We start from the raw sequence: 125,044 nt of genomic DNA, 5'->3' as shown, positions 1-125,044 counted from the left end.
TTACATTTATGATTTTGCTAATAAGGAGGGACTTACTTCTGTCATTGTACTGTTTTCTATGTGTTATAATTTTTTGTCCCTCATTTCCTGCATCTTTTGTGCATAGTTGATTTTTTATAGTGAAATATTTAAATTCCTTTCTCGTTTCCTTTTATGTATATTTCATAGCTGTTTTATTTGTAGTTACCATGGGGATTATATTTAATTTATACCAATTATATAATCAACAAATGTCAATATAATTATATAATAATATAATCAATTATAATTATATTTGAATTTATATCAAATTAATTTGAAGAACAATAAAACTTCCCCTTTACAGCTCTATTCCCTCCCCTTTCAATTGTGGATGTCACAAAATTATACCTCTGTACATTGCGTGCGCAAAACATAAATTAGGGATGCCTGAGTGGCTCAGTGGTTGAGCATCTGCCTTTGCCTCAGGGCATGACCCTGGAGTCCTGGGATTGAGTCCCACAGCAGGCTTCTTGCATGGAGCCTGCTTCTCCCTCTGCCTGTGTCTCTGCCTCTCTCTGTCTGTCATGAATAAATAAACAAAATCTTTTAAAAAAAATAAATTATTCTTTTAAATGCATAATTCTCTTAAATTATGCAGAAAACAAAACCTGGAATTATAAACCAAAGTTACAATTCTAGCTTTTAAACTAATAGTTTCCTTAAATGAATTAGTCTCTTAAATCATGTAGGAAACAAAAAGTGCAGTTACAAACCAATGTTACATACTTTTATAATTGTTCATGTATTTGCTTTTATTGAGATTTTTGTTTCTCCATATGGCCTCAAGTTACTGCCTAGTGTCCTTTCATTTCACCCTGCATGTCTCTCTTGAGCATTTCTTTCAGGGCAGGTCTAGGTGGTCATGAAAACCCTCAGCTTTTGTTTATCTGGGAATGTTTTGTTGGGTATAGGATTCTTGTTTGACAGGCTTTTTTCTCTTAGCACTTTGAATATGTTGACCCACTGTCTTCCGGCCTCCAAAATTTCTAATGAAAAATCTGCTAGTAATCTTTTTCAAGAGCCATTGTATGTGATGAGTTGCTTCCCTCTTGCTGCTCTTGAGATTCTCTTTGTCATTGTCTTTTGAAAGTTGAATTATGATGTGTCTTGATATGGGTTCGAGTAAATCTTACTTGGAGTTTTTTGAACTTCTTGGATGCATTATATTTATGCATTCCATGAAATGTGGGGAGTTTTCAGCCATTATTTCTTCAAATATTCCCTCTATCCCTTCTCTTTCTCTCCTCCTTCTGAGACGCCCACAATGTGTATGCTGGTCTGTTTGATGGTGTCCCACAGGTCCCCTGAACTCTGTTCACTGTTCTTCAGTATTTTTTTCTTTTTGTTCCACAGACTCAATAATTTCTATTGTCCTATCTTTAAGCTCACAAATTCTTTCTTCTGCTTGCTCAAATCTGTCTTTGAATCCCATAGTGATTTTTATATGTTAGTTATTGCATTTTCCAGCTTTAGAATTTCTTTTTTGTTTAAGAGTTTCTCTTTACCTATATTTCTATTTTGTTCACACATTGTTTTCTTGACTTTCTTCACATCTTCTTTTAGTTCTTTGAGTGTCTTTAAGATAATTGTTTTCAATTATTTTTCTAGAACATCTTCCCTTTGGTCTTTTTTTGTAAAGTTTCTGTTGATATATTCTTTCCTTTGAATGGGCCATACTTTGCAATTTTTTTTAACACCTTGTGATTTTTTTCATTGAACACTGAACCATGAATATTTGGATTTAATAATGTGGTTCCTCTGGAAATCAAATTCTCCCCCTACCCTAGGATTTACTGGTTTTATTATTGTTTTTATTTTACTTTGATTGCTGTGCTGAGGATCAGCCTGAGGTGTAACTTTGGATCTTGTCAGGTCTTTTTTGAGCCCCTCCCTGGACATGCATTGTCACTTTCTAATTTCCCCCCTCATATACAGTTGTTTTTAATACCTGGCTATCAAACAATGAAAAAGAAAAAGTGAAGTGGTGGGAAGGGAGCTGGCATTGAATTCCCCTGGAAGTCTGTTTAGCTTGAATGAGGTATCTTGCAACATTATGGGGAGAGGCAACAATAATGGCTGCCTGCTTATTTGTCTGCATCTCTGTTATTAGAAAGATTAGTCAGCAATCAGAGCACAGATCCCTGATATTTGGGGGACAGGGTCTTTGGCTCACTCTGGCTCCTGCATGGTGCTCCAGAAACAGATGATTGCCTGCTGTGTGTCTGAGGGCGGAAGATGGGGATGAGTGGCTGCAATTGTGCTAAGAGCTGAAATTGATCAAAAATAGCTGCAATTTACCATCCAAGCCCGGAAAGGCCAAGCTTTCAATAGACTCCTAAGTCCAAAATAATTGTTTCATCAGAGGGTTTCTGCCTCTGCAACTGTGTCCAAGTAGGGAGACAGTTTCTCATTTATAGGTGCTTCCTATTCTGCCATCTTCCCATAATTCTCTTTAAACAGTATTCCTTTGAAAGATCCTATAAATAAACCAATCACCCACTAAAATGTGGGATATGTCACCCCTTTCAGTGTGGTAGTTCCGTTTTTTTTTTTTTTTTAAAGCAGTATCTCTGGGGCACCTTGGTGGCTCAGTGGGGTGAGCATCTGACTCTTAATTTCAGCTCAGGTCATGATCTCAGGGTTATGGGATTGGCCCTATGTTGGGCTCCAAGCTCAGCAGTGAGTCTGCTTGGGAGTCTCCCTCTCCTTCTCCCTCTGCCGCTGCCCACCCCCATGCATGCATACTATCTCCCTAAATAAATAAGTAAATACACAAAATCTTTTTTTTAAATAAAAGCAGTATTTTTATAGGAACATATGAATCACACAATAGTTACAAGACTGTCATATATGATGACATACACAATCTGAACAAGACAGACTAATTAAGAATTCACATAGTGTCAACACTCGTAAAACAATCAATGTGATTCATCATATCAGCAAGAGAAAAACCAAGAACCATATGATCCTCTCATTAGATGAAGAGAAAGCATTTGACAAAATACAGCATCCATTCCTGATCAAAACTCTTCAGAGTGTAGGGATAGAGGGAACTTTCCTCAACATCTTAAAAGCCATCTACGAAAAGCCCACAGCAAATATCATTCTCAATGGGGAAGCACTGGGAGCCTTTCCCCTAAGATCAGGAACAAGACAGGGATGTCCACTCTCACCACTGCTATTCAACATAGTATTGGAAGTCCTAGCCTCAGCAATCAGACAACAAAAAGACATTAAAGGCATTCAAATTGGCAAAGAAGAAGTCAAACTCTCCCTCTTCGCCAATGACATGATACTCTACATAGAAAACCCAAAAGCCTCCACCCCAAGATTGCTAGAACTCATACAGCAATTTGGTAGTGTGGCAGGATACAAAATCAATGCCCAGAAATCAATGGCATTTCTATACACTAACAATGAGACTGAAGAAAGAGAAATTAAGGAGTCAATCCTATTTACAATTGCACCCAAAAGCATAAGATACCTAGGAATAAACCTAACCAAAGAGGTAAAGGATCTGTACCCTAAAAACTATAGAACACTTCTGAAAGAAATTGAGGAAGACACAAAGACATGGAAAAATATTCCATGCTCATGGATTGGTAGAATTAATATTGTGAAAATGTCAATGTTACCCAGGACAATTTACACGTTTAATGCAATCCCTATCAAAATGCCATGGACTTTCTTCAGAGAGTCAATTATTTTAAGAGAGAACAAATTATTTTAAGATTTGTGTGGAATCAGAAAAGACCCCGAATAGCCAGGGGAATTTTAAAAAAGAAAACCATATCTGGGGGCATCACAATGCCAGATTTCAGGTTGTACTACAAAGCTGTAGTCATCAAGACAGTGTGGTACTGGCACAAAAACAGACACATAGATCAATGGAACAGAATAGAGAACCCAGAAGTGGACCCTGAACTTTATGGTCAACTAATATTCGATAAAGGAGGAAAGACTATCCATTGGAAGAAAGACAGTCTCTTCAATAAATGGTGCTGGGAAAATTGGACATCCACATGCAGAAGAGTGAAACTAGACCACTCTCTTTCACCATACACAAAGATAAACTCAAAATGGATGAAAGATCTAAATGTGAGACAAGATTCCATCAAAATCCTAGAGGAGAACACAGGCAACACCCTTTTTGAACTCGGCCACAGTAACTTCTTGCAAGATACATCCACGAAGGCAAAAGAAACAAAAGCAAAAATGAACTATTGGGACTTCATCAAGATAAGAAGCTTTTGCACAGCAAAGGATACAGTCAACAAAACTAAAAGACAACCTACAGAATGGGAGAAGATATTTGCAAATGATGTATCAGATAAAGGGCTAGTTTCCAAGATCTATAAAGAATTTATTAAACTCAACACCAAAGAAACAAACAATCCAATCATGAAATGGGCAAAAGACATGAAGAGAAATCTCACAGAGGAAGACATAGACATGGCCAACATGCACATGAGAAAATGCTCTGCATCACTCGCCATCAGGGAAATACAAATCAAAACCACAATGAGATACCGCCTCACACCAGTGAGAATGGGGAAAATTAACAAGGCAGGAAACCACAAATGTTGGAGAGGATGCAGAGAAAAGGGAACCCTCTTACACTGTTGGTGAGAATGTGAACTGGTGCAGCCACTCTGGAAAACTGTGTGGAAGTTCCTCAAAGAGTTAAAAATAGACCTGCCCTATGACCCAGCAATTGCATTGTGGGGGATTTACCCCAAAGATTCAGATGCAATGAAACGCTGAGACACCTGCACCCCGATGTTTCTAGCAGCAATGGCCACAATAGCCAAACTGTGGAAGGAGCCTCGGTGTCCATCAAAAGATGAATGGATAAAGAAGATGTGGTTTATGTATACAATGGAATATTCCTCAGCCATTAGAAACGACAAATACCCACCATTTGCTTCAACGTGGATGGAACTGGAGGGTATTATGCTGAGTGAAGTAAGTCAATCGGAGAAGGACAGTGTATGTTCTCATTCATTTGGGGAATATAAATAATAGTGAAAGGGAATATAAGGGAAAGGAGAAGAAATGTGTGGGAAATATCAGAAAGGGAGGCAGAACGTAAAGACTCCTAACTCTGGGAAACGAACTAGGGGTGGTGGAAGGGGAGGAGGGTGGGGCGTGGGGGTGAGTGGGTGACGGGCACTGAGGGGGACACTTGATGGGATGAGCACTGGGTATTATTCTGTATGTTGGTAAATTGAACACCAATAAAAAATTAATTTATTAAAAAAAGAGATACTCAACACCATTAAACATCAGGAATGCAAATAAAAAAAAGAATTCACATAGTGTAAAAATATACGTATTAAAAGTTAACCATGTAGGGGTTTCTGGGCGGCTCAGTGGGCTACTTGTCTGCCTTCACTCAGGTCATGATCTCAGGGTCCTGGGATTGAGTCTCGCATCAGGCTCCCTCTGCCCCTCACCCTGCTCATGCTTTCTGTTTCTGTCTCTCCAATAAACAAATCTTTTTAAAAAATAAAAGTAAACTTCGTGGACAGATGCATATGCAGCAAGAGGAGTAGATAACAGGAAGCTGGGAGTCGAGAGATCATGTGCAGTAATACTGCTTTTTCCCCCAATACAGAAAATAACTTCCCCTCACACATAGATACTCCAAACACATGAAAATATGCAAGGGTAAATTATGATCTGCTACACATGCAGTCTAAAGTGGTCTCACTGTGATTTTTCTGTGTCACCCCCACAAAAATAGCAGATAGTGAAACCCATGAAGTACTAGGAAGCATAAGTTGTCTATCCTAGGTTGGACTTGGAACATATTTAACTTGACATTAATATTTATAAATAGCCAATGTCTCCTTTTGCTATGTTCTATTCACAATTGACATGCACTTAGAGTGGACAATTTTGATAGCTATGTTAACATTAGTAATAAAACATCCAGTTATTTTACCAGCAAAATGGGTTTATTTGGGAATAACAGATTGTAATCAGAGACAAGTGTGCTACAACAAAACAATAGGCAAGTCCAAGACACAAAGGAGAAGAAATTATTTCTTGTAGAAGAAGGAGGTTGGGAGGGGCTGTTTGAAGGAAGGTCCCCTGGAGACTAGTAGGGGTTCAGGGTGATGAGGGTTCTCACCAGATGAACTGTAGGGGTGCTGGGCTTCTTACAGGAGGGTCTGTAGCTGGTGAGTCTTTCCTGGTGAGGGTTCTTCTGTGAGGCCTGTAACTGATGGTTATCCTATGATTGAGGTGGAGAGGCAGGCATGAGAGTTGTCACCTCTGGCGTCTTGAGTCCAGTTGTAGTTGTTTCCTTTTATTAATGTACACAGTTGTTTGATCTAAAAGTGATTGCTAAAGCACTCTTAAGAATACAAGAACTTTAATGGTGCCTTGGTGGCGCTGGTTAAATATCTAACTCTTGGTTTTGGCCCAGGTCATGGGAGGGAGCTGCATTCGGCTCTATGCTCAGCATGGAGTCTGCTTCTACCTCTGCCCTACCTGCTAGTCCTCTCTCTCAAATAAACAAAAAAACACAACAATTTAATAACATTTTAGTCACATAGTTCACATGAAACATAATCATAGTTTTAAGACAAAAGGTAGACAGAGTGCATCTGAATTTTAATGCTTGACTTTCAGTATTTTGTAGCTCCTACCACTGCAAGAGATGAAATTGATATAAGTACTTGTTTCTTTACTAGAGCGACACCAGTTTGAATTCTTAGATCAGAGAAAATCCAAAACAGAAGAAATATCACTCATTTTTTTCTTTGGGCCTTTTAGGAAAACAGACGAAATATATAAATTATTTAAATTTCCTATTGGGCAGTGGTGTTTTTCTGTGTGTAACTGTCTAGGAAATGAACCAAAGAAGAATTTCCTATTACTACAAGAGCATTCAGTTGGTACATTTCTATTAGAAATTAGGGACCTTGAATAGAAGTTTAAATGTTTTTTTTAATTATTTTTTTAAATTATTTATGATAGTCACACACACAGAGGAAGAGAGAGAGGCAGAGACACAGGCAGAGGGAGAAGCAGGCTCCATGCACCGGGAGCCCGACGTGGGATTCGATCCCGGGTCTCCAGGATCACGCCCTGGGCCAAAGGCAGGCGCCAAACCGCTGCGCCACCCAGGGATCCCTTGAATAGAAGTTTAGAATTTTCTTATACACACCCTTTACTCTGTTTTCTGCCAGCTATTATGGCCAATGCATTTTGGGGAACCATGCTTCACAACTGAGGCTTAAAGATCCTTTTATGGAGAGTTTTCTAGTTGAGTAGAAATCCTTCTATAAAAAGTTGGCTGTGATTTGAAACTATACTACAAAGCTATTGTAGTTAAAACAGTGTAGTACTGACCTAAAAATAGACATATAAACCAAAGGAATAGAATAGAGAAACCAGAAAGAAACCTCACATATACAGTCAACAGGTATTTGATAAAGGAGACAAGAACATCCAGTAAGGAAAGGGTAATCTCTTCAACAAGTGATGCTGAGAATACAGGATAACCACATGCAGAAGAACGAAACTGGACCCCCTTCTCATACCACTCACAAAAATTAACTCAAAATGCCTTGATCTTTAACATAAGACCTGCAAACCTAAAATTCCTAAAAGGAAACTGGGAAAAAAAAACTGCTCAATATTGGTCTTGGCAATGATTTATTTTATGACACCAAAAACACAAACAACAAAAGAAAATAAACCGACAGGCGGGACTATCACCAAACTTAAAAGCTTCTGCACAGCAAAATAAGGCATCAATAAAATGAAAAGGCAATCTACAAAATGGAAGAAAATTTTTGTAAACCACATATTTGAGGTTAATATCCAAAATCTACAAAGAACTCAACAATAACAAAGACTCCCAAACAATCCAGCTTAAAAATGAGCAGAGAAAGTAAATAGACCAAAACTTAATTTTTCCAGAGAAAATATCCAAATAACCAACAGGTTCATGAGCAGGTGCTCAATATCACCAATCACCAAGGAAATACAAATCAAAAGCATGATGAGATATTGTCTCACACCTGTAAGAATGGCTAGTATCAAAAAGACGAGTGTTGGTGAGGATGTGAAAAAAAGGGAGCCCTTATGCACTGTTGGTGGGACTGTAAAGTAGCTCAGCCACCGTTAAGAACAGTATGGAGGCTCTTCAAAAAGTTAAAAATAGAGCAACTATATGATTCAGCAATCCCACTCATGGGTATACATCCAAAGGAAATGAAAACAGGATATCAAAGAGACATATTCACTCCCATGTTTAGGAAAGCATTATTCACAATAGTCAAGATATGAAATAACCTATGTCCATCAATGGATGAATGAATAAAGCACATATGTTGAGTCATGAGAAGAGAGGAAATGAAATTCTGCCATTTGCAACAATGGGTGGACCTTAGGATATTATGCTGAGTGAAATAGACAAAGACAGATACTTCATGATTCATATCTCTCATACGTGGAACTAAGAGCTGAAATCATAGAAGCAGAGCATAAAGTGATGGTTCCTAGGAGTGACAGGGTGAGGGAATGGGAGGGATCCCTTTTAAGGGTACATGCTTGGGACTAGTGAGTCAGTCCCAGAGACCTAATACACATTACAGTCACTACAAACAACAAGAGTGTATTATGATTGAATCTGGATTGCTCCCAACGCTAGAAGAAATGAAAATGACAGTTAGGTGACCCGTGGCGGTATTCCCAACTCAGTGATGGCAGTTATGCTGCAATGTAAAGGTATTAAATCAATACACCGTATGCCTTACCCACAATGTTGTTTGTCCAACATATCTCAATTTTTTAAAGAAAGTTGGCAGATTCTGTTACTCCAGAGAAGACTTAATGTCTCTCAGAATGCTCAAATAGCGTTTCCTGTTGGGAAAGAGCATAAAGATGAGGATTTATTTCATTGACAATTTAGAATGCAATGTATTAACCTTAAAAATAGAACTATTTTTCCTAGCTATTTTCCCAGCAAAACTGGGTTAACCCGTGAATAGCAGAGGACTGCAGGGCAGGGCAAAATTCCAGATGAGTCAGGAGAACTAGGCAGAGGAGGCCTATTTATAGAGGAAAGGGGGCGGGGTGGCTGCTGTAAACAAAGTCCATTGAGTACATTGAGAGTTCAAAGTGTAATGGCTTTTCATTGGCTGGGCTGTGGCAGTCTCTCATTGACTGGGCTGTGACTATCTCTCATTGGCTGACCTGTGGCAGTGTCTCCTTGGCTGGACTATTGCTGGTGGAGGAAGAAACTTTCCTTCCTCCTGCTGGGACAGTAAAGTGGTTACTAAGGTAACATCCAGGTGCAAGTGCATCTCCTCCGTTGCATCTGCAGGTGACGGGGAATGGTAGGGCCTGGAGCTCCCCTGCCTGCCTGCAGACTCCATTCTAAACCACCTTTGGTTACATAGTATTTTATTTTTAAATTCCTGAAATTTGAAAACAAGACAACCTAAGTTAAATAATATAGTTTTCCAAAGCTGTACATGCTAATTTCAAGCTCAGTGTTTCTCCTTGAAATGCAAAAACAACTTCCTAAAACTAGACAAGAGCACCACTACCCTGATGATCTGTGATTAGATCTGTGATCAATCACAATTTGTAGTTTCCCTTTTTATCCTCGCTAAGAGTTTAAAAAATTGTAGAATGGTCTTCTTCTTCTTCTTCTTCTTCTTCTTCTTCTTCTTCTTCTTCTTCTTCTTCTTCTCCTTCTTTCTTCTTCTTCTTCTTCCTTCTTCCGTCTTCTTCCTTCTTCTTTTCTTCTCCTTCTTCTTCTTCTTCTTCTTTTTCTTCTTCTTCTTCTTCTTCTTCTTCTTCTTCTTCTTCTTCTTCTTCTTCTTCTTCTTCTTCTTCTTTTCTTCTCCTTCTTTCTTCTTCTTCTTCTTCTTCTCATTCTCATTCTCATTCTTATTATTACTGTCTTTTTATTTCCAGGTAAGCTCTCTACTGTTTAGTGTTCTCTAAGATATTTTATTTAAATTCATTTATTTAACATATAGTGTATTATTAGTTTCAGAGATGGAGTTCAGTGATTCATCAGTCTTATATAACACCCAGTGCTCGTGACATCATGTGCCCTCTTTCATGTCCATCACCCAGTACCCTGTCCCCCCACTCCCCTCTCCTCCAGTGACCCTCAGTTTGTTTCTTGTGGTTAAGAGTCTCTTATAGTGGACACCTGGGTAGGTCAGTCCATGAAGCATCTGCCTTCGACTCAGATCATGATCCCAGGGTCCTGGGATTGAGCCCCACGTGGGGCTCCCTGCTCAGAGGGTCATCTGCTTCTCCCTCTCCCTGTCACTCCTCCACTTGTGCGCGCACACACACTCAAATAAATAAATAAAATCTTTAAAAAAAGAGTCTCTTGTGGTTGGTCTCCCTCTCTGATTTCTTCATGTTTTATTTTTCCTTCCCTTCCCCTATACTCTGTTTCTCAGATGCCACATGAGTGAGATCATATAATTGTCTTTTCCTGATTGATTTATTTCGCTTTGCATAATATCCTCTTGTTCCACCCATGTCTTGCAAATGGTAAGATTTCATTGCTTTTGATGGCCGAGTAAGAGTCCCTTGTATATATATACCACATCTTCTTTATCCATTCATCTGTTGATGGACATCTGGCTCTTTTCATAGTTTGGCTATTGTGAATATTGTTGCTATAAACTTTGGGGTGCAGGTGCCCCTTCGGATCACTACATTTGTAACTTTGTGGTAAATACCCAGTAGTGCAATTGCTGGGTCATAGGGCAGCTCTACTTTTAACTTCTTGAGAAACCTGTTTTCCAGAGCAGCTGGATCAGCTTGCATTCTCACCAGCAGGGCAAGAGGGTTCCCTTTTCTCTGCATCCTTGCCAACATCTATCCTTTCCTGACTTGTTCATTTTAGCCATTCTGACTGGTGTGAGGTGGTATCTATCTTATTGTGGTTTTGGTTTGCATTTCCCTGATGCCGAGTGATGTTGAGCATTTTTTTTTCATGGTCTGTTGACCACTTGTATGTCTTCTTTGGAGAAATGTCTGTTCAGGTCTTCTGCCCATTTCTTATCTGGATTATTTGTCCTTTGGGTGTTGAGTTTGGTAAATTCTTTATAGATTTTGGATACTAGTCCTTTATCTGATAAGACATTTGCAAATATATTCTCTCATAGAATGGCGCATTTTTCTAATCTTACACCAATTTGTTTTTAAAAAAAATATTTATTGGGATGCCTGGGTGGCTCAGTGATTGAGCATTTGCCTTCAGCCCAGGACGTGATCCTGGGGTCCTGGGATCATGTCCCACATAGGATTCCCTGCATGGAGCCTGCTTCTCCCTCTGCCTGTGTCTCTGCCTCTCTCTCCGTGTCTCTCATGAATAAATAAAATCTTTAAAAAATAAAAATTTAAAAATATTTGAGAGGGAGTGTGTGTTCACTTGCGTACAAGTGGGGGGAGGGGCAGAGGGAGGAAGAGAATCCCAAGAAGATTCCCTGCTGAGTACAGAGCCCCAAGCCCCAAGAAGGGCTCAATCTCACAATCCTGAGATCATGACCTGAGTCAAAATCAAGAGTCCCACACTTAATGGATTGAGCCATGCAGGCACCCCTAGTTTTATACCAATTTCATTCCTGATGTCTCCTGAGATGCATATACCATACACAGGAACCTATCTTCCTCCTTCTCACTTTCACACACTTCAGAAATCTGCATTGACATGTTGCATCTATCCACCAATGGGGAGAAGACTTGAGTAGTATGGAGCCATAAGCACCTTCTGATTATCCTGATGAATTCACTCACGTTGATGCAACTAGGTACCAGGAACTTGATTGATCTGGGACAGGAAGCTGCTTCTCACCCCAGTATGATATGGGGGGCAGTTGGACGGGCCAGAGGGTCATGGTGGCTCCCGCTCCAATAACAGCCTCCTTTGTGTGGTGTTAGGTTTGGTTTTTGTTTTTTTTTTTCCAACACTAAGCTTAAGTTTGAAGAATTGAAGTTTGAAGAAAATTGTTTCAAGAATGAGTGTGAAATACGAGAAATGGTTTAATTTGAAAACCTGATTAATGAAACCTAATTCCATTTCTATTTAAAAGGGGGAATGAAAGTATCAGTCATTTTGAAAGGATAAAATGTGAAATGACTGAAAAGGAACTAGAGTTCCGTGCTGGATGCCAGGGCCATGAGCCACTGGTGCGGAGAGCACATGGCCCTTCTTCTACTTTGGGAGATTCTTGCCTGAAAACCAGTTAGAAAAACTCTGCCTTTCCTCCCCTGATAGGAAGCCTAAGGTTCTATTAGTACTCCAGCAGCTGCTACTCTGCGGTGATGCAGCCCAATGGAAAGTAGTTGGCTGACATTTATGGTGGCCATCTGTAGATGTCTTGGACCACCAAGGGCCACCACCACGAGGGTCACTGCCTCCAGAGGCCACCACCACGTGGGTCACCTCCCCCCCTGGGCCACCGCCATCAAGGCCACTGTCCGGAGAGGCCGCCTCGGGGAACCTGTCCGCCCCCACGGCGGCGTCCCTCGTCAGTCCTTGGCTACTACCCACCCCACCCCCCAGCCCCCAGCCCTGGGGTTGCTCTGAACCGCCCGCGCTCAGACGTAGGGACCCGGGCGAGCCTCCCGGCCGCAGAGCCCGTCCTTCCCCGCAGCGAGTTCAAGGAGGAAACCGCCCAGCCGGGCTTCCCGCTGATTGGCTGAACGAACGGCAGGCCAGAGGTGATTGGTCGGGCCGGACGCCTCTCCGCGCGCACACCGCGGCCCCGCCTTCTTCCGCAGCCACTGCCTGGTGGGCAGACGCGATTGGAGCAGACGCGCCGGCCAGGCCCGGCCCGGCCCGCCTCCGCCCCGCCCCCGCCGGAGGGCGCGACGTCACTACCCGGCGTGCCGCGCGCGGCGCTTCCCCCACCCACTAATGTTTTGGCCGATTCAAGATGGCGGTGCAGGAGTCAGCTGCTCAGCTCTCCATGACCCTGAAGGTGCAGGAGTACCCGACCCTCAAGGTGGGGTCTGCGGGCCGGGGGGGCGGCCGCGCTTGGCCAGTGCCCGCGGACCGCGGGGGGAACAAGGGGAGGGAGGGGGGGCAGGGTGGGGCCTGGGGCACCGGGCGGGGTCTGGGGGGGTCTGCGGGGCGGCCTCCCGGGGTCTAGAGGGTCTTGGGGTGTCTGCGGGGCGGGCTCCCGAGTTCCGCGGGCTCCAGGGTTCGGCAGGCCGCGCTCCCCAGAGTGAGGGGCTGCAGAGCCGGCTTGCCCAGGGTCTGGGGGTCTGCGGGCCGGCATCCCCGGGTCCAGGGGGCTGTGAGGCCGTCCTGCGGGGCTCCCCGGCGGCGGCGGGGCTCAGGGGGCCGGGGGCCTGCGGGCCGGGCGGGTGTGGCGGGGGGGCCGTCCATGGCCTGCCCGGCCTTCGAGGACTTCGTGGCAGGGCGTGGAGCGCGTCTGGCGCCCCGCTTCGCCCTGCGGAGCCCGATTGTGGCCCCTTAAACCTTAAAAAAGAAAAAAAAAAAAAGGCACGAAGTGTCCCGCGTGAGTGACATGTCTGGCGGTAGCCAGACTGGTGACGGGGGCTGGGTGGAGGCCGGGTTTCCAGGGAGCGGGGTCGCGGCGCCTAGCAAGCGTGCCGACGAGATTCGGGGCTGTGTCCAGCTGTCCCCCGGAAGCTCACGTCAGCAGGTGTGGATGAGCTGGCTGCTAGGCCCTAATTAGGGAACCTGTGAGGAGGGACCTAACGACCTCATTGGGAACCCGTCTCGTGGAGCAATACCAAACCTGAAATACAGCCCTTGCCACTGGGTTACCGGCTGCGTGACCTTGGGTGGCCCCTTGGCCAAGCCTTGAGTTAGCATGAGCATGAAGTATGTGTGTCTAGTAGTAGGGGACGCACTTGCTCCCCACCTGGTTAGCAGAGGATTTGATGGTGATGAGAACAAAGCACCTGGAAGCGAGGTCCTTAGGAGATCAAGGTCGTAGCATTCCCAAGAGAACCATGACTTCCTTCTTCTCCTGGAAGACCCCGGCATCCCTATCCAGCTTACTGCTGACAGGTGGTGGTGGGTGAGGTGGGGTGGGGCTGCTGTGAGCACTTGGCTCGTCTGCCAGGGTCTGAAGACCACCCCGCTGTGTTCATGGCTTCTTGGGATACCTCCCGCAGGGTGCTTACCTGCTCTGAGATTGCTGACTCCTGTCCAGTGGGGATTGTAGCACCCGTGCCACCTTGGGTGAGCTGAGGGAGTCCATGCTGCCTGGAGCAGTGCTGGTCCTCTTTACAAGATGCCAATACAGTGGTCACCGGGAAGCAGAAGTGAGGCTGCTGCTTTTCACTGACCAGCGGGTCGAGCAGTGCTGTGTTCTGTGCCTTGTCTGACCAGGGAGGATAGGGCACCCCTGCTGACAGGTACCAGATGCCTCTCCTCTGGGCCCTTTCAGGAGTAGGTGGTTGGCCCTTTTTATTCAACTCATTGAAGACCCTGTGGCTCAGAGAAACCATGACATCATGCCAGCTGAGGCCCCCAATGAAACATCCTTTGGATTGATGTTTATGCCTCCTCCCCCCAACAAAAAATTAAATAAATAAGTAGGAGGCTTTCGTGGAAGAGCCGTTAATTTCTAACCTGTTGTCTTAGCCCACCACCAGACCTGTCGCTGGAACTGACGGAACAGTGGCAGTTTATCATTTCTGGTAGTGGCAACGTCAGACAGAAAGGGATTCCCCCTCCCAAATTCTCTTCTGTGATTTCATAATCCTGAATGTGATTGATTTCCAGAGTTATCAAATAGCCTCTGATTAAAAGTCATCCTGTAGATACTTAGGCAGGTAAAGAAATACTAGTGTCAGGTCAGGTGAGCTTGCCAGGTTAGACAGTTTTACTTCTGCTTTAGAATGATTTAAACAAATGTTTGAAATCAGAGTAGCTACTTCCGCCACTTTCCCTCACAGATTATCTAGATCATCTGTAATCCATTGATACATGTGTCACTGTTGAGAGCTAACATTTTCTTCTAGATGTTTTCAGGAGTGATTCCTCATGGATAATGAGGAAGTTTCACTGAGAAACTAGGGATCCTTGACTCAGGAGTGTAAATTAATACCGAGATCTCCAGAACACTTAGATGAGCCATGCTGGGCATAGTCTAGAGTGAGGTCCAGATACAGATGCCTTGGTAGCAGGGCCACTATACGGATATCAGGGAGAAGGGAGTGGGGGCCAAGGGGCTGGAGTGCTAGGAGGTGTATCAAGCGCACTCGCCTGCAGGGTAATGAGCCCAGTCCTCATTGCCTTCTTGTCACGATGGAGATTCCTTGTTCTTGAGAGGATTGGCACATCGGGCAGGTTCCTCATAGCCCCAGAGCTTCTGGGGGGCTCTGGGTACCTGGTGGGCCCTGGTCTTGGTCTTACCTCCTGACATGGTGGGAAGAGGATGGCACAGCTGTGAGACACTGCTGCCCACAGGGGCTGAGCTGGGCACCTACTCACTGAGCCCTCCATTCTGGGGCCAGGTGGGCCAGCACAGGCCTCTCAATCCCTGTGGTCCTTCAGGCTGGGTGATTCTTTGTAGCGGGGGCTGCGTATTATAGGATATTTAGTAGCACCCCTGGCTTCTGCCCACCAGATACCAGTAGCACACCCCTGGATGTCACCAGACATTGCCAGATGTCCCCTGGGGGACAAAATCACCCTAGTGAGAACCACTGGACTGGATTTTGCTTTGTGGAACTTGTTTTTATGTTCTTACAATAGCGGGGAGAGGAGGGCTCTTGGGACACACCTTTGTGTCCTGGGCCTGGCTATGAGTCTTCACCTGTGACCTTGAACTGTGGTGTCTTTTTTTAATAAAAGTAACTTCTGTCTACTTTCCAAATTATTCTGCTAATTATCCTGTTAATATTTTGGTGTATTGACTTCTGTTTTTTCCCCTTCAGAGAGCTGAAGTAAAATCGTATTTTAGAGACCTTTACTGCTACCCAAATCAGGTGGGGGTCTTCCCAGCCCAGGAGAAAGGAACGGTCTGGCATTGGTCCCTGGGAGACCTGGCTTTGGACTCTGACTCCTCCCCTTAGACTCCCCTGTGCCTATCTCTGTGCTCACCTGGGGCCTCCCTGGGCCTGTTGGTCCTCCCGGCCAGGTGGGCCTTAGCCTGACCAAGCTCAGACCCCATCCCAGCTGCCCTCTTCCTCACACATGATGGGCTGGGGAGCAGGGGCATTGCTCTTAGCTGGGTCTGTGGGCAGACCCCATATTCTGCTGTGTCTCTGAATTCTGTGTAGGATTGTTGAAATGTTCTGCTTTTAATTTGGTGACAGTCTTGTTGACCAAATCCTGGTCTGCAGTTTCAAAGCCTGGGTCTGTGCCTGTTGTAGAAAGTCTGGGTGCCAATTATATGCCTTAAGTTATAACTTTCAGTGCACTTTTCCACTTGGTCATGGCTGGATTTAGGTCATCATGTGTTCTCAAGTTTGAGGAACAGCCGTAAACATAAGCACTTGGTCTTAAGAGACAAATATCCTGAGTCTAAGAGGGTGGCAGGAACCTGGGTAACTTCTTTTTACTTTAGGTTTTATTGTTTACAGAGAGTGAGCCATTCCGTCTCTCAGAGGTAGTTGTATTTCTTCAAGGATGCAGGGGCAGGCACCTAAGCATGATTCTCTTCCTCTTCTCAGGCTCTAGAGCGCTGTCTGCTCTTAACCCAAAAGAGTCTCCGAGCCCTGCCAGAGCGAGAGCGTGGTTGAAATGCCTTCTTACCCTTTGTGTCCTCTTGACCTTCTTGTCTCCCACGTGACTGCTCAGGTCATTTTTTTTTTTTAATTTTTATTTATTTATGATAGTCACACAGAGAGAGAGAGGGAGAGAGAGAGAGAGGCAGAGACACAGGCAGAGGGAGAAGCAGGCTCCATGCACCGGGAGCCTGACGTGGGATTCGATCCTAGGTCTCCAGGATCGCCTCCTGGGCCAAAGGCAGGTGCTAAACCGCTGGGCCACCCAGGGATCCCCTGCTCAAGTCATTGACCACAGACGAGACACTGGGGTGGTGTGGGCCTTCAGGGACAGGTGCGGGTCCATGTCAGGGTGGGCTGCTTGTGTTTGTGTTCTTTTAAACAAGCTTCAGGCCAGGAAAGGGAGAGCTTCCCAATGCCCTGCTCTCTGTAGCAGCAGGGGAAGCTAGAGGCATTTCAGACCCCAGCCGCAGTGGGGAGGGGCAGCTGTGCCTCAGATGTTTAGCATTAGGTCTGAAGGTGGGACTTGTGGGTGCTTCTCCGTCACAGAACCACACCACCAGGCACCCAGAGCTGAGGCACCATGCCCTGAAGGCCTTGCTGCTCCTGAAGAACCTCTGCAGGCTGGCCACTCCTGGCACCCCTAGGCCTGGCAGGAGGGAGGCGCATTAAGTGGACGAAAGTGTTTTCAATCCTTGAATGAGCACAGTCAGGCACGCATGGGACAGTGGGAGGGCTGGGAGCCTGTGGGGGGTGTGATAGTCTTCCGTGGGTGACTAGGGCCCTTGCATTTGGGGGTAAAGGTCTGTGGGCGATGTGTAAGTCTGGGCAGACCCTGCTTCCGTTGGAGCGATAGGGCTCAGGGTGTTCCAGAGCCGCACAGAGGTTGTGACCATGGAACCCTGAGGCTGGGACCCTGCCATGGACCATGGGTGTGTGTCAGCCGAATCAGGGATCGAGCTGGCATGAGGCCTGAGCACCAGAAGAAGGAAGGAGTCTGGCTGGTGTGCACGGCATGTGCCCCCCTCAATGTGGCTGCTCCGTGCTCCTCCTGTGTCTCTGAATTCTCTATGGGATTGTTGAAATGAGGAGGACTGCTTGATGCTGGTATGTCTGCCAGGGCACCTGTCAGGTTTCTCCAGGTGTGTGTTGTTTAGAATTGGGGACCATTAGTTGGAAAGCTTTCTGAAAAAAAGATTCACTGTTTCAATAACAACTGATGGAAACTAAACATTATTAAATAGTTTAACACCCATACTATTCTGCTGAATGTGGTTAATGAGAACAACACCCACCTGTGCTGACAGTCTGCTGACCGTCACCTCCTGACTACGAACCCCAAGTGCTGCACGGCCCCCATGTCCTGCCTGCGCCTCCCAGCCCACACAGCACCACACCTCACCCACGTGTTACTCAGGACAGCTACCGCCCTCGTGTCTGCCCACAGCTTCTGGGGGAGCTGTCTCACCTTGCGTGTGCCTCCAGCACTTGCATGTCTTCCCTCCTGCCTCAGTTTCCCTTCTTGCTGGGTTTTATCAGTGTACACATGGCTCTGATTGCCCTATGCCTCCAGTTGCTGCCACCTTTCCCTGGGCCCTCCTCCCATGTATCTCTCCTGGTCCAAGTTTAAAGTTTTGCCCTAACGTTCCATGAAAATGTGTTTGTCAAGGTCACAGTCACCTTGACACTGCAAAGTGGCCAGTTGCTGGGCAGTCGCCTCTTTCACTTGCCCCCCTGCTGACATTCTCTGTCTTCCTCTTAGGGCTGGTCTTCTTCAGACCCCTTTACTGCCACTTTGCATCCTCTAGCCTGGGGGTCGCTGTGTTTCATGGCGGCAGCCAGCCCTGGAGAGGTGTCTGTGTTCTGGTATCCAACTGCTGCCTCCAGCCAGGCCCTCCATTGTTGGCCAGCTGCTGGGTGTCTTCACACCTCTGGGCAGGGAATGGGAGATACTGCATGTGAAACCCAGCAGCTCCTGACCTTGGCCTTCCTGCCCCAGACCTAGGTGTTCCTGGCACCAGCCAGCCCCATCCCAGGTGAAAATAGTGTCATCTTGCCACTTGTTCAGGGTTGTTAAAAAACCCTGGAGGTGTTCCTGATGCCTGTTTCCTGCGTTCTTCCTGTGATCTGTGATTTCCTTGTTGATCCACGTTGCCTGTGGGGCTCCAGTCCTATTGCGGGCACATGAACGAGGGAGGAGAAGGGGGAAGGTGCCAGCTCCCTCCACGAGGCCTCCCAGAAGTGCTATTCAGCATTTATGCTTCAGCTCAGAGGTCAGAGCTTGTGGTTGGCTATATCTAGCTTCAAAGGGACCTTAAACAGCCTGGTGGTGGGCTTATTGCTACCCTGGCCCTGAGTAAGATTGGGGTTTGTTATTCCTGCTGTGCTCTGTCCCTTCCTCTCTTTTATTTTCTTTACAGCTTTAATCAGAGTCGGAGGAACTGCCTCTGGTCTGTTTGTTTGCTTTTCTGTCAGAGGCCCACCTTAGACTCCGTGCTCCTCAGGACAGGGGGCCGTGTTCTGCTTCTTCTCTCCCTGACAGTGCTTTGGCCAGGTCTCCAGTAATCCTTATGGTGTCTTGCGGTGAGCACCCACTGATGGCCCCTCCTCCCTGACACAGAGTCAGGCCAGGCCAGGTTCCTCCTCAGTGTGACCACTCAGTGTATTGGTGATCTTGTGTGGTCTCGTGCTTTGAGCACCCTCTGTGCATACCAGTGACTCCCAAATGGTGAGCTCCCCAACCGCAGAGCCCAGATCCAGTAACCTTGCTTGCATCTCTGTGAGGTAGCTCTGCATATGTAGATCTGAACTTCTTAACTTACCTGCCCTCTCCTCAAATCTCCTCACCATTTTCCTTGTATCAGGTTAAAGCCTTGACTCCTCTGTCCTCACAGCTTGCATCCATACATGCTTCCCCTCTAGCTCCAGCATGTGCTCAGAATTTGCATCTAACCTTCTTTCTTCCTGCCACCACGCCCAAAGCCCATCTCTTTTTGGGTTAAAGTAGGCTCGTCTAGTCTCAGTTCTGCCCAGCACAGCCGCCATGTCACTGTACCAGACAATGCCATCCTGTCCTTGTAGCTTCCTGTTTTACTTGGGGTATAGAACAAGAGCCCTGTGACTTGACCCCTGCCATCTCTTCCTCTTCTTCCTCCACCTCCACTCCCCTTGGGCACTTAACCTTGGTGGCTTCCTTGCTGCCGGAAGGTGTGCTGGCATGGCAAGCCCTCAGATCCTTTGAACTTGTTTACTTTGCCTACTTTGCCTGCAGCCTGGAATCCTCTTCCTCCAGGTGTTCATCTATCTTAACCCCTCACCTTTGGGATCTTTGCTCAGGTATCACCGTCTCAGCAAGATCACCTTATTTAAACTGGGAACCCTACCATCTCCTGCTCTATTTTTCTCCTTAGCTATTACTGTCATCGTATTTTGCTTCTTTGTTTCTGACTCTGGGAATTGTAAGCTTTGTGGAGGGCAGAGAGGAGATAATTCTTCAGTGAACAAATGAACTATTAATTATTTTGGTGGGGGATCCCTGGGTGGCTCAGCGGTTTAGCACCTGCCTTTGGCCCAAGGTGTGATCCTGGAGTCCCAGGATCGAGTCCTACATTGGGCTCCCTGCATGGAGTCTGCTTCTCCCTCTGCCTATGTCTCCCCCCCCCCCCCGCCGTGTCTCTCATGAAAAAATAAAAATCTTTTAAAAAAATAATAAAAAAATAAAAATAAAAATTATTTTGGCAATTCTGTCCAAAGAAGTAAAAATAGAAACAGAAGTAAATGTAACTTCGAATGGATGAGACAGTTTGTTTTTGTACCCAGAGAACACAAATTGGAAAACTACTACAATTAATGAGAAAGTTCAGCACAGTAACTGGGGACATGAAAAATACACAAAGATCATCACTTTTCTGTCATCAATAACCAGTTAAAGCACCTCGAGGGAACATACCCATTCACGATAACCTAACAGCAACAGAAATAAAATACCAAGGTAAGCTTTACAGGATAGTGTGACAAACACTGAAGGAGACACAACATGGTTTCTTAGTAAAAGGTGTAAAGGGGGACCAGTGTCAGCAGAGAGGGTTGTGTCTATCTGAACATACTGATGATGGGAGATACCATCTGACTTTTTTTGTGCTTGATAACATACTTTTTTTTTTTAAAGATTTTATTTATTTATTCATGAGAGACACAGAGAGGCAGAGACATAGGCAGAGGGAGAAGCAGGCTCTATGCAGGGAGCCCGATGTGGGACTGTGGGATCATGCCCTGAGCCAAAGGCAGATGCTCAACCGCTGAGCCACCCAGGTGTCCCATTGATCACATATTTCTTATTTGTAATCAGGGAAGCAGCAAGAAGGGTGGGGCCCTGCCTGACGCAAGAGACAGAAGTCCTGCCTCCAGCCATACATCATAGCCAAACAGTAAAGAAGCCTGCTTTGCTAGTGTTACGTACACAGGTCGGTACTGGTGCCTGTTTGCGGTTGGTGTGTTGTATTTGGGCAGTGAGCCCGTCCCAAGGCATGAGGGCACTTGACTACATGGAGGCATTGCCCTGGTGCTCCCACCATGCTCATTTATGTTGCTGGTACTACGCTGCGTTGTATGTGTGCCGGCTGACTCAGATTTGCAGCTCGTATTGCTTTACTCATACCTCCTTTTCTAAAACAGACCAGTAGCATGGAAAGATTTTTGCAAGTATCCAGTGGATGGCAGTTGAGACAGTCCTGCACCGAGGGAAGAGAGCAGTGCTCTTCCCGCCTCAAGCTCTGTCAGCCACATTGTCAAGTGAAAGGTCTTTCTCTTCACAGCCCCCTAGAAGCTGACCAGAAATGTTATTTTTTCAAGAAGCCTATTTGAAACTGCATGAGCTTCCCTCAGGGTATGTGCTGTGCTTGAGAGATAAGCCCAGGAAACAGGAAGGCACTGTGATTTGGGAGACTGTCCCATGTCACACACAGGAACATGAGGCAGAACTCTCCAGGACATAGATGTCTACTGCCACTCAGGGCTCAATCTGACATATTAGAAGATGTTACTAGCCTTGTGATAAATAGTTAGAAACCTCTTCTGGAGGTTTCCTCTTTGTGAAAGATAAAAAGCCCCATGGAAAAAAAAAAAAAAGCCCCATGAAGTTGGGGAAATACTTCCTTCCTGTGCTGGTAAAAATGGCTGAAAACATTATGATGACAAACTAAAATGCATTTCTTTGTCAGCAAATACTGTCAGAAAACCCACAGCAAACATTGGAGAAGGTTTGAAGAAACACATACTAAAGCAAATGACACAGTGTAGGAGGATTGCTATAGAGCTGGGTGAAAGTACAGATGTTTTATACAAATCTTAACTTATGGTGTTTGCCAGATTGGGTTTCAATTATGAAAACAGGAAGGATTACTTTTTATGAGTCATTGAAGGGAAAGATGTACTGAAGGAAATAGAATTTAACATCAGCTAACTACCAGAGAAATCTTGTGATCTTAAAAGCTACGATATAACAAATTACCGAGGAAAAATTGAGTAGATTTGATTAATACCAGTTTAAAACTTTGGTGTACCCAGATAAAATAGAACCAGAATTTGAAAGCGAATAACAATTTTAAAAAGCCACCAAATATGAATAAAAATAAAAGAGCTACTTCACATTGATGAGAAAGATCCAAGACCTCTCTTCCTTGCTGAGTGTTGGACAAGGAGCACAAAGGGAAAATTTATTGGATTAAACCATGTAAAATTGTTATTTTGTGGGTTAAAAGACAATGGCTGAATAGGCTTATACATGTAAAGAGATTAGGAAAAAAAAAAAAAAAAGCTTTCCATAAAGAAAAGCCCAGGATCGAGCTGCTTCACTGGTGAATTCTAGTAAATGTTTAAAGAAGAATTAGCACTGATCCTTAACAGACTCTTCCAAAAAATAGAAGAGAGAGGAACATTTCCCAACTCATTCTTTGAGGTATTACCCTTATAACAAAACCAGACAGTTATCCAAGAAAATCCAGACCAGTATTCCATATGAATGAATATAGGTGTTAAAATCCTCAATAATGTGCTAGCAAACTGTACCTGACAACATATGAAAAGGATTATGTACCATGACTAAATGGGATTTACCCCAGGAATGCAAGGTCAGTTCAACATGCAAAAAGCAATGTTTATACGTATACCACATTTTTAAGCAATGTTTATATTTATACCACAATAGTATAAAGGACAAAAGCTACATGATCATCTTAATAGACACAGGAAAAAAAAACAACACTTGACAGAATCCAACACTTTTTCATGATAGAAACATTCAACAACTTGGAAAAGGAGAGAACTTCCTCAACCTGATAAAGAACACCTATGCAAAAACCACAGTTAACATCATGCTTAGTGGTAAAAGACTAACTTTTCCCCTGAAAGAAAGAGGCAAGGATGTCCATTCTGGCCACTTCTAGTTCAGCATTTTCTTGGAGATTGTAATCAGGGCAGTTAGGCAAGAAAAAGAAGTAACAGACATTCAGATTGGAAAGGAAGAAATAAAACTCTATTTTCAGATGTGATCTTATGTATGAAAAGTCCTAAGGAATATACACACACACAAACAGAACTTATTAGAACTAGAACTAATAAATTAGTTCAGCCATGTTGCAGGATACAAGATAAGTATATAAAAATAAATTTTAGGGCAGCCTGGGTGGCTCAGCAGTTTAGTGCTGCCTTCGGCCCAGGGCATGATCCTGGAGACCCGGGATCGAGTCCCACATCAGGCTCCCTGCATGGAGCCTGCTTCTCCCTCTGCCTGTGTCTCTTCCTCTCTCTCTCTGTGTCTCTCATGAATAAATAAATAAAATCTTAAAAATAAATAAAAATAAGTTTTAGAAGACAAATCATGAGAGACTCCTAGCTCTGGGAAACAAACAAAGGGTTGCAGGAGGGGAGGTGGGTGACGGGCATTAAGAAGGGCACATGATGAGATGAGCGCTGGGTGTTATATTGTTGGCAAATTGAACTTAAGTAAAATTTTAAAAAATAATAAATAAAAATAAGTTGTAGTTTTATACCCTAGATATGAACAATCGAGAAGGAATGAAGAAAAAATTTTATTTATAATAGCATGAAAAATAATAAAATATTTAGGAATAATCGACTTTTTGTTAAGATAGCAATAAATTGATCTACAGATTCAACCCAATCTGTATCAAAATACTAGCTGGCTCTTTTGCAGAAATTAAGAAGCAGAGGGATGCCTGGGTGGCTCAGCAGTTGAGCGTCTGCCTTCGACTCAGGGCATGATCCCAGGATCCAGGATCAAGTCCCATGTCGGGCTCTCTGTGAGGAGCCTGCTTCTCCCTCAGCCTGTGTCTCTGCCTCTCTGTGTGTCTCTCATGAATAAATAAATAAAATATTTAAAAAAGAAATAAAGGGCAGCCCTGGTGGTGCAGCGGTTTAGCGCCGCCTGCAGCCCAGGGCGTGATCCTGGAGACCCTGGATCAAGTCCCACGTTGGGCTCTCTGCATGGAGCCTGCTTCTCCCTCTGCCTGTGTCTCTGCCTCTCATTCTCTCTCTGGGTCTCTATGAATAAATAAAATCTTAAAAAAGAAAGAAAGAGAGAGAGAGAGAGAGAGAAAGAACTAAAAGAAAAAAAAAAAGAAAGAAAGAAAGAAAAGAAAGAAAGCCAGTCCTAAAATTCACATGAAATGCAAGGGATCCAGAATAGCCAAAATAACCATCTGAGACCACTCAGGCTGCTATAACAAAATACCATAGACCAGAGTGACTTAGACAACAGACCATTATTTCTTGCGGTTCTGGAGTCCAAGAGGGCCAAGACCAGGGTGCTAACAGATTTGGTTCCTGGAGACCCTCTTTGGTTTGCAGATGGCTGCCTTCTTGCTCGTCTTTTCCTCTTATGAGAACATTGATCCCATTATGGAGTCCCTACACTTGTGATATCATCTAAAGCTAATTAGTGTTTCAAATGCCCCAACTCCAGATACCATCACAATGGGGATTAGGGCTTCAACATGAATTTTTGGGGGACCCAAACATTCAAACAGTAACAATCTTAAAAAAGAACAAAGTTGTAGGAGACCTATTTCCTGGTTTCAAAACTTATTACAAACTATACTTCTTGATTACTGGTTGAAAGGCTAAAGATCAGTGGGCTAGAACTGAGAGTCCAGACATGAATCCATACATAATTCTCAATAAGGGTACCAGGACAGTTACATAAGGAGGGAGAGGCTTTTCAACACATAGTTCCAAGACAACTGGATATCCACATGCAAAAGAATGAAGTTAAGTCCTTCCTTCACACCGTATACAAGCATTAAGTCAAAATGAATCAGTTAAATGTAAGAGCTAAGATTCTTAGGTATAACACCTAAAGCAGGAAACAAAATTGTAGGTTGGATTTCAGAAGTGAAAAGCTTGTGCTTCCAAGGACACAATGGAGAGAAATATTTGCATGTCACATCTGATAAGAATCTAGTAATATCCAGAATTTAATCTGATAAGAATCTAGTAATATCCAGAATCTACTAATCTACTTCAACAATGTGAAGACAGCCCTATTTAAAAATGAGCAAATGATTTGAATAGACTTTTCCAGAGAAGATATATAAATGGCTAATAAGCATATGAGAAAATACTCAACATTATTAGTCATTAATGAAATTCTAATCGAAATCCACAACTGGGATCTAATCCTGCATCAGGCTTCCTGCTCCAGGGAGCCTGCTTCTCCCTCTCCCTCCACCTGCCACTCCTGAGTGTTCATGCTGTCAAACAAATAGAAAATCTTAAAAAAAAAAAAAAAAAAAAAAAGGAATGAAATACACATTACATTGTGGCTGAACCATGAAAACACTATGTTAAGTTTAGAATGCCAGACGAAACACCATAGAATGTGTGACTCCATTTGTATGAAATGTCTACAATGGGCAGATTCGTATAGGTAGGAAGTAGATTATTAGTGATTGGTTGCCTGGCTGTGGGGAGGACTTCATAGGTACAGGATTTCTCTTTGAGTTGATGAAACATTCTGGAAATATTCTCTGGTGGTAGTTGTACAACCTTGTGAGTATATTGAAAACTACTAACTTGTACACTTTAAGAGGATGAATATTATGGTATCTCAGTTATATCTCAATTAAAACCTGGCAAAACGATGATGGCCTAACAGCAGTTTTGTACAATTCAACTTAACAGACAAAGAGCACTCATGCAGGGACGCCTGGGTGGCTCAATTGATTAAGGGTCTGACTCCTGATCTCAGGGTTGTGAGTTTAAGTCCATGCTCATAGGGGAGCCTACATAAGAAGAAAAAAAGTGCTCATGCACAGTGCTGGCCGGCCTTGGGCAGGTATCCATGACCTACAACTCTGCATACATGTGGAGTTAGCTTTTAGGATAAATCCACATAATTCAAATAGCCAGGTCAGAGGTTAGGCACAGTTTTGATGACTGCTGTCAAATTCCCCTCCATCCTTCACACACTCCCTGCCAGCCGTGTATGAGGCCCAAGTTGCCCCCAGAGCCCAGCGTAGGTTTTCTGCAGCTACACTATCCAGTACCAGTAGTACTAAGCCCCATGTGGTTGTTGAGTGTTTGAAATGTTGCTCATCCAGGGGCTCAGCAGCTGAGCCTCTGCCTTTGGCTCAGGTCGTGATCCTGGGGTCCTGGGATCGAGTCTCACATCAGGCCCCCCACAGGGAGCCTGCTTCTCCCCCTGCCTGTGTCTCTTTCTCTGTGTCTCTCATGAATAAATAAAATCTTTAAAAAAAAAAGACTGCTGGTCCAAATATGTGTTCTAAGTTTAAAATAAAGTGCACACTAGTTTTTAAAGATTTAGCACAAAGAGAAAAAATAATGTAAAGTATCTAACAAATGAAATACTTGGGAGTGTATTGGATTTTTTTTATATTTATTTTTATTTATTTATGATAGACACAGAGAGAGAGAGAGAGAGAGGCAGAGACACAGGCAGAGGGAGAAGCAGGCTCCATGCCGGGAGCCCGACGCGGGACTCGATCCCGGGACTCCAGGATCGTGCCCTGGGCCAAAGGCAGGCGCGAAACCGCTGAGCCACCCAGGGATCCCCGAGTGTATTGGATTTAAATAAAATACACTAAAATCAATTTCATCCCATTTTCTTATTGTGGCTACTAGAAAACCTAAAAGTGTGTGTATATGCAACTCACACTTCTGCTGGACAGTGTTGCTCTGTGGCTTTGTCCTCGTGTATATCTCTTGTCTGTCTGCTTACTCTGGTAGATGTTTTAAACAGAAGATGCCTTGCTCTGGTTGTCTTCCCCTAGCTGCCCAGAGTTACAGTGAGTACCAGTACTGTGGTCTCACCCTCCCTGTCTTACCTTATTGTCTCTCTCGTCTCCTCTTTGGTAGACTGATAAGGTTTCCTTTGTCCCACTTAATTTCCTTGGGTGGTTTGGCAAGCTCGCAGCCATACCCCAGTTGTGACAGGTCAGACGTTGTCCCCCAGGCCCCCTGGGGAGTAGTGTCCCTGGTGGAGAACCGCTCCTCCTGTTGGTCTACTGGTGTGAGAGTGTCACCTCCAGGGACTGCAGGGCTGTACATGTCTCACTCCTCCCCAGCCTGTGTCTGAGCTCCAGTATGCCCTTCCTCCCAGCAGTGGCCACCACTTTACCACCCCCATGGATGTATGTTTGAGATGGTTCCAGTCTCGGGTTTAGGAATAAGACGACTGCACATTTGTGTATGAGTCTGTTTGTGGGTATTACATAGTCGTTTCTCTTGGGATTGGAATTGCTGAGTGATGTGGCATGTGTATGTTTTCTGTCATAAGAAACAGCCAGACCCTGTTCCTGAGGATCCCCCACACCCCTGCCAGCAGTAACATCCAAGTGTCCTCAGCCTGGTTGGCGGGTGGTATGAAGTCTTCCTAGCACACAGTAGCATCCCATTTTCAGGCCCTTCTGAGAAGAACAATCCAGTAAGGAAGAGAGAAATGGAGTGGGAGAGGGGTTGAAGCCTGGCCATAAAGAATTGGCTTATGGTATTACAGAGCCTGAGAAGGTCTGCAGTGGGCAAGCTGGATCCCCAGGAGGGCTGCTGTGGTCAGAAAGCCTGCTTGACTCAGCCCACCATTCACAGTGTTGTTCTCCAGACGGGCCCAGAGCAGTGTCTTACCCAGGGTCTGGGCACTTTGTGGCCCAGGCAGGTTGACCACACATAAAATTAACCTTCACATGTCCGCTGTGGCTTTAATTTGCATATTTCTGACTAATGATGTTAAGTGTCTTTATTACTAGTTCTCTGTATATCTTCTTTTTGTGACTTTGTTAAAACTTTTTGTCTATTTTATTTTATTATTGGGGGGGTTAAAAAAAGATTTATTTATGTATTTGAGAGAGAGAGTGAACACAAGCACCATTTTATTTTTTAAAAGATTTTATTATTTATTTGACAGAGTGTGTGCACACACAAGCAGGGGGAGGGGTCGGGGGAGGGAGAAGCAGATTCCCTGCTGAGCAGAGAACCTGATAGACAGGCTCAATCCCAGGACCATCCCCTGTTGCCCATTTTAAAAAAGGGATTGTTGTCATGGTCTCTAGTTGTAAGGGTTCTAAATATGTTCTAGATAAAAATCCTTTGTCAGATTTACACACAGTGAATGTTTTCTCCTAGTCTGTGGTTTGCCTTAAATTGTCTTTATTCTTTTTTTTTTTAATTTTTATTTATTTATGATAGTCACAGAGAGAGAGAGAGGCGCAGAGACACAGGCAGAGGGAGAAGCAGGCTCCATGCACCGGGAGCCCGATGTGGGATTCGATCCCGGGTCCCCAGGATCGCGCCCTGGGCCAAAGGCAGGCGCCAAACCGCTGCGCCACCCAGGGATCCCAAATTGTCTTTATTCTTAAATTATCTTTCAAAGAGTAGAAGTTCTAGTTTTGATTAAGATTTGATTAATTTTTCTTTTATAGTTAGTGCATTCTGTATCCCTTCGAGAAATCTTTGCCTATCTTAAGGTTGTGAAGATTTTCTCCTGTGTTCCCGTCTTGAAGTTCTCAAGCGTTAGCTTTTACATTTTCGGGTCCATAGTCATTTAAGTATGTTTGCAGACCACATGAGGTCGGGTTGAGGTCCCCCCTCCCCCCCCATGGCCATCCAGTTCTGTGCCATTGTTGGAGAGTTGGTCCTCTCTGCCCTGGATTGCTCAGCAATTTGGTTGGATGTAACACCTCGCATGGGGGTCCATTTCTGGTTCTCCGCACTCCACTGATCCTGGTGCAATACTGCACCGGGACCACACTGTCTCGTTCACTACAGCTTCATGGTAAGTGTTGAAGTCAGATACCATTGCTATGTATTATCAGCGTCATAGGAATATTTTTTTTTATTGTAAAACATAACGTGAAACTAGCCCTCTTAATCATTTTTAAGTGTGCAGCAGTGTTAGCTATATGCATATAAGGTCGCTAGGACTTCTCACCTCGCACCACTGAAAGTGTGTACCCATTTGTCTTAATTCAGAGTGCAGTAAACTGAGTGCTTATAAACAAGAGAAAGTTATTCTCCAAGTCCTGGAGGCTGGGAGTCCATGATCACAGTGCCAGTGTGGTCTGCTTCTGGTGGGGCCTTTTCTGGCCTGCTGAAGGCCATCTTCTCCTGTGTCACACATGGTGAAAATAGTGAACAATCTTTTTTTTTTTTTTTTAATTTTTTTTTTTTATTTATTTATGATAGTCACACAGAGAGAAAGAAAGAGAGGCAGAGACACAGGCAGAGGGAGAAGCAGGCTCCATGCACCGGGAGCCCGATGTGGGATTCGATCCCGGGCCTCCAGGATCGTGCCCTGGGCCAAAGGCAGGCGCCAAACCGCTGCGCCACCCAGGGATCCCTGAACAATCTTTTTTAAAGGGTGCTGACCCCAGTCATGAGGGCTGCACCCTGGTAACCCACTCACTTCCCAAGGTCCTATCTCCATATACCATCCTATATATAAATTATGGAGGGGAGGGACACATTCAGTCTTGCACCATTAAACCACTCTCCTCTTCCCCAAACCCTGGCTACTGCTCTTCTGTGTTCTGTTTCTGATAGTTTGGCTTCTCTCAGTATCCCATATGAGAGAATCATACAGGTTAGTCTTTTTGTGATTGGCTATTCACTTGTCATAGCGTCCTACAGGTTCATCCATGTTGCAGCATATGGTAGGATTTCCTTCTCTGTAAGGCTGAATAATGTTCCACTGGGTGTATACACCACATTTTGGTAATCTGTCCATCCGTCTGTCCATCCATCCGTCCATCCACTCATCCATACATCTGTCCATCCTTTCATCCATCTATCCATCCATCTGTCCATCTAAAGTCTGTCCATGAATCTGACCATTCATTCACTTGTCCCTCTGTCCCTCCATCCATCCTCCCATCTGTCCATCCATCTGTCCATGAACACATGGGTGTTTCCACGTCTCAGCTGCTGTGCACAATGCTGTCATGACCATTGGGACCCTGCCGTCAGTTCTGGGAACGTACCCAGGCATGGAATGGCTGGGCCATGTGGTCATCCTATGCTTTGTTTTTGAGGACTGGCCATGCTATTTTCCACGGCAGCTGTACCCACCCCCCACAGTGGTCAGGGGTTCAGTTTTCCTGTATCCTTACCAAGACTCACTGGTGTCTGCTCCTTGGAGAGCAGCTATCCCATGTGGGGGTGAGGTGGGGTCTGCTGGTGGTACTGACCTGCATTTCCCTGATGCTTGGTGCTGCTCAGCACTGCCCTCCTCGCCCCCCCCCCCCCGCCCCCCGTGGGTCAGCCACCATGTATCTTCTTGGGAGAAGTGGCTGCTCAGGTCGTCTGCCCACTGTGAGTTGGGGTCAGTCCATCTGTGTCTTTGCTTTGGAGGTGGAGCCTTCCACCTGCCACTCTGCCATGGTGCTCTCCCCTTCCTGGGCAGCCATCTCTGTTAGTTGCTTCATTTGCTTCGCTCAAGTCTAAGTTTGATGTAATCCCATTGGTCTACTTTTAGTTTTGTTGTCTGTGCATATAAGAGTATAATTCTAATATTTGCCTCTTATTTTGGAATTCTTTCAAAATCTTTTATTTTTTTTAAAGATTTTATTTATTTATTCATGATAGATACACACACAGAGAGAGAGAGAGAGGCAGAGACACAGGCAGAGGGAGAAGCAGGCTCCATGCAGGGAGCCCGACGTGGGACTCGATCCCGGGTCTCCAGGATCACACCCTGAGCTGAAGGCGGTGCTAAACCGCTGAGCCACCCAGGCTGCCCTCAAAATCTTTTAGACGTAGAATCACCTTATCCATGCTTCTCAGGCTGTGGATTGGTTTTTTCCTATAGTTTGATTATATTTTTACTGGTTTCTTTCCTTACCGCTCTTTGTTGCGTCTTGTTATTTCCTCTCATTGGTCTTGTTATGTGTGTCTCACTGAGGACTCCGTGATTTTCCTTCTAGAAAAGGGTTGTGGGTACTAACCATGGTTCAGAGTCTTCAGTATTTCTGAAATTCCTTTCCTTCATTTGGAAGGAAGCTGTGAAGGAGCTGTTGGTGACTGAGCAGCAGGGTCAGTTGGGGAAAGGCAGGGAGGCCGAGACCCCAGGCTGGTGCCCTGTAGTCAGAGGCTGAAGAGCTTTCCCGGGGCAGCTGCCTGGTGCCCCATGATGGTCCGAAGATGGCAGAGGAGGCTGCTCAGTGCTCCCAGGACATAGACTCTGGGGGGTGCTGGCAGGGAGGGGAGGTGCTGTGGACCAGACCAGTGGGGGGCATGGGACAGGTGCAGGTGCAGGCAGTAGGTGAGGTTCTGAGAGCTCAGTCCTGTGGAGCCTGTGACCAGGTGTGGAGCTGGAGCACTGAGGGCAGGTAGTGAGTCCTCTGTGGCAAGAGTGGCCACAGAAAGCGCTTGACAGCCATTTGGAGGTCAGACTCAGCACTGTAGGCTGGGGGACTGACTCAGGTGTGGGGGAAGATGCAGGCCACATGGTGGAAGAGCTTGGTGGGGCTCATGGCCCCTAGCAGTGCATCTCAGAAGAGGAGGAAATCCTGAGTTCACTTCTTTCATCAAAAGATAAAGTAATTGGGAAGCCTGCGTGGCTCAGCGGTTGAGCGTTTGCCTTCAGTCCCACGTTGGGCTTCCTGCATGGAGCCTGCTTCTCCCTCTGCCTAGGTCTCTGCCTCTCTCTGTGTGTCTCATGAATAAATAAATAAAATCTTTTTTTAAAAAAAGAGAGATAAAATAATTGATTTTGTAACCTTAACAATATCTACCATGGATTGGAGGTGAATGCTAGAGCATTTCCTGCTTCCTTTTTGGGTAAAAGTTAAAAATGGAGATCCTAAGCCTGTAGTTCTTGCTTTGGAGTCTCCTTTTACATCCCCTTTGGCTCTATGGGATGGGCCTCAGGCTAGATGTCATCTGCGGAAGGCAGGACGCTGAGACCTGCCACTCTGGTGAGTCTCGTGCTGTTGACCACACCAGAGACCTGCTGGTCCTTAGGAACATGGCTGTGTCCAGCATGTGTCATGGTGCTCATGTGCTTCTCACCTGGCTTTTCAGCTGTGGAGAGCCAGAGATGTACCGTACTGTCTCCTGCTGAATGCTCTATGTGGCATTTAATTATGTTACGGTGTTTATTGAATGTAATTTTAACATCTGAATCTGAGAATAAGACTTTGAAGCTTTTGTTATCATGCATCATGGAATTTGTTTCAGTTCACTTCTTAGTAATTCTTTTTATTGTGTTGTATGAAAGTGTCAGCCAGGTCAGATTGGAAACACACGCCCATCCTTGCAGACAGTTTGCAGGGCCCCTGAATTAGGTGGGAGCTCTGAAAATAACCCAAGATTCTGAAAGGGAGGATGCACACATCAGCATCCCACCAATGCCCGGCCTCTACTGATAGCTTCTCCCCTCTTGTCCAGGAGGAGTCTCCTAAATGCACACACCTAGGTCTGCATGCTGTGCTGTGTTATGAGATATGTTTACCAAAACTGAGGCTCTTTCCCAAAACTGGGCAGGGTGCCTGTTCCTTTGGACAGGGAGGATGGGGTGGGTGTCTTTGTCTGGTCATCTCCTCGAAGTTTCATTCTGATCCTCGCACCAAGAGTGGAAGACTCTTGAGGGCCTGTGAAGCCAGGACAGGCCTGGTTAGGTGATAGACCTCAGATGCAGGTGACATTGTATTGGTGTTGTGGGTGCCACTCCATGTTAAGGGCAGCCCTTTTGCTTCCTCTTGTCTCAGAGACTCTCCTGTCTTGCTTATGCTAGACCATGGCTACCATGAAAGGCTGTTAGACTCAGCTGCTGGGGATGAGCCCTGCCCACGTGGCAGTACATGGCTTGTCTTATGGCATTCTGCCTCATGAGCTGGTAAGACCCAAGGTGTGGACAGGATTGTTTACCCGCTGCCACCTGTACCCCGGGGAGCTTGAAGAGGGAGTGGCAGCTGGTGCAAGTTCAGTACTGGCCTGGCCAGGTCTTGGAGACGAGACCTGCTGCAGTGGCCCCTCCTTGGCCGGGGCCGGGCTCTTCTGGTTTGTGCTGTCCCGTTGGTGTCTCTGCTCCTGGGAATCCCATGCTCCTCCTTGCTGCACGTGGTGCCTGGCACTTGTCGCTGGCAGTGCCCCTTGGGAGTGGGTCCTTCCCCATCACTGGGTACCACTCTAAGGGAAGTGTTGGCCTAGTGTGGTTTGTAGCAAAGCAAGACTTCCACAGTGACCTGCTGGTCACCAGGGTGGCCATGCTGTGTGAGCAGCATTTGAGGAGCAGGGCTGGGAGGAGTGTCAGCAACCATTGTCTCTGGAAGGACAGAAGGGCCACAGCGACATGTCATCCCTTCATGGGTCTTTTATCTGTGACGTGTTCTGTAGGGAAAGGTGGTTTTTGTGACTGGGGGCAAAGGAGCATGGTTTGAGAGGAGTTAAGTACGCCCTTGTAGCTTCCTGCTGGTGCTGATGCTCTGACTCATTTGTGCGTCCTCAGCGCCCCTGGGACTACTCTGATTTTGGTCATTTCCTTAACCGTTATTCTGGATGAACTTTGGGATTATTCTGTCAGTGTGCCCTTTGGAAAGAATGGAGCTGTATCAGCTCTGGATTTGGGGACAGTTTGCACCTTTCTGTTAGCGTCCTCTTCAGGAACACGAAGGACCCTCCATCACACAGGCCTTCTATGGGCCTTAGTCAGGCTTTTGAGTGCTGGGAGCCAAGGACTTCTGCTTGACAGATGCTGTGAAGGGGTCTGGTCATCCCACACACCAGTGACCTTTCTTCTCCAGGTGCCCTACGAGACCCTGAATAAACGCTTTCGGGCTGCTCAGAAGAACATTGACCGCGAGACAAGCCACGTCACCATGGTGGTAGCCGAGCTGGAGAAGACCTTGAGCAGCTGCCCAGCCGTGGACTCCGTAGTCAGCCTCCTGGACGGTGTGGTGGAGAAGCTCAGCGTCCTCAAGAGGAAGGCCAGTATTGCTTCTGGACCGTTCTGCCTGCCTGCCTCCACACGGGCTGTCACATGGCTTCACAGGCCCAGCCTTACTGTGTGCCCAGGCCATCCCGAAGAGAGGGTGTCTTCTGCAGGAGCTGGGGGCAACCCTGAGTGTGTGGGGAAAGGCGACCCCTCCTGGCTGGCTGTGCTCTGCAGCCTCTCTGAGGCTGGCAGGCTGGCTTCCTGTTCCTGCAGGTCTGGCTTCAGGGGGTTCCACATGCAGATGGGAGGCAAATGAGTTGTTATTTTTAGAATTTCACCTCAGAACTTCATGGAGAGTTTTTCATTTCTGGGAGAGGTAGGTAGAGTGCAGTACTGTGCCTCTGAACAACCCAAAGAATGCCACAAGGTATTTTAAAACATCTTACTGAATGTATCAAAGGGCTTGTGAAACACAAAGCTTATCATCAGAACCCAAGGTCAGGGGCCCGGAGGAGAGAAGCCCCCCCTCCTGCCCCTGCCCCCACCTGGCTGCCCGTGGGGCTGCACTGGGCCCCATGACTGGGGCCAGCCAAGGTGGGGAGGCTAGGGTGGGCAGTGGGGCCCGGTAGAACTGCCTGTCAGATAAGGGCAAGCCAAGACCCCTCCTCTTCAACATAGTGTCCGTGGCCCTGGCTGGTGGTGCCTCCAGGCACCAGGCACAAGAAACGTACGTCTCAGGTGGAGGACACCATCAGAGCATCACGTTGGTGACGTAGGGTCACCAGGTTCAAAGGATGCCACAGCTGAGGTGTAGCAGAAACAACACACACCACACAGAGTTCAGATACCACCCTCTACTTCATCTAAAGATTAAATAGCTGAGAATATTTACAGGGAACAGAAAGCATGAAGTAGGATTGAGAGTTTAAAATAAACCAAATAAAACTCAAAGTATAAATAACTGAAAATGAAAAACTCAGATGTTGCCTTATAACAAACTTTTTAGCATTTAATAATCAGAGCTAAAGAGAGAATTTGTGAGCTGGAAGGTAGGTGTGAAGAGATTATCTAGAATACAGCAGAGAGGGATCCCTGGGTGGCGCAGCGGTTTAGCGCCTGCCTTTGGCCCAGGGCGCGATCCTGGAGACCCGGGATCCAGTCCCGCGTCGGGCTCCCGGTGCATGGAGCCTGCTTCTCCCTCTGCCTGTGTCTCTGCCTCTCTCTCTCTCTCTCTCTCTCTCTCTCTGTGACTATCATAAATGAATGAATGAATGAATGAATGAATTGTATTAAAAAAAAAAAAATACAGCAGAGAGTGCTAAAAAGACAGAGATACCTAAGAGAGTGGGAAGCCTCAGAGACCAGAGCTCTGTGACCTCAGTCAAGGGGGATGGCACAGGAGCAAGAGTGCCCAGATTTTCAGAACTGATGGAAGTCACCAGTTCAGAGTCCTAGATAGGATAAATAAATCTACCTAGGATTTCACATCACTAAACTGAAAAGAGAGAAAAATCTTGAAAACGCTGGAGTAAGAAAACCAGTTCCAAAAGAGCAGCAGGTACCCTGGCAGCAAGTGGAAGGTAGAGGGGAGTGGCATTTGCTTGAGGATGCGGGCCGGCCAGAGTGCTGGGTGTGTGCTGTGCATTGGCCCCTCCAGCCAGGCATGACACCCACACCTCAGTGAAGGAAATTACGAATCCGGCTCCTTGTGGTGCTGGCCACACGTCAAGTAGTGGAGAGCCAGCTGCTATCCGGGACAGTGCTGACACAACATTTCTACAGAGCCATGTTCATTTTGAACAAACTTGACTTTGAGGGAGAAAGGAATATAAAAGATGGAAAGTCAAAAAATAATAACATCGTTTAATTAACTAGGAAGCCATGACAAATTTAAAATCATACGTATATGGTAGCATAGCCCCAGACTACATAAAGAAGTACCATCTCTGAAGAGAAGGTGCAAGTGCACAGAGCGGTAGGTGTGAGGTAACAACAGGTGTAGCCAAACCTGGGTGGCGCTGGGGTGGGGGTGGGGTGGGAGGACAGCTCTCCCATTTGCTTCTGTCACCGAGTGCGGGGACATCCCCTCCTTTTCGCCTGATTTTTCCTTGCCTCCTGTTGGTGAGTGTTCCAGGTCGGGGCAGCCTGGTCACTGTCCTATCCTGAGCAGTCTCTGCTATGTGTCTCAGGCGGTGGAGTCCATCCAGGCGGAGGATGAGAGTGCCAAGCTGTGCAAGCGCAGGATTGAGCACCTCAAAGAGCATAGCAGTGACCAGCCCGCAGCAGCCAGCATGTGGAAGAGGAAGCGCATGGACCGCATGATGGTGGAGCACCTGCTGCGCTGTGGCTACTACAACACAGCCGTGAAGCTAGCCCGCCAGAGCGGCATCGAGGTGGGCATGCACTCGGGGCCTCTTGTCACCTCCCCAGGGCTGGGCCATCCTGGAATGTGCCAGTTCGCTGCGAGCTGTGCAAGCTAGCACTTTGGAGAGCAGCTCTTGGGATTGGGTAGAAAGGGCTAAACCCTTCTTGCAAAGGTGATCCAGATCCAGTGGTTGAACTAAGGTGACGACTCAGGGTGCTTCTCATTTGGCAACATGTTATTATGAGGAAGAACGCAGAAGGGAACTTTTCCCATTCTATATTTATATACCAGGTGTGTTCCTGTGATTGTTTTTACTGGTGTGAGATCTTTTTTCCAGGGTGGGGTGCGTTTTCCATCTGTCTGTCTTTAGTGGTACCTATGATACAGGTGTAGGAATGGACAATGCTCTGACCTTCAGTGCACGTGCAAGCCAGGCAGCTTGGAGCTTCAGAAAGAAGGCTGCTTGGCAGTGGCAAAGGCATCCTGGCATGGGGTAGAGGTCACCCAGTGCTCTCATTCCCAGTACCAGGGCTTCACAGACCCATGTGCACCTTTCTCTAGTCTTCAGGCTGGTTTAGCTGGGAGCTGCCTCTCTGCTGTTGGGTAGTGTCTGCCTCCCCAACCCTGGTCTCCACCCTGTACCCAGAGATCCCTCACCCTGTCTTCCTTCCCTATCTAGCATGACCAGCTTGTACCTGATTGACCAGCTCTCTTGACCTTGTGTATGCTTGGCACAGCCTGTTCATCTGCAGTAGTCATTTGGGTGCTCACAGATACCCCATCCCTTTTTTCCCTGCTACTGTGAGGCTGTGGCCAAATGTTCCTAGCTTGGAGGAATGTGTGCTTTGAGGGGGAGAGAGGCATGAGGTCAAACAGGATTGTTTACAGGGGTGCATAGGGTAGAGGGGCAGGAGGGCTAGTGATTTTCAGAAAGTTGGTTGGGGTGGGTTTGCAGAGATGAGAGGAAGCTCCCAGGACAGACCTGGGAGCTGCCCTATACTAAGATGGGGGTCTGAGCACCTGCAGAACTCATAGAGTGGGGCTTCCCCTTGACTGAGATGGGTGCGGGGTAGGGAGGGGAGAGGTTGAGTTCAATAGGCTCACTCTGGTTGCTCTGTGAAGAACAGAGTATGGGGGCCATAGGTAACTCAGGAGGCTGTCCTGTGTGATTCAAGGTAATGGGGGTGGTCACACCTCAGATATCTTGTAAAGGGGGCACTGTGAGATTTCCATGTGGAACCTCCAGCTTCACAAGTATGTATAGAAATTAAGGTTGCTTCTAGAAGCAAGCAGAAGAGGAACCTCACGCCCTTGGGGGTGGGGTGAGGGCTTCTGACAGGATGGGGTGCTGTCACCAATGAAGAGGCTGATATATCAGGTTCATTAACATTTAAAACTTCTGTTTGTCAAAAGATGCCATGAAGAGAGAGTCCATGGGGTCAGCCCAGATGGGGGTTGTGTGCCTCACCACTCGGAGCCTCGGTCTTGGTGGACAAGCATATCCTTGCTGGCATCTCTGGCCCTTCTGAATTAGAAATCACAGTGCTGGAATCTCACGTGGGGCGGACACCTGGTAGTCTGGCATCATTTCCAGCTGTGGTGTGTGTGAGCCATGTTGTCCCACCTCCGGTCATCTGGTTTAACACCCCAAGGTCTATGAATATCTGAGAAACATCAGCAGGAGAAAGATGTCAGAGGCCAGACCCTGAGGCCTTACAGACCAAGGACCCTGAGGCACAGGCAGAAGAGCAAAACTGAAAACTAGAGATGGGAAATAAGGAGAGAAAGATGACCCTCATATAGGAGACCTAGCATTTTCCTGTGGGAAGGTTCTAGAAAAGTGAAAATGCCAGAGAGATGGTTCACAAGAGCAGCTGACCTCTGAAATGATGTAGGGCCAGGGTGCTGGCTGCGGTGCCCAGCACTCCCTGTCAGGTCCCGTGTCAGAAGGGTAAAGTATGGGGGTGGGAAGGGCCAAGGAATGCAGGGTCAGTCCTGCCCCTGTCTGACCTGGCTGCCCCAACAGGCTGGCAGTCAGGATGTGGGGCCAGCAGAGCCTCGTGGGGTCTCTGGCCATGTGAGGTTGGGGATCTGTCTGGGAGCCCTTGTGTGACCCACCCCAGACTGCCCATTGTTGAGCTGTGGTACAGTGTGCCGACCGGACACCTCACAGCCCTTGCCTTCTGTTCAGGGGCTCTCCTGCCCTTAACCAGCTATTACTTATCCATGGCAATACACCGAGCAGTAACTCTGCTGGCCTTTGGTTGCCACATAATGGCACTCTGATTAGTATTTTTTTCTTGTTCACTATGAATGTCTAGTTTTAACTGTGGCATTGTTAGCCATAATGTACTTCTTGCCATGTAAACAAAAGTTTCTGGCTTTCACCATGGTTACTTTTATACTTGAAACTTCGCGTCTTATGCTGTACTCACCAGAAGGACTGTGTTCCTTCTCCAGACACTGCTTCTGGGAGAAGCAGGACACGGCTGTGGCTGCATAGACATGCAAGCCCTGTAGTGAGCCGGCCCCTAACTCAGTTGGCCCCAGGCAGACCTTTGGTGGAGGCATTGTGGCAAGAAAGCTGCCATGTGCTGTGCTTCCCCGTGCTGAGGTGCTCGGCGTGAGGCCTGAGAGTCACTGGAACATACCTGAAGAGAATTCAAGGGAATTTTTTGTGTTGGATGTTACCCCTCCTTTCTCTGAGAAACTGAGCTTTAGTAACCATGTTTGCTGTAGTCATTCCAGATGGGAGAGAAATTTATCCTTTGAAATTTGTTTCCTTCAAATTGCTCCCCCTCCTCTGGCGGCATACAAGCATGGTCCTCTCTTCCCCGCCTCCGTGGCAAGGAGGTTGTGCTCTGACCTTTTGTTGGGGATTTAAGGCCCTGAGCACCCTGTGGATGTTGTGACCCTGGGTCCCTGCTCTGCTTGGATCCTCCAGAGCTCAGCAAATGTGACTCCATAGGCAGCAGAGAAAGGGAGAGAGTAAACAGGGAGGCAGAGACAGCCCTACCCATCCAGCCTTGCTGCTCCTTCTCACAAATCTCATTCACGTACATCTTTGGAGGGAACAAAACAGTGAGGGTATGGGTTGCTGGGGTTCCCAGGTTTATCGTGAAGGGTAAAATGGATTCAGGCCTCTGCTTGGGGCCCCTAAGGGTCTGGGTTGGGGCTTTGGTTTGGGATAGTCTTCCACCTGTGCTGGGGATACTGTATCCTACTTAGTGCAGTGCAGGCCCTGGCCAGTGTGCAGACATCCGCCCGCTGTGGGCCTGCCCCTTGTCCCAGGGCCCCTCAACCTGGAGGAGCAGCTGGAGGAACTGCCCAGGTGGGGTATGCTGGAGGGGGGCATCCAGGGGTGCAGGGAGAGGGGAGCCCGGGAGGGTCCGGGCGTCCAGTGCTCTGAGCGCACACTGCTTCCTTCCCCTAAGGACTTGGTGAACATCGAGATGTTCCTGACGGCCAAAGAAGTGGAGGAGTCCCTGGAGAGGCGCGAGACTGCCACCTGCCTGGCCTGGTGCCACGACAACAAGTCCCGTCTGCGCAAGATGAAGGTGTGCAGGCTCGCAGGGCGGGGCGGGGCAGGGGCGGGGCCGGCACCTGCCCGGAACCCACGCGCCTGTACCTGTGAGTTTGGAGTTCTGTGCTTCGGGGTCAGAGGGTGGGGTTGTTGGGTTTGGTGTGGGTTCAGGATTTTTGTTTTGGTTGCAGTGTTTGGGTTTTAGGTAAAATCCCTGAAAAGTGCACCCCCTTCTGCATTATGGTTTGGCCATGTGTTCTGAGCATGAGGTTCTGAAGGAGCGAGGTGCCGACTGCCTGCGTGTGCTCAGCTTGTTAGCTGCTGCTGGGTCTGTCCTGCCCCTAGTCCCTTGGTCACTGATAGAGGAAGGCCCCCTCCAGAAGCCTTGTCCATCGGGCAGAGTTCTAGGCTGGGATACTCTCCAATACAGCTGTTCTTGAGACCCACAAGCAGCTTCACGGATTGACACTTAATCATAAATTATAGAATCTAAACATGCTTACTGATAGGTGTTGTCACCATGGGGCTTGCAGAAATGTTTAACTTCAATTAACCTTCCCCTGCCTCCGTTAGAAAAACTGTTTGTTTTCTGTTTTCTAAACCGAGCACCTTTAACCTCTCCCCGGTTGAGCTTGTCATGTGCACATAGTCACCAGCCAAGGGTGACGCTCTCTGCCACTCAGGGCCGCCAAAGCGAGCACGACGTGAAGACGGGACGGAAAAGTAGAGTGGCCAGTGGCTCCCCTAAAGAGAGTGAGGATCTTGGTATGGAAACCATAAAAGGAAAGCCAGAATTGGTATGTAACACTCACCCTGCTCTCCTGCTGCAGCCCCCATAGCTGTGCCGCACAGTGGGAACCCCGTCACAAGGAAAGTAGGCTTTCCATCCCGACAGGTAGTTTCTGCAAGCCCTGGTACCTCCAGACAACACTGCTGCTTGGCGAGGGCACAGCCACACAGGCCGGGTCCAGGCGGGGCCTCGCAGCTGCTGTGGGAGTGGGGTGGGCAGGCGGCCGAATCCATGGATAGCAGATTCCTGTTACCTGGCCATTTAACTGGAGAGACAAGCTAATGACACAAAAACGTGCTTGTTACAAAATATCAGCTGAGCAGGGTAGGGCACCAGAGTGGCCATACAGCGTGCATATGTGTGTGTACACATGGGAGCTCACACATGCAGGCCGGGGGGGGGGGGGCGGGGACAGGAGCTTGACGACAATGGATCATTCACAGCAGTCATGAGATTCTAGGCAAGAAAAGAAACTTTGAGACCCATGTGTCCTGTGGTTAGAAAATATTTCTAAGACCACAGGTGTGCTGAGTGAATATCTGTTGCATCAAGTCCCATCTCCAGAGCTTATGGACAGTTGAAGCAACAGTGTATGTGCTGCGTGTCAGGAAAGCTGGATGGGTCACAAATGTGCAAGCGCCAGGCCTTTTGCAGGTAGCACATGAAGAATGTATTCAGCCCTCAGTGCTTGGCATGATCACCTGGAGTCATGGTATTTTATGTTTGAGTCTAAGTACCTAAGTTTAGTACATACGTACTTGCTTGTTAGTGAACTGTTTGGAAGGTGACCTGCTAGAACAGAGCTGTTAAGATATTAGAACATGTTTAAACATGTCAGTTGTGTAAAGCTGTAGCATGTCGTTTACTATGACCTTGTCCATCTAGAATGTCCACCTGGCGGCTCCCTCCTGGTGTCCCCTGAGTGCAGAAGCGGCAATCATCAGCTGCCCTGGGGAGGCAGGGCATCTCCCCACTGGTCTCTGCCTCGTGGCCTCTTGGTCTGGCCTTGAAAGGGAACTCATCACTGGGGCTGGGGCCTCCTTTCTGTCTGCTGGTCTGTGGCATGCCTGCCACTCAGCACATGGCATCTCCTCCATCCACTTGGGTGTCAGGACAGACTGCTGCTTTGGTGCAAAGGGCAGGGGAGGAGGGGCCAGGCCAGGAAAACATGCCTTGCTCTGAGGACCTGTGGTGTGGACGTTTTGGGCACCAGCTGGGGGGCTCTCTGCACCTTCACCTCTGACAGCCTGGTAGGCTCCAAGGTAGGTCACATCAGCCAGTGCGCCACCCTCATGTCCATGGAACAGGGCAGGGGCTTGGTAGAGGGCACGGTCTCGCAGTCTGGCTGCAGTGCTTCATGGGAATGCCAGTGTGCACGCACGGAGGCTCGGGTAGGAAATTCCACTATTGGCACACGAGTGTAAGAGTTAGATGTTTGGGGTCTGACCGATGGACTTGCCGTGTAGAATATCTGTCCACGTCATCTTATGACTCAGATACTGTGGAAGGCAGGATGGCAAATGAGTGGAAAACGCAGAGATTTTTCTCTTGTTCTATTAATTCTACATATTCTGTTTCTGATTGGAAACACTGAGTGTTTTCTGAAACCATGTTGGAGACATTATGGTTTAAATTACCATCTTTGTAAGATCCAATTTTTTGTCTTAAGTTACAAGAGTTCACTTTGCCTGCCTTCCCATCCCCAGCCACAAGAGTTTGAACTCAGATTAGACGTTGCTAGGATAGCAGAGTTAGCATCCATACAAATGACCCCACTGGTAGCACTCAGTTAGCGTCTCCTCAGAACCCCGTGTGAAGTTGTTGGACGGATGCCTATCAGACACGGAGCTACCTGGCATAGCAGCACCTCCCCGCCTGGCACCATCTCCTAGCAGCTGCTATCCCAGACTTGTCATACTCCAGCGCCCTCCTCAGATCCTGGGGCTTCCACTTTCTGCTGTGACCAACTCTCCAGCTCTGTGTGCCTCCTGTCCTACCCACTCTTGCCAGGGTCTTTGAACTGTCAGGCTCTTCCTCTGCCCCGAATATTCCCCCCAGGTGTCCCACTACGGACGGTCCCCACCTCACCCTCACCCCAAGAGTCCTCACCCAGTCCCGGCTCAGGGACCTGGGTTCCCTCACCTGCTCCACTCCTGTTGCTCCTGCTCACACTCTGTGAGGAACCACCTTCCCGCCTCCTCCCACTGGGTGTCAGGCCCCAGGTCAGGGCTAGCCTCCATCTCCCAGAGCAGGTGGAGGTGGGATGCCTCATGGAATTCTGAGGCCAACGGAGGCAAGGTCCTTCTGGCTGAAGTTGCCAAATACAGTTAAAGGAAGGGTCTGAGTGCGTGCCCACGTGCTTTTACGACTTCATGACAGTGAAACAATCCAGAGAGCTGCTTTGTCCTCATGAAGGGAAGGAGACTTGTCTTCATGGGGTCACTTGCTTCACCTGGGAAGTCGTGTCCCACGCCCCCCTGAACTGCTGACAGCCTGCAGCATCCTCATGGTGATGCGTGGCTGCTGCTTACCCTCGGGTGAAGCCTGGCTGCCCACCCATGCCCGTGCCTGCCTGTCCCGCCATTCCCAAGCCTAGCCCATGGGTTTCACTCAGGGCCATCGGCCCCCGGGTGCAGCACTGCTTCTGCTGTGCTTGGAAGGCTGAGCCCGCGTGCATCACAGCCAGGAAAGTTGACTGTGGGCTGAGATGACAGTTTTATTATCAGACCCATCTCCCTGGTGGCTCTAAGCTTCCTTGGCGGGGTGTGCAGTGTCCAGCTGGTCTGGTGGGGTCAGCCTGTGGGCATGGCTCTGGTGACTCTCCCCAAGCCTTGTCTTGTCTTTACCCCCAGAGCTGCCTGGAGTTCAGCCTAAGGATTCAGGAGTTCATTGAACTCATCCGGCAGAACAAGAGACTAGACGCCGTGAGGTACGTAGAGAGGGGCTCACGGTTCTTACCAGGGAGCAGACTGCCTTCTTGACTTTGATGGGACAGGCCTCATAGGCTCTGGGGGATGAAGCATGGAGTGTCCAGCAGGTCTGCCCTAAATTGGCTGGGCCCTGCCTGTGAGGAGCAGGGTGCTGACGCCTGGCACCCAGGCTCCATTCTATCCAGTACACTCAGGGGGTTGGCTCTGTCTCTGGAAATTGGATGGGGAGTCATTGCAGAACTGGGAGAGCTGGACTGTCTCTGGGTTCTCTGGGGCTGTGCGGGGAAGGGGGGGCGTTTTGATAATTCGTGCCATGGGGTGTGGGTTGATGTACACCAGGGTCACTTGTAAAGGCTTGGACAGGTGCCCTTTTCAGTTGGGTCAATGCCTCTGGATGTTTTCTGAATGGGATTCTGTGCTGGGTGCCTTGAGCCAAGTCCCCGTCTCTGTTCCTTTGAGGAAGGGGGTCCTGCTGAGCTGAGGTCCTGACAGACCCTGGCCCAGGTCACAGAGGTGGGGCTCATTTGGCACTGAGGCTTTGGCATATGCTGAGCACAAATTCTTAAAGGTAAAAAAGCAAACTCAAACGACCCAAAATGTTTTCTAGACATGCAAGAAAGCACTTCAGTCAGGCTGAGGGGAGCCAGCTGGACGAGGTCCGCCAGGTCATGGGCATGCTGGCCTTCCCACCAGACACGCACATCTCCCCGTACAAGGTAACCTGTGCCTGTGGGCCCTCGGGGCTGGGGAGGACCTGGTCTGTGGTTGTGCTCCTGCTTGGGGTGTGACACACACTGTACTGGGCTTTGGCCCTGGCATTTCCGCTTTGCCAGTAAGAAGTTTGGATCAGAACAATGCACAAGAGGCTGCAGCCTTGAGTGCCTCACCTGTTGCCCTCACCTTTCTCTCCCACTGCCAGTGTCCTTCCTGACCTCTGCCATCTCTTCCAGGGTTTGTTCTCCCCTGCTCCCCTTGGCCTTGTGGGTCCGTGCAAGGATCTGGGCGGGGCGTCATCATGCAGCATCACTGGCCAGCCCACTCGGCTTTGCCGGGCAGGGCCTCTGGCTTCTTGAAACCAGGTGACAGCTGGAAACCTTTGGAAACCTAGGGCAGCCCTCACAATCTCTCATCTGCCTTTGGGGTCCTTCCCTTGTCTTGAAAGATGTCCTGTGTTCTGAGCTGAAGAGCTCCGGTTCCTGGAGAACCTAGGAATTGGGATAGCCTTCCCTCATTCCTTCTGGCTCCTCCCGCTTGGGGGTCCTTGGCCATCAGCCCTTGGTCATGTCCACACTGTTGTCCTTAGAAAGCCTCACTCGGCCACACCCATGGTGTTCTTTCTGGGGCGGCTTTCTCGTGGTTTGCAACACAGACGGGAAGTTTCCAAATCGTCAAGTCCTGCTTTGTTTAGATGAGCAGCTCCATCCCTACGTCATTTTTCTGTTCCCATGTTTTACTGTAAATGTGTCCAGAGAAGCCAGGCACGCCTTTATTACTTGGCCTAGGGACAGTGTCAGTCCTGTTTCTGGTGTGCTTGTGCATTAATGCTGCCTTCCCCATGACTCCTGCACGATGCCACCCTGCTCTGCAGGCTGGGGCTCCTCCCGCTGCATGGGCTCTGTTTAGCCACACCCCCACGCTCTCCCGGCTGTGGCCACACCTACAGGTCCACCCTTGGTTTTCTGTTTTCGTGTGTCTGGGGTGCTATGACAATCCCAGACTCAGAGGCTGCTTTCCACTGTTTGGAGTCAGGAAGCCCGAGATCAGGGCCTTGGCAGGGTTAGAAGAAGCCCTCTTCCTCCTCTGTTTTTACAAGGAAACTAGTTCCCGAAGACCCCACCCTTGCGACCCCATGTGCCTGTAGGTCCACACCTGACCCCATCCATAGTGGGAGATGCTCACCCATGATGTGGCTGTCCTGGAGGAGGAGTGAAGGAAACCGCCTTCTCTGTGGGCTGAACTGGGCTTGTTCCCTGAGCCTTGATGGTGGGCTCTGCCCAAGGCCCACCTGCCCCTGTGGTTTTGTGGGCATCAGCACCTGCCAGGAGGCCCAGCTGAGCTCCCGATGGCTGGAACACTTGGCCACAGGCCTTCTGCGAGGCATCTGGAAGCTTCTCCACCCCAATGGGACTCACATAGTTCTTTGGTATCAGGGATGTCCTGTAATAAATCCTCGGGTCATGGAGATTCTGCAGGAATGAACGTGAACTTGGTTTAACTGACAGCGTCTACAGTTTCTCCTCTGTGCTCTGGAGGTTTGTGAGAAGTGCAGAAAAGGGCCTCCCTAGAGAGTGAGATGCCCACTCAGGGTGCATCTGTAGAGCATGGGCCAGTCCTCACCAGATATGCCTCATGATGGCATGCTGCTCTCCACTGCCTAAGGACTGGACAGCTGACCCCCTGGGAGGCACTGTGGCAGCGTGGAAGAGAAGCCATGGCAGCCATCAAGGCTGTTGGCGTAGGCACCGCCTACAGCCACACAGCCTCTTCACTATGGACATGGACAGCCAGGGTGCACACACAGGGGAGGGCCCAGGAAGGGAGCCCGGGACGCTGCAGGAATGTGCCGATGCAGTGCCATGCCATGCTGAGGGGACAGAGCCCTTGCCCTCAGCCCCTTGTGGCAGGAAGTCACAGGTATGTCTGCCTGGGTCACATGACAAGCAGGACGAAGTGCTCTGGTCAGGGAGAGGTGGCCGCACCGGAGTCCCAAGGCCAAGGGTCGCAGGGGGTGGGGTGTGTGGAGCCCTGGAATGTGCGCTGAGTCCTTTGTGGCTTTGCTTTGACAAAAATAACACTAAAGACCTGTTTTTGTAATGTTGGAGTTAAGCGTGATGTCTGCCCTAAGCCCTGTGGTGCTCCCCTGACCCCGCACCTCCTCCCCTCCAGCCTGTGTTGACTTTGCATCTGGGAAGCTTTGGGACACACAATGACCAGGCTCAAGTCCTGTCCCGAGGTTCTCCAGCCTCCAGGCAGGGGCGGTTCTGGCCCAGCAAGTTACTTTCTGGAGTGAGACTGTTCCCCCAAAGCCTCGGTGCTTTGACCCGTGCTGAGCCATCCTTCTGCCCACTGAGTCCCCCTCTTGCCAGGAGGCCACCGGACCCCCGCCCTTTAGCGTCTGTGTCTGTGCAGGATACATCAGCGGTCCGTTAAGCAGACTTGGGAGTCCAGGCTGTGGGCACCTCGCATTGTTCTCCAGTGGGCGCCCGTCAGTTCGGGGGGCTGTGGTTTCTGTTGCCTTTCACCTGCATGGAAACAGTTTGTTGTTTGCTTTTGGTGGGGACGGCAGTGTGCTTCCATGAACCGTCCCCCTCAGTGTCCCCAACATGCTTCTGCCCTGTCTCTTCCAGGACCTGCTGGACCCGGCCCGGTGGCGGATGCTCATCCAACAGTTCCGATATGACAACTACCGGCTGCACCAGCTGGGGAACAACTCTGTGTTCACCCTCACACTGCAGGCTGGCCTCTCGGCGATAAAGACACCGTATCCTTCTGGCGGCCAGGGGCTCCCATGTGCCCTTTCCGACCTGAGGCCCCATCTGGGGTAGCCGGGGTGGTTCACAGGGCTGTAGAGACCTTTGCACCCTGCACACTGAGGCTTCACTCCCCACACACTGCTGGGCACATTGCATGATGACCACAAGGCCAATGTTGGCTTCCTTTCTGGCAGCTGGGACTGGGCGCCATTGGGAACAGTTTCCCAGGGTGATTCCTGAGAATTTGCTCCAACTTCTGTTGGTCTGTGCCCCAGCTGCCTCCGGCCGAGTGTCTCCTCTTATTTCCAGATGCATGTGGTGGCACCACAGCAGCTCCCCTGCCATCAGAGCTGTGGGGTTCTGACCACAGCTCCCAAGGGTCCCCCCTGAGTGTGACACCTGGGCCCCTGCGGACCCTGGGCTGTCTGCTTTAGTGGCCATCTGCATGATGGGACCCGCCCTGAGGGGCACAGGGCAGCAGGGGTGCCTTCCACCACCGCACAACCCTTCCTTGACCTGAATGCAGACAGTGCTACAAGGAGGACGGCAGCTCCAAGAGCCCCGACTGCCCCGTCTGCAGCCGCTCCCTGAACAAGCTGGCACAGCCCCTGCCCATGGCCCACTGTGCCAACTCCCGCCTGGTCTGCAAGATCTCGGGTGACGTGATGAATGAGAACAACCCGCCCATGATGCTGCCCAACGGCTACGTCTACGGCTACAATGTGAGGAGCCACAGGGGCCACATGGGGGAAGGCCAGGGTGGGACAAGGGCAAGAGGTGTGGTCTGGGAATGTGGGGGGAGGCATGAGGGGATGCCTGGCAGTCCTAAGTGTGCACCAGGTATCTGCGGGGTGTGGGGTGTGGGGCACGGTTGCTGGGCATGGGGTGTGGGCTCCAGGTTTGGGCCTGAGGGGCAGGTCTTGGCCCCGGGTACGGAGGACTCAGACCTGTGCTGCCCCTGGAGAGTGGAGGTGGTGGGGACCAGGAGGTGGTGTGCACGAGGGAAGCCGAGCCCCCCACCCCCCACAGCGGTGGGTGGGTGGCTGCGTGCCCTCATGCCCCCTCCCCCCACATTGTGTTCAGTCTCTGCTGTCCATCCGCCAAGATGACAAAGTCGTTTGCCCGAGGACCAAAGAAGTGTTCCACTTCTCCCAAGCCGAGAAGGTGTACATCATGTAGGCTGGGCCGCCCCGCGTGCCCCTGCCTGCCTGCGTTTCTGTTTCTTGCGACCAAAGATCAGTGAGCGACGATGGGTACTCCAAGGAAGGGAGGGTCGGGTCCGTATGCCCGTGCTAGGGGACAGCCATGCCGCTGCTAGGACTCCGAAGCGCGTGAGCTACTGGACGCCTTCCCCTTTCAGAGAGACCTTCCCGCCGCCGAGGGAGCTTCGGCCGCTTGGGAAACAGGAGTTGGTGATTTCCCGCGCCCCCGACCCCGCCTCCGCCCGCCCTGGTGGCCGTCCTCAGCTGGGCCCATGGGGCTGCACCTGTGCCGCCGCCAGGCGGGCTTAGGGTGTGCTAGGTTCAATGTCACGTCATTCGTGCCGCCTTATTTCCTGCTTGAGAATGTATTCACGTGGAAATCCACTGGACCGAGTTCTGCAGAGGCCTTGCCGACGGCTCCGTAACTGTAGAGCGAATGCTGTTCGTTACAGAAACTAGTAGTTCAGTCCAAGTAACCACCGATGACTTTTCAAATCCAATGAACCATTGTAGTTTACACAAAACCATACCGTAGAGGTTTGTATTTAGCGCTTATTTTTGCATGTTGATGTTGATTAGCTAATAAACTGTAAATGTAAAACCTGTTAATAAAAGGGTTTTCTATTTCTTATGTCTGTGTGAGGTGGAAGCTGCTGTGCATTCTAACACCCTCTCTGTGTCTGCTCACCCCAGACCCCTTTAGTCCTGCCCCAGGAGCCCCTGGCAGGGTGGGTCCTAGGGCTCCCCGGAGCAGCCCCTGCAGCTCTGCTGTGATAACAGTTGCACCCATGTGTGCCTCATCCCAGAGCCCTGCTCCAGCAGTACTCTGCTTCAGGGGATGCGAGGGTGGCTGGGCCTGCTGAGTGGGCTCTCCCCTGACTCGCCAGTGCATATTGGCCTCATGATGCTACTGAGTGCCTGGTACATGTGCAAGTGGCTGAGGGTAGCAGCCTCTTCCACACAGAGCCCCTGCTCAGAGCACAGGTTAGGTGCAGGGAGGCAGGGGCTTCTTCCCACCATGCCCTCCACTGTGCGCCCCTGCCCCCCTGGCCTCACTCTGACCACCACCTGTGCCACTTCCCCTTTTCCTGCTTCACAAAGCCATGAGGATACCCTGCCTGTGTGCACATGCGTGTAGCCCACAACACTCCTGCCCTCAGGTCCCTCCTGGTCCACTGTGGTGGCCACGTCATGGTAAAAGCCGCTCACCTCTGGGGCAGCCACAGGGTGACCGGAACTTAGTGATTGGTTACAGCCACACTGGGGATGGATGTCTGGGCTGTTCGCAGATGAAGCCGCCACGCACAGGCTCACATGTTCTGAGCGGAGCTGCTGGGTATTTTAAGTAGACGGTTGTGTGGCCAGGCACCTGTATGCACATGCCTACTCGCCTCAGCCGTATCTCCACCTGCTGTGCCTCCTCGGCACTTGGCCCTGGGTGCCTTAGATTCGAGACATCTTGTTGGCTGTTTTAGCTCCCTGTGTGTTTTCACTGACGTAGCAATTGCACCTATTGTAACACCGGCTCTCACGAAACGGTGTGATGAGCTTCGGTAAACGTGTACCAGGTGTAGGCACCACGCCCAGGTATATAGCACCCCCAGGCCCCAGGAGGCTGTACCTATGATCATCACTGGGACTTTGATCTGCACAGATTAGTTTTGGCTTCCTGTGTATTGAAACAGACCATGTGCTTCCCAGTGCCTAACTTGGTTCAGCAGATGCCTGAGGGGCATCCACATGGCCACGTGTGTCAGTGGTCCTCCTGTGTCTCTGAGGAGTAATCCACTTGACATGCACCACAGTGTGTCCATTCTCTCTGTGGACGTTTGGTTTGTGTCCAGTTTCTAGTTACTACAAATCAAGCTGCTATGAATGTTGCTGGAATAGTTGTTTGTGGACATTATTTTCCATTCTCTGCAGTAAATGTGTGGAAGTAACGGAGTCTGGAGTAACTGAGTCACACGGCTGCTGCACATTTATTTAACTTTCAATTGCCAAGGTTTCTCCCACAATGCTGGGGACGGTGTACATGCCCGTCAGCAGTGTGTGACTGCTCCAGTCGGTTCACATCTTGCCAGCATTTGGTGGAATCATTCTTCATGCTGGCTGCTCAGGTGGGTATGCCCTGGCACCTCCCCATGGGCTTACCTGGCATTTCCTTGATGGCTAAGGACGCTGAGCCCCTTCCCATGTGCTGATTGGTTAGTCGTGTGTCTCTTCAAGTCTTCTGCCCATTTTTTGTTTGGATGACTTTTATTTGTAGGAATGCAGTACATATTTGGGACATAGATCCTTTGATACGTGTATTTGCACTTTATTGCCTGTTACTTGACCAGCAAAGGTTTTAATTTTAGTAAAATTCACTCTTAACGGTTCATGACTTTTTGTGTTCTGAGAAATATTTACCCATTCCAAGGTCCCAGTGATACTCTGTCTTCTAGAAGATTTGGTTTTAGCTTTTGTTTAGGTTTGTAACCCACTGCACTGAATTTCTGTGTGCGGTGTGAGGAAGAGGCTGAGGACCACTTCCTCCCACGTGTTCATCCTGTTGTTCCAAATCATTTGTTGAAGGTTTTTTTGTCTCTGTCAAATAATGCTACTCCCCTGGCTGTATTCCTCTGGGTCCATTCTGGAAGCTCTCCTCTGCATAACAGCCCTAGGATTGTCCTCAGCCAGCACCCTAGTATCTTGGTCACTGCAGCTGTAAAGTACAGTACAAATGAATCCCTTTTGTTCTACATATTTTCTACTTTTTCAAAATTGTTTTGACTGCTTGCATTTCCACATAAGTTTTGGAATCAGCTTGTAAAAGTACCCCCAAAAAAGTCTGCTGAGATTTTAATTGGAATTGCATTGAATCTAGATCAACCTGGGGATCGTCTTTTCAGGTTGCCATAACAACCCCACACACTGGGTGCTTGAACAAAAGAAAAGCCTTTTCTCCCAGTTCTGGAAGCCCAACGTCGGATCCGGTTGCCCGCCTCTTTCTGGCTCGTGGACAGCCTTCTCGCCTTCTTGCCTTCTTGCTGTGCACTCCCATGGCCTTGACCCTGCCTACTATGAGGATGCCAGTCGTGTTGGATGAGGACCCATCTCATGACTTCATGTGACCTTGGTCACCTCCAAATAGAGTCCACATGGGGGGTCAGGGCTTCCACGTGAGTTTGGGTGAGGGCGACAATTAAGTCCGCCACAGGGACTTAAAAATTGCAGCTACATTGAGGCCACCAGCCAGTGAATACGGTGTCCTCTATATCCAGACCTCACCTGCATCAGGGTTCTGGGTGCATTTTGTTTATCCTAAGTCATCTCATCGTTTCCCTGCTTTGTTCAGTGTGGTGACATAGACATGTGATTGATCCTCTATATTGATCTTGTATTATGTGACCTTTCTGAGCTCATTTGTTCTGGTAGCTTTTTGCTGTGTTATAAAGCATTTTCTGTGTACACGGTTGTAACATCTGCAAATAAAGACCATTTGCCTGTCCCTCTCTAATCTCCATGCCTCTCGTTCCATTTTCTCCCCTTATTGTGGGGGTAAAGCCTCCAGCACAGTATGAATGGAGCCCTGGTCTGGTTCCAACCTTGGGGAGGAAGTATCCTCTCTCACCATGAAGGACCCTGTCGGCTATAGGTTATCTTAGGTGCAGTTATCAGGTTGAGGGAGTTCACTCCTCGTTCCTGAGTTACCATCATGAGGGCACGTTGAATTTTGTCAAATGCTAATTTTTTCATCTAATGAAATTACCATAAGGCTCCTCTTTGTTCTGATAAGGGTGACACTGACAATTGCATGATTATTCTTGAGCGGTTGAACAGGCCTCCTGAGCGCATGGTGTTGGTCTTGTGTATAGCATGCTGGATTGGACTTGCTGGCACTTTGTTGGGCAGGTTGTCCACAATGTACTCTATTAGTTTTTTAATGTCTGTAGGATCTGTAGTGATGTTCCCTCTCATTCCTGATATTGGTGGTTTGTTGTTTCTTTTCCCTTGATACCTACCTAGAGGCTTATCAATTTCATGGATCATTTCAAAGAACCAACTTTTGGTCCTTGATTGATTTTTCCCTATTGTTTGCCTGTCTTCTGTGTAATTGATTTCTGTACTTTATTGTTTTCTTCCTCCTGCTCATTTTTGGGTTTAATTGTTCTTTTTCTAGCTTCTTAAAGGGAAGATTAGATTATTGCTTTGGGGCTTTTCCTTTCTAATATAAACATTCCATACATTTTAATGTTGTTTTCATTTTCATGCTGTTCGAAATATTTTATAATTTCCATTGTGGTTTTTTTTTCCTTTGACCCACAGATTACAGAAGCCTATTAGCTATACTTGGAGACTTTCCAGATATTTTTCTGTTATTAAATTCTAATTTAATTCTGTTGGAAAATCTACTCCATTTGGTTTCAATCGTTTTAAGTTACAGACTTGTTTTAGGTCTGCCTTGGTGAGTGTTCCATGTGCACTTCAAAAGCACATCTGCCTGCTGTCAGGGCACGGCCTGCAGGTGCAAGCCAGGTCCAGTTCATGATGGGCAGCTAGTCTCTTCTACCGACTGATCTCCTCCTTTTTAGTTCTTGAAGTTTACAGGTGACTTTGTCTATGTCCCCTTTACGCCTATGAGCTTTTGCTTCATGCACTTGAAAATCTCTGTTCTGAGGCACAAGCACACTCCTTGGTAACATCTCTGACGTGGGCCCAGCCACTCTGACCCTCATCTGCTTAGTGTTCATATGTTACCTCTTTCTTGATCCTTTTGCTTCCAACCCAAGTCTTAAACCTGAAGTATGTTTCTATTGTAGACAGCATACACTTGGGTCTTTTTAATCCAATTGGACAATGACTGCCTTTCAATTGAGGTGTCTAAACCATTGACATTTTTTTCAAGATTTTATTTATTTGAGAGAGCACTGCAAGCAGGCGCAGTACTCAATCCCCTCTGAGATCATGCTGAGCCCAAGGCAGATGCTTCACCAACTGAGCCACCCAGTGCCCCTAAACCACTGACCTGTACTGTAATGATTATTACTGGATTTAAATCTGTGGTCTTTCTATTTGTTTTCTGTTCATCCAGTCTGTTCTGTTATCTTTTGTCTTTATCTGCTGCCTATAGACTAAGAATTGTTGTTTTATCTCTGTTGATTTTTTAGCTCTACCTCTGTAGTTGCCCTAGTTCAATGTACCTCTTTGACTTGCCACAAGTGCCCTTAAATATTATACCACTTCATGTAAACATAGGAATCTGGGACATTCACTGCCTCTCTGACCCTGCACCCTGCCGTTGCCATGTATTTTCCTCTACAGACGTTCCATATTCAATACGTTGTTATGCTTTCAGTGAGTAGTCAATGATTTATAAAAGAAATCTGGAACAAAATAGATCTTATACTCACCCACATTTGCCCATTACAGCACTCTTCACTGCTTTTATAGATCTAAGTTTGCACCTGCTAGCGTCTGCCTCCTCTGAAGAACTTACTATAACAATGCTTCCATTGCAGACATGTGTCAGCAATGAATGCACTCAGCTTTCCTTTGTCTGAAAGTGTTCTATTTCAACCTAACTCAGGTTGGGAACGATATTTCACTGCATATATAATCCAGGTTGACAGGTTTTTCTCCCTTTTATTATGTTAAAGATTTCATGCCATTGGCTTTGAGCTTGTGATGTTGTGACCAAGAAAACTGCTTCTCCCTTATCTCTTTAACTGTTTACATGAAGCCCTTCTGCTTCCACTGCTTTTTGTCACTGCCTTTCCACACATGGGTCATGACGTGCCTTGGATGGGCACGTGAAGTGCTTCGTCCTGCTGGGTTTCCTCGTCTCTGAAAGTCCCACCTGGTTCGTCTACAATATCCTCTAGGTCCGAACACGTTCATCTGGGCTAACTATTTATTCACCATTCAATATTGAATGGTGCCTGACATCACGAAACAAAATAAAGATCCTTGTTCTCATGGAGCATATGTTCTGGGGCAAAGAGAAAAATAATAACGCTTACGGACCTTGTGTGACAGGAAGCCTGAGCACTTTGAGCATTGCAGGTGCAGTGGAGGAGCCTAAGGAGAGAGAGGGAGGGGCCTGTAGCAAGGGTGGGCTGGGAGCCGCCTTCCCTGCAGAAGCCCGGCTGCAGGAGCCAAGCCATGGTGCTGGAGAGGCGGGCTTGTGGGCAGCATGGTTCCATCCTGGCTGCTGTGAGGTGAATGGACTTTAGGGGTGTGAGGGCAGAAGCTGGGAGACAGGCAGCTGAGAGGGCCCCCAGGTCATTGGCATAAGTGGAAGGACAGACGTCCCATCCACTGAGACGAGGGCGGTAGATGGGAGACAGACTGGGACCCCTGGGTGGACGCAGGTGTCACAGGAAGAGGAGGTGCAGGGCAAATGCACAGCTCACTCTAGGAGTCCTGCTGCAAAAGAGCACCAGTAGCACAGCAGCTGCGGGAGAAGAAGGTGTGGAGAAGGGTCTTGTTGGGACAAAAGCTGCAGTGTTGTAGCAGCCTAGTGGACTAGGTAATCCCTGCATGGGAGATGGAGGGGGCTGCCAGTGGTCACTGGGTGCACACCACAGGCCTGGGATCAGGTGCACAGGAAGGGCTGCTTTACTGAAGGGCAGTTCATGTACCATACAAGCCACTTACTATGCACCACCACCACCAGCACTTTAGTGTGCCAACAGGCTCCTCCGCAGCCACTCCTCACTGGTGGCCACAGATCACGCATCTGCCTTCTCTGAACGTTCTGTGTCAGTGGAATCACACTATTTGGGCCTTTTGTCTGGTTGCTTTTGGGGTTCATCCACCATCTCCTGATGGACACTTGGGCTGTGACAACCTTTTGCCATTAAGAACAAGACTGAGAGCACTCATGTCCATGGGGTCCTTCCAGTGCACCTAGGTCTGTGGTGCTTTCATCCCATCCTGCGCCAGAGGCCTCAGTCCCTGGGGGTGAGGGCCATGCTGGGTGAAGGGCGCTCCTTGCCCAGGCTCCAAGCAGGGGTTGGGTGAGGCCAGGGGACCCTCGGGTGCGCCAGGCGTGAGAGGTGAGGGGCTCACCCCCAGGGCTCTCCTCTGCGCCGCTGGTCCCCGGCCCCAGAGGACAGGCTTGGCCCTGACCCCACGGGTGGAGGTGTCCGGGGGCCCAAGGATGTGCACCTGCCGCTGCACGGCACGGGGCTGAGCACCGGGCTGGGCACCGGCTGCAGGAAGAGCGAGCGACCAGGTGGACATGAGTCCAGGCGGAGGAACCCCGGCGGGTCGGGAAGGGGCGAGGGGCGTCCCAGGGAAGATGAAGCCTGGCGACAGCCCCCGGAGCTGACGCCCCCCCCACCGCCCCAGCACCAGGAGAAGCCCCGGCGGCACGCCGGCCCTGGAGGGCCCCCTCCCGCTCCTCGGGCCTCACCCGGGCCATCTCGGCCTGCCGGTCGCGGTGGCAGGGCCCGGGGATCGCACCTTCCCGGGCGATCGCGGCGTGGAGAGCGAGCAGGTAATCCTCGGGCCCACCGCGCCTGGACCCGCACCCCACCCGGGCACGCGGCCCCTTTAAGGACTTGCTGCGCCCGCCCGCCTCCTTTTTTCTCGCCCGCCTCGGCCCTCCCGACCCGCCGGGAGCGCGCCTGCGTCACCACGCCCCAGGGACAGGGAGAGCCATTGGTTGCCGAGCTCGGGGCCACGTGACAGGGGGCGGGCGGGGCCTCCGCCGGAAAGGGCGGGCTAAGGTGACAGCTGTGACGTCGTGCGTAGGTGCGGGCACCGCCGGGCTGACCTTCGTCCCCGCACCGCCCGCGGCAGGGCGAGCCAATGACGGCGACGAGCTGGGGCACGTGACAGGGGCGGGGTCTCCTCCGGAAGGGGCGGGGCGAGGCGAGCGGCTTGATGCGCGGTAGGTGTCGCGGAGTTCGCGATGCCAGGCGGGGTCTGCGGCTCGCCCCGGGCCTTGGAGGCAGGCCTCGTACCCGGACGTCTCCCTCCTCTCCCCAGGACGCGGCCCTCCGCCCGGGGTCTCTCCTCGTCCCCCGCTTCCTCCCGGGACACTGTCTCTCCTTTCTCTTTCCTCCTCCCTCCTCTTCTCCCTCCGCCCCGGGACACTGAGCCTCTTTCCTCCTCCTTCCTCTTCCTCATCTCCCTCCTCCCCGGGACACTGTCCCTCCTCCGTCGTCGTCGTCGCCCTCCTCCTCCGCATTCTTCCTTCTCGGGACACAGTCTCTCTTCCTTCGTCTTTCTCCTTCCTCCTCCACCTCTTGCCTTCCTTCCTCCTCCTCCTTCCCCCTCCGCCTTCCTTCTCCTCCTCCTCCTTCTTTCTCCTTCCTTCCTTCCTTCCTTCCTTCCTTCCTTCCTTCCTTCTCCTCCTCCTCAGGACACTGTCTCTCCTCCTTCCTCCTCCTCTTCCCCTTCTTCACCCCACACCATCCCCTCTTCCCGGGGATGCAGCGCCCTCTTCTGTCTGGCATAGCCCTGGTGCCCTGGCCGGAGGAACTTGGGCAGAGTCCAACCAGAGGGATCCATGGTCCATGGTAGGGGGTGCTGGGAGGGGCTCAGGGGAGCAGCTACCTGCCTCTGCCGAGTGTGCATGAATTGGTGTTGGCTGGAGAGGCTGTGTACGCCTTGCTGGGCCTGGCACCTCCTTATACCGAATAAAACAGCTCTGCAGCTAGCCCGGCACCCCTGCTGCCCCAGGCTCCGTCCGGGCCGAGTGCCCGAGCTCCCTGGGCCTTGTCCTCCTGCCCCACATTCTCTCCTTGCCGTCACCCTACCAGTTCCTTCCTGCAGCTCTCTGGGTGCTTAGCACTGGAGTTTGGACGTGATCTGGGTTTTTCTGTGCAGTTACAGAAGTCTAGCCCTGAGGCTCTGTGGTGTGCAGAGGCTGCTGTGTGAGTGTGAATGAACGGCGTTGTGAAGGGAAGATACCGCAGTCACATTTGGGCAAAACTCATTTAAGTTTTATTTAGATGGTTGTTGTCCTTTTCTACCACACACTTCTCCCGTTCCTGGGATCGTAGTGCTCCAGAATGAATACTTTGTGGTTGCGCTTCTTCTAATTTACCACCAAAAAGGTCTTGTTGGCTGTGCCCAGAATACCACCTTGAATTGTATTTCACTGTCCAGGTCACCCCCTGAAGAGCCCAGGGTGCAGCGGAGTTCAATGTCACAAATTGTGAAGCACTAGGTGGTCACCTCGCGTCTCTGCCACGCGCATTTCTAGTATGGATCAGAAACTGTCCAAGCTGGTAGAAGAGCTCACGACTTCGGGAGAACCCCAGCTGAATCCTGAGAAGATGAAGGAACTGAAGAAAATTTGCAAGTATGTCTTCAGGTCCAGCAATTCATGCCGATCCCTGGCTCAGCAAGTCTGAGACGCCCCCAGGAGATTGTGGGGCTTCCCCTGGGGTCCGGCCTCCCGCCTGGTCCGTCCCAGCCCTGCCTTGCCTGCCTCCGCCATGGCCCCTGTGTGTGGGGAGGGAAAGCACAGGATGTTTCCCCAGGGCCCTGGGGACCCTGCCCTGGCAGGCCATCCCGCTGTGGGCCCCCCGTTCTGGGGTTGGGGGCAGGCTGGTGCGGCAAGAACACTTCTAAGGATGGCTCTGTTGAGAGCACAGGTGCACAATCGCTGATTGTCCTTATCCTGCATTTACAAAACAGGAAAATTGAAGTCAGTTTAATGACGTCGTTAGCTTTTGAAAAAAAAAAAATTCAGCACAGATCAGCTGTCATGGTACACCCAGAACACCCCCAAACAGCAGTGGCTTCTCTTGCAGGGAAGAGAGCTGAGAGGACTACAGGAGGAGGCAGGGTGTGTGGTGGCTCCTAGGGCAGGTCCCAGAAGCTCCACTGACCTTTCCTTTGCTGCACCTGCAGGGGAGGCTGGGGGCCGGGGTCTCTGCTTGGCATGAAGTCTGTCCTGCCTTTGTCTGATGGGCCAGCTGGTGACCACTCTAGGCTTTAGGGGCCATAAGCCTCTGCTGTGTCCACTCAGCTGTGGACAGTACTGATGAACAAAGTGAAGGAGCAGCCATGATTGTGTCCCAACTGGGTGCTGACACTGGATCTCCTGATTTTACATGTCATGAAGTATTCTTTTGGTTTGTTTCAGCCATTAAACCTGTAAAAGCCATTCTTGGCTTGTGGTCATACAGAAACAGGCAGGGGCCGAGGGCTGCAGTTTGTCCAGCCTGTTCTGGACAAAGGTTAGAAGAGTGGGGGCGTCCCTGCTGCTTTGCATGCTGTCCGCACACAAAGCGTGTAACGCAAGGCTGACGGGTGTCCCCAGGTCTTCCGAGGAGCATCTCAGCCACACCTACCACCTGCTCACAACCCAGCTGAGCCAGGAGCATGCCCAGATCCGCCTCTCTGCATTCCAGGCCATAGACGAGCTCTTTGCCCGGTCTCACCAGTTCAGGATGCTGGTTGTTTCAAACTTCCAGGAGTTTCTGGATCTCACACTGGGCACTGACCATGAGCAGCCCCTGCCGCCCCCCAAGGAGGTGGCCCAGAAGCTGAGGCAGGCTGCCACCCGGGCTGTCCACGAGTGGAATGAGAAGTACGGGGCGGCCTACAAGAAGCTCGCCTTGGGCTACCACTTCTTAAGACACAGCAAACAGGTGGGCAGGCTGCACTCTGTGCTGCATTGGTGGACACACTTGCCTGGCCACTTGGCTACCAGCTAGGGGTGTGGAGGGCTTCCGGGAGTGGGGCAGCAGCTCTTCAAGGAAGACATGTGGAGGGAGCTGGGTCTCTGGTCCTGACTTCCACAGAAAGCCCAAATGGGGGGAAGTGTCCTGTGGCCAGGAGTTGAATCCCGTCAGGGTTTGCTGTGGGCTCTGGTGGTCCTGGCTGCTGCTGCCTCTGTCCCCCTATCCTGGCAGCTCAGGCCTTGCCCGGGGCATTGGGCCAGTCGGTGCAGCCTGACATGCCGCCTGGCTCTGCACCTCTGCAGTCCCCTCCCGGGGTGTTTCCAGGCCCCCCGGGGTGGGGCAAGCAGCATACCGCTCTCTGAAGTGCTGCTGACTGTGCTCCTGTGGGGGATCGATCATTGCTGTCCACGTGTCTCCTTGTGTTTGGAAGCCTTGGAGCCAGGGACACACAGGGCCTGGCTCATGGGCATGTCTTCTCTCAGGCCTGGTTTGCCTTATTCTCTCTGTGTTCTGTGTGGTCAGGTCTCATGTCTACTTCAATTTCCCAGGTGGATTTTCAGGATGTGAGCGCAAGGACTCTGGCAGAAAGGAAGCGGGAGGAGGAGAAGCAGAAACGCTTGGATAGAATCTACAAGGAAAGGTCTGAGCGGGCCGTCAGGGAGATGGAGGGTGAGTGCGTGTGAGGGACCACCCTGCCATGGGGGTGGCAGGTGGGCAGCCCCAGCCCTGTCCCCCGGAACCCCTGGACAGCCACTATTCTCCCACGCCCCCTGGCGGCGCTGCATGGGAGCGTCCGCAAAGGTCTATAGGCTGGCAGCAGGGACATGTGCCTGTTCATCTCACAGCCCCTGTTTGCTCTTGCCAGCGCCCCCACTTCAAAACCTGACCCTTCCGTGAGGGACAGGCAGCAGGCCTCTGCCCCCTGAGGATGGTGCTGGTGGGCCCCAGGGAGGTCTCTGCTGAGAAGCGGCCAACCAGAGTGCCATGGTAGAGATGAGCTCTCAGTGGAGTGCTGGGAAATGCTGTGTCCTCATAGCTCTCCCCTGGCCTCTCTCTGTCCACGGTGGCGCATCCACTTGGTATCCTTGGGGGCACCAGTAAGCTTCATGGCAGAAGTCCAGACCTGTGTGTGTGACCAAGGACATCCCACGGGGCGGCCTTGTGCAGCTGTGTTTGTGGCTTCTTCATCCGAGGGAGTGGCCTCTGTCGGGGGAGGAAAGCGGAGGCACAACGGCCAGGCAGCACACAAGGACCCAGCCCACCTGCCGCTGGCATGTGCCTTCCCTTTGATCAGGGCCCTGCGCTGGGGGCAGGTGGTATTGTTTTGCTGGTGACCCAAGAGGCAGTACCTGTGTCTGCAGAAATGTCCGAGGAGATCCGGAGCTGCCTCACGGAGGTGGAGACCTGCTTCAGGCTGCTGGTGCCATTTGACTTTGCCACAGGCCTGGGGACAGCGTCACCTCTGGTGGACTTCCCTGTGTCTGAGGAGAGTGCCCGCTGCCAGGCCGGTGCTGTGAATCATGAGGACGAGGAGCAGCCCTGCTGCAGCAAGACCCTGATCGCCTGTGCCCACCTTCCGGGAGCCGTCAGTGGGGAGGGGCCACCCCAGACTGCCACGGGGGCCAAGGAGGAGGAGGGGGACAGTGATGGTGACAGTGACAGCGACAGTGACGGAGAAGGGTTTGTGCGGCGCCATGGCCTGGGGTCCCACAAGTACACACTGGATGTGGAGCTCTCCTCAGGTAACCCAAGCTCCTGCGTGCTGGCCTGGGCTTTCTACCGTCAGCCATGGGCCCTAGGGACGCTGGCAGAAGCCGGAGTTCTTGGGACCGTGAGCAGAGCAGAGACTCCGGGGTTGGGGTGAGGGGTGACATGAGGCTCGGATCCTGTGGTCCCACCCTGAGGTCCTCCCTGTGACAGGCAAGGCTGACACTTTGAGGAGCTGAGGAGCCCTTGGGGAGGCTGTGCTGCCCATTCCCAGGCCTGTCGGGCTCAGAGGGTGACTGTCGGGCTCAGGCCAGCCTCTGTGGCTTGCAGGAGAATGTGGTTGGAGAGCGGTTTCTCACCATGTTCGTGATGACATAGGAGAGATACAAAGGGCCCCACGTGGCTTGCACCCTGTGTGGGCTCTGGGTGGTTTGGGAGCCTGCTAGGGATGTCGACAGAGGAAGAGCAGTCAGGCTACCTAGTTGTGTGAAGACCTTTCAGGCGTCTTGGGTCCAGCAGCCCCAGGGGAACTGTCTGGCTGGGTCTAGGGGAACAGACAGTGTGCAGAGGTGGGGGTGCCCAGCCAAAGATGGGCTGGGGTGGCGGGATGTGAAAAGAGCCCCTTGGGACTGAGCCTCCGTCCTGAGAGTGGTAAGGGGCAGCCCCAGGGGGTGGGGGTCCAGGGCTTCCACAGGTTCTGTGGGATGAGCAGGGTCTTCAGGCCTGTGTGCAGGGAGATGTGCAGTCTGGCTAAAATGGTCTCCACCAAAATCAAAATTTTAAAGTAGTGAGTCTGTGTCTCTGGGGTGAGGTGTGGGGTCCTGGGCAGAGTGTGGCTGGGGCAGGATGGGTGAGGCGGACAACTTGCCCCGCGTCCTCTGCTGACCCTGTGTTCCAGACGGCCTGAGGGTGCATGAGGACGAGGACAACCACGCTGTCATCCACTCGGCCCGCGATGCACTCAAGCTTATCCAAAACAAGTTTCTGCCAGCCGTGTGCTCCTGGGTCCAGGTAATGCATGTTCCCACCAGACACACATGCTGGGGGTGCTGGGGCCACGTCAAAGGGCACGCAAGGTGTGAGGGAGGGCGCCCTAACCTGCTCAAGTGACGCGCCCCCTCGTTGGCAGCTCTTCACCCGTGCAGGGGTCCATGGTGGACACTTAGAAGCTGCCATTGACCTGAAGGCGGAGCTGGAAACCGCCCTGAGGAGATCGGGAGAGCTGGACATTAAGCCTGAGGAGGGGCACAGGAGGGAGGTGAGTGCTGCCAGCGGACTGGGGGAGGGAAAGTGAGGAGACCTACTTTTTGAGCTCAGTTTTCAAAGTGAGCAAGAAATCACTGGCACTCAGAAATATTCTGGTTCTACCTCGCTGGGAGCTCCTTTCCTGAAATGGATGGTCTGACCGGGAGGGTGAGAGAGCACTGCATAGGCAGGCCTCCCTGTGGATGAAGGGCTAGGACAGGGTCCAGGGCAGGAGGGCATGGCAGAGCTGGGGAAGGAGGCAGAAGGTTCTAGTTAGGAGGGAGATCACAGGGCCCAAGAACTAGGCCAGCCCTGCTGTGCTTCTGCTGCCTAAACCTTCCCAAGTGCCCCCAGCAGAGCCTCCCGTGAGCTGGGAAAGGCTTTCTGGGCTTCAGGGTCTCATCCTGTCCACCTGCGCTGTGGCCAAGGACACACCATATTAGGGTGCGTGCAGGAGACAGAGAATCCAGACTTGTTCTCAGGCTTGTGCAGAGGGCCGTGTCCCTGGCCAGGGCAGGTGGATACCATGGTCCCAAGCGGGGCTCCACAGAGGAGCTCCGGGGCAGTGAAGCAGGGCGAACATTTGACATGGTGCCCCATTTGGGGAGGATAGTCAAGGATATGTGTCTGCTGGTTGTGTGGCACCTCCAGGCACCATGTGGTTTGAGAGGGGGATGCTGGTCCTCTCAAGGGTTGTGTCCCCGGGCAACCTGGTGACGCAGGGACATCGTACCTGTCAATGGGGTGCCAGGAAGTCCATCAGCTTCTGGGATACCAGACACTGGGCAGCAACCCTGAGCCTCGAAAATGGTGCCCCCTCCCATGAGCCTATGCCAGGATCTGGACCTTAATGTCCAAAAGGGATGTGAGAGCCGTGTCCTCTGCAGGTGTCCTCGGGGCCTGCCAGCAGGGAGGGGCAGCCACAGCTGGAACAGCAGCCGCTGTGTCAGAACCAGGAAGACAGCCTCCAGAGTGCACCTCTCTGCTGGGAGCCAGGCCCCTGGACCACAACTCCTGGCCTGGCTCTGGGCAGATGTAGCTGTTAACAACAGGAATTCTGGGGTGGAGGAACAGTATTCCCTGGTGAGGAAGAGAAGAGCTTCGGAGCTGCTCAGACCTAGGATGGATGGGGGCCGACACCTGGCTCTCAGCACCTAGTGAACTGGACCCCTATGGGGCCCCTGGACACCTGTCACAGCACCCCTGCCCTTGGTGTGCCTCTGAGCAGCGGCCCCGGCGGCTGTCCTCCCGGTGCAGGGTATGCAGGCCACGGGGACCGGCAGAGGGCACTCTTGCCTTTCTCCCATGAAGCTGTGCTGTCTCAGGAAAGTTCTGGGCAGGAGCAGGGCCTGCTCACAGCCTCGCCTCTGCTGGCTGATGTCCTAGTGGGTTTCTGTGGGTGCGAGATTCCTCGAAGAGCATTTCAGGTGTGTGACTTCACTAAGAAGTTAGTTTTGTGCATTTTGATCAAGATCTTTTTTTTTTTTTTTTTTATGATGAAGGGAGGTTGTTGTCTGGTGTCAGGAGGAAAGTGATCTGGTCCACTCTGCCCAGCACGTCAGGAAGGACTTCTTTCCGAATGTTAGAAGAGCCAGGATCACAGCATCAGAGCGGAGGCTGGCCTGAGATCAGGCAAGGGTGGGGAGGCCGGGTGGCTCCCCTGGGTCCCTCCTTCATGGCGCCCTGAGGACCAGCCCATGTTGCATGAAGACCACCTCTCCACGGCCAGGTCTGCAGGAGCTGAGGGAGGTGCCCTTGGGGGCTGAAAGAGCCCCGGGTTGTAAGGGCTGCTTGGGCAGGATGGTCTTGTCCTGCCAGGCCTGGGGATTGGTAGCACTGCTGGGGCTGGCAGGACACTGAGCCCAGAGGTGGCAGCAGAACCTTCATGGTGGCCTGATGCCGGCCAGCCCACCCTGGCCTCATGGTTTGAGCCCCCAGGGCAAGGGCGGGTGTCCTGTTGGACCCAGGGAGGACGGCTGCTGTGTCCCGAGTGCTGGTACCCCCAGCGACCAGTGGGCAGTGGCCAGGGTGGGTCAGGTCCCCTCTCTAGCAGATGCCCTGGGGATCTTGTGGGTCCAGTTTGGGGCTGCCCAGCTGTACTGTGGCTTCTGCTGCCCCCAGCGGACCCAGGGGCTCCAGTCAGCACCTTGATCTGCTGGACTGTTGGGGAGCCCCCAGCATCGAGGGCATCAGAGGATGCGTCTGGTGGGGGCAGGCTCTGTGGCCCTGCCCCTCCTACACAGGGTCAGCGGGGCGCACAGAGACCCCTGGGTCACTGGGACCTTGTAGCCTGGAGTTGCATGTGCGGAGACAGTGTAGCTTCCGTCAGCCCAGTGGACACTTCCTAGATGCTTCTCCACAAACTGATTTTAAAAAGACAGTGCTCTGAAATCCTTGGAGATTGTGCTCATCCGTGCTGGCGGGCAGCGGCGCCTGGAGATGAAGCGATTGGGGCCCGAGTGGCTGAGTGACAGTGCCCCGCTCAGGTGAGCGCCGCTTCCCAGAATAGCCGCCCGTATCTGCACATCTGCTCCCGCGCCGGGCGGCCGCAGAAGCCGCTGTGGTAATTAGAAATTATGAACGACGTGTGCTCCACTCATTTTCAAATCAAACGTCTGGGGCTTTCAGTCGTTTGCCTTCGCGTCTCCCCACCTCACAGAGGCCTAGCGGGTGGCGCTGGAACCGTGAGCTCCGCAGGCTGAGCTGGGGACACTAATCCGTAACGTGGGACCTAAGTATTTTTGAACTTCTGCCAGAAATGTCAGAGAGGATGAGCACAGGGCTCCTGGCCGGGACTGGGAGCTGTCCTCCCCGCAGCCCGACAGGAACCAGCCACAGGGCGGTTAGTTAGAAGGTATCCTGGTTCTGGGTTTTGTGTAGTTGTTGGCTCCTATGTATTGTTTTCCTCTTGACACGGAGGTTCCGTCTTTAAGATATATTTCAGCCAGTTTAAATATGTTTAACTGTTTGTTTTATAGAGTGTGTCTCAGTTCTGTTTGGAAGCAGCTGGGGATAAATCTGAAATAGATCAATGTGGAGCATCATTCGGTAGATTTAGTTTCCAGTCCTGCTGCTGCGGGAGAGGTGTAATAATCTGTGGCTGCTACATTCGTTAAACTGATAAAAATCCTTTATAAACTTTTAAATTGCCTGCGGTTTAATTATGTGGCCAAGAACAGCGATTATTTTGTATTGTGTAATTAACAAAATATTAATTTCCTACCAACCAATATGTCTGAAAACATTAACCTGGAGCACCAGTTTATATAAACTATCAGCAGTATGGTTTTTTTTTGAACGACTGGGTTGTGTGTTTAAGTGGGTAAAATGCTTGTGTGGGTGCTTTGGTCTGATCAGCAGTCTGACGTGGCGGCCGAGGGCTCTGCCAGGGGACACATCCTCACTGTTCCAAATGCAGCCGGACCACGTGGCTCAGGGCAGGCGTCCCTGGCAGATCGTGTGACGAGGATGTGCCTTGGGCAGGGGTCCTGGGTGCTCCAGCTGCCATTGTGTGGGACAAGTTTTCCATGCCGCTGGAGCCACATGAGGGCTGGCTTCCTGTAGGTGAAAAGGACAGAGCAGGAAGCCCAGGGAATGAAATGTTGAACGAGGGAGGCAGGCCGGGGAGGCAGGGAAACTAAATCAGCCAGCAGTAGGGACCTTGTGCTCGGCAGGGCCGGTAAACAACCTTCCTGGTGACATGGCTCCCTCCATCACACTGAAGGCCACGCGGCTGCAGCCAGGGGCTGGGAGCCAGGGGAGGGGTCACATGCCTTCCGCCCTTCTCACCAGGCCAGAGAGCACTCAGGTAGGCACCCAACTGCCCAGGCCAGCCCCTCCCCTGTGCCCTGGGGCTCTAGGGCCCTTCTCCCCCCCACCACACCCGGGCCCTCCCTGTGCTGTGCGCACCCCTTGCTCTTAACACCTTCACATGTCATCCCTTTGATCCTATGAGCATCCCTACGAGGTGACTCTGTCACTACCCCATTACACAGATGGGAAGACTGAGTCTGGGGGAGGCCCTGAGCCTCAGTCTCAGAGGGTGATGTCTGCCTGCACTTTTGCCCGAGAAGGTTAGGCTGAGGGAGGACAGCATGTACAGTGGCTTCTGTTGTGTGGATGGCCACCTCCTTGGGAGGTGAGACCCGCCTGAGGGGAAAAGCCTCAGTCTACTGGGAAGGATGTACTGTCCCACCACCTACCCACTCTCATAGGCCATGCCCTGCTGGTGGCCTCCCTGCTTGGGTGACCGCAGCACAGGCTCCAGGTACTGCCTGAGGCTTCTGTGTTGTGTGACGGATGCTCTGGAAATGGACCCCCAGGTGTCCCGTTGCCCCGTGGTGTTATGGCTTGCACTGCTGGCAGGCCGGGTGCGGTGTGGGAGCAGTTTCCAAGGCAAGGCCTGTCAAGAACCCCAACCTGCCGCTGATTTGGATCAGACAAGAAACGGGGCCACGGTCACTCTGGAATGCAGTGATGCATCTGCACCAGCTCTATTCTAAGTGGGGGACCTTGTCTCTGCAGCCTTGTCTGCATCCGAGCAGGCTCTGTGTGGCCCTGAGTGCTGTTGTCAGGGGCCCTGTTCCCTCCTGCTTGCTGGTCAGCATGCGCCCCACCGTCCTCTGCCCTCTGAAGGCGCGTCCCCAGCCGCTGGAGATGCACATGAGATATTGGCCTGGCTGGGCAATTTGCACGGCCTTCCAGGGAGGGCATTAGCATATAAATAGCAGATGCAATGACGACCATCACAGCTGAGCACGTTTAATTTTTAGTTTATAAGATAGAATGGGGTTTTAAATGCATGGCCATCAAGCCGCTGAAAGACAAATGCAGTTCGGAGCTCACTTGTCTGACGAGGCCTTACATCATTTTTTTTTTTTAAAAAGGGAAACAGACACACATAAAACTGAACAAAAGTGATTTCTTGGGTGAAAAGTAATTGAGATTGCGCACCGAGTTAATTAGATCGTACAAAATTTATTTAACGGTCCCAGCTGCATCTCAGGCGTGCGTTTGGCGGGCAGACCTGCTCCCAGAGCCAGGTCGCTCTTCCTCTTCCCCTCAAACAATCAGTAACCCCGATACCCCCACTGCTGTAAGCTGATTGTGTTGTATATTTTAGCCATTTTATTGCTTGTTTAATTATGATCCCAGTGGCTCATTTTTCTAAATCCTTTTAACTGTGGGTGCGAATCCATTTGTATGAGATCAAGGAAGGCTGGAGCCCCCGGCCTGCACCTCCCTGCAGCTGTGGGCTGGCTGACCTCTCCCGAGGGGCTGCCCAGTGAGGGAGGTGTCCGATGGGCCGTGGGGCTCTGACCACCGGCCAGGGCCTCCACCTGTTGGAGAAGATGGGTGCACACCTCAGATGCAGTGGGGGGGGGGGGTTCTCAAGACTGTTCTGTGTGGTTTGTTGCTCCCAGCAGCATGAGAACAGTTCACAAGTAGACCCCAATTTGAGGACATGATTCTCTTCCTTCCCAAGGTTCTCACAGCATCCATATGCCCCTGCCCACTCCCTGCCCAGGACCTTGCTTGCCTGGTTCAGGCCTGTTTCTGACCTGTGACCTTTGACCTTGAGGGGAGGTGGCCACCTCACTGCCCCACATAGGACTGGCTCCCATGAGCTCTTCCTGCAGGCCTCAGTCTCCCCAGACTGTACTGCTTTACACAGGTCTCAGGCAGGGCTTTCTGGTTTGGCTGGTGGTGGTGTCCATGTTCTTAGTAGGTCACACAGGTGTCGTAGCAGTGGTGACTGCCTGACCAGAGCAGTCCTGGGGAAGCAGAGGAAGCAGAGCTTCCTCTGCCTCTGGACACTGGCTGTCACTGCGCTGCCCTGATTGGGCTCAGGGTTTGACGTCCAGTTCACTTTGTGCTGCGGAGCTTTCGGAGAGCTGAGGAGCCCTGGGAACGAGATGTTGAACTTGGGAGCTTTTGAGGGTGGATTTGATACTGGCAACAAAGTCCACCTGGCGCTGTACCACCCGCTGTGGGTGGGGAGGGCCGCCCCGTAGCCAGAGAGCTCACCACTCACGCGCACCAGTGCGTTGCCACAGAGGCCAGAGGCCCAGCTGCGGGGACCCTGGGGGGGGGGGGGGCGGCTCTTACCCCGGGGGAGTCCCCAGGCTCTTGCAGAGGACAGCGTCCTCCTGGAGGTGTGTGCTGCCTGGTATGGCCTCGTCAGTGCTAATTTAAGAACAAAGAGGAGCCCGGGGCTCCATATTTCATCTGGGGAATAAACAGTTGTAGTTAGGGAGAAAGAGGGTATAATTCCTAATAGTTAGCTAAGCAGCTGAATATTTTTTAGGAAATGAAAATTTAGTAAAAGTCCCTGGCAAAATTGAAGGGTGTGAGCGGTGAGCGTCATATTTTATGAAAATGACCTCCATATTTAAAATCCAGCACTCCGTGTTATGCATTGTAGCACCCAGTCCACATCTACCTTTTAGAAAATTAAAACACATAAATTCTGTTTAGTGTTTGATACGCACTGCACTAGCCGAGAACCGTAATGCCCTAAAACCTTGGGCTGCTTTCCACCTTTCATAAATTCCTGGGTAGATTCTATACAAAAATAATTTTCAGGTCCGTGGCTCATTGTTATTCAAACGTGATTGATCGCCGTCATTTGCCCAGCTCGGGAGTTAAGTGCCCCTGTCATTTCCAAAGAGTATAATTGGGACGTTTCACAGGTCAGTGGTGGAGACAGGCTTCCCTTTTGATCAGTGTTAGACTGATAACAAAAAATTACAGTTTCCGATGATGAATGTCTCCCGTGCTTCCCAGATGCACCACCGTGGGTTGTACCCAAACAAAGTGCATTTGCATCTGATTATGCCTCTCAAGGCGGGCGTCCTGCACCGCAGGTACGGCCCATGTGGCTGCTGATGCCCAGTCGCCGTGGCCGCCACCAGGCCTGGCTCTGCGGGGACTGGCTGCTGTGAGGGTGCAGCTGGCATCTGTGACCCACTGGGCACAGTGTGGTCTCCTCTGTGCCCCCGAGGTGTGCTGCTAGGAGAGCCGTTGGAAGTGAAGGCATGTGCCGCATGGTTCTCCATCCAGAGTTTGTCTCTTCCTGCCTTTGAGGGTTCATGTCATGGGCACCCACCCGACAGGGTTCTCCTTTCTGGAGGGACTGAATTTGTTGGTGGCAGTGGTGCAGTCCGCACCCTGGTCTGGCTCAGCTGGCCCCCAAGTGTTCCAGGCGGGTTGGCAGTGGGGTGGGTGCTTCCCTCTCAGGAAGGACTGGTCCTGATGGTCTGTTCCCCTCCCAAGTCCTATCCTAGGGCTGTGGGGGTCACTGAGAATGTGGGGCCACCTACAGAAGCCCCACTCCTGCTCTGCGGACGACCTGTATGGGCAGGGTCCCTACCACACTTTCCGGGCCAGGTGCTGCCCAGCCAGCAGGGCAAGGGCAGAGATCCGGGTCTTGTAGAAAGGAAGCCAACCCCATGCGGTTCTTCAGGCCCTCTGGGTAGGGGGGGCATGGAGGGGGCCCCCAGCTCTTTTCTGGTGGCTCAGGGCTCCTCACCACACTAGCCTGGATGGGGAAGGGGGCCTCAACCAGAGGAAATGGTTTCTTCGGTGGCTTTTTAAACAAGTCATTCTTAAAGACAGAATATTCCACAAGTGCTGTCATGGGAGCTGGGAGCTGGCCTCTTGCTGGGTGATATCAGTCTCCTGGGGCTCTGGAAACACATCTACTGTATGAGACTCTACAGCCATGCATCTTCATGCATTTCCAAGGGCACTGGGCAGTGGGGCAAGTTTATATGTGGTTTGGATGTGGACCCTAGATGGCCGGCTGATGGGATAGCCATGGACCTGGCATGAGCTCAAGTGGGACCAGGCCTGGAGACAATCTTTTGTCTAAGGTGATGCAGCGTACCTGACGCTGGACCCCAGCCCGGAGAAAGGTCTCCACAGAGGCAGGACTGGGAACTCCTGGGCCTTTGTGCTGTGCTTATACACAGGTCTGGGGGTGTTTCCACAGGTGGCAACCCCAGGGGACAGGGACGAGGACAATGACGATGACGACGATGACGGGGACTTTGTAGAGGTTCCAGAGAAGGAGGGGTATGAGGCCTGCATCCCCGACCACCTGCGGCCTGAGTACGGTGAGTACAACTCGGGTAGCCAGGATCCTGCTAAGGATGCTGACCATTAGAGTGTGACCTCACATCTGGGTCTGGGTTCTGGGGTCCACTGAGCAGGGGAGCCAGCTGTGGTGGATGCCCCACCTGCCGACACCACAGATCTCATGTCCCAGGCAAACCTCTGGCCAGGGCTCCTCCCCTAGGCCTGCCCTGCAGTGGGCTCCTGCTGCCCCTGTGTTGGGCCGGCTCCACCACCCATCCAGGGGGTACAGCCAAGCTGGCTACATGCAAGAGGCAGCCCTGTGGGGGACACAGAGGTCTCAGCACTTAGGAGGGAGTCCAGGAGTGGGGCAGGCACCAAATGCCCAGGGGAGAGTGCTATGGGGGTGTGGTGTGATTCCCAAGGTGGCAAGGCCACATGGGGCAGGAAAGAGACGGTGGCTAGCAGTGGCTGCACCCTGTTCTCAGGCTCCCGAGGCCCCAGGCCCTGTTAGCTGGGGCACCCCTGCTTGCTGTCTGTGAAGTCACAGCCTCTGTGTCTGGCCCAGGACACCTGTGTACCTCGTGACAGAGGAGGGCTGCTCCAGAAATGCAGACCCACCTGCAACTGGTCTCTCCTGTCTGGGCTTTCCTTCTTTTCCATACCTGCACCCCAGGATGGTGGCCTTCTGGGGAGCAGGGACGTGTGCGCCCACAGGATCTACCTGCACACACACACAGGAAGCAAATAAAAACAAGACCCATGGTTTCTGTGGCAAAACAAACCATTTGATTTCTGGATCTGAAGGTGAAATGTGAATTTGTTCAGATGATTGGCAGCTTAGGTGTGGCCCAGGGTAGCACATCTAGACCTGACACCTAACAGCGCAGCCCTGGTTCCTCTCCTGTTTGCCATCCACCAGCCAGGTGACCTCTCCCCAGGCACCCACCTGGACGCGGAAGCAGCAGCGACTCACACCTGCTCCCTGGCCGCCAGGGGCCTGTGTGCATGCCTCACCCTCTGCTCCAGCCACGTGGGCCTTCCCTTAGTTTTTGGGTCTTCCTCTGACTGTTAGGCAACCTTCCTGTCTCTTGTTCCGTGCTCTGCGTCTGAAATGGCCCTGCCATCCCTGGTTTATACTGCCACCCCCCCCCACCCAGAGCAGGGGCTCTCTGTGGCCAAAGGCCTCACCTGCACCCATGAGGTGCCTGGGGACTGCTTAAGGCACATGTTAGGAGCAGTGGCCGCCCTCCCGTGCCCAGGCCAGGACAGTGAACAGTTGGGGGCAGGACTTGCCAGGGAACAGCCCGCTCAGTGTGGTCACTTCTCTAAGTTTCTGCAGCAGAGGAGCCTGGTGGCAGGTAGCCCCTGCCTAAGAGCCTCCTGTGGCCGGCAGGTTGTCCAACAGCGGTGAAGCTGCAAGGCTCTAGGCCCTGCCTGGGAGCCCCACCCTGACCCTCAGCTCATCCTCTGACTGTGACTTTGCAGTTGCAGACTCTTGCGCTTGTCCTATGCACATCCCGCTTTGAGGACATCGAGCCCTTTCAGAAGGGAGTGCTGCCCTCTGGCCTGGGGTCACACTTGGACCACAGCTGCAGTCTCTGGAGTGCTTCGTCTGTGCCACATCCACTTTGGCACGAGGGAAGTAGCACCCAGTGAAGCACTTGCTAGGCACCCACAGGGACACTCCTGCTGGCAGGGTCATAAGCGGCCATGGATCCTTTGGCCTCCCCACTAAGAGTAGCTGAGGGGACTGGATGACATAGGCTGTGTGGACCCTGCTGTGCTTACAGGACACGTGCCTGAACTCGGTGGGTGAACCTCCCTCCGGGCCTTGTCCACCCAGCCAGGACAGAGCAAAGGGAAATTGTCCCCACAGAGCAGCCTGCAAGCCTGATTGTGTGGTTCCTCCACCGAGCTCTCGGTGTTTCTCCAGCAGCAGGTGGGCGGCATGGGTGGGACGCCTCTTCTGTGCTCCTGGGGCACCTGACTGTGGCCTGCCCCCGATGTCCACTTCCTCGAAAGGCCTGGTGCATGTGGAGGGAACCAGAAGCCCTGTTGGTCTTGGTGCCAGCTCACCCGTTTTCTCTGTAAGGCTCATGACATTCTGTAACCTGGAAGATTGTGCTAGTGGCTAACATGGATCGGGGCTGAGTGCTGTCCATCTGCGTTCCCAGACAGGTGGGCCGGGGCAGCGATGGACACAGCCTGGGTCCCTGGGGGTCATGACCCAGGGGAGACTGCATCCCCAAGACAGCCATGCCACCCTGGCCACCACCCTGAATGTGGCCGTGAGCCCCAGTGGGCCCCGGGGATCTGGAGGTTTCCAAACACAGAAATGTGCTGGGGCAAGTCAGTCAGTTCATAACACTAGTTTATATTCCGCCACTGTTTTTTCAATTAAATGCAGGTGAACCTGCAGTAGATTCGTCTAAATCCACACGGCTGCGGAAGCTGGCGCTTTTTCTTTCTCATTTCTTTCTCTGAATTTTCACCGAGGGGCTTTTATCTTCCCCTTAATCCTACCATTTCTGTCAGGACATAATCTCTTTCTCAAATTTACATTTTAATTACAAGGCCAGCTGAACTAGGTAAAATCAATAATGTCAAGCTCGGCGGCCTAACTCCGCACGGAAGCCGCAGCCTCTCCATTTCCCGCTATCGATTCATCGCTCCCACCCTGTCTGCCTTAGTGCTCCAGGCAAATGGGTGCCACTTGGTCAATTTAAACAAAAAAGGGGATTTGAGCAAGTGTAGGATTCTTTCTAAAGGCAACTGTGGAGTAAATTTGAGGCAGGGTCCCATCCGTGAGGCCCATGCCCTCAGATGGCAGGCTCAGCAAGGGAGGCAGTGCCAGCTCAGTGTGGCCTCTGGCTCTTCCAGGAGGATGCACGCTCCCGGGCTTGAGGAGTGCCGCCTGCTTTTTGGGGTCTTACTTTGAAAGTATGTCAGCGAGATTGATTTTCTACAACAATGTGAAAATGGTAGTGTTTTTTTAGTACTCTGAGTATTTACTCTGCTTTAACACGCTTACCCATCTTTTTAATGGTTTAAAACAACAAATCAATGAAAAATATATTTCATTCTTGTAACTCCTAGGAATTCTCATATTGATCTTCAGGCTGTGATTGTATCCATCTAAATGCCACAGTGCCCACTTATCAGCCGCCCCCCCCATCCCCCGCACCAGGCGTGTGCGTGTGGCGCGTGCACGCTCATGGGGCTGACCGTGACAGGCTCTGCGGCAGTTAGTGATACACCTTGTCAACATCCCGAGTAGAGGTGTTGGGGGTTTGGGGAGCTGGAGCTAGGGCATCCTGGTGCTGATGGAGCCTGGTGCAGGGTCCCCACCATGGGGGACCTGTTACACCCTAGTGGCTCTATCCTCCATGCTCAGCGGCCGGAACCTGAGAAAGGGCAGCAGGAGGCTTTCCAGGCATGTGGAGCAAGGGCAGGCAGATGATTCCTACAAAGGGCCTATGGGCCTCGGGAAGCTCCCAGGAGACCAGCTGCGTGTGTGGCCATGCGCCGGGAACACCATGCATGGAAAGTGGCCGGTCCGCTGAGCCCTGTGGTGCAGCATAGGACTGGGTGGCCACCTCCAGGTTAAGTCAGACTGCCCCTGCTGCCTGAAGCAGATGCAGTCCCTCCTGGCAGTGCCAGCCCAGCCAAGACCTTCCTCAGGTCCTGAGTGCTGCCATGTCCCCTCTGGTTTTCTCTCTAAATGCAGTATTTGTGATCCGTGTTGAGGGGGGGTGCTGGGTGGAGCCGTGTGTTCAGCGGGACCATCTACACCATGAGTCTGTGTGCTCAGGAAGGGTGAGTCAGAGGGTGTGTGTCAGTTTCTGGGCTCCTTCTGACCACCCCGTGGCCTGGAGATGTGGTCTGGGGACACTGAGGTCCCCTCGGGTCCTACTGCCTGGTGGTCCTGGCAGGTGTGCGTGTGCACTCAAAGGGCTTCTTGGTGGCAGCGTCCCACACGCCTGTTGATTTGGCCTTGATCTGTGAGGTCCGCAAAGCCCACCATGGTGAGCCCCTGAGCTGCTTACCAGATGCGCCGTGTCCCTCCTCGTGTGTCCATTCTTACTGAAATGTCATCCTGGCAACGCTGCCACCCCACTTTCTCTGGGTCCCCACTTGGAGCATAAGTCTACTCGCATGTCTCTAGCGTCGTTTGTTGTAAGTGGGTCTCATGTGGCCCGCAAATCACTAAAAGTTTTGGAACTAATAAACCTGCCCTTGAACTACTTTAATCCACATGAAGAATGATCACTACGTTGTTAGATGTCTTAGGCACTTTGTCGCCACTTCTGTTTCTTTCTTCTTCTGACCTTTCATTTGCTAGGTTATTAAATCCATTTATTAAATATTAATAAAATTGTAAGAAAATTGATCTTTCTGAGGGTTGTCCCTCATTTTCGAAAGATTCATCCTCATGTTTCCTGCACACAGTTGCTGTCATGGTGTAAGGACGACTGCACTGCCCTCCCTCCTGGCCTCCGCAGCCCAGCCCTGTGCTCATGCCTACATGCCTTGCCTACATGCCTTGCCCCACACCCAAACTCACTTCCCTCCCTAACGGATTGATTACTTGATCTGAGAGTGTTTTCAAAGCAGACCTCCCGGTGGTGCCAGAAGGGGTCTCATGCCCATGCAGCCCCTCATGGGCATGGCCAGATGCTAGCAAGCTGGATGGAAAGCTGTAAGCATGAATGTCTTGTCCTTCAGTCTTCTCAGGACGAGCTCCAGAGATGGCACGTTCACCATCACTGCTGATGCCGGTGTTGTCCGTGGTATCCACCTTTTCTTTGGAAGCTTTTTGGATCTTTCTTTTCATCCTTAATGTCCTTAAATTTCCTTATAACTTGACCATCCATTTTTTCTGTCCATTTCCTGACACTCAGTGGGCTTTTTGCCCCATACCTGAGCTGTGAGAGAGCTCCCAGGGGTGCCCACCACTCAAGTGTGCCTCCCCTGTTTGGTACATCGTCACCGCAGGAGTGTGCAGCATGCCTGTGTGACGTCTCGTCCTCTGTCTGAGACACATTGCTCAGTCTGTTTCCTTCTGGGTGGGTCAGTCCTTAAGCTGTGAGCCGTGCTCGGCCCCCAAGCCCTCAGCTAGTTTGGAGGGGCAGGGATGGCGTGCCACTGGTCTCCTGATCTGTGTGCTGTGCAGCCCTGGAACCCTAGCTTATATGGTGACAGCACAGAGAGGGGCCAGCAGGGGTCAGGGAGGGTCTGGCTAGCAGAATTGAGGAATCTGCTTTCACCCTGTTCTGAGGACATGGGGACGACCATGTGCCATGCAGGTGTCATCGGGAGACGCAGGCATCGTGGCCCAACAGGTGCCACATGGAGCATGGCTGTGGCTGTTGGAAGATTTGTTGCAAACACATGCAGTCAGTCCCATTGTGACAGCAGTGCCCCTGGGGGTCTGCCTGGAGTCTTGGGAACAGTGGCCGGAAACGACACATCTGTGTTCCAGGGCTGGAGAAAGAGCCAGCTGTGCGGAGCTTGCCAGCGAGGAAGAGGACAAGGAGGGACGAGGAGGCATGTGACCCCACCTCTGCTGCTGCCCAGCTGCATCAGCTGCGTGGACGCTTGCCCCCACCTCCAAGCCCCAGGTGACGTCCAGATGCCCTGCCTCTGCCTGGAGCACTGACCTGCCTCCTGGCTGCAAGGCCCCTTTGGCTTCTGTGGAGGCAGCCCTGGGCATGTGCACCGGCCAGGCGAGCACCTGCCAACATCTGTGCCCATGGCAGGGGCTGCCAGCAGCATCAGGGGGTCCTCGGAGCACTGGCATGTCAGCCAGGGCACAAGAGAGGCTTGAGGCTGTGGGGTGTGAGGGACAAATGTCATAGCACCCCCAGGCCTGGCGTGAAGGCTAAAGATCCAAGACCAGCTCCTTGCACGGCTCCCTGGGGACAGGTAGGGCTGCCCTGGAGCCCAGGTCTAGGGAGAGCAGAGGACAAGGGGGAGAGGCAGGTGGCTGTGGCTGGCTTCTGGCATGCATGGTCAGTGTGTCCTGTTCTTGTGGCCTCTCCAGGGCACCTGTGGGACCAGAGGAGGCTGGGAAGCTGGCGGCAGAGCGGGCCCGGGCACCTTTTGTGCCCTTTGGAGTGGACCTGTGCTATTGGGGCCAGGAGCAGCCAGTGGCTGGGAAGATCCTCAAGTGAGTGTGGTCACATCTGGTTCCCATGGGTGCCCAGCCTGCTCCTTGCCTGTCCCCTGCCTGTGAACACACAACCAGGCACAAGAGGAGCATGAGGGCAGTTACCACGCACAGGCTCCCTAGAACTGTGCCCCAAAGTGGGATTTGGGACTTTCTCTGAACCTCTCTTTTGCTCCCTGGAGAGATGTCCTGCTTCACCTCCTGGTATCTTGAGAGCTCTTAACTGACCCATCCTGCTCTGCCCCAGACTCTGGTGCCTCTGATGTCCACATGGGCCAGGCCTGGGGCTCTGTATGGACCTTCTGGGGACCCATCCCCTCACTGTGCTGGCCTACATGCTCTCTGTGGGGCTGCAGATGGGAAGTGGGCACAGTTGCGTCCCCTCAATCTGTCGGGAGTGTGGCCCCTAGGTCGGCCCCCGTGGCCTAGCACTGCCTGTCCTCCTAGACTGGGGGCAGCACTGGAGGCTGTGGGCAAGAGCAGACTCTAGAGACTTGGCTTGTAGCACCTCTGACAGGGTCCAGAAGTCTCTGCACTCTGCTCCTCCCCGGGGTGCCTGGCGCCCTGTCCAGCAGCATCCCTGTGGGAGCTCTGAGAGTCTGATGTTGCAGGTGTGACTCTGAGCACCGCTTCTGGAAACCTAGCGAGGTAGACACAGAAGTGGACAGCGCTGATGTCTCAGAGATGCTGCAGAGCCGCTACATCACCTTTGCGGGGACATTTGAGCCTGTGCGGCACCGGTGCCGTGCCCTGAGGCCTGACGGCCGGCTCTGCGAGCGGCAGGACCGGCTAAAGGTGAGGTGGCCAGGGCCAGTGGGGACCACAGGCATGTGGGGATGGTCACCTTGGGGCCCCACCTGAGCCAGGACAGGGTGGCCAGGTAAAGTGCTGGGCTCTAGCCAGCCACTACCTTGGCCAGGCTCCTATCCCAGGGAGGGCTTGTCTGTGGCTGGCAGATGTCGCTTAGCCACCACCTTATGGCCAGGGTTGAGAGTCTGACATCCGGGACCTGGGCTGCTCTGCCCTGGTCACTGTGTCCCTGCTGTCCACTGTGCCTCCTGGGCCTGCTCTGCACTGAGCCTGGGTGAGCAGTGTGGAGGGAGGTGGTTTTGGCCAGACCAGTGTAGGCCTACCCTCTATCACAGATGTACCCTGAGGGCTGTGGTCGGCAGGACAGTGGTGGGCAGCCCCATCCGGCCGCCAGAACTGCTCTTTCTTTGTTACAGTGCCCTTTCCATGGGAAGATCATCCCAAGAGATGATGCGGGACGGCCCCTCCATGAGGAAGATAGGACCCGTGAGCAGAGGCAGCAGCAGCAGAGGCAGGCAGGCCGTGCAGGTAAGTGTGGGGCCTGAGGCAGGCAGGTGGGTCGCTGGGTGGGGTTGGCCTGGGACCCTGTGTGTGGCCGCCCGCCACCTCTAGCATGGCTGTAAGTCACAGCAGCACCGCAGGGGACACAGGCTTCTTGGTGGGCCATGTTTTCCTATAGCTGCCCCCAGGAGACACAGACACATGGCCAGAAACCACCATGTTATCTGTTGGAGGTTTGGGTTCTGGTTTCTGAATCACATTTTTAAGGAAATAAGGGGAACAGAGGTAAGAAAAATTACTGGCTGAAGCCTGCTCTCCAGACGGAAGAGCAGCTCGCTTCCTGCCAGATAGATACCTTCTGTGGTGCCTTGCCACGCCAGAGCTCATGCTGCCAGTTGCCACCCTATAAGGCCCACCCTGGGCAGCATAGTGGGCTTTGGGGGGTGTGTGTCTGGGCAGAAGCAAAGAGATCCCAGGCACATGTGCTGGGCACATGCCACATGCTGGCCACCTGATGTCAAAAGACAGAAGGCCAGGTGGTGTCACCTGGAAGTGACTGTCCCTTTCTGGGTGCATGTGGGCATGCTCAGAAGAGGGTGGATGCCCACCAGACCCTGGTCTGTCTCAGTGTCTCTGCCTGCATTAGGGTCTGGAAGCCTTGGCCACCTGGGGCTCTGTCTGCCCCAAGAAGCCAGGTTGCAGACCCAGAGCCCTGAGGAAGGGAAGGTGGCCTGCATGTGAGGGTCCCAGGCAGGCCGTGTTTGTGGTCATTAGTGGGTTTTTTCCCTTTGACAGATGTCAGATTTCAGGCTGACAGGGCGTCCGAGCCCCCGGGCCATGGATGGCGGCAGGGAGGGGCCAGTGACCTGCTAATCCGCGGGGCGAGGCCTTCCCTGGTGGCTCACACTCAGGAGCAAATTAAGTGCGTATTTTTTGTGTCAGCCCTGAAGAGTATCTGGTTCTGCAGCCCTCAGTGACTTGTTAACAACAGGTATCGGCCGCGGCCGCGGGCCGGCGCTGGCCAGTCAGATGTGAAATAGCGTCTCTTTACTAACTACAGTATTGATCCCCGCCTCCCTCGCACGCGGGGCAATTTTCTTTTCCCTGGGCTAACCTCGGTGACAATGCGCGCCGAGCTGCAGGCCCGCCAGCGCACAGGAAGGCCACGCGGCCCCGCCATCTATTGATTTTCTTCAAAGGCTTTTAAATTGCTCCTTCATTTTACTGAGATGCTCATTCCATCTCTACCGGGCGCCGGTATTTTTCCGTGGTGTTTAAACAATTGCTGCATTCACTGAGCTCCTAAACTGTGGCGCCTTCTTATTATGGGAGATAAACTGTTTAGACAGTTTTCCTTAATCTGGGATTAATCATTCCTGGGACTGAATCGTGCAGCCCTGCACTCCCTCACTTCAAAAAATCAACCTGGGGAGGCCTCACCGTCTATCTGTGTGGGGCACGCATCCTGGCCCCTTGGACCCTGGCCACAGGCTTCCCGTGGGCCGGTGGCCGCCACTGGTGTGTGGGGTGCCAAGCAGCCTTCCGCAAGCTGGGGTCACTGTCCGTGGGTCTGGGCGCATGAGGGTGGCTGTGCTGTCACTCCTGAGCGGGATGGCACTCTGTCTCCTGGACCTCGACTCCACCTGTTAGAGGGAGTCCGGCCCCCACCAGGGTTGGGCAGAGGAGGCCAAGCCAGGGCCACAGCAGGGCCCATCGAACCCAGGGCTGGGAGCCCCAGAACATTAGGCCATGAACCCTCTCCTCAGTCCCCACAGAGGTACAGCCCCAGGCTGGCCAGGCCACGCCCTGTGGGACCTGGAGCGCTGTCTCCTGCCACCTTGCCAGAGCTCACCATGGCCGACCGTGTGCAGCAGGAAAAGCAGAGCTTTTCCGGGTGAAGTGACCCCCTCTTGCTGAAGCCTGTTGTCAAGTTCTCTTTGGGCCAATAAAAAAAACTTGGCCCGTCCTGACCCCTTGGTTGTGGCTGCCCCTGCTGTGCGCAAACAGCAGGCAGCCGTAATTGGGGGCCACTGGGGCCCAGTACAGGTGCTGCCGGGAGGTAGCCTGCATGTGGCACTGCCCCCCAGCTACCAGCCTCCACTGCCTTCCTGCCGGAAGGGTCAGTGGGTGTACCCAGCACCTTCCTGGCCTCTGTGGGCACAGGGGCCCATGGGGCACAGGATGGTGGGGGACTCAGCCTTGGATGCCTGCCCCCTTTGTCACTGGCCAGCAGTGGGCACTCTGAGATGCCCTCAAGGCAAGGAGGGATCAGGAGTTTCTTTAAATCTTGGGGTCTCTTGGCAGACTGGCAGGACCCCGAGTTTATGAGAGATGTGGAGGCCGCCACGGGAGTGGACCTTGGCTCGTCTCAGTCCAGCAGGAGAGGCAAGGGCAAGCGGAGGAAGCATCCCGGCCTTGCCGACCTGAAGCAGCAGACCAACACTGCCCGTGCACGCATCGCCAAGAAGGTGTTTGCTAAGTAAGGGCTGCATGCAGCATTCCTGCCACCCCACGCCAGGATTTGGGGGTGCTGCAGTGGGCTGGCCGAGCTCTCTAACACCGTGAAGGTCCAGGGCCCGAGACCTTAACTCCTCTCTGCTACGCCTTTCTCCCTGTGACCACTGGGTCCCCAGGCAAGATGGGTGCTCCTGGTCAGCAGGGGGCAGGGGGCCAGTCAGGAGCAGAGCCCGGAGCTGGTCACCCTGAAGCTGATAGATGAGTGTCTTCTCTAGTAGGCAGAGGCGGGGGTGGGGGGTCACTGACCAGCACACCATCGTTTCCTGGGGATGAGGTGAGGCTTCCATGGTGACTGCTGGCACTGAGTCAGCTCCATGTCTCTACCTTGCCCAGCTGACCTGGAAGGACTCTTGTGGTCTGTGGGCAGGGGAGTCACCTCCAAGGCTGGTGTGATGGGAGGCACCATGCAGGTCTCCACTCCATCAGAGAGAGCTTGGCCAGTGCTGTGAGGGAGGTGGGTCAGGGATGGGGCATCTCTGCAGCACAGCTGGACCTGCCTGGTGGCTGTGGCTGGGACTTGGCAGGGCCAGAGTAGGAGGGCCACCCATCAGCACTGTCACTGCCTTCCCGCCACTGTGGCTGGCCAGATGAGTCTTGCGTGCACAGGTGTTGCCAGAGGCTTTGGGGCACTTGTTTAGGAAGTACCTGTGGGTCTCTTGGGTACCATCAGGCCACCCAGGGGGGCAGCCTTCTCCAGCAGACCCCTAGAAGGTGTTCAGCTCAGTGTAGTGGGTGAAGGAGGCTCTTCTCCTCTCCTGGCCAGCATTGCCAGGTATTTGGCCTGAGTCGGGTTGGACAGGAGGGTGGCTTTCTCTGTGCCCACACGGAGTCCCCAGGGGCTGTGGGGAGTGGCTCCTCATTGCACCTTCTCGTGAGTCGGCATCCTGAGGACAGTGTGGCTCCCCAGGCTCCAAGCACAAGGCTGGCTTCCTGCAGATCCGCCAGGGGTAGAAGGCACCCTGGGTGTTGATGCCCAGAGTGCTGGCCACAGGGCCTCTGTGCCCAGCCTCCTCTCTCCATCCTCAGAAGGGCCTTCGTGCTGGCTTCGTGGCAGCAGCTTTATTGCCTGAACTTGTCCTGTGGGAGGGCCACAGGTGACCATGCCCTTCGTAAGGTAGCAGAACCCCTAGGATGCACCCAGCAGTCACACAAGCACTGGGGGCAGCAGGGCATCACTGCTTGGTGGCCTCAGTGGCTTCCTCCTGAGCACAGAGCCCAGGCACTCAGGCAGTGAGACTCACTTGACCTGCCTATCTGTGCTTTTTGCTGCATATCCTGCACTGTTGCCCCATGGCTGTGCCCTGAGGCGCTGTGCATGTGGCTGGGCAAGAACAAGCTGGGAAGGATCCAGATCTGGTGCTTCCTAATTGCATCTGCCCTCACACTGCTCCACGACAGGTTGCAGGGCAGGCTCTGCCTTTATCCTGGGGTGTGGCCTGGTGCTGGTGAGATTTGGGGTCTAGGGAGCCCACAGGATTAGTGCCAGGACTGCTCTTAGGCTCTCTAAGCTGTGGCACCTTTAGTTGGAACCCAGAGCCCTGGCCAGACTTCCCTGATCATGTCTCACTTGCTTTCCCCACAGGGCAGCTGTGCAGAGGGTGATCACAGCCATGAATCAGATGGACCGGAGGAAGCATGAGAAGTTTGCAAACCAGTTTAACTATGCGCTGAATTAGAGGGTCAGACGATGTATGTGGTCTCCTCTGGCCATCAGCTCCTCTTCTCCCTTGGCTGGTGCACTAGGATGGGAAAACAGACACAGGACTGGGCTGTAGCCACAGCCACCATTGTTTTGTGTATTCAATATGAGAAAATAGTACAGATTCAAATTACAATGCCCCGCAGGTATGGACTGTCCCCTGCTGTAGCAGGCCATGGCCATCTAGTTATGGGTCCTGCCTGCCTGAGATCCTGGAGGTGACATAGGCAGCTGTGTCTCGGTGGGGTGCCTTGCAAAGCCTATCCACTTGTGACATGCTTCAGAGTCAATGGCCCATGTGTGACCCCCCACTCCCAGCCCTTTCCCCGGGCAGTGGTCACTCACAGGGGCTCTAGGAAACCTTACACTTCATGTAAACACTGTTTTTAAGACAAACACAAAGGGAAGTGAGCCGTTCAGTGTTACACCTTGCATTTCCAGTGCACAAAGCGTTTTGGTGATGGATCTGCATTATTAGAATGCCAACAACTACCTCACTGCTTTTGTTTTTTAAAAAATAGTTTTATTGAAATAGAACTCACACACCCTAGGATTCACACTTTTAAAGTGTACCACTTAGTGGATTAAGTACATTGTACAGCCTTGGACCACCTGGTTCTAGAACTTTCATCACCCCAGAAGAAAGCCTGTCCCACTCCTCCCTCCATCCCCCCCCCCCCTTGTTTGTGGCTTTGCCCTTTCCAGGTGAACGGAATCCCAGCAATATGTGGTCTTTCATGTCTCCTGGGTTTTCCATGTCGTGGAATATGTCAGAGCCCCATACCCTTTAATGGTGCAGTGATGACACCCAGTGTGTGGGCACAGCACACTGCTGATCTGTTTCTCACGGACAGTTGGGTTCTCTCCACACCGTTTGGCTATTATGAATAATGCTTTTGTGAACATTTGTGTACAGACATACATGTCCATTTCTTTTTGGTTTACACCTAGAAGTGGAATTTCTGGTTCATTTGACAACTGTTTTGACTTTTTGATGAACTGCCAAACTGTTCCAAAGGAGCTGCACCATTTTCCTTACATTCTCACCGCAGTGCGTGAGAGTTCCAATTTCTCCATATTTTTGTCAACACATGTTATTATCTGATTTAATTGTAGCCATCTTGGTGTGAAGTGGTATCCTGATTTGCATTAACTTGTTATTAACTTGACTAATGATATTAATTATATTTTCATGTGCTTATTGGCCATTTGTGTATTTTTTTTGAGAAATAGCTATTCAGATCCTTTCCCATATTCAATTGGATTGTTTTGAATTGTAAGAATTTTTCATATATCCTACACCCTTATATTGTTCGCAAATATTTTCTCCCATTCTGTCTTTTCCACTTTCTTGATAGTACCATTCGAAGCACTAAGTTGTTAATTGCGTTGACATCCAGTATCTCTCTTTTCATTTGTTTCTTGTGCTTCTGGTGTCCTGTCTAAGCACCTGGCCTGGTCCTACATTTTCTTCTAAGAGTTTTATAGTTTTAGCTCTTAAATTTGGGTCTTTGATCCATTTTGAGTTAATTTTTGTATATGGCGTGAGGTAGGGGACCAACTTCTCATTCTTTTGTGTGTGGATTCCACTTGTCCCAACGCCATCTGTTGACAAGTTCTTCTCCCCCCACCCCCACCCCACTGATTATCTTGACATCTTTGCTGATCATCCATTGGTCGTATATGCAAGAGTTTATTTCTGGATTCTCAGTTCTGTCCCACAGACCTGTATATCCTTACACCAGTGCTGCAGTGTCTTGGTTAATAGAGCCTTGTGGTGTATTTTGAACCCTGGAAGTAAGTCCTCTAGCTTTGTTCTTTTTCAAGGTTGTTTTGGACATTCTGGGTCCTTTGCATTTCCAAATGAATTTTAGGATTGGCTTGTTAATTTCTACCAGAAGAGGGCAGCTGAGATTTTGATAGAAATTTTCTTGAGGGCAGCCTGGGTGGCTGGGCAGCCCAGGTGGCTCAGCGGTTTAGCGCCGCCTTCAGCCCAGGGCATGATCCTGGAGTCCTGGGATCGAGTCCCACATCAGGCTCCCTTGTATGGAGCCTGCTTCTCTCCCTCTGCCTGTGTCTCTGCCTCTCTCTCTCTGTATGTCTTTCATGAATTAAAAAAAAAATAAAATCTTTAAAAAAAATGAAATGATGGTGTGATTTTTGTCCTTTATGCTGTTGATATGGTGTATTATGTGAATCGTCCATATTTTGAAACCACCCTTGCATTCATGGGATAAATCCCACTTGGTCATGAAATATAATTATTTTTATTGCATTTGGGCTGCTAATATTTTTCAATTCCATTGACCTAATTGGCTAGTATTCTATTAAGGATTTTGTGTCTATATTCATAAGAGATAGTGTATACTTTTCTTATGTCTTTGTCTGGCTTTGGTATCAGAGTAGTACTGGCCTCATAGTTGAGTTGGGAAGTATTCCTTCCTCTTCTGTATTTTAGAAGAGTTTATGAAAGATTTGTGTTAATTCTTTAAACATTTGCTGGTATTCACCAGTGAAGTCATTTGGTCCTGGACTTTTCCTTGTGAGTTTTTTTTTTTTTTTAACTAATTTGTTATCTTTACTTATTGTAGATCTATTTAGATTTCCTGTTCTTCCTTGAGTCTGTTTCAGTAGTTTCTATATTTTTAGGAATTTGTCCATTGCATATAGGTTTTTGGTTGTGATTTGTTGACATAGAGTTTAGAGTATTCCTTGGTAATTCTTTTTATGTCTGTAAGGTTGCTGGCAATGTCTCTTCTTTCATTCCTGATCTTAGAAATCTGAATGTTCTCTCACTTTCTAAATTTTCTTGGCCAGTCTAGCTAAAAGCTTATCAGTTTTACTGATCTATTCAAAACCAAACTTTTGTTGATTTTTCTCTGTTTTTCATTTTATTAGTTTCCACTCTAATCTTTATTACTTACTTTGGATTGCCTTGGGTTTAGTTTTCTTTCTTTATAGTTTCTTAAGATAGAAGATTATCTTATTGATTTGAGGTCTAGCTTCTTTTTCATATAGGTATTTACAACTGTAAGTTTTCATCTAAGCACTGCTTTAGCTTCATTGCGTAAGTTTTGGATATGTTGTGTTTCATCTTTACCTACAAGTATTTTCTAACTTCTTTTGAACTTCTTTTGCTCACTGATTTTTCAGGAGTTAGTTTAATTTCCACATACTTGTTAATTTCCCAAATTTTGTTCTGTTATTTGATTTTTAATTTCATTCCATGTGGCTAAAGAATGCATTGTGTATTATTTCAGTCCTTTGAAATTTAAGACTTATTTTATATATGTGCTATCCTGGAGAATGTTCCATGTGCACTTGAAGAACTGTGTTCTGTTGTTGGGTGTTCTGTAGGTATGTGTTAGGGCAAGGTGATTCTAGTGTTGTTTACATCATCTTTTTCCTTTTGACCTTCAACCCAGTTGTTCTGTCCATTGTTGAAAGTGGGGTATTGCTGTCTCCAACCATTGTTCTTGAATTTTCTGTTTCTCCTTTCCATCTGTCAGTTTTATTTCATGTGATTTGGGGCTCTGTTGTTAAGTGCATATGTGTTTATACTGTTATTTTTTCCTGATAGATTGACCCTTCTATAACATGGCCTTCTCTGTCTCTAGTAACAGATTTTATCTTTTTTTTTTTAAAGATTTTTTGTTTATTAATGAGAGACACAGAGAGAGAGAGATTGAGGCAGAGACACAGGTAGAGGGAGAAGCAGGCTCCATGAAGGGAGCCCGATGTGGGACTCGATCCTGGGTCTCCAGGATCAGGCCCTGGGCTGAAGGCGGCGCTAAACCACTAAGCCACCCGGGCTGCCCCAGATTTTGTCTTAAAGACTTTCTTGTATGGTATCAACCTTGTGGTTGTTGTTTGCATGGTATATCTTCTTCCATCCTTGTACTTTCGTTATGTCTGATTCTAACATGTTCCTTGGAGACAGCATGTGGCTGATCATGGCTTTTAATCTGTTCTGCTGATCTCTACCTCAGAGTGCATTATATAGTCCATTTACCTTTAATGTAATTACCAATAAGGGAAGATTTATGTCTGACATTTTTCAGTTTTTCTACACGCCTTTTTTCCTCTTTTCTCCATTGTGTGTGTGTGCGTGTGTGTGTGTGTGTGTTAGATGGATGTATTTACTGAATTCCCTTGTCTTTAACTGAGTTTTTGTATTTGGGGAAATTCTTTAGTGTTTGCTCTGAAGATTCCAAAATGAACAAGTGAATACAGTCTAGTTTGGCTTCATACCAGAGTCTACAAAAGCCCTGTTCTAACGTAGGTCTGTTCCCTCCCGGACTCTTTGTGTCATTTTGTCATCCAAATTACATCTTTATAGATTATATTTTAGATATTTTAGATAATATAATGTGGCAACTCTGGAAATCAGATCCTCCTCCCCACAATTTGTTGCTGCTATATCTTTTCGGGACTAATTCTGTAAAGATCTATATTCTTTGTCATGTTTGGTGACTAAAATCTGTTTGATTAGTGATCAGCTAATGATTGGACAGAGACTTCTTTAAATGCTTTGATCCAAGAAGGCTTGTTGCACGTTGGGCACACCTTGAACACTCAGCCAAGCAGTTGCCAACTCTGCCTTAGCTCACACTTCCTGCTCGTTCAAGGCCTCAAGTTCAGCCAGAGGGGAGAGCTAAGTACTCTTCATGAGATTTTTCACTAGCCTCTTCTTTGGCCAAGTAGATGTTTCCATTGTAGGCAGCTGCATTGTTAAACAGTATCCCTGATCATTCTCAATAGACCCACACTGAGCCAGTTGAGTCAAGCCAGAAGAAAAGACAAGCCTGGCAAATGGTTTTTTTCCAGACACCAGCCAGATAATTCCAATTGTGACAAGTCTCCAAGGGTGGGTCTTTGGGGTGCTCCACACCCAGTCTTTATTCCATCACTACTGTGGCTGTGAGGCTGTGTTATAAAGGCCACTGCAGATCTGGAGAGAGGGAGTGGGAAGAGCCAACTTGAAATGCCACAAGGTTTGCCCTTCCCACCAAGATTCAGACATTTTTCTAGCGTAAGCCCTCCTTGGATTGCTTTGGGTCTTTGGTTAATTTCCAGAGTTTGAAAACGTTAATTTTGTCAGTATTTCCCGGGTTCTGTGGCATTTGGAGCAGTCTGAATTGCTGGTGGGACAGCCCTTCCTAGCCCTTTCCTATTGGACGGTCCTCCAGCAGATGTGCTTGTACACACAGTTTTCTTTCATGGCCACAGGTGTTTGTGGGCCAAGTCCCCAGGACGAAGTGTGGAGTCCAGCAATGGTGCAGGTGCCACCTTGGTAGGTGCTGTGGAGCCTCTTTGCTTGCTTTCCTAGGAGCCATATGTGAGGATGCTGACTTCCAGAACCCTCCCTCCCTGCCTCCTTTGGTGTGATGGCCCCAAAAAGCTGGCATCTCCACTCAACCTATCTCTTAGAAGTGAGCTGTCAAAAGGAGTGTTTTTTTTTTTTTTTCATATGGTGAAGCGCTCATTGTTGCTCCTTTTCTGTGAGTCATGTGTCTGTATTCTTTGCTTATTTTCCTGTTGGCTTATTGGCTCATTTAAGTTGTAGGAGCTCTTTGTTCATTAAGAGAACTAGCTCTGTGTGACAAGTTGCAAATATTTCCTGGCTGCTGACTTTGCTAGTGTTTTGCCGTGTGGATTTTTCATGTGTCTGAGTCTTAGCAGCCCCCCAGGCCTTCTGCATTCTGTGTCCCATCCCCATTTAAAGAGTATATTTTTAAAATTCTTATGTTTCTTTTGGTACTTTTTTGGGTTTCATTTCCACATTTAAATCACTGATGTCTTTATCACTGATTTTGATATAAAATATGACCCAGGAAACCCAGTTCCTCTTTCAAATAGCTGCCAAGCTGTGTCATCCATTTCTTGACAAATTAGTATTTCTTTTGAGATGGGGAGCACCGCCCTTCCCTTACATCCACACCCATGGACAGCGGTTCTCTTCCACCCCGTCAGCTTGCTGTACCATTGTGATTACTATAGTTTTGGGCTATGTTTTTACACCAGAGACCTCTTTCTGTTCACTTTGAGGCAGTTAGACAACAAGAGGTGCAAGGGGTGGGGCAGGGAGGGCATTCTGTGAAATTTACTCAGGCCCAATTTGCGTCACATCTTTTCATGCCTCTGTACAAGTGTTTCCTAAGAGACAGTGCAAGTTTGTGTGCTTCTGGCCAGTGGGGGAGAGAGCCTGCCAGCACAGGTGCAGCCCCACACCCCCCACTGCCAGCTCTGAGGCAGCCTGTGGGAGCAGACCCCACCAAGAGACCCCTGGCCCAAGGGGTGGGACAGGACAAGGCTCCTGGTGGAAGCTGCACACCACAGGCCCAGGATCAAGCCAGGAAGGACAGATCAGAAGGACTTTGTGCTACAGGAAGGGAGCCCATCATCTCCGTGTTATCCTGCGCTTGTAGAGCGGGTCCTGTGTGGCTCAGGGTGCACCAGGGAGCAGAGCATGGGCCTGACAGGAGGGTATGGAGGTGGGAAGAGCAGGCGGGCAGTTGTCCTCAGGCTGAGGGGCCTCCCAAGGCCACTCTGAGTGATGGTGGTTGCGGAGCAGCAAGCAGAGAGTTCCTGTCAGGGTGGGTGATGTGGGGAGCAGCGGGGGGCAGGGCTGGCAGGATCAGATCCCCCATGTGGGGCTGAGAGCCATGGGGGTGCAGGGGGAGCATGGCACAGAGGGGAGCCGCTGTCCCTGTCCAGAGCAGACTGGCTGGGGCTGGCTGGGAATGGTAGAGGAACGACAGGTGGGAGGATTGGCAAGGCCCAGTTGGATGGACCATTACAGAAACGGGGTATCACAGTTAGAATTAGCTAACTCCAGGTGGCAGTGGCTGGTAAACAAGGACTTATGTATGCTTCTGTCATGAAAAGCCCTAAGGTGGGTGCCCCAAGCTGGTGCAAAGCCACCATGGTGCCACTGGGGCCTCCTCTCTTCCTGGCATCAGTCCATAGGGCCTCCATCCCCAAGGCTACCTCTTGGTCCAAGCTGGCTGCTGGGGCTCCAGCCATCACAGGGTATGGAGAAGGAAGGGGAGGGTATGTGCCTTCATTTCTTGTGAGGAGCCTTTTCAGGAGCCCCTCATGGGAAAGAAAGACACACACACTGCTCATGTTGCCTTGGTTACACAGCAGTGTCCAGCTGCCCAGAAAGCAGAAAATGCTGTCTTTTGTCCAGCTCCCAGCAGCTCTTATGTCCAGGCAAGAGGGTGAACAGAACCACCCTCAGCTGGCTGCTCTGAAGAGGTCTTCATAGGGCTGCCTGGGATGGAGTGGGACATGCATCCTGGAGTTACCACCTGCTGTGGGGGAGGGGGTCCCCCATGGACCTGTGTGCCACTGTGTCTACAGGTGACCATCCCTACATCCTGAGAATGACCTACTTGAGTCCTGCCCTCCCTCCCCCAGCTGTTACCACCTGCTGCCCCTGGGTGCCTCAGGCTATATGTCCAGCCTCACCCTCCCCATGTAAAGGCCACGCCCTTCAGGAAGCCTGACCTGATCCCCCCAGTAGCCTAGGAAGGTCCCTCTGAGCTGAGTCACAGTTCCCAGAGCCATGTGAACCTCAAGTGGCCCAGGGCAGCAACCTGGGGACTCCACATTAGGCCCTGGGTGCCACTTTGGGATGAGGGACTGACCCCTCAGGCTGACTTATGAGGTCACAAGGGATTAACTGCAGGTGAGGGAGGAGGAACAGGAGGCGCACAGACAGTGGCTGGTCATGGTTGGCACCGCTAGACCCCGGGAGGACTGTGTGGCTAAGGAGGCCACAGAGGAGCCGTCTACTGCCATGGGGGTGGAGGCCGCGTGGATGGGGGTGTGGTGGCGGTGGCTGGGGGGAGCCAGGACAGCAGTGAGGCCTGGGGATGGGCAGTGAGGTGGGCTGGTGTGCAGGTGCGGGGGAGGGGGCCAGGGGAGCAAAGGAACAGCATCAGAACAGCGAGCAGTGGGGCAGGGCATGGCTCAGGTGGACGAGCTGGTGAAGAGACCCATGGAGACAGCGAGTGGGGACCGTGTTTGGGGGACCTGGCTTGGAAGGGGGCAGCCCGAGGCCACACAGGGTGGAGCAGGAGGATGTGGACACCGCCTGCGGGAAGAGAGTGTGAGGAGGGCAGGCGCCCTGCGGGTTGGGCGTTGGTGGCAAGTGGCTGGAGCAGGGGGCCATGGAGACAGGGAAGTGGATACAGTGGGCGTGGCAGCAGGCTGCCGGCCAGGTGAGTGTCCCTGGAGGGCGAGGCCCAGGTGGTGCAGGTAGGCAGGAAAGCCAGCAAAGCTGCCAGGGTGGCAGGTATGCCAACAGCCCCATGTCCATTCTCCCCTCCTTAGGAGTTAAGTCGCCACCAGCTCTAAAAACTACATTTCCCAGCCTCCCTTGGCTAGGAGCGGTCATGTGACTAACCTGTGATCAGTGAGTTGTGAGCAACTGTGTTAGGTGGGCTCCTGGGAAGGTGCCTTAAAAGGCAAAGGGGTGTACCCCTCTTCTCCTATCCACCTGTTTGCTTCCTGGAATGGGGATGTGATGGCCGGAGAGTCGCCCTGCATCTGGGTCTGTGAGGATGGAGACCCAGCCCAGGGATGCTGTAGCAGACAGTGGGATGGATGAGGGTTTCCAAGGACTCTGTAGGTGTCACAGCTGCCTGGGGCTGCGAGCCGCCGGATTTCCCTCACGCAAGAGAACATGAATACTCCTCCAATGTGTCTTCATTTGGATTTTCTCTTTCATGCAGCCAAAGCCAATCCTAATAACAAGGCACCACAGAGTGCCAGCCGGGGCTGGGCACGGAGGGAGGAGGGCAGGGCTGAGTGGTGTGGGGACTGGCATCATGGGCAGAGAGCTCTGCCTCTGTCTGGGCTCAGCTGTTCCCGGACAAGAGCTGGGGTCAGTGGGTGAGGGGAGAGCCCCCCGCAAGGCCTCCAGGGAGTCCTGTATTTGTCTGGGCTCATACCAACAGGGCCTATGCCTTGCTGGGCAGGAGACAGACATGACAGGCTGTGTTCTGGGATGATGGGAGGATGCGGCCTGCAGCCAGGACTGGCCCAAGGAGCCTGAGGAGGGACCGTCCCAGAGTGCACTTGGATCCCGCCCGAACTCCACAGTGGGACCCCATGGTGGGCGGGGGGCCATGCAGAGAGGCTGGGAGAACCAGCACTCACCTCTGCCTCTAGCTCAGGCCGGGAGTGCCCAGGCCTGGAGGTCTGAGCACCACAGAGGCACTGAGCCGACTCCCAGGGAGGCTGTACCGGGTCCACCTAGTGCTCTCCTCCTTGCCCTCCGAGGGCTGTGAGGCAGCAGGGCCCTGAGCCCAGCAAGATGGGCTTGGGCTGATGGGCTGGCCTTCTCTGGCCTGTCCTCCCCAGTGCCCAGGAAGGGGACGCCTGTCCTCCCCAGCGCCCAGGAAGTGGGCGCCTGTCCTCCCCAGCTCCCAGGAAGGGGACGCCTGTCCTCCCCAGCTCCCAGGAAGTGGGTGCCTGTTCTCTCCAGCTCCCAGGAAGGGGACACCTGTCCTCCCCAGCTCCCAGGAAGGGGACACCTGTCCTCCCCAGCTCCCAGGAAGTGTAGGCTGTGGCTTTCTGCCTGGCAGCCCCTCCAGCCAGCAGGGCTAAGTGCACACTAATGCTCATGATTCAGCGTTAGGCCCAGAGCCCTCTGGAACTTTATGGAGCTCTGGGTCTACTCTGTCAGCTGTCCATCCCCTGGGTGCCTGGCCTCCGTGGTGAGACCTAGAGTGTCCGCACCATCTCCACATCTCCGTTGGATTCAGCAGATTTGAGCCCTCCCCTCCCTGCCGCACTGGCCATGCTGAGCTCTGCCAGCGGGAAGCCCTGCTCTGGGGGCTGACCACCCGGCACGGCTACTTGGCACAAAGCGTCCTGGTGCCAGGGCTGTGTAGGTGCACAGCAGAGTGGGGGCGGCAGGTGGGGTGGCCCCGGAGGGGAAGGAGGCCAGCTGCAGCAGTGGGCAGGGTGGTCCTGGCTACGCCCCACCCCACCCGGCTGCCCGATGGGCGCCGTGGGGGCTGCCCCTCAGCGGCCCTGCACCTGCTAGTGACAGTGAAGCCAGTGAGGGCTCTGTGCACTCCTGCCTCGCTCCCCAGCTCGGCCTCAGCCCTCCCTGGACTGGACAGTGGCCCGCTACCCGGCAGGGACAAGCTCCGAGGGCTCCATGGCTCCTGGCACACGGAGGGGGGCCGCTCGCCTAGGGAAGGCGCCCGGGCGCAGCCAGCTTCCTCCGCGGCGCAGGGCCCCGGAGCGCCGGGCATCCTGCTCCACCCAAGCGCCCAGAGGCTGCCGCGGGGCCCTCTCAGCCCAGGCTCCCGCGCCGCCGCCTCTCCCCTCCCGGTTGCCAGGGCGCCGGGAGCCCGGTGGGGAGCACGGCCGCGAGTCGTCGGAGAGGTGTGGGCTCAGGGCCAGAGCGCTGGGCGCCCCGGGGGCCTGGCTTGGGGGCAGCTCCGGCGCTCTGGGGCAAGCCGCTCAGCCCGGGGAGCCGCCCGGGGTCATCCCTGCCGGGCCTGGGGGCTCCCGAGTCCGACGCGAGCCGCCCGCCCCGGCCCGGTGCCCTGGGTGCGGGGGGCCCTGGTGGGCGCCCGGGGGGCAGTGCTGCTCCCAGCCCCGTCCCCCGCCGGCTCGGTCCCCCCGGGCTTCCCTAAGGCTGCGCGGAGGGGGAAAGGGCGTCCCTGAAGGCCCGGGTCCGGGTCGGGACGGGGAAGGGGAGACGCGGGACCGGGACGCTAGGACAGCAGCCGCAGCGGCCCAGCCCCGGGCGCCGCGGTGGGGGTGGGGGTGGGGGTGGGGCAGGCGCCCCCGGAGGGCGCAGTCCGGCCACGCGACCCCCAGCCGATGGGCACATGGGGTCCGACAGCCCGGGGCGCCTCGGGCGCGGCAGCGCGGGAGCCTGAGGGGACGCAGTGCAGCCTCCTGCGGTTTATTGATTGAGTAAAGTTCAGCAAAGTGCTTCCGAGCGGCCGAGCCGGCCCCGACGCGTACAGTCGTTTATAAATGTAAAACTCCCCTGCGGCAACCGGCTGTCTACGGAGCGCCCAGGGGAGGCCTCCCGGAGCCCGGTCCCGGGTCCCGCCGCGCTCAGAGGTGCGGCGCATAGAAGGCGGGCGCGCCGTAGGTCTGTGAGCCCAGCACGAAGGGCGACAGCACCGCCGGGCTGGACAGGAAGGGCAGCTGCGCGGCGCACACCAGGCCGCCGGGCCCGTGCGCCGGGTACCCCGCGGGGCCGTGCATGGCGAGCGGCGCGCCCATGGGCGGTGACGGGCTGAGCGGGCTGAGGCCTCCGGGCAGCCCGGCCCCCGGGCCCGCGCCGGGTCCCGGAGCCCCGCCGCCGCCGGTCGGGGCGCTCGTGTCGGCGCCCGGGTTCTGCTTCTTCCACTTGGTGCGCCGGTTCTGGAACCAGATCTTCACCTGCGTCTCGGTGAGGCTTAGCGACAGCGCCAGGTTGAGGCGCTCGCACACCGACAGGTAGCGGGTCGCCTTGAACTTGTTCTCCAGAGCCACCAGCTGCTCGTAGGTGAAGGCGGTGCGCGCGCGCCGCGGCTTCCCGGACTTGGAGTCGGAGCCCGTGCGCTTCCGCTTGGGCTTGGTGGCCGCCGCCGCGCCCTGAGGGGGGGTCCCCGCGCCCCCTGCCGCCGCCGCCGCCGCCGCCGCCGAGGCTCCGGGCGGGCCCGGGGCTCCGGGCGAGCTCCCGCGGGGGCCGGGGGCTGCCGCCTCCTCCACCGCGCTGGGGGGCGCCTCCGCCTCGGCCGCGCCCGGGCAGCCCGACCCGCGGGCCGCGAGGCCGCCGCCGCCTCCCCGCGCCTCCTCCGCGCCGCGCGCCGTCCCCGCGTCGGGAGCCCCGTCCTCGTCGTCGTCGTCGTCGGGCGCCTCGTCCCCGCTGTCCGCGCTCGGGCTGCGGCCGCCGCCGCCGCTGCTGTAGCCGCCGGCCTCGGCCTCGTCCGCCTTGTAGGGGTCGCCGGCGTCTGCGGGCGAGCGGGCCGGGAGGACACACAGTTAGGACGCGGCGCCCTGCCCGCGCTCGGCCCCGCGCTCCCCGCGCCCCGGGAAGGGGGCCCCCCTGCTGCTCCGCTGCTCCTCTCGGGGATCGGCTCCCTCCCCGCTTCCTCCGGGGCGGGGTCGTCCCGCGTCCCTCGTCCCCCGTCCCCCGTCCCCCGTCCCTCCGCGCCTCCCTCCCCGGCCCGCCTCTTCCCGCCGCTCCGAGCCTCCCGCAGCAGGTCTCCCGGGCCGGGCCGGCAGGGCCGCGGGTTTACCGCGGGCTGAGAGCTCCGATCGATCCGCGGGGCAGATACAAACTTAATTAAACTCATTTTGTGTAATGTACAAACTAGTTAACGGCCATTTAATTTATTTCGGCGTATATTACCCTCCAATTACGGAAAGGCGTGGACCGGCCAATTACCGGGCATTTGAGAGCCTGCTGCCAGCGGCCAGTGGTGGGGCTGGACCGGCTGCACGGAGGGGACTTCGGGAGACCCAACTGGCTGCCCTGGCCCCCGTTTCCAGCTCCAGCCTCCGGTCCCGGCTTCGCAGCCCTCCCCACTCGGTGGAAAGCCCCGCCAACCTGGGTCCTACCGGAGGCTCTGGCCTGGAGGTTCCGGCCTGGGCAGTGCTAGGTCGGGGGGCTGTCCCGGCTAGGCCCAATCTGAGCAGCAGCCCTAACCGTCCAAGCAGAGGCCCCTGAGGTGGCTGCATTTCTAGCGTGGAAAATTTGGAAGGCAGGCTATCCTACGCAGGGCCTGGGAGCGCGTCTATAACGACTGTACCCCCACAGGTGGTGGCACCACTAGGAGAAAAGCCAGGGCATGTGCCCAGCATGGTGCTACCCAGTCCGGCTCCAAGGCCCCGACTCTTGAGTCAGGTTGGCATCAAGAACCTCGTGAATAAATGTCAAACTGGGTGCTAGCGCACTTATCCAGGACACCTGCAGAGGTTGCAGGGAAGTCGGCAGGGCAGATGGGCTGGCCCCCCGCCCGCACCCCTTAGCAGGAGCAGGGGCTATCCCCTAGGATGGCCCTGAGAACACCTGGCCAGCCAGCTTTGCCAAGTCGGGAGTAGTCTGAGGAGGAAAAGGGCCTGACCTGGCTCCCTCCCTGAACCTGTGAAAGACAGGGCCTTCCGCTGGGATGGGCCCCCAAGCTGGTGGAGGCTCTGGGTGGAGACTCCGGGAACCCTGGCTAGGCCAAAAGCGGGAAGGGTTCCCCTTCAGCCAGCCTGGGTTTGCTCTTCCTTCACGTCAACCCCACCTGGAGCTGGCGAGCCCAGGCACCCCAGGCCCCTCTGCCCCAGCACAGCAGCCCCAGCCCTGTCCACCCTGCACTCCCATCCCTGCTCCTGCTCCGCGGAGGGGCTGGGAAGTTGCAGGGAGGAAGGGCCGGAGGAGGGGGCACCAAAAGCAATCAGGAGCCGGTCGAATGCAATTCTCGATCAATAGCGGCCCCTAATAAGTGTAATAGGTTTTAATCGAGTAATTATCCGAATTTTGACCCTATAATTTAGATGTTCGGGGGGAGTTTGCAAGGTGCTTGAAAGAGATATGCATGCTGCCGTAATGGGATATCGACCGGGCCGGGGGCGCGGGCCGCCCCATTACCGGCCGCTTTCCGCCGCTAAGCACATTTCCCCTTAACTGTAATCGAAGGGATTTAATTGTTTTTCCAGAGATAACCAGCGTTTTGTCACAATTAGTCTGATTTGTCCAAAAAAAAAAAAAAAAAGGAGAAGGAGGAAAGAGGGAGGGAGGCCTCGGGCGGCCGCGGTGGGGGCGGGGAGGTCACGGGCCCGCCGCCTCGCAGGTCCCCTCCTCCTCTGGCACCAACTGCCTTCCAAGGCCGGCCCTGCAGCCCCGAAGCCCCGGGACCGGCCCGGGCGGAGCCATCCCGGGAGGCGCGGCACGGGCCCCGGAGTCCGGGTCGGACGGAGCCCCGCGCGCTGCGAACTTTGCACCGAGCCTCGGCACACCGCCGGCCCGGCTCGCCGAGGGGCCCGGGAGCGTGAACGCATAGATGCGGCCCGGCTCCCGGCTCCCGCGACCGGAGCGGGCCGCGTCCTACTCACGCGGCGGCTCAGCTCCGGCGGCGGCTCCAGCTCCTCCTCCCGCGGCGGCGAGGGCGCGGCGCTCCAGCTCCTCTGCGCGCGGCGGGCGTCCCGGGGCAGCGGGGGCCGGGGCGCACGGGGCCGGAGCGCACGGGGCGCACGCGGCGGGCGCCACGGGGCCCAGAAGCACACAGCGGCGTCTTCTGCTGTTGAACTTGTTGGGGTCCAGAATGTCCAGCACCGAGAAGGAGGTGGGGCGCGGCGGCGGGCCAGGCCGGGCCGCCCCGGCCCCTTCGGGCGCCGCGGGCACCGTGTCGCTGGCGGCGAGCGGCGGGGGCCCGGCCCGCGGGAAGGCGGGCAGCTCGGCGCGCCCGTCCATGGTGTCCCGGGCGGCGGCGGCGGCGGCGGCGGCGGCGGGCGCGGGCGGTGCGGGCCCCGGGCCGGGCCCGGGCGGCGGCGGCTGCAGCGCGGGGCCGTCCCCGGGAGCCGCCGGGCCGCTGGCGCTCATGCCGGCCTCCCGCCGCTCCGGCCGCTCGGGCCCCGGCGGCTACTGGGCTCCCATCCCCGGCGGCCCTGGCGCCGCCGCACGATCTGGCGCAGGCGGCCGCGGCCCTGCCGGCTCTCGGCGCCGTGCCCCGCGCTCCGCCGCTGCTGCCCGGCGCTGCCTCCGCCGCCGCCTCAGGCGCCCGCCGCGCCCGGCCCGCGCATTTATGGCGGCCCCGCCGGCGGCGCCCACGCGCCCACACGCCGCACACACGTGCGCCCGCAGGCGGCCGCGGGGCTCCGCCGCCCTCGTTAGCGCGCGCGCCTAATTGGTTGCGAACGGCCCCGGGCGAAGGAGGCGGGCCCCGCGCGGGACACACGGACGGAGCCCCGGGCCCGACCGACAGACGCTCAGCCGGGAGCCCGAGTGCGGGCCGCCAGCGGCTGTCGCGGTCGGCGGCGCGTCGCTGCGCCTCCGCTCGTCCAGAAACGGTGCGCCTGCCTCCTGGGCGGAGGGGGAGGAGACAGCCCTGGCTTTTAAATAATTGCGGGATCAATCGGCGGAGGGGCCGCCGAGGCCCCGGGGCGCACGGGCGGGCGAGCGCTAAGACTCGGCCGGGACATCCCGGCGCGGGACGCGGCGCCCAGGCGGCCCCTCCTCGGCCTGCAGGCGCGCGGTCCCGGCCCTCGGGCGGCCCCTCGGCGGCTGGGGCGGGGGTGGGGGAGGTCGTGGGGCAGACTCTGGGTGTCTTCCGCGCGGTCTGTGCACCTCGGTCGCGCCTCTCCCGGTCGCTCCTCTCGGGGCCTCCTCTCGCAGCTCTGTCCCTGCGGCCCCTCCCGCTCCCGCCCCCTTCGCGTCGTCAAACTGGGGCCCGGCCTTGTGTCCCCGCGAGGGGCGGGGCCGGAGGCCCCTGGGTCGCTCATTAGTAGTGGTATCGAAAATGAGAGAGGCTGGACGGTCCTCCCGCCCCCGCCCCCGCCCCCAATCGGGGACCGAGGAAGCGTACGGACAGCAGGCGGCCTACGTACAGATCGATACCCTTCAGGTAGGGGGACACATGGCGGCAAACTCCTGCACCCCCGCGCGCGGAGACTTGAGAAGCCCCTCGGTCCCGGTCTCTGTTTGTGCATATTTATCTACAGCTGCGACTGTTTGCACCGCCCGGCCCCCCGGCCCTCGCCCTCGGAGGGACCGGCCAGCGTCCGGGTCCGAGGGTAAGCCCCTGGCTGCTCTCGCAGCGCCCTTCCTGGTCCCCGCCGCTGGTGGGACCCAGGTGGGAGCCGGCGGTGGGGGCGCGCGTGCGGGGGTCTTCAGGGCGTGAGACTGTCTCTGACGGCCGTGAGTGTGCACGCAGGCGTGTGCACGAGCAGTGTGCGCGCCACCCGACACTGCGGTCCCCGGAGCCTGCTCCACACACAAGGACGGGTCCTTTGCAATTACCGCGGGCAATGATCCTTTGGAAGCAGAAATTAAAAGTTGGGAGAAATAATGGGGGACCAATCGGCTGTAATTTGGGCTAACCTCGGACATGCTGAGCCTCAGGGAGGCTGGGACTGAGGGGGGGAGGTAAGGCCTCCCCTCTCCCAGCCCGTCCCCTCCCCCCCGCACACTGGTCCATCCCGAGATTCTAATCAGACCCACAACACTGTGTCCTTCCTTGCCAGGACTTGATTATTCTTTATCTTTAAATTATAAATCACCTCTGGGGGAAGGAGGGTGGATAATCTCTCATCACAGGGAGGTAATTATCTCCTTCCCGCCCCCACCTTCCTGGCGGGACTCTTGGGCTCTCTCTGCCCCTCCCCCAGCTAAGTTTGAATATAGATGTGCACACACACACACATATACATACACACTCATTCAGCAGCACGCGCCACATACAATCTCAGATTCATTCATGAGCACCTGGGCACACCGTGTCAGGCGCATGATTCACAAACGCATTCACCACCCTGCAGCGGGCCTCAGCAGCGCCCACCAGCTCTGTTCTGGTCTTGGTTCCCTCTTTATTCTTTCCACGAGGACGGCACTCAAGGCCCTTACCTGCCCCTTTCCCACGCCAGGCATAGCATGAAGTGCCCTCGGGCAGGTCCCAACTGCAGACCTCTGATCTGTCTCTGGGTGGCTGAGTTCCAATGTGACCTAGAGCATCACAGCCCCTCATGTGTGCTCACGCTCCATGCCACACAGGACCTGTCCCTATCTACCACCAGTCACCACGGGAGGTACAAATATGGCAGTCACTGGGTGGGCAGGTGCTGGGTGTGTGATCTCACCCCCATTATACACCCCCATTATATACACCTGCAGGTGAGAAAGAGAAGCGTGAGGCCTCTTGGTACATCTTTCCTTCAACACAAACACACAAAATGAAGTTTTATATAATGTAGATGTAGCACAATGTATGGTATCACTAAAACATAGTAAGTAGAATACAGTATATTAAGTATGATACGTAATAAACATAATGAAATAACATATTGTAATACACAACCAAACATATTCACACAGCACAGTAGGATGTGCTCCCTGCTGAAAGGTGGGGGGTCAGCTGACTTGGACAAAAGTGCCATGACTGTCCTGGAATTTGGAGGTGCCAAGGTTTTCTTCCTTGGTTCTCCTCTCCCCTCTCTTCCCTGCCCTGAATAGTCTAATGGGAATTGCAGCAATCAGAGTAATGAACTGCAGGGTCTGACCCAGGGGAGCAGAGGCAGGGCAACGGGTGTGATGGGAAGCCCCCAGCGCTACAGAGGGGACCTTGCGTCATGTTCCCACGTGAAGAGGAGGTGCTACGTGAGGACAAGAGTCAGAGAGATCATGGCATCTGCTTCTGCCCTCCCCTTCCCCTACCTCTAAGAAACAACCCAAGTCCTGGGGACACACAGCACCCGTTCTACTCTCTCTGATACCTGGGAACAACCCTCCCCTCCCCCCAACCTCAACTCAGAGCATCCAGGGCTATAAAGACGTCCTTTCGCTCCTAATCACAATTGATTGTCAATTAGACCCTCATTTGTGCAATCTTTGCCCATCTGCCATATCGGGTTATCTCCAAGCCACCAGCCTCACTTGCTGGGCCCCAGGTGGGCACTGACAGGTGAAATCAGTGCCTGAGATAGGGATGCCTCTGCCTACCCAGTGGACAGGAGACACCCCTTCATTGCTAAGCCTCCACTCACTGTACATCAGCAAGACCAGATGGGGTCTTCGGCAGGCTGGGGGAGGGGCTGCACAAAAGCAGGAAACAAATGGAACAAGTGTAGAAATCTGAAGGAGGGTTTGGTTGTAAAAAGTCTGAGAAGTGATGGGGGGGGCGGAGGGGAGTAGTGGGTGAGGGCTGTGATTATGCAGAAGAGGAAGGGGAGGTGTTTGGGAGAGGGATTGTGGAATGCTGAGCATCCAGCCCTTTCAATCCATGGCCATATGCTCTCCTCAGCATCAATTTTTTGGAATTTTGGAGTGCAAAAGAGCAGGAAGGGTGTCCTGCCACTGCCACTAACTTATGTGTTTAGGGGGCCTCCTTTCTTTTGCACCTGGAGAGCTTTACTGGACGGGGTGGAGGGGCAGCATGTTCTGGAGTCTTCGGGGCATGTGGATGGATAACCCTCACTTTGTATAATGTTTGCTTCATACAAAGCACACCCCACCGCAGACTGCCCAGGGGCCTCCCAACATCGCTGTCAAAGATGCAGGGAAGGGACTGTCACCCCCATCTACAATTAGTTCTGACTCCTTGCGTCCATATTGGGTCCTGCTGATGGTATAGTGCTGGCTCTGAACGGGCCAACCTCCTGTGCACCTGTGGGAAGGATACAGGAGGTAGAGGCGGAGAAGGAGAACAGAAGGCTTCTCCTTTTGCTCCCTTTGACTCTCCACCCGCTGGACTCCATGGTGAACTCTTTTGCTCACCCAGAGTTTGGAAAACAAGAGGGGGACTTTCTCTGCTTATTGACTTCTTTATTTATCTTCTTAAAATATAACTCTCCTGAGGTCTTTTGATTTCTCAAACAAAGGTATCCCACACTCAGAACAACAGAGAAGAAAGGAAATACCGGCGGCTGGCTGCGCCTGCGGACCGCACAGCCGCGGCACCAGGGCCATCCTCGGATCCATGGAGAGCGCCAAAGCACGTCAGCACCACGGACAGCGCACCCAGGCTGCGCCTGCGCCCGCGGTCAGCACCGCGGACAGCGCAACAGCGTCCTGGCGTCTCCGCTCTCCCTGGTTATCACCCCGCTGTGACATCTGCGCCCGTCCTTGGCTGTCTTCCTCATACTCTGGGACACCCCAAAGGAGGAAGACGGCGGCAGATTGTGTGTGGTGTGGCGTCATGGCACAGTGTATGCTATGCCCCAGTTCATTCACCATGGCCAACCAAAAGGCCAGATTTTTACGAGGTTTTCACTGCCTGGATTTGAATGCTTCTATTTGTAAGCTTCGATGAGAGTTCAAAGATGATAAGCACTGTAGCGCTGGGCCTGGTTCCTGGCAAGGGGTCAGTCAAATGCAAAGGTGAGGTTTAAATCCTTTCAACTTAAAAACAAAATCCCAAATCATCAAAACGGAGAGTCGGGCTGTGGAATCAGGGGTGCTATGTGCAAAGAGTAGGGCACCCAGCTCCCATGTCAGCACTGGGAAGGAGGCGGCCAGCTTCCTCTCTTGGCCTCGGAGGACATCCTAGCTCCAAAGGGTTTTCTGACCAGAGGGTAGGACAGAGGTGAGGATTACCACCTCACAGATGGTGAATGGGGGATGAAGAGGATTGATCTCATGCTCAATGTCATCCAGCCAGGATGTGGTGGAACTCTGATGTGAATGCTGTGTCCTACTGATGCCAGCATTCTTAATGTGCAAAGCGACAGATAATCAACCACCAGGTGCCAAAGGGAAGGCAGTCCAGGTGGGGTGCCTGGAAGGGTCCTGGCCGCTGCAGGCTCTCCCTCTTCAGAATGCCCCCTGTTGCCTTTGGTCTTTCAGCTGCTTTGCTCGTCCTTCTTACAGGGGCAACAAGGATGTCCAGGTTCAATCATACCCAGGATGGCCACCTTCCATCCCTGTGATCCCACAGTCCTGTCAGTACCCAAGGTTTCAAGTGCAGGCATTCTTGCCCTCAGTAATCACCATAGTCATCTGGGCTTTCTATGGATTTTTTACCCAGGGGAATGCTCTAAGCCCTGCTTGGAGGTGAATGGTCAGAAGACTCCTGGTGTCGGGGCATCTGGGGATGCCCTGAGCACAGAGTGTCAGAGTTTCCTGCTGTTGACTGCCTCCACTTCGCACTGCGTCTGCCACAGCCTAGCCCTCCAGTGTACTCTTCATCATTCTAAAGCACAAATCAGATCACACTCCACATCCAGAAACATCAGAAGGTTCCCATGGTCCAGGGCCAGCATCTGGGCTCTGCAGACCAGCATCAAGGACTTCCTGACTGGATCCTGTAGGCTGTCCTGCACAGTCCCTACACCTGCACCCTGTAGTTCCTGAGCCTGATGGTCAACCTGCTGTGTGCCTACACCTGCAGTTGCTTCTTTCAGCCATGCCCTTGGCCATTTGTTCACACAAATCATTCCTACTTACCTTAGTGGCAACAGCACCCAGGAGGCATCTGATTTTCCCACAGAAAGGTAGGTGCCATCCTGAGTGTCCATCCAAACCTTGAGCTTCATCCTGTCATGTTTTAACACACCATGCTACATTTATCTGTTCACTTATGGTTCTGGCTCCAGACTGTGGACTCCTGGACATTGTGTGTGTCTCACTTTAGCTCTGTGTCCCCCATCAAAGTAAAAGCAGAATATAAAATGCAAAAACATGTTTACACTGACAAGGAAAATTGGAAGGCAAAGTGCTGAGGGGGTGGAGAAGAATTTCAGCCCACCCACTCTACTTTCACCCCAGTAGCAGACTGGTCTGACTTTCTGCTCTAGCTCTCTGACTCATCCTATTCTCTGAATAGGGAAATGTCCCTGGCTGGGGAGTCAGGGCCCTGGTCACCTTGGCTCTGTCTTCCACCAACAGGGAGTCTAGCACTGATCAATTTTTCTCCTTGGTGTAGTGGATGCAGATGGTGTCCTGCCCGGAACCCTGCCCAGCACCCTACTCAGATCCCTGCCCAGATCCTTTACCAGACAGCCATCCAGATCCTTGTCCAGATTCCTACCCCTACTGCTAAGAGCGGAGGGGCTCAAGTTCACACCCATAAGCTACTCAGGGGAACTGTCCCTGGCTGATGGGAGACTCATTCCCAGAGACACCTGGGGAGGGGGCGCCCCTCCTTGAGGGGTAGATAGCTGTCAGGATTTATGCTCCAGGGCTCCCTGCAGATCAGGCCAAGGCAGGACTTCACCAGAAGGCATCCTTGCTCCGCCCTGTCCCTACTTTTCCTGCCTGGCCGCTTGGATTTCTCCTACCACAGTGAACTCAGGTCCCTGAAGGTGTGCCTGTGACTCTGCCTGGGTCCCACCAGGGGGTGACAGGTTGGGATGGGGTGGAGGTTGACCTAGGAAGTCCCTTGTCCAAGAGAGGGATTATCCCCCTGCAGTGCAGAGTGTCTCAGTGCACAGCTTAATTCAGGAGTCTGGATGTGTCTGTGGACATATGGATATTTACAGTGATGCTTCTTGTCCCTCACTCCCCTGCTCCTCCAGCCCCATCCAACTGGAAAAACTCTAATTAAATCAGAAATGTCATAGATTGGATAATTTAACCACAGTTTTTCTTTCCCTTCATCCTCTTACTCAGCCATGGCCTTCTAATGGGGAAAGTAGACTTCCCAGCCATTGAAAGTATGCTTTGGCCACATGACCTGCAGTGGGCAGAAGTGACCAGGAGCCAGTTCAGAGCTCAGACCTTAAAAGCATCTGCATTTCTGGCCCTTACAGCTTTCCTTCTTCTCTGTGAAGAGAACATATTCCAGACACTCTGGTTCCCTCAGCTGGGACTAGGAATAAAGTTCTGGAGCCCACCTGATGAGCTCAGTGGGGGTCAGCCAATGGCAGCTGATCATGGGTCACAAACAGGAAATGGGTGATAATGGCCATGGACCCCTGAGAGCTTTGGGGCTGTTTGTTACACATCAGTGTTGTAGCAGAAACCTGGCTGATATAAGTGGGGCACCTTACCGCCCATTGCATCCTAGAGTTAAGAAGATGCAGCCTTAGCAGTACCCACCCATTTCCCTGTTCACATCCCTCTTTCCTGGCTCTCCTGCCTCAGTTTCTGTGACCAGCCTCTGTGTGTCCACCAGTTGACCCCTTCACTGCTTACCCATTACACAGTCACAAGACTCTTTCCCAGACATCTCTACAAGCACCTAGTCTCAGGTACCGGTGTTTTCCCCCACTGCACATCCCACAGAGGGCTCATTCCTTCATCCACCAGGCATTCAGCTACTCTCCATGGCACACCTCTGACAGGGTGGACCCTGTGGTGGGCACGGGGGCATAAATGAGAAAGGCAGGCAGGTCTGCCATTAGGGAGGGTGGGCAGTTACACAGTTACCAGGGAGAGTAGGCTGTCCCCAGTGGTCCTTCAGTTTCCACCGAAGGTACCCTGAGGGAGGGAGAGCGGTCATGAGGACAGATGGTTAGGTTAGGCATGGAGGGGATGGCCCTTCCCTAGTCAGGAAGAATGGACATGTGGACCGTGTCCTGGGAAGCTGCTCCACCCAGGGAGGAAAAGGGGACGGGGCACGCGGAGCAGGCGCAGGGTGCGAGGAGGGGCTCCCGCCAGGTACACAGAAGGTGTTCAATAAATGCATTCAGTGAAACTGTTCCTGCACAGCACGCACATTCTACAGCAGAACTCACTCAGGGTCTGGAGGGCGTGTGCGGGGGCGGGCATCAGGCCGGGTAATGGACTTAATTGAGGTTAATGCCTCTTGCACAGTTCCCTGATTATTAAATTATTATCACACGCGCGCATCATAATTAGAAGTTTGAGTAACACTCCAAGGGAAACCTTGGAGGAGCGATTCTGGAACATTGCTGTCCTGGGCCCTCTGAGGGGCTGCAGAGGAGTGGGGGCGGGGACTGTGGGGCTGGGGACTGAGGTGGGGGTGAGCGCGCGCGTGAGGGGCCAGGGGGAATGGAGGAGGGGCGTGTGGGGTGTGCGCGCCCGCGGAGGGGTCGTGTGCCGGGTGTGGGTGCGGCTGGGGTGGGAGATGAACGCGCGGGACCCCCACCCGAGGAACCTGCCCCCCCACTACCGGGGCCCCTCCCTTGGGGGATCGTTTGTGTGTGCTGAGGGTCCCCTGCGGCCTGCCTGCTGGCAGCTGCTCTCCGACCCCAAGCGAGCCAGGGTCTGGGGATGGGGCCGCGGTGAGCGCCCCGGCGGGAGGGGCTCCAGGTCGTCCTCTCCTTCTCGGGCTCAGGCTCCCTGCTGACGCCTTTTGGCACGGCCACATCCCGGGGCGCCCTCCCCAAGATCGCTCCTCTGGAACCCCTCGGGGACCTGTCTCTGACCCAGGACACGCAGGTCGAGGATGTGCATATCTGTTGTCCATGCACACGTGTGGCTCTCCTACGTCTGCTCCGTGCGGGGGTGTCCACGTGCCTGCGCGTGTGTGCCCGGGTGTCCACGTGGCCCTGTGCGGGGCGTGTGCCCAGCGTGGCCTGGGGGTCGTCGGGGTGCACGGGCTGGAGCCAGGACTCTCTCTGCGGGTCAGGTCCCTGGAGCCGGCGGCGCAGCGCACTGTGTCGGTCTGGGAGCCTGGCTGCGGGTCGCTGGCCCGTCCTTCCGGGTCCTTCCCCAGCCTCCCCCTGCACGGCTCTGCCCCCCTCCCCCTGCGCGGCTCCGGCTCCGCGGAGGACCTCGGGAAGACGCGGGGCGCGGGGCGGCGGGGCGGAGAGTGCAGGGTCCCTGGGGACAGGCACCAATCTGCCGCCCCTCCCTCCCCTCGAGAGCGGACTCCCTCCCCCTCGTTCTCTCTCGCTTTCCCCTTCCTCTTCTCTATTTATTTTCCTCTCTGTTGCTGAAACATATTGAAGGGGAGAAAAAGCCAACATTAAGATCCAGTGTGAGCCGCGCGGCGGTTTAACGATTTCAAATGAGCCCCGGCGTGGGTGAGGACCTGACAATCCCCGTCAGGATGGCAGATGACGGCTAAAATTACCCCGGAATCAATATTCTCACCGGGTGTCCCGGGCTGATAAGCGCGGCCAAGACAATGTTGACTATTAAAGTCGACAGCTTGAGATATTACACTATTAGTTATGCTATTTTTAATAATCTATAATATTTGGGCTATAATTAATTAATTATACGGGTCAGATAATATCTAGGGCTGGAATGAGGTCTGAAGGACCTATTACGGTGGTAATGAGAAAGGAGAAATCTAATCTGGGGACAGGTGCTGGGAGGGCCGGCGGCGGGATCCTGGCGCTGCTGCCCTCCGTGCTGGCCTCATCCCTGCTGCTGGGCTCCCTCCCAGCCAGGGGTCTTTGGGGTCACGGGCAGTGGGGCTGCTGTAGGGTGGGCCTCTGACCCCAGCTCTGAGTAGCAGAGGGGCGCTTTGCATGTCCCCCTGGGAGGCAGGTACCCCCGTCCCTGGACCCCCACCCGCTTTCCCATCTGTCTCTGCAGTGGGGGCGTGGAGCAGAGGGTTCCCCACTTCTCGGTGCCTAGGCCATGGGTGCCAGGGCTCACCTGTGCCCCTCCCCAATGTCTTCTAGCTGATACCCAGACAACAAAATCTGAGCCTGTGGCCTTGGTCAGAGAGGCCTCCACCTGCACCCCCCTTATCCCTGGGCTCACCACACCCCTGTCAGGATGCCTGCCTGCTGCTGTGCCCTCAGCCAAGCTCACTGCGGCCCCAGGGCCTCTGCACTGGCCATTCCTTGTCCTGAGGCCAACTTCTCACTGACACTCCTTTCTCCACTCCAGCAGCACCCCCTAAAGGCCCTGGCTCAACTCTACTCCCCAAAGGCTTGCTTTATTTATTTGTTGGTGGAATGGAGGGCTGACAGAGGTGGGTTCTGCGGCTCCTGAGAGTGACCTTCAGTGAACACAGCTGTCCTGTGTGTAAAACCAGGACAGAAACAGTCGTCTGCAGTGAGCTCTGGTCCCTCCTTCTGGCACTGCAGGAAGCCTTGCTCTGGACACTCAGACCGGGGAATGCAGCCCCCTCCCTCCCTGGGGCACTCCACCAAAACCGTGGAATGTGGACTGTGGTTCTCAGGGGTCAGTCTTTGGGGCAGTGGCCCCAGGAGGTGAGTAGGGCTTGGTGCCCAGAAGGGTCCTGGAAGCAGAGTCAGGCTGTGGCTTAGAGATAAGTCTCTCTGCCTCTGCCCAGCAGACAAAGTCCGGGGACCTTGACCCTCTGTGAACTTCCTGACCTCTGCTGGGTTGTCCCCCTCCGTGAGTCTCCATTCCCAATCATTTGGCACCTAGACTATGCCCAGGTGGCCCTGTTGCCATCCCCAACTGCTCATTGTCTAGATTGCCCACTGTGCTGGGCACAGGGTCTGAGGGCTCATGGACCCCAGGAATTTTAGAGATCCTGCCTCCCCTGAGGCAGACAACCCAGGGCATGGTTAGCAGAGAAGCCCAGGCAGCACCAGGCAGAGGCCAACTGGGGGTGAAATGGGCAGGAGCCCCGGGGTGTAGGCTGCAGGGGTGGGGGTGCCACGTAAGCTCCCTATTTACCTGACCAAGCCCTGCTGTAGGGCCATGGGAAGGATCCTGCTATCTCAGTGTTCTTAGACAATCTGTATCTTTTCTGATGATAAAAATGATTTTTTATGCACTTTTCCATGCTCATGGAGAAGTGCAAGGAAGCCAAAACCTCTGTAATCCCGCTGCACAGCCAGACCTCCGTGTGCACCTTGCCTGTTCCCTTGTCCCATGTTTTCTGCTTTCTAAAGACGTGCACGTTGGTGCTGTGTGTGCACTTGGGTTTCTGCTCCTCCCCTCGCGTTGTTGCATCACCGGTACCTCCTGAGGTTGCGCTCCTCCAGAGCTAATTACCACTCAGCTTCAGGTTACTCTAAACACATTGCTGTGTAGACTCCTATTGAGATTTTCATCCTCTCTTTAGGAGTCCCTGGGCTAGTGGTGAGGCCCTGAGTAAATGACCCCAGCAGCACATCACCTGCTGCCAGCACTTCCACGCACAAGGTGGGCAACTCCTCTCTCGCTGGAGTTTACTGGTGAGGATGCACGTTCACCTCAGTGAATACCAATGGTGTGTGCTTTTAATTTTTTGTGACCCACTTTTGTCTCTTTTCCATTTGTTCAACTGTTTTTACTTTTTTTTTTTTAAAGATAGATAGATAGATTGATTGATTGATTGATTCATGAGAGACACAGAGAGAGAGGCAGAGACATAGGCAGAGGGAGAAGCAGGGAGCCCGATGTGGGACTCGATCCCAGGTCTCCAGGACCTGGCCCTGGGCTGAAGGCAGCACTAAACCACTGAGCCACCTGGATTGCCCAACTGTTGGTGTTGTAACAGATTTTTTTTTTTTGTAACAGATTTTTAAAAACCCTTTATTGGGGATCCCTGGGTGGCTCAGTGGTTTAGCGCCTGCCTTTGGCGGAGGGCATAATCCTGGAGTCCCGGGATCAAGTCCCTCGTTGGGCTCCCAGCATGGAGCCTGCTTCTCCCTCCTCCTGTGTCTCTGCCTCTCTCTCTCTCTCTCTCTCTCTCTCTCTGTCTATGTCTATAATAAATAAATCTTAAAATAAAAACCCTTTATTATAAAATATGTCAAACATACACAAGAATGCAGAGAAGAGCCCTGCCACTGGGGCTTAGTAGGCATCCGCACATGCTGTGACCCCATCTCTCCTCACAGCCACACTTCTCTGTCTGGGGTGTTCTTAGGCCATCTCCACACACCACCTCCCTTCACCTACAAATATTTCAGTGGAGAAAAGGAGATGAAAGGCAAACCCCAAACTGTGCAAACAACACGTGTACCCACCTGGAAACCCCGACTGACCAGCACGCATTCCCAGGACCAGTTGGAGAGGTCAGAGGGTACAACCTATAAAAGGCCAAATTCCTACATACTAGCAATCAATAACTTGAAACTAATTTTTTTTTTTTACAATATCTCCAGGTTCAGGAAGTTCTTTCCTAATCCTAGTTTTCTGAGTTTTTATCATGAACACATGAGTTTATCAAATGTTTTCTCTGCAGGTACAGAGTGTCCCATGGCTCTGTTCTTATAGTGGTCATGGTGATCAGTGATCTATGCTGAGACACTCTTGCATTCTGGGGATGAATCCCATGTGGTCGTGATGTTTTCATTCTTTCTACATGTCTCTGGATTCGACTTGCTAATATATATTTTTTTGACTTGCTAATATTTGTCTGAAGATTTTGCAAAGATGTCCATGGTTCTGTAGCTTCTTGTCCTGTCCTTGTCTCCTGTTGGAATTGGGGGATGCTGCACTCATAAGATGGGAAAGTATTATTTCCTCTATTTTCTTGAAGAGATTATGAAGAGGTTTTGGGGGGGGGTTGTGTTTTTTTAATTTGAAACTATTTTGTAGAATTTTTTAAAAGATTTTATTCATTTATTCATGACACACACACACACACACACACACACACACACACACAGAAAGAGAGAGGCAGAGACACAGGCAGAGGGAGAAGCAGGCTCCATGCAGGGAGCCTGATGTGGGACTTGATCACGGGACTCCAGGATCAAGCCCTGGCCTGAAGGCAGGCGCTAAACCACTGAGCCACCCAGGGACCCCCTATTTTGTAGAATTTACCAGTAAAACCATCTGGGTTTAGTTTTCTTCTTTGAAAGGTTATGAACTATGAAATCAACTGCTTTAGTAGATAGAGGGTATTCAGGCTGTTGGTGTTTCGTGGGTGAGTTTTAATAGTTTGTGAATTTCAGGCACTTGGTCCATCCATTGAGATGCTGAATCTGAATCTGTGTGCGTGGAGCAGACCCAACTCTTCCTTTTCGTGTCTGTGGGTTCCATGGTAATAACCTCTAGTCCTGCTCTTGGTAATTTGTGTCTTCTCTTATGTCTCTGTCAGTCTGGCTGGAGTTTATTAATGTAATAGTCTTTTCCAAAGAATTAGCTCTTACTTCATTGATTTTATCAAAAAATTTTCTGTTTTTAATTTACTGATTTAGCCTTCATCTTTATTTTTTCCTTTCTTCTTTGTTCTGGCTTTCTTCTGCTCTTCTTTTTCTAGTTTACTAAGGAGAAGCTTGGATTCTTCTTTTCCCATATAGACATTTCCTACTATAAATTTCCCTCTAAGCTCTGCCTTAACTGCACCCCACAAATAATTTTGATACTGAAAACTTTCTTTTCATTTAGTTCAAATGTTTTCCAGTTTCCCCTGAGGTGTTTTCTTGACTTGTGGATTATTTACAAATGCGTTAATTTCTGAGCTTCTAGGGTTCTCTATATTGATTACTACCTTAATTCCATTGTGGTCAAGCACATACTTTGTGTACGTTGAATCCTTTTAAATCTGTTGGGTTGGCTTTATAACCCAGGATCTGATCTTTCTGGAGAATGTTCCTTGGGCACCTGAGAAGGATGTGTATTCTGCTCCTGTTGGATTGAATGTTCGATAATGCCTTTTAAGACCAACTGATGGTGGTGCTACTTCTACCCTCGTGCTGGTTAGGGCTTGTTCTGCTGACACAGAGGGAGAATGACTGAGGTCATAGCCATCATTATGATTTTTTTAAAAAGATTTTATTTATTTATTCATGAGAGACACAGAGAGAAAGAGAGGCAGAGACACAGGCAGAGAGAGAAGCAGTCTCCATGCAGGGAGCCCGACATCGGACTTGATCCTGGGTCTCCAGGATCATGCCCTGGGCCAAAGGCGGCGCCAAACCTCTAAGGCACCAGGGCTGCCCTATGAATTTGTTATTTCAACTTACAGTCCTATCAGTTTTTGTGAAGGTCTATTGTTTGGTGAATGCACACTTTATGGTTATGTGATGTCTCCATTTACTCCCAGTAATTTTCCTTCATCTGATATTAGCGTATATATGCTCATATAGTATATGAGTACAGTGCTTTTTTTTAAAAAAAAGATTTTATTTATTTATTCATGAGAAATGAGAGAGAGAGACAGAGACATAGGCAGAGGGTGAAGCAGGCTCCCCACAAGGAGCCCGATGTGGGACTCGATCCCAGGACTCCAGGATCATGACTTGGACTGAAGGCAGATGCCCAACCACTGAGCCATGCAGGCATCCCACTCTTTTGAATAGTATTTCCACAGTTTATCCTTCTGCATCCTTTAACTTTTAATTTACCTATATAGTTGCATTTAAAGTGAATTTGTGTAGACAGTATGTTGGATTTTTCTCAATCCTGTGTAACAATCTCTGCCTTTTAATTGGTGGTTTAGACCATTGACACTTAATATAATTACTTATGTGTTTGGATTCAAGTCTAACACTGTACTGTTTTTACCTGTTCATCTCATACCTCTCCTTCTCCTTTCTCTTTCATGCCTTCTCTTCATTCATTCTTCCTTCCTTCCTTCCTTCCTTCCTTCCTTCCTTCCTTCCTTCCTTCCTTTCTTCCTTCTTTCCTTTTTAGTATCCCACTTCACTGGGTGGGTTGTTTTTTTTCCTCTATGTCTTCTTGTATAATTATGTTTTTAGCAATTGCTCTGGGGATTACAATATAGACGCTGAGCTTGTCATAGCCTGTTTCAACTGACTATTTTGCCACTTGCAGTGGAATGCAGAAAACTTAGTCCTCAAACCACATTTGTCCTCCCTTTTGTAGTTGAAGTTGTCTTGTTATTACACTTGCATACATTCAAAATCCCCAGACAATGCTATAACTTTTGTTTTCAGCCTCCATATGTATGTTAAAGAAGTATGAAGAAAAACCAGTTTCACATAGAGATTTATTACTTCTTTTACTTTGTCCCTAAAGTTTCAAGTTCTCTTCTGGTGCCATTTTCATTCTACCTGGAGAACCTCTTTTAACATTTCTTTTAGGGAAGGTCTGCAAGTGACAAATTCTCTTAGTTTCCCTTCATCAGAGAGTGTCTTTATTTTGCCTTAAATTCTGAAGTATTTTTGCTGGATATAGAATTTTGGGTTGACAGTTTGTTTCTGTCAGTACTTTAAAAAAAATATTATTCCTGGGGCACCTGGGTGGCTCACTGTCAGACTCTTGATCTCACCTCAGGCCTTTTATCAGATTTTGGAAGTTTGAGGCCACTATTTCTTCAGATATTTTTTTCTGCCCTTTCTTCTTTCCTTCTGGGACTCCATGTGGTGCACATCTCAGGACTTCATTCCTTTTTATTGCCCAATAATATTCCATTGTGTGAATAGTGAATACACAACACTTTGTCTGTTGGCAGACATTTAGGTTGTTTCTACCTTTTGCTATTATAACTAATGCTATGATAAACATCTGTGTACAGTTTTGTGTGGACAGATGTTTTCATTTCTCTTGGGTATATATTTAGAAGTGAATAAGTGCTGGATCATGCAGTAACTATGTTTAATCATTTAAGAAACTGCCAAATTGTTTATGAAAATGGCTCCATCATTTTACATTCCCACCAGTACTGTATAAGGATTTCAAATACTTCATATCCTTGTAAACATTTGTTATCTGGCTTTTTGATCTAACCATCCTAGTGGGTGTGCAATATCTCATCGTGGGTTTTAATTTTATTTCCCTGATGATTAATGATGTTGAGCTTCTTTTCATGTGTTTTCTGGCCATTTGTATATGCTCCTTAGAGAGTCTATTCGGATCATTTGCCCATTTTTAAATAAAGTTATTTGGTTTTTTATTATTGAATTTTAAGGATTCTTTGTATATTTAAGATACAAAGTCCTTATTAGTATAGGATTTGAAAATATTTTCGTTCATTCTCTGGGTTGTCTTTCCACTTATTTAGTAGTATCCTTTGAAGCACAAATGTTGAGATACCTGGGTGGCTCAGTGGTTAAGTGCCTTCCTTTGGCTCAAGGCATGATCCTGGAGTCCCGGGATCAAATCCCATGTCGGGCTCCCTGCATGGAACCTGCTTCTCCCTCTGCCTGTGTCTCTGCCTCTCTCTCTCTCTCTCTCTGTCTCTCATGAATAAATAAAGAAAATCTTTTAAAAAATGAAGCACAAATGTTATTAACTTTGATGAAGTCCAATTTGCTTGTTTTTTCTTTTGTTGCTGGTGTTTTCAGTATCATACTAGAAGTCACTGCCAAATCTGAGACCATGAAAATTTACCCTTATGTTTTTTCCTAAGAGTTTTATAGTTTTGGGTCTTAGATCAAAGATCAAATGGTCTTTGATCCATTTTGAGTTAATTTTTGTATGTGGTATGGAGGAAGGGTCAAGCTACATTCTTTTGCATCTGGATATTCAGTTTTCTCAGCATCATTTGTTCAAAAGATTTTACCCATTGAATGGTGTTCATACCCTTGTTAAAAATCAGTTGACCATAAATGTGTGTTCTCTCTCTTTTTTTTTTAAGATTTTATTTATTTATTCATGAGAGGCAGAGACATAGGCAGAGGGAGAAGCAGGCTCCCTGCAAGGAGCCAGATGTGGGACTTGATCCCGGATTCCGGGATCACACCCTGAGCCGGAGGCAGAAGCTCAACCGCTGAACCACCCAGGCCTCCCACAAACATGTGTTCTTTTTCTGGGTTCTGTCCTAGTCCATCGACCTCTGTCTATCCTTGTGCCATGACAGCATTGTCTTCTTCACCATTGCTTTGTAGTAGGTTTTGAAATTTTATTCTTTTTTTCAGGATTGTTTTGGCTATTCTGGGTCTCTTGTAATTCCAAAAGAATTTTAGAATCAGCTTGTCAATTTGTAAAAAGAGGCCAGCTTGGATTCTGAGAGGGATTGCATTGAATCTGAAGACCAATTTGGGGAGTATTATCATCTTAAAACAATATTTGGTCTTTGACTCCATGAACAAAGGATATCTTAGTATTTATTTATGTCTTCTTTAATTTCAGCAAATGTTTTGTGGTGTTCAGTATAGCAGTGTTAACCTCTTTGGTTAAGTTTATTCCTAAGTATTTTATTCTTTTTGATGCTATTGTAAATGGAATTGTTTTCTTAATTTTATTTTCAGATGGTTTACTCAGACTACAGTTGTAAACTTCATTTCTTTGATTTGCAATTTCATTTCTTTTTTTCTCTCCTGCTAAAAATCTTGTTTCCTAATGACCTTAACATAATTACCTACATGCTTCATCCTATGATATATCTATAATAATTTCAAAATAGTAATGCCAATGTTTCTATTGGCAAGAGGATCTCCAAGTGCAGTTTAAGATTTCTTTTTTTTAAATTTATTATTTATGATAGTCACAGAGAGAGAGAGACAGAGAGAGAGAGGCAGAGACACAGGCAGAGGGAGAAGCAGGCTCCATGCACCGGGAGCCTGACGTGGGATTCGATCCCAGGTCTCCAGGATCGCGCCCTGGGCCAAAGGCAGGCGCCAAACCGCTGCGCCACCCAGGGATCCCAGTTTAAGATTTCTTTATGCAGTTGGGTTTTTTGTTTGTTTGGTCCTTAGAGTAAGTTTCACTGGGCACACGCATAAAAATACTGTGCATTACAGGCACTTAAAATAATTCTTTTTCTGTGTGATAAGTTCATTAGTTCCAGTTTGCTTTAAATTTTTGCGGGTTGATTTTCTCCTTTTTTTAGATAAACTTTTTTATATTGTGTAAAGCTTTTGCATAGCTCCAATGCTGCAGTTACATGATCAAGTACTTTCACAGATGTCTGCCTCCTATCTCATCCCCTCTCCTGTTCTGCATCGACCTGTGTCATGCGTGGTTGTTCACCCTCATGCCCTCTGCCTCCCCACAGCCTCCCTTCCTGCTCCTGGCACCTGCTTAGCAGGGTCTCCCAGGGCCAGTGGGAGAGTGCCCTCATGGGTTCATCAAACGACCCCCCCACCATTCCTCCTGTAACAGGCCTGCATTTGAAGGCTACTATCTTGGTCCTTCAGTAGGTAAGCCACTAGAAAGTAATGAGGATGATGATGACACCGCTGTAGTAAGCATCAGCACTGCCTGGCTGTGGGCTGCCACTCTGCACGAGCAGTGCCTATTCCTTCTATGCACATCACTGTGTAGCTCTCGGAAAGTTTCCTGTGTCAGAGGTTCATCCTCAAGGCACTGCTTTCATGCCACTCATTCATCCACTTAAAAAACGGTTCTGGACTCCGCTGGGCCTGGGTACACAGATGATTAGCTATCCTGGGATTGGTCTCAGCCAGTCAGGCTTCAGCTAGAAAGCTGAGGGACTCAAAGGGAGGCAGCGGAGGGGGACACCATGAGGGAGACATGAGATGGTGGTCCAGCAGCCCCCTGCCATCACACTCCCTCCTCCAGGTCTTGTCTCTCAGCCCTAGAGCCTTGAAGCTGTGCGGGATTTCTGGGTAGAGGCCTGGAAAGGAAGGAGTGCCCATCTCTGGATATTTTGCTCAGACCAAGCCATTTGGCTGTAGGATGGTTGGCCACCTACAGGGTGGTGACAGTTCTGTATCCATTTGGATGTTTCTGCCTGGTCTTTGAGGTGTTTCTTCTTGTGGAGTTGGCCATTGAGTGGAACCTGTGATCATCAATTTGCCCATCTGGAAATTGGGACGATGTAATCTCTCTGCTGAGCTGTTGCAGAATTAAAAGCTCAGCTCTGACAGGTTTTCTGGAAGTGTTCATGACCTTCATTTCAAATGGGCCTGTGGCCTCTTCTCAGCTCTGTCAGGCTAACCATAGTGCTTTAGAAGGCAAGGAGCACATTTTGGTGAGGTCAAGACCAGGATGCCCACAGGCATTGGGCTGGAGCCCCAGCAGACAGTCACAGGAGGAGAGTGTGAATCTGGCTACAGAGTAGGTGTTAATGGCTGTGATTGGGGGGCTTGTTGCCCTGCTGGGGAGCCAGGGCCCTGGCAAGTCCTGGTCTGTCCATCTGTGGGACCACCCTGGTCACGTATGTACACATGCGGTGGGATCTCTGGCCAAGGGCCATCCACAGTGTCCATCTACTGGCCTTGGAGCCAGCAGCCTGAGCCTGGGGGCATGTCTGGGGAGGCAGACAGTCTGGACGGCCATGTGTGGTAGGGGCTGGTGCATCTTGTGGCCTGGGAGCAGGCGGGCCTGCCAGGGAGGAGCATGGGAGTAAGGGTGTATCTGGCCTCTCCCCTTGTCTCCCTTTCATTAGGAAGTAAAGCTCTCTACAGGGCTTGGCCCAGGGGATGGTCCCTGTCTGAGCTTAGGGAAGAGCTTATGCTGGCCCAGGCCTTTTCTTGGGGTCAAGACGAGGAGGAGGGGACGAGGGTTTTATCACATGTTGACAGTTCAATTTTGTCACAGGTACTTCTTTCCACAGCTGAGCAGGCAGCTGGACTTAGGGGTCCAGGTCAGGAAGGGTACAGGCTAAGATAGCAATGGGGCATCAGAGTGCTATGGCCATGCGAGTGATGAACCCTGCATGGCAGGTGGAGGGGCCAAGGAAGTGTGGGTCCTGCCAGCTTCTGGGCAAGGTCCTGACTACCCCGGTGACATACATGCTCACCATATACTTGCTACATGCTCCCTCTCTGTCTTCATGCTCCAGCCCAGATTAATGTGGCAGCTGCTGAGCTTGGAGGACTACCAGGAGGTGGAGGTTCTGAAATCCAGGGAAGAAGGTGTCTCAGGCTAGGTGTCTGTCTGGGCCGCAGTTTGCTGAGAGGTGACATAAGTGACACCTGCAGGTTGACCCCTGGGTCTGGGGAGGAGAGGCACTGATGACCTTGGAAAGTCCTGGTGGATGGTGGGGGACACCAAAGCCTACTTTGCTGACCAGAAAGGAAGGAGAAAGTACGCTGATGGCTTGGGGGCTCTGCTGGGAAGGGCACCCAGTGGCCTTGAGCATTCTCCTGGTCCCTGCCCCGGGCCCTCCCGCAGCTACCACTGGTGGCTGTTGTTTGCAGCCTGCGTCTGGGCCCCAGGGAACCCCCTATTGGGCCTGTTCTCTCCCGGGATGGCCATCTGGGCTATCCTACCCAGCACAGAGCAGGTGGGCCAGACCCTGGCCTGCGCAGCCTCTGTCTATGACACAGTTGGACTTCATGAGGCACAATCCCCTGGAATGCGATCACACACCTGCCTAGGTTTTGCTGGGCAGGTCTTTGGCGAGTGAAGGTCACATCTACCATCAGTGAGCTTGAAGTAAAGGAGGTGGCCCCCAGCAAAGTGGGGCTTCATCTAAGCAGTAAAAGGTCTACAGAGTAGAACTGAGGCCCCCAGGGGGAAGGGGCTCCAGGCGGAGACAGCAGCCCACAGCCTGCCCTGTGGGTCCCCAGCTGGTCCAGATGACCCCGCAGCATGCAAGCCAGTTCTGTGAAATGAAACACGGATCCTTCCCGCTGGTCTCTCTGGAGAGCCTGGCTGACGCGTGGTCCAGGGCATGTGGTGGTAAAACCCATGGGTGCTGGAGGATCCACCCAGACAGTCCAGGGACCTCGGCTCAAGAGGCCCAGGGACCACAGGATCCTCCTGGGCAACCCCCATCCCTGGCAGGAGCCCACCATCTTGAGTCTGTCACGGGCGTTTGAAGAGCACATGGCCCTTGTCTCGGGAACTGGTGAGAGGCGTGGGACAGGGAAGGGGTGCTTGCAGGAGCTCGTGTCCGCATTGATGCTGAACAGCACCGTTTGATGTTGCAGTTACACAAAAGGACGAAAAATGGGACAGCAGAGTCGGGGCCAAGCCTCCAATTGATGGATAAGCTACCATGAGTCGATTCCGATTCCTCAATTCTCTGCAGTGAGTTAGCATTTCCTTCCTTCATACCAGAATGGGGGTTCTGTACCAAAGCCAAGGTGTCTGGGCCCTAACATGTTGCCCTGCTGCAGGCCAGCCCTGAGGATGCCCACTCAGATGGGCCTGTACACTTGATGGGCTCACACTTGGGCTCACACTCAGACTCATACTTGACATGCTCACACTCGGCCTCACACTCAATGGGCTAGCACAGTGGGCTTCTAGGGTTTGGGGTGTCTATGCTGGCATGGCTCCAGATCCAGGACTGGGTTCTAGAAGGGCCAGTGTCTGGGGGACAAGGCCCCTTCCTCACTGACACCACACTCTTTGGACTCTCCTCCTGCTTCTGGACCCTGACTGCTGGCTGTGTGGCTTTTGTCCTCTTGCCCCAGAGCCCCAGGCCCCACATCCCTCTCTTGTCTCTACCTACATCCCGTCCAGGGCATATTTCTTTCCTGGGCTCCAGTCCTGCCAACCCACTGCCCACTGGACAGGCCCTTAAGGTGTCCTTCCTCAGCTCAGAACCCCTTTTCCAGCAGCACGTCCAGAGGATCTCCTGGGTGTCCTGTGGCCCCTATGCACCCCTGGATGGGCTTTAGCCACCCCTCCTCACCTCCATGTCTGACCAGAGGAGATGGCACCTCCCCTTGCAAGGACACTCAGGACCAGGCACTGGTGGGGGAGGGCGGTATCTGTCCCAGGAGCCAGCGCCCCAGCACCCAGGTCAGTAACTGTGCAGAGCAGATGAGCTGACAAACAGCAGAACTTGGCCATTCTGTGTCCTGGTCGGGTGGGGAGAGCCCACTGTACCCCTGTTCTACCCACCTGGAAATATGACCCCAGGGGGGCCAGCGAGATGGCCTCACCCAGCATGGCCCAGTGAACCCCCACACTCTCGGTCACGGCTGAGACAGGACAGAGGTCATTTCTGCATGGTGGGTGTGATTGAGGTGGCCAGGGCTGCCCTGGCCAGGGAGGTGGCTGCTGGGATCTTGTGCCACTGTCCTTTGGTTGTATCGGGTCCTGAGAACCTGCTCTGCCTATGCCTGGAAGCCCCACACCGTGGTTGGGGTGGAGCCAGGGCCCGTGTGGGCATCCCCCCCTCTGGAGCTTAATAAGGGGGTTGGTTAGATTCCTTGTAAACGATATCTTTGTGCAGTTGGGGAGCAAGAAACAGAGGCCCCATAAAAAGCACTTTTATTTCTGTTGCCATGAATAAAATAAGACCTGGGAGATGGGGCCGCTGTTTTATAGGGGCCGTGAGTCCCCTTCTCTACTTTAAGTGTCTGTCACATTAAGGGAAAAATACAGCTTGCTGCCACCTCTTGCAGGCTGAGGTGAGCAGGCCTCAGCTCCACAGATCTCTAGGCCTGTCTCAGGCTTCCCTCTCTGCTGGGGCGGGGGGGGGGGGGACTCAGGTGGGTCTGGCCCTAAGGCTATGCTCCAGCTTCCCACCTGGGTAGTGGGATGGTCAGGAGGCAGGGGTCCCACTGGCTCTCCGCCTGCCGTGGGCTCCTTCTTCCCACCGGCCCCCGGGCTGGGTGCATTTGATGTGTTTGACAGATTTGGAACCTGCCACCCAAGGCCACAGACTTGCCTGCAGATGTATAGCCCACCTGACCAGGAGCAGGATGTGGGCATAGGACCCAAGCTCACCTCTGGAAGCAGCCTCTATGCACCCAGGAAGGGGGGACCCATGACCACTCACTTTCTGGGCCGTGGTGATCTGAGCTGAAATCACACCCTCCCCCAAACCTGCCTTTGAAGTTGGGGCCACAGAAGGGTTTGGAGGCCACAGCATCTCAATGTGGGGTTCTCATCCCAGGACTGCAGGGATTTTGGGTGTGACGGGGTAGGCCACCCGGGGGAAGAAAATGCAGCAGCAAGGAGAGCCTGTGAGGCAGGACCGGCCCTGACCCTGCTGTCGTCTCCATGGCTGGGCACAGCCCTGTGCAACCCCTGGGTGCCCAGATCATTGGTAAGCAAACAGACAGGAGGGCAAAGCTAGAGAGGGCTCCAGAGTTTGGGTGGAGCCTCACCACCAACGGGAGAGGTCCTCTTACGGTGCAGATTCTCTGTGATTGACCAACAGTGGTTGCTGGCTGGGTTGGCAACAGATGAAGAAACAGCCAGAGTAGAGAGAGGCAGGGATGGGGTGGGGAGAGACAGAGATAGAAAAGGAGGGATGGGGTGGGGAGAGACAGAGACAGAGAGAGGCAGGGATGGGGGGGAAGGGAGAGCTAGAGAGAGGCAGGAAGGTGGGGAGAGACAGAGACAGAGATGGGATGAGGGATGAGGTGCAGGGATAAGGTGGGGAGGGGAGAGTCAGAAAGAGGCAGGGATGGGGTAGGGTGAGGTGAGACTGAGAGGCAGGGAGGTGGGGGTGGGTGGGGAGCAGAGACACCAGAGAGCAGGGTACCTGGTCTTCCTAAGCCCAGCCTCACCCCAACATTCCTGTTGGTCTCACCAGTCTGAGTTTCTGCCCCAGGGCTCTGGAGACATTCTGGATGTCCCCAGATGCCCTTTGTAAAGACAGCTCTGTATGCCTCTGTGTAGACCTGGGCTCCGCTAATCTCCTGGGCTGTTTCTCTACCAAGCTGTCCCGTGCCCATATTGCAGGTGAGCCTGGGTGTGGACCAGGCCTCCACTGGCTGAGGTGGGGACAGACAGAAGTTTCCAGGCATCACTGACTACTTGGCTTAGGTTCCTGGGATAGTTCAAGCTTTGTGGGCTCCCTGCAGCTGATGGGCACGAGGGCAAGTTTAGGAGCCTGAATGGCATGTGTCCATCCCCTCCTGCCCCTCACTCTGAAACCTGCGCTCATTCAGTCAACCCCATATACCTCCTCATTGGAAAAGGGGGTGCCGGCCAACAGGGGACATGACACAGTATTATTGTTGCCTGTGATTCCTCCTCAGAGCTCAGGGCAGGGAGAAAGAGGCTCCTAAGAGACAGCAATTTCCATCGAGGACCAGATGAAGCAGCAGGTGTGAACACAGTTGAGTGTGAACACAGGTGGGGGTGAATACAGGGCCAGTGTGAACAGAGGGCAGGGGTGAATACAGGCTGGGGGTGAACAGAGGGCAGGGGTGCATACACAGCAGGCATGAACACAGAGTGGGTGTGAACACAGGTGCTAGTGAATACAGAGCAGGCGTGAACACAGTCGAGTGTGAACACAAGCAGGTGTGAACACTGGGCAGGTGTGTAAGTACAGTGGTGCTCAGGAAACCAGAGCTGCTTTGTTTCCTCCATGAGTTTTGGGCACATCTTGCTTCCACAGCTTAGGCAGTGACAGGGATGTGCCAGCACAGTAGTTGCTCAAGAAATATTCGCTGTATACGTGAGTGTCAAACTACTGTTTCAGTATAAATGGTGCTAAGTCAATGTCGTGGTTTGGGCTCTGGGCATCTGCAGTTCATTGCCTCACATTTTCTTTTACACCACTGCCCACATTTGACTTTGGTTTGTCTGGCACTGGGTGCCAGGTTGACCCATAGCTTGGAATTGTGTGTCCCATGGTACACCCTTGCTGGTGCTTCACCCACCATCCCTGTGGCTTTGCACTTACCACCACCAGCACCACCATCATCTTCACCATCTCCACACCACCATCACCTCCATCAAGACCAACATCATCACCATCACCACCATTACCACCACCTCATCGCCATCATCATCACCATCATTACCACCATCACCTCCATCACCATCATCACCACCACCACCACCACCATCACCTCCATTATCACTACCACCATCACCACCACCACTACCATCACCACCAGCACCATTATTGTCACCATTTTCTGTATCTCTGTTATGATGTTTCTCAAATGTCTACTGCATGTTAGATGCTTTGTATATTTTATTCCTCACCATAAAACAATCCAGCCAAAGAGGTGTTATCAGTCTCACTTGAAACTATCCCCATTGTCTTTAGGTGGATAAAGAAATTGCTCAAGGTCACAGAGCTTTTTTTTTTAAAACAGACTGCATGCTAGTGTGGATCCAATGCAGGGCTTGAACTCACGACTCTGAGATCGAGACTTGAGCCGAAATCAAGAGTCAGTCGCTTAACTGACTGAGCCACCCAGGCACCCCAAGGTTGCAGAGCTTTTAAGTGGAGGGATTAAGACTTGCATTCATATCTATCTGATTTCAGAGCCTTTTCCCATGACCAAAGGGCACAGCTTCTTTGGCTCTCTGGCTCAGTCTGAGGCAGGTGCCCCCACCGTCCCCTTCCCATCCTTCCATCCTGCAGTCATCGCCGTGTGCCATGGCCTGTCAACCCTCAACAGACTATGGAGTACTCCAGCAGGGGAGAGTCACTCCCTGGGGACAGACAGAAAGGGGAGGAGCACCTTGGATCTCTGACCCTTCCCTGTGGGAGAAATAGAGGCCAGACAGCAATGTAAGGTGTCTCTGGGCCTTGTTTACCAGAAGGTGCAGTTGCTGTGATTGGGAAGCCATGACTATGGGTGAGTGCTTTCTCTTCTCCTTCCCTGCCTGTGTGGCTGTGGGGGGGTGGGGATGTCAGGCCTGCACTCACTGGAGCCTGTTGCCCCCATTCCTGGCCATAGGCGATGGCTGGCCGGCCACCTACCTACTCACGCTTATCCTCTCTTCTGCTCCCTTGCTCGATGCTGCTGTGATTTATACCATCTGCTCTCTTGCGTAACCATCACATTGTGCTGGTTTTACTATTTTCTTCTTCCACTGAAATGACACCAGTGCTTTCCATCAGTCCTTACCCCATGGTCTCTCCATTTCCCTCTTGGTTCCGGTTTGGTTTTTAGTGGTCCCTTCACGAAGGACTCCTGGGGCCCTTGCTCCAAGAGCTCCTGACCGCATGTGTGAAAGCGTTTGATCTGCAGAAGGGGTCACTTCTGGTTATACTTTTTTCCCTGAAGAGTTTTTAGTTCCTCCATTGTTTGCATCACTGGATAGTTCCTCAGATTCAGCCTCCTCTTTTCTCCCATAGAAGCGATTTGATCACTTTATGTTTCTTCTTGGCTTGGATGTCTGCAGGACCTGAGTTTTCACATTTCAGCATTGATTGGTCTGTGTCGATTTTCTCCCCTGGGAAAACAGTCTGTCCTTTCAAATTTTTCTCTATTCAGTAACATTTTCTCTCATTTAAAAAATATATCAGAGGGCTCTTGAGTGGCTCAGCAGGTGAAGCATCTGCCTTCAGCTCAAGTCATGATCTCAGGGTCCTGGGATCCAGTCCCTTGTTGGGCTCCCTGCTCAGCAGGGGGCCTGCTCCTCCTTCTGCTCTTGCTCTCTCTCTCACACTTTTCTCTCTCAAATGAATAAACAAAATCATATATATATAAATCGTGTGGTGTCTTGTGCCCGCCCTCAGCGGGGCCGGTTGGACACATGTTGGGGGTGCTTGGCCTGCCTTCCCTAGCTGCCAGTCCCCACTCCCCAGCCCCCAAGAATCTCTTTGCTTTCTTCCATTGCATTGCGAGTGGTTTTCTCGGTGCCTGTGTGGATCCCTGACTGTTCTTGGCAGTGCCTGTCGCTTCCTGCTCCTTCCCCTGTGCCCTGGTCTGAATCTACAGGTCAGGGGCGGAGGGCACCTGTGACAGTTGTATTTTCATCTTTCTCTTCTTTCCTGAGATTTGTCTGTTCATTTGTCATTTCTTTCCATTATCTTCTTTCCTGGGCTGCTGTATTTCTGTTTTGAACTCTTGATTCATCTCACAAAGGTCATATCATCTGTAAGTCCATTCCTTTTCATAGAAAAGTGTGTGGTCAAATTTTTCCTCTTCTACGGCAAAACATCCCTGGTAAGTATGCTTTTACTTTTCTTTCTTCTCTCCTCTCTCTGTCTCTGCCTCATGCTGGCTCGCAGCAGTCCAGGCTACAGCCTTACACACCTAAGTTATTGCCACTCAGCTCTGAGTGACCACTTCCCCCAGTATCTGGAGGTAGTGGGCTGGGGGCTGAGGCTCGAGGCACCTGCCGGAGAGGTCCAATCTGTCCTCCATGGAGCCCCCAGGAACCTCTTCCCGTGGTGTGGCTCCAGTTCTGGAGGCAGGAGACCTCCCTGACCCTGAGTGAAGCTCCGATGCCGCAGGGATGTGTGTGTGTGTGTGTGCGCACACGCGCATGTGTGGGTGTGCATGCTGCAGGGTGTGTATGGGGTTAGGGATGTGAAGCAAGGCATGTGAGGAAACACGCGTATGTGCATCTGCAGTAAGTGTGTTCATTTACGGAGCAAGGAGATGCTGCTTACCTGGGATTTGGCCCTCACCAAGGCCATAGCCACGACGGGCCCCAGCCCCATGCAGGAGGAGGCCAATGACCCTTGGCCGCTGCCCCGCGGGCTGGCCCATCTGGTGCAGATACTGCTACTGACAGTGGACAGAGTTCCTGGCGCTCTAGGAAGCTATGTTCAAGGCCCGCTGTCCCCAGCCTGTGGCCTGAGCCATGTCGGTCCATATGGACATAGGCATTCCCAGGCTCAGCATAGATTGATGCAGTGGCGGTCACGGGACATAGGTGATAACGCTGGCCTTGGGTCTTGGAAGGAATCTGACACTTGGGCTGAGGCTCCAGACCCAGGAGGCTCCTAGGACTTGCCAGGCCCCCTCCCTGGCTGCAGCGGCTCTGGCTCCCGCAGAGACTCCCTTCCCCACAGAGGCCCTGCCCCAGGGTGGGGGAGGGGAGGAGGAGGGGGAGGGGAGGGGAGGGGGAGGGCCAGGAGAAGGAGCTCCAGGTTGGAGGAGGCCCGGAGCTCCTCCAGGCTCTGGGAGATGCAGGGAGAGGAGGGAGAGGAGGGAGAGGAGGGAGAGGCAGGGAGAGGAGGGAGAGGCAGGGAGAGGAGGGAGAGGAGAGAGGCAGGGAGAAGAGGGAGAGGCAGGGAGAGGAGAGAGAGGAGGGAGAGGAGAGAGGGGGGGAGAGGCAGGGAGAGGAGAGAGAGGCAGGGAGAGGCAGGGAGAGGCAGGGAGAGGAGGGAGAGGAGGGAGAGGCAGGGAGAGGCAGGGAGAGGAGAGAGAGGAGGGAGAGGAGAGAGAGGCAGGGAGAGGAGGGAGAGGCAGGGAGAGGAGGGAGAGGCAGGGAGAGGAGGGAGAGGAGAGAGAGGCAGGGAGAGGAGGGAGAGGCAGGGAGAGGAGGGAGAGGCAGGGAGAGGAGGGAGAGGCAGGGAGAGGAGGGAGAGGAGAGAGGCAGGGAGAAGAGGGAGAGGCAGGGAGAGGAGAGAGAGGAGGGAGAGGAGAGAGGGGGGGAGAGGCAGGGAGAGGAGAGAGAGGCAGGGAGAGGCAGGGAGAGGCAGGGAGAGGAGGGAGAGGAGGGAGAGGCAGGGAGAGGCAGGGAGTGGAGAGAGAGGAGGGAGAGGAGAGAGAGGCAGGGAGAGGAGGGAGAGGCAGGGAGAGGAGGGAGAGGCAGGGAGAGGCAGGGAGAGGAGAGAGAGGAGAGAGAGGCAGGGAGAGGAGGGAGAGGCAGGGAGAGGAGGGAGAGCAGGGAGAGGCAGGGAGAGGAGGGAGAGGCGGGGAGAGGAAGACTCACGGAGGGTGGGGTTCTGCGCACGGAGGAGGCGGGGTCTTGCTCTGGGGAGCCTGTGGCCACAGCCTAGAGTCCCGGGGAGATGACAGGTCCAAACGGACTTCGCGGAGGGAGGCGGCAACGCGCCAGCGATGACCCCAACCCACTGGCCACCGCGGCGTCGGGAGGAGACCGGGCTCGGACCCCTTCGGAGTTGCCGAGCGGAGACCCCGGGTGGGAGGCGCCGGGGCCGCCGGGGGGGGGGGGGTGCGCCCAGCGATCGCGGGGAGGGGTCCGCGGGAGGTGCGCCCCTCCCTGAGCCGCCGCTGGCCGGCCGCCTGCGCGCTGAGCCCGCGCGGTCCCTGACACTCGCCGGGGCAGAAGTTCAAGCCCGCAGTTTCCCCAGAATGAAAACGTCACTGCAGACACCCAGGGGGCAACTCTGGGGCGGGGTGGGGGGCTGGGGAGCAGCCCTGGTGAGGGCAGCTCCAACCGCTGC

The 125,044-nt window shown here is 52.4% G+C and overlaps 3 protein-coding genes and 2 long non-coding RNA genes across 11 annotated transcripts; 3 read left to right on the top strand and 2 right to left on the bottom strand.

Annotated features, from left to right (window-relative positions):
• Positions 1-5,666: 5,666 nt before the first annotated feature.
• Positions 5,667-14,639, bottom strand: LOC140620423 (uncharacterized). 2 transcript variants are annotated; one of them, XR_012020208.1, is made up of 3 exons: positions 14,179-14,639; positions 8,799-8,904; positions 5,667-6,262 (listed from the first exon to the last, which is right to left on the bottom strand). It is a non-coding gene; the product is annotated as an uncharacterized lncRNA (long non-coding RNA). The 2 variants fall into 2 exon arrangements; XR_012020214.1 differs by lacking the exon at positions 14,179-14,639 and adding an exon at positions 9,238-9,734.
• Positions 12,869-49,046, top strand: MAEA (macrophage erythroblast attacher, E3 ubiquitin ligase). 2 transcript variants are annotated; one of them, XM_072804650.1, is made up of 10 exons: positions 12,869-13,025; positions 34,002-34,184; positions 36,322-36,525; positions 39,932-40,054; positions 40,704-40,817; positions 43,663-43,739; positions 44,348-44,456; positions 47,088-47,221; positions 47,740-47,935; positions 48,297-49,046. In XM_072804650.1, the coding sequence occupies exons 1-10, from the start codon at positions 12,957-12,959 to the stop codon at positions 48,390-48,392; spliced, it is 1,305 nt and encodes a 434-aa protein (XP_072660751.1). In that variant the 5' UTR covers positions 12,869-12,956; the 3' UTR covers positions 48,393-49,046. The 2 variants fall into 2 exon arrangements, with proteins under 2 accessions (XP_072660751.1, XP_072660762.1); XM_072804661.1 differs by lacking the exon at positions 40,704-40,817.
• Positions 20,413-22,366, top strand: LOC140620429 (uncharacterized). Its single transcript, XR_012020225.1, has 2 exons — positions 20,413-20,722; positions 21,080-22,366. It is a non-coding gene; the product is annotated as an uncharacterized lncRNA (long non-coding RNA).
• Positions 49,047-56,157: 7,111 nt separating the features above from the next.
• On the top strand, positions 56,158-82,976 carry UVSSA (UV stimulated scaffold protein A). Of its 5 annotated transcripts, none has more exons than XM_072804620.1 (15): positions 56,158-56,294; positions 57,518-57,713; positions 58,680-59,010; positions 59,592-59,712; positions 60,405-60,785; positions 61,649-61,761; positions 61,880-62,008; positions 69,989-70,112; positions 75,557-75,695; positions 76,118-76,243; positions 76,855-77,038; positions 77,470-77,581; positions 78,350-78,476; positions 79,859-80,033; positions 81,654-82,976. In XM_072804620.1, exons 2-14 carry the CDS (start codon positions 57,616-57,618, stop codon positions 80,031-80,033), a joined length of 2,160 nt encoding a protein of 719 aa, XP_072660721.1. In that variant the 5' UTR covers positions 56,158-56,294; positions 57,518-57,615; the 3' UTR covers positions 81,654-82,976. The 5 variants fall into 5 exon arrangements, with proteins under 5 accessions (XP_072660721.1, XP_072660741.1, XP_072660712.1 ...); XM_072804640.1 differs by having other exon boundaries at positions 56,263-56,294; positions 58,771-59,010; XM_072804611.1 differs by lacking the exon at positions 56,158-56,294 and adding an exon at positions 56,301-56,925.
• A 9,724-nt stretch (positions 82,977-92,700) lies between these two features.
• Positions 92,701-96,327, bottom strand: NKX1-1 (NK1 homeobox 1). Its single transcript, XM_072786383.1, has 2 exons — positions 95,841-96,327; positions 92,701-93,748 (listed from the first exon to the last, which is right to left on the bottom strand). Exons 1-2 carry the CDS (start codon positions 96,325-96,327, stop codon positions 92,865-92,867), a joined length of 1,371 nt encoding a protein of 456 aa, XP_072642484.1. The 3' UTR covers positions 92,701-92,864.
• Between the last annotated feature and the right edge of the window lie 28,717 nt (positions 96,328-125,044).

The sequence above is a fragment of the Canis lupus genome, chromosome 2 (genome assembly GCF_048164855.1).
Source record: "Canis lupus baileyi chromosome 2, mCanLup2.hap1, whole genome shotgun sequence".
NCBI classification, from domain to species: Eukaryota; Metazoa; Chordata; class Mammalia; order Carnivora; family Canidae; genus Canis; species Canis lupus.
Note: the sequence above shows the minus strand (reverse complement) of the source record. Positions and strands in the feature narration are given on the sequence as shown.

What these genes read in the sequence shown, in the direction of transcription:
- NKX1-1 (XM_072786383.1), bottom strand. Translation starts at nt 96,327, where the DNA reads ATGAGCGCCAGCGGCCCGGCGGCTCCCGGGGACGGCCCCGCGCTGCAG. An exon ending in CGCCGGAGCTGAGCCGCCGC is followed by an intron (nt 93,749 to 95,840) that starts GTGAGTAGGACG and finishes GCTCGCCCGCAG; the next exon opens with ACGCCGGCGACCCCTACAAG.
- UVSSA (XM_072804620.1), top strand. Translation starts at nt 57,616, where the DNA reads ATGGATCAGAAACTGTCCAAGCTGGTAGAAGAGCTCACGACTTCGGGA. An exon ending in GGATGTGGAGCTCTCCTCAG is followed by an intron (nt 60,786 to 61,648) that starts GTAACCCAAGCT and finishes CCTGTGTTCCAG; the next exon opens with ACGGCCTGAGGGTGCATGAG. An exon ending in CCGTGTGCTCCTGGGTCCAG is followed by an intron (nt 61,762 to 61,879) that starts GTAATGCATGTT and finishes CCTCGTTGGCAG; the next exon opens with CTCTTCACCCGTGCAGGGGT.
- MAEA (XM_072804650.1), top strand. Translation starts at nt 12,957, where the DNA reads ATGGCGGTGCAGGAGTCAGCTGCTCAGCTCTCCATGACCCTGAAGGTG. An exon ending in AAGAGACTAGACGCCGTGAG is followed by an intron (nt 43,740 to 44,347) that starts GTACGTAGAGAG and finishes AATGTTTTCTAG; the next exon opens with ACATGCAAGAAAGCACTTCA. An exon ending in CTCTCGGCGATAAAGACACC is followed by an intron (nt 47,222 to 47,739) that starts GTATCCTTCTGG and finishes ACCTGAATGCAG; the next exon opens with ACAGTGCTACAAGGAGGACG.